This window comes from Pezoporus flaviventris, unplaced genomic scaffold (genome assembly GCF_033815535.1).
Source record: "Pezoporus flaviventris isolate CSIRO_AGI_PZ_B2104156 unplaced genomic scaffold, CSIRO_AGI_Pfla_v1 ptg000031l, whole genome shotgun sequence".
Lineage (NCBI taxonomy): Eukaryota > Metazoa > Chordata > Aves > Psittaciformes > Psittacidae > Pezoporus > Pezoporus flaviventris.
The window spans coordinates 45,929,187-46,073,365 of record NW_026892579.1 but is presented as its reverse complement, the minus strand read 5'-3'; the positions used below and the strand labels follow the sequence as shown (position 1 = coordinate 46,073,365).

Sequence of the window (144,179 nt, the reverse complement as noted above, 5' to 3'; positions counted from 1 at the left end):
GTAGCAGTCATGTTTTTTCCTTTGTGTTAACTGGTGCAGTGCTGTGTTTTGACTTCTAGCTTGAGAAAAGTGTTGGTGAAGCCGATGCTGTCGGTTGTTGCTAAGTGATGTTTACCCTGACCAAGGACTCTGTGAGGCTCATGCTCTGCCAGGGAGGAGGGGAAGCTGTGAGGAAGCAGAGACGGGGCGCCTGACCTGGGCTAGCCGGGGAGGTATTCCATACCACAGCACGTCATGCCCGGGGTGGGGGGTAACTGGGAGTTACCCGGAAGGACAGGAGCTTCCGGGTGGAACTCGTTTTCTTGGCCGGTGGTATCGTATTCTCTTCCCTTGTTATTTTCCCTTATCATTGTTTTAGCTGATAGTAGCGGTGGTGATTTGTTGCTGGACTGTTCTTGTCTCAACCAGTAGGAGTTGCACTCTCTCGATCCTCCTCCGGGTTCCTCCGGGAGCGGGGAAGGGGAAAGCCCCGGTGGGGGGGGGGGGGGATGGACACGGACCTCGATTGTTGTCAGCTCGGCATCACTCACTGGAAGTGAGCGAACGAGTTACCTGACTAGGTTTAAACCACGACAGCTTCACAACAGCTCAGCAAGCTTGAAGTCTCATTAGCCTCCTTTTAAACAGGATGGGATGTGAGTGGAAAGCCAAGCATGCAGAGTGCTGGAGTAAAGCTACAGCAAAGGGAAGAGGACAGCAGGACCTAACACTCCAAGAGATTCCCCAGGGCAGCTCTGAATCTTAAACTCAGGAAATGGGAGCAATGAGGCTGTAGTGATGCCCCATGTGCCAGGGTTCATACCTTCTGCTGAGAATCTATGTTCCTTCTGGAGCTGTCTCTTCAGGGGAATTGTGACCTGTCAATGAAGTACAGCAGCCACAGACCAAGCAATGGGAAAAGGCAAAATATGGAACTGTTCCTCTGCTTTGTCCATTAATGACACAGATGTGCCATGGAAAAGATAGATTATGCGCTAAAAGATAGGTACAAACAGAAAGGAAGGAATTACTGCTGAACAAACAACTTTTATTTCTGAATTTCTGACCAAAGCATGGTCTTTTCTGCTTAGGTGTTGTCCATGTCTGGATTTTACATAGCTAACTTGGACACACAAGCCAAGACTTGCATATGCAGAAATTCTCTTTTAATCTACTTCTCATTTTCCCTTTACTCAGCTCCTCCACTGCCTGCCATCTCACTGCAGGAAAATCAGGGCATAGTCCATGAAATTAAACAGTAAGAATTAATGACCAAACTTTAGGAGAAAAAGATGATAATTTGTTTGGCAGACCCTCAAGCTATAGCATTCCCCACCTCTGAGGACAAATCTGACATTGTAGTTCCATCCTAAAAACAGATGGGCTGTTTCACTATTCCTTAGTCTCACTGCCAGTTCACAAACCTAAGACCACCCATGCATTGTATGACCCTGGGTCTGCATCCTTTTTTAGCAAAAATCATTCCTCATGAGGAATGAGTCACACACACAAAGACCCATATGATATTCAACTAACTAGTCAATAAATTATACAGTGAAAGATATAATGCCTCTAATCTCCTAGGCTGAGTCATCCTGATGGGTAGATTTATCACAGCTTATCTGAAGTTTCTATTACTAGCACAAACTGTACAAAATAAGGGTTTGCCATTGCCTTCCACCGAGTCAGCTGAAGCTCTTAGGCGTGAGTGCCTTTACACAGCAAGCTGCATCAATGACATGGCATCTGGTTAGCAGCTGGTAACAAGTGCCACAACAGTTGAACCTGGGCCCAGTGCTCTTCAGTATTTTCATAGGCCACCTGGTTGATGCAACTAAAGTGCTCTCAGCAGATTTGTAGATGGTACTGAATGGGGCGGGAATGGCTGACATGCCAAATGGTGGCGCTTTGATCCAAAGGCAGCTGGAGACACACATGGACTAGGCCAGCAGATCCATCCTGCAGATCAGCAATGAAAAGCATGAGTCCTGCCTCTGAGGTGGAACAACCTCAGGCATCAGGACAGGCTGGGAACTGGCTAGATGAAAGCAGCTGGGGTTACACACTTCTAATGTAGGAGTGGCCTACATTAGGAGAAGTACAGTCAGCAGGTCAAAGGATATCAGTGTCCCTGTAGGTTTGATACCTAACCACTTCAAAATTCCAAAGGGACGCACAAGAACTGGGAAGCATCCATCAGAGAGCTCCCATGATGCTTAGAGGCCTAGAGCACACCACCTACATAGAAAAGCTGAGTCTGGCAAAAAGAAGGATAAGAGGCAATCTAATAGAAACCTACAATTCCATGAAGGAGAGTTACAAAAATGGTGAAGCAGCCTTTCTGGCAGTAACAGGTGATACAGTGAAGGGGAACAGCCAAAAGCTCTGGCTTGGGGAAATTTTCTATATCATTGCAGTGCAAAGATATGGTGGGCTCTCCATCCTCATATCATTTCAAGATATGGTAAGATAGAGTCATACATGACCTAATCTAGTGTCAGGAATTGTCCTGCTCCAAGCAGGGAGTTGGCCTACAGCCCTCCAGAGGTTGGTTCCAACCCATGCTTTAATGGTCTATGATTCACAGAGTTGACTGTATTTATTTAATCATTGAAAACAGCAGCTCTACAATCTCCTCAGCATGTTGACCTGGAGAGAAAGTTAGCATTGCTGAGAAACTCCCTGTGTCCCAGGAGAGAGCAGGAGACACTGAACAGTAAACCCTCTGCGCTGGCAGTGAACTGATAAGACAAACCCAGCCAAACCAAGCAAGTGGACTGTGTTTCTGCAACAGAGAGAAATTAAAATCATTATGGATTCTGTTCTGTCTCACCCAAAGGGAAATGTCTCCTCAAGCACAAATGATGACAACCACTTGAACTTGGGCCAGGCTTATCTGAAAATCACCAAATGAGGGTTTTCCATACCCTCTCACACACTGGACAATTCTTGGCCATCCACAGGTGTAACCCATCTTTGATGCTTCTGAAGAAGTCAGAAAAAGACCCAGAATGCATTCAGCTTTGTGCACCAAGGTGCAACTCTTGTCTGGTGTTTGTGGGTTGCCAGCTGAAGTAAGGGATTCAGTTGTACTCAGGGTCTTGAGGTAATGTATAGATCATATGGGTACCTTGAGGGCAATGCTGATAGCCTAGTTTTCCTTGAAGCCCATGAAGGAAGGGGCTAAGTACAGGCCACAGGGATCTAGAGCTTCAGAGACAGACAGGACCAACATGATCTTACAGTGAGACCTGCTCACGCAACAGCAGTACAGCTCTACCCGCCATCACGTTTGTGACTGTGCTGTAGCAATGAATGGTAAGGGCACAACGCCTCTTCCTGACACTTCTGTTGTAAATGTTTGATGAAGGAAAGAGAGATTCTGATTTGGATATGCCAGGGCTGAAATAGATAAGCAATCATTTTGAAAAATGAGTGTACGCACATGAAAGCACCCACGCATGCAGTTAAACCTCCCATCCAAGGAGAGGTAAGTCTGGTGTTGATTGTGTTCATGCAGTAAAATTTCCATGGAATTGTTTTTCTTGGATGAAAAACACAAACAACTGTTTCAACGCGCTTCATTTTAATGTCCATTTTATTGTAATTATCTTGGCATTCTCATCTTGTTTTGGCACTATAAACACCTGTGCTTGAAAACCCTAGGCAACATAAATAAAAAGAACATCTTGTTACAACAACATCTACAGAAAATGAGGCTGGTGCAAAACATGATACTTGCAGCTTTTCAGCTCCCATGTATCCACACAGAAATCAGTAACAAAGGTTATGTATCCAAAGTGTTAAGTCTTTCTGTGTTCATCATTATTGTTCATATGTCACAGGAGCACAGAAAGGATGTGCTACATGGTAAAAGTCTTGACTGGAGCAACAGTCATACTTACTACACATTTCCTGTATAACTTTGAGTAAACCACTTAATCCTTTCACCTTCTTATCATCTATAGTATACTACACCCATAATATCAGAAAGTAGAAATAAGTCCTGTTCCACAAGAATAACATAGAGAAAACAACAACCTTGTACTTAGGTACACAAGGATAGGTGGCTAAAGCCACAAATATTGTCCATTCCTAACCTTTAAAAAAGCCTTTAAATTCCTACTTTTTGGATATGGACTGTAGAACTTCAAAAGAGCACAGTGGTAGGTTCCATAAATAGGTATGGAAACAGAGATTGTTTAAAAGCAAAATCAAGGAAATAATATTATTCTCATTTTTAGGTAAGTAGCTGAGATGAAGGTCTTTTAAGAATCCTGCCTTCATCAGATGAAGACTCTAGAATAGTGGTGGGAAGTTAACCCAGAGCCCCTGAGTTATCAGTCCTTTAAGTACACAGTCTCCAGCAGGATATACAGGGAGGGAAGACAAGGTGGCATCCCAAGAATTTTGGATTGTAATAGGATTCAGGAGGGAAAACTGTTCTTTCACTGGCCTTTATTGACAGATCCAGTAAAAAGCAGTGGAAGGAAATCCTCTTAAACTCTGCTTAAGCTAAGGATTTAAAAGATGAGCAGCAATGGGCCAATCCCATTACTAAACTTAACACTTGGAAAAAAAATTCTTTGGAAAAAAGTTGTTGCATCTCTGTAGCTCCTGCTGTCACCACTCAGAGGAAAAGAAGGGGTGGCACTGCAGCATGAGATTTTAATCAGATACACAGCTTTGACATGGGCAGAGAGAGGCCTGGAGGTTCACAGTATCACAGTATGCTAGAGATTGGAAGGGATCTCGAAAGATCATCTAGTCCAATCCCCCTGCCGGAGCAGGAACACCTAGATAATGTTACACAGGAATGTGTCCAGGCGAGTTTTGAATGTCTCCAGGGAAGGAGACTCCACAACCTCCCTGGGCAGCCTGTTCTAGTGTTCCGTCACCCTCACTGAGAAGAAGTTTCTTCTCAAGTTTAAGTGGAACCTCTTGTGTTCCAGTTTGTACCCATTACCCCTTGTCCTATCATTGTTTGCCACTGAGTAGAGCCTGGCTCCATCCTCGTGACACTCCCCCTTTATATATTTATATACACTAATAAGGTCACCCCTCAGTCTCCTCTTCTCCAAACTATAGAGACCCAGCTCCCTCAGTCTTTCCTCATAAGGGAGATGCTCCACTCCTTTAATCATCTTCGTTGCCCTGCGCTGGACTCTCTCCAGCAGCTCCCTGTCCTTCTTGAACCGAGGGGCCCAGAACTGGACACAATATTCCAGATGCGGTCTCACCAGGGCAGAGTAGAGGGGAAGGAGGACCTCTCTCGACCTACTAACCACTGCCCTTCTAATACACCCCAGGATGCCATTGGCCTTCTTGGCCACAAGGGCACAGTTTTGGCTCATGGTCATCCTGTCATCCACCAGGACCCCCAGGTCCCTCTCCCCTACACTGCTCTCTAACAGGTCGTTCCCCAACCTATACTGGAACCTGGGGTTGTTCCTGCCCAGATGCAGGACTCTACACTTTCCCTTGTTATATTTCATCAAGTTATTCCCTGCCCAACTCTCCAGCCTGTCCAGGTCTTGCTGGATGGCAGCACAGCCTTCTGGCGTGTCAGCCACTCCTCCCAGCTTAGCTCTCAACTCGCTCGTCATCTGTCCCTGGACAGAACTCAGTGCATTGTAGCTGCTCTCGCACATAAAGAGCAACCCCACCACCCTGCCTGGCTGGCCTGTCTTTCCTGAAAAGGACATAGCCCTCCATGACTGTATTCCAGTCATGTGAGCTGTCCCACCACGTCTCTGTAATTGCCACCAGATCATAGTCTCCTGACTTAACACAGGTTTTCAACTCCTCCTGCTTATTTCCCATGCTGCGCGCATTGGTGTACAGGCATTTCAGGGAGCGAGCTGAGCACACCGATTTCACCCTAGGATTGTAGGAGGCCTCCCAGTCTTCATCAATTCTGGAGTGCTGCCCCACTGCGGCAAGCCCAGCTACAGCCCCATCCCCCTTCAAATCTAGTTTAAAGCTCTCCAAATGAGCCCTGCTAATTCGTGCCCCAGCATCCTTTTCCCTCTGTGAGACAAACCTTTCTCACTTGTCATTGTCCAGAATGGTGCCCTATAAAACCAGCCATTATCAAAGAATCCAAAGCCCTGCCTGTAGCACCAGTTTCGAAGCCAATTGTTTATGAACTGAATCTTCCCATTCCTTCCCACATCATCAGTGGAAGATGGAAGGAGTGAGAAGATCACTTGAGCCCCAGACTCTTTGACCATCCGCCCCAAGGCCCTGTAGTCTTTCTTCATCCCCCTCAGACTGCGGGAAGCAGCTTCCCCCTCACCTGTCTGGAAGACCAGCAGCGGGTAGTAGTCTGTCGGGTGCAGCAGGTTGGGGAGCGCCCTGGTGATATCCCTGATCCGGGCTCCAGGCAGACTACACACTTCCCTATGATGAGGGTCAACTCTGCATATCGGGCCCTCTGTTCCTCTCAGAAGGGAATCACCTACTACAATGACCCTTCTTTCTTTCTCATCAGAGGCAGTCTTGAGGTGCAAAGTCGACCACCTTTTCCTATGTGGCCTTGTGGGCTGGCCTTGCCCCACATTCTCACCTACCTCTCCTTCAAGATCCACGGCCTCGAACCTATTACGGAGGGACACCTGGGGAAGCAGGGCAGGAAGGGGGGAGGGTTGCCCATGACGCCGAACTGGAACACTCGTTCAAGTGACCCTGTTCCAGGAACAAAGTATTAAGTTAGATATGCAGAAGAAATTCTGACAGAAAAGTTGACCTCAGTAATATTTGGTACTTCGACACACAACTAGACATCTTAGGGGCTAACACCTAGACCTTTTTAGCCTATGACAGGAAGAGTTCCATCCAGGAACAATCTGGACAAATGGAAAGAAAACAGCATATAAAGTCTCTCCTCTAGAAAAAAAAAGAGAAAAAGGGTTGAGCCTCAGGGTAATGAGGCAGCTGCAGTGTGTTAGGTGTGGGTGAGAGCACAGCCCATGACTTTTTTGTGTTGTCCCTTTATAATCACGGAAGTTGGTGGAAATGGCTGTGGTGGAAAATGTAAGAGAACTGAGGTCTCATAACCTCCCTGCACACTGCTCTAAGGTGGCACTGCCCTCATGGTGAAGGGATTTCCTGGAGTCCTGAACATCTCCAGCCACAGCTTGTGGCCTTTGCCCCTGGTTGACACTGCCAAGAAGAGCTGGGCTCTGTTGTCTTCACAGCTCCCTCTTGAATAGCAGGGCCAACACTGGGTGCAGTATTTCAGCATTGAGTCTAAATGGACAGTGTATTTCCTTGACCTGCTGGACACATTTCTCTTAATGTAGCCCATTATGCATAAATGTATAATGTAAATTGTATGTAATGTAAAGGTATAATGTAAATTTGCAATGAGAGTATCTTGCTATTTACACACAAATCTACATACACCATGGAATTTTTTTGCTCAATTTACCACAGAAGAAATGACTTGTCTTTGTGGGCATTACACACAAAGTATTGAGTGACCATCAGTGGTACTGAGTGATGTTGCCTGCGTCCTCATCATGAATGAATGAATCCCAGATGAGAAGTGCATTCTCAACAAGGTAAACTGGCAGAGCTTTCAAGCAGTTCTTGTCTCATGTCAGAGGTTTTTCTATGGGAGATGCAGGATGATTTCTGAGACAAAGAAATGTTGTGACTGTGCACCTGGGACTGGAAGGAGCAAGGGAAAACCACCCTCCCCAAATGAATACCCAAAGCAATTTTTTTTTGTTGTGAGCATGGTGTGCCCACACTTTATTTATTTGAGCATCTCTGTGGCCATAGTGGGCAGAAATGGGTGGAAATAATTAAAGGCATTGCTAGGAGTGGCTTAGGGTCACAGCCTGCTATAGGAATAATATTTCATTGTCAGTCTTCCATTGCCTGTTGTGTTGAAATATAAGAGCTAAGCTTTTGACGAACAGCTTTTCTTGGGATGGAAAATTCAAAAGCATGTACTGCTTTGGAGTCTGTATGTAATCTGCCATGGCAGAGCTGAAAATAAGAAAAATATATCCTCAGAATGTTAAGGAAACACGAGGAGTCATGGCTCTAGTGTCTCTCAGCTGGACATTTTAGTGACAATTTCATTCTACTTATTCATCTTTACAGAAAATATCTTCTAAGCCTTGAAAATCAAGGTGCTAGGATACTATGAAGGCCTGCAGCCACACACCAGGAGGACGCTATCTCAGTTGGCATCCCAGGTGGTTGGTGCCACTTCCAGGAACAACTGGAGATGTAAAGTGACTCTCTCTAAGAAGCGAGGGTGGCACTTGAAGCGAACCAGTGGGAAGTAAAGAATGACACCACTGAAAATGAACAGGATGATGTAGAGGATCTCAAACTGGGGTTGATCAATGACGGGAGCTAACACCAGGTACACAGCTGGCATCAGCACGATTATGGGGATGATAATTGGGACCTGTGAAAGCAAAAGATCAGCATAAAGACTCAATTTAACACTGGGCCACTGTGGGTACGGACAACCCTAGAACTTCTGCACAAGGCTCTTTAGATGAAACCCTGGTGCAACTGGAGGTATTAACTACAAATCCAAATTAGTCCAGACATCCTGTTTCCCAGCCCGTCCCCACTCCAAGGTTGGACATCCCTGCAAGAGCAACACCACCACCTAGTCTTCCCTGCCCTCCTAGACTTGAAGATGCAAACTACTGGTGTTAGTGCCAGGCCTGTTTTTGCTCTCCTGACTACTTTGCATCCAAAAGCTGAACTGTAGACAAAACACAGCAATGTGTACGAATCACATAACTGAAATTTAGCATCCTTGGGCAAAAAGGTTTATTTCTTTTTGGATAGGTGGACAGGCAATCTCAGAAGTTATTTCTGTAAGTCTGTTCAGAAAGCATTTAAATTTAAACTTGAAGCCATCCTCCTGAGGCTACTGAATGCACAGACAATGATTTCACAACAAGGTGAAAACTGAATGTTCAAGCTGGAATTTTTCATTTTTTCTTTTTGTGCCTTTTTGTCCAGTAAGTGGAAGACTTAACAGCACATTGCTCTTCTCTGTCATGCTAAGCCCCAGAGGACACTCAATATAACTTCACACAGCTCGGTAGCATCAGCCTGTCATCTACATCCTGAAGGAACCCTTGAAAACCAGGGTGTTCATTCAGCTTGTCTCAGGGAAAAGTCACTGTCCTGCATTCACTTCCTTGGTCACAGAGGAAGCACTGCAGCTTGACTTGCTTAGGGCACCAGGGGGAAGAACAGGTAATTCCTGATTCCCTTCCACTTAGCTGTTTTGTGGGGAGCAAACATGTCCCCTGGACATCTCAAAGGACCTGGGGCATTCTTTTGTCCTCTGCAAGGTTCTTACACCTGGGCTGCCTTTTGAGGAGTGCAACCAAGTTCACAGAGCATAAGCAGATCACATTGTTGGTCAGAATTGTCCTTCATTTTCTTCTTACATCTCTTATAAAAGGTAGATATATTTTCCGCAGTGAGGGGGCAGTGTATTATTAGTTTATCAAGACAGAGAAGCCAGCCTTGACTTATGCTGGTATATTCACAGTATCTTGCCCATTGTTGACAAAACATGAAATTAAAAAAGGAAGGACAACAACACTAAATCTGTAAGCAACCAGCCCCAGTGCTCTTTTTCTCCTCATAATACTCTGTTAGTTATTTGGGAATACAGGAAAAGGGTTTGAGGGTTTATGTTTTTACTTCACCTTATAAGATCTTGGCAGTTCTGGTTTCTTGATTTTTAAATACAGGAGACCAGAAATAGTCATGCCATAGAAAAACCATGCTATTAAACTGGAAGAAAAAGGAAAGAAAAAAAAAGACAAAAAAGACAGCATTACATTTGTGGTGAGATCATCCAGGAATGTCAGCCTGCCTTGCAGATCCCAGATGTTTACATCTCCAATTAAAAAGGAGAATATTGATATAAATGTGGTAGTTCTTCCATTCATTTCCTTTCCGGCCCAATAAGCACTTCAGAATGATCTAAATATTACAGATTCATTTCAATATGAGGATGTATCACATCCAGTTAAGTACACAGTGACAGAAGCATTCATGCATTGCAAAAATGCTGGTTCCTAAGCAATTCCTTTTCTTTCTTTCCCCTCTCCTCAGTGTTGGTTAGAAAACAATAGCCCCTGCTCAGAAAAACATTGAAAGAAAATACTTCTAAACAATTCAAAACCCAGGACGCAAGCAGAAATGCTACATGTACATACCTGAAAAAGTTCACAATGGTGGTGAAGTTTCCTGATATTATCATTATTAAAGACGTGGCAGATGTAAATAGCAGAGCAGGGGAGGGTGTGAGGCATCGCATGAGAGCCATAGACAGAATGTCTGGCTGAAAGCTAAAAAAAACCAATATACAATTATATCATGTACTTGGAGATCCTTACTCATCCACCTCTGCTGCTGGTGGGAACTCTGCCTGTTGCCAGAGCCACTCATGATCATCAAATAAGCACAATATAAAAGCCGCTCAAGTCCAAGGAGTAAACACGGAAACTCCCTCAAGGATGTTTTCATTGTGTCTCACTGATTTCCTACCAAATATGCTCAGTTTAGGCAGGCAAGATAAGGTTTTCAAACTAGTAATGCAACAGACTAAGGCTGAGTCAAATCAGAGCTTTCCTGATAATCTCTGGGACCTTGTCCCACTGTTCTGCCCTCCGTCACATCTCTCTGGGACTTGGCTTTTCTAGGGCTGACTGGAAAATAAGACAAGAACTACTCCAGAAACATTTATGCAAGCAACCACAAAGCAAACCAGGATTTGTTCCAGAACATGGAAAGAATTATTAGCCTCTTTATTACTTGGTTTATTGGAAAAGCTTCATAAGAAAGGCTTCTTTTTTTTTTTTTTTCTTTTTTTTTCTAATTTCCAACCAAAATATCATGCAAGGACTTCTGCTAGAGCTGAGTGTCTGAGAAACAGTACTAGCATTCAGCTCTTAGTCTGGTATGGTCAAATTCAGAACATCTGCGAACTGCTTAGTACAGAGCTTGCCACGATACAGCAGGACCAGTAACCACCAAAACCAGTAATCACCCAAACCAGTAACCACCCAGTCATATCCACCAGCTTGGTCATCCATATACATAAAAGATTCCCTCCCATGCACAAAGAGTGAAGCTGGTGCAGAGTGGTATCCTTTGCACCTGGAGCTGAAAAAACAGATTGTGTGGGGAGGAAGGACCAAAGAAGCAGAAAGGTCCAGGAGGAATAAAACATGCCTACTCAAAATAGAGGAGGAGAATTTAGCTCAGCCCAAGCACTGAGAGGGAGAAGTGTGGGAGAGGTGTGCCTGTGGGTGAGTAGGTCCTTACCAGCAGCTGGAGTGGGGCAGTAGCTTATATGCCCAGGTACCAGCAACTGGGAACACTGGGATACAGGGACTGCTACTGGGCAAATTGAATGTCTGAGCCCAGCTGCTGGTCAGGTCCACATTGTACATATGTGTATATATATATATATTTTTTTTTTTTTTTCACTTACAGTCGCCTGTTCAGCTAGAGAGGGGAACAAGATAAAGCCCTTGATGCTGTTTGTGCTAGTGGTTGTGTGAGCACTGAGCATGTCTGCATGTGTAGATCTGTGTGCCCTGCTGTCTGTATATGCATGTATACCTATATATACGTATGTATGTATCTGTGTATATATATATATATATGTTGTATACTTGTGTTTGTGTTCCTATTGGGAATACATGCTGAACCCACCAGTTGGACCACAGACCATGTAGCTGTAGCAGCCTGGCCTCTGCTGGGCTCCACCTAGCAAAACCAATTGAAAATGCTAGCTAGCTGAGATGGAAGACCGTGTCACCTTGTAATTGCTATGAAGCTTGAAAAGCCTGGAACACCCCTGAGAGCAGCTTTTGTAGTCAGTATTGTATGCAAAGGCAGCTTGCCAGTGCTGAACTACCTTCCCAGCACTAGCAAGGGAGCCTTACAACACGCAGTAATGGCTGGGTTTCCTCTCCCTGGCAGGTATATTGGCTAGGACCCCCCAGACCTGTGTCATGTGCTTCAATACATCAGTATTTCATTTCAAAGCTGTTCTTAAAATCCAGGCTAGATGTAATTATGTATCTTTCTGAAATGACACGGCTGAAGAAGAAAGTCAGGAAATAAGAGACACCTGACATTTGAAAAAGATGGGGAAGACAGTGTTTGAGCAAGAAGCAAAACACTATCACTCTACCAGCTGAACATACACAATGTTTTCCTCTGCTTTAATGTCACAAGAAGGTAAAATCGCTCAAAGCAAGCCAGATCTCTTTATTTTTGTCCTTACCATATGGCCTTCCCTTGAAACAACGTAGCATACCCGGCCTCCACTGAAGAATGTGCCACTGGATGAACCAGACGTAGACAGTGCCACAAACAGGGACATGAGCTGAGCCATGCCAATGACCCAGGACTTTGAGGTGAGAAAAAGTTCACAGCATAACATCACAGCTCATAATTGTATAAATACTCATTGAAGAACCAGGCAGGTTTCTTCCCTGCATTATTCTCACTGATGTATTTTTTTTTTCCAAAGCCTTTCTAACGATTTAAAGCCTGCTTCCAGTTTCCATAATATTTAGTCACTTGTAAGTTTGACATGCTCAGAAAAGGCAACTTTCCTTCCTGCCTGGTGTATATATATCTACATCTGTTTACACTGCCATGGTGTACAAAGCTGTCATAGGAGGTACCCCCCCCCCCCCGGTTTTGTGTGCAGATGCTATAGTGCAAATCCTGGATATGCTGCTATTACAGGCAACAGTATTAGCTTGCAGAAAAACTGTTCCCACAGGACCTGAAGAAATATCCTGCATTATAAACTCTTCCCCAATATCCATAAGAATATAAGCCTTTAATCCCATATTCACGTATATCTGCTACTCTGTGAATCAGGCTAAAGCCAAAGAAATTGTTTGAATTTCGTAAGTTTGATTCTACACCATGTTCAGGCATTTACGGTTTGCGTTCTCTGTAATAGGAGTAGCAGGGTTACAAACAGAGTTTGAGGTAATTATTTGGGAGATAGGATAATCTTCTCACCTAAAAGTGAAGCTTGTCTTCTGCAATAGAGCAGCATGAAGAATATGAATTGAGCATTAAATGCAGGTGTTTGGAGTAATTATCACGTACACACACACAAAACCAAACACACTGTTCCCCTCACTGGCAAAAATCCAAAATTCAGACTTTTTTTACAACCCTTTCCAATTCTGAATCGTGGCTTTGAGCCATATCTACTCTTTTTTAGTATCACCTATCCCAAGTATCCAAAATCACGAGTTCAGCTCTCCGAATTCATGGCAGGAGTTTAACTACCACAATAATTTCAAAAATATAGCTTGTAAGCTTAATATCTGGGTTATGGTCCTTCAAGCTTCAAGTTAAGCTAGTTGCAATAACCACAACTAAAATGTCTCCCTTCTGAAGATGATGGAATCTGGTTATCTCCTATTACCATGTGACTCCAGAACACAAGATCTCAAGGGATAACTACATATATCACAAAATCATTTATAAAATCTTCAGCAATTGTGTATTTTGCATCTGTGAGATTGGTGCTCTGCTGTTTGGACCCTGAAAATGAACTACAGGGGGTACTCTGAGTAACTCCTTACAAGCAAACTGAGATCTGCAATTACTGTTAAATCACTGGCATCAAAGAAATGCTGGGGAGAGTTTCATGAGTTCCTTTTGTGGCTGAACCTCTCACCACTGAACAATGTATCTCTCTGGCAGTTTTCTTCTTATATGGAGAATAAATGCATTTCAATGTGACATGTCTTCCTCTGGCTTCTTTATAATCCTCCCATCCCTTCTCAATGACCGGAACAGATGCACCTTTTGCTTGTAAATCACAGCCATTACACCCTCCTTAGCCTGTAGCTCTCTACCTGTCCTTTCACCTTTTGAGTGCCCAGCTTTTTGGTCACTAGTTCGATGTTTCTTACTGAATTGCACTCTCGGGGTGAAAACGTTAATCAGGCAGGAAAAAGAGATGTGTTAAAAAGGAGGAAGCTCGAAAACAGCTTGTTAATCAGGAATGATGGGAAAGGAAGTACAGGGAAAGTTTATGACATTGTGGCTTAGCCAGGCTTTGTAACCTGTTCAAACAAGGCACTAGACCTTTAAAAGCTCCTACTTACAGTGACATGAAAGGCTATTAAAGAATACGTCTCGCAATAACTCAGTCAGATCTTCAAACTGGGCATCTTGTGTAATGCACACAGAAGCAAAGCTGCTGCTGACTTACTAAGAAGAAGATGAGAAGCAACACAATCCCTGTGTCATCGTTTCAATCAGACAACTCATTTAAGGCTGTCATGGATTCTGTGTCTTTGGAAATATTTAGAATAAGGCTGGATGTTCTGGTGGGAGATCATCTGGTTAGAAGTCAATAGTGTCTACAATGCTCATGACTGTCCTTTTCTTCTCTTGCTAAAATCCTTGTCTTGCACAAAGCCTGTCTGATACCACCAAACACTTCAGGTTGGTGTAAGGTACAAATAGTTTCTGTACAACTCTGGAAAAGTACATGTCAACTTAAAGATACAATTACCAAAGGCTGCACAAACCACGTATAACACTTCTCCTACTCAAAGGTGTTGTAGACACTAGTGTTGTTTTCCATTTCCCCACGGATGGAGAAACTGATCCAAAAGGCTCTGGTCTCGTCTAATTTCCAGGTGCTGAGAAGACAGGATTCACCCAGTTGGCTCCTGTCTCACTCCCAACCCATTGACTCTGCACTAGTGGGGCAGCACACTGTCCTCTTCATTTTTCTGGAAATATCTGAAATGTGGGGTATCTCCCAGTTCCCAAGTCCAGATATTCACCCTCACTGCATCTTCACTGTGGGGAGATGCTCCTGGTATACATTTCATTCCCCTCTTTCCTGTCCCCTCTGGCCACTTTCCATGGGGGAAAACATTAGCTGGAGGGAAGCCACACATTCCCAGTGGGAATGAATGGGAATGGGAAGTAAAGCATGTGCTGCAGAGCACCCTATCTTGGCAGCCTACGTGCACCTCAGAGACCATGGGCCAGACAGGGCTGGTCAGCCCTGACCTTTGGTGGGGAAAGGCTGACTTAAAGGTGACAGAGCAGGGACTGGCAGCATGCTTCCCTGTAGCATGGCCTGACAGTTCCTCCTGGTCTGATCAATGCAGTGCTACCATTCCCACTGGAAATGACAGCTAAATCTCCTGAAACTCAGGAGAGAACCCATATTTCGCTGGACTGCATTGGCTGTGTTGCCACATGCAGAGCTCACTCCCAGGTGGCTGCCACAGCTCCTGAAGACAGCAGTTCAGACGGAGTCATGGCTGCTAAGTAGCTCATGTTTACCAGCAAATACAGGCATGTAACCAAAGGAATGCCAATCATCACAGCTCTGGGAAGGGTCACCTGGAAAAGGGATGACAAGAGTGTTAGGCACAGCACATTTACACCTGCACTGGACTTTTTTGTTTTGTCTTTGCCACCACCCATGTCTCTCATTCAAACTCCTTTGCTCACTAAGCATTTCACAGAACAAGACATAGATTGAGATTCATGCAGCAGTTTTTACACCAGTCTCCCAGAAATGGCAGGCAAACAGTAATGCTTTACATTTTAGTCTTTAAAAAAACAAACCAAACCAACCAACAAAAAACCCCCAAATTTTATTAAAAAATATTTTGCTTCATAGCTGCCCAAGATGCCGTTGCCTGGTTACTTCTTGATTACTTTAATATTGATTTTATTTGTTACTAGTGTGTTACATCTCCTGATGTGCTGTGTCTTCCCATGAACATCCTACCGACACATGTGACGTACAAGTGCGTGTTGCATCACATTTAACTCCTCTACAGGTTAAATCCAAGCAGGGCAGTGCAAAGGAGATATGCTCTTGGAAGGATTTTAATCTTTTTCTAGTGACAGGGTGCAATCTTGGAGCACCACAGATCATCTTAAGGCTCAACAAAATCAACAAACACTACCTTATGCAGCTGAAAACACTGGAAAAAAAGAAGTAGTAAAACCAGGAATATCAAATTTGCATTCCCACCATAGGACAAGATATAGCAAATCCTTATGTGGTTGCTTTCACTCCACAAGGGTGTGAATATCAGTGCTCGAGGTCCTGTGGGAGAAAGTGCCACATGACCCTAGGATCTTTGCTGACATTTAGGTTAATATTTAACTGTGTATTTTCATTTTATCTGTAAAATCTTTTGTGCTGCACTGGTAGAAAGCACACTCTATACACATTGCACTCAGCTCTTTCTAAAAAAAAAGGTTGTTCACTGCCTATAGTGTCTGATCTGTGCAAAGAGGTGATACGGCATGGAAAGGGCTGATGTGAGATGCAAGTGAGCAACTTCAGTGCCTAAAGCACAGACAGAACAATACCAAAAAAAGTAGACAGTTAAAGACAAGGTCATTCAGGGAGCCAGATTCCTGCTCCAGCAATGCTTCGCTTGCTTTGAAGCTCCCCCTCCACGCAGTGAGGAGAGAGATAAGTGGGGTTTTGATGCATACATTAAGGGTCAATTCTTTTACGTGGTGTTAAGAAACCTGTATGGAGTATAGCAGTGAGTGCTTTTCTGCATAAATCTAGGTGTCTACAGTGAGATCCTCTAAACACTAAGGCAAAACTTCACCCCCAAAACATTCAAGTGCTGCCTAATATTTTTTTTAAGTCAATGGAGTATTTTAGTGTTTTCTTATAGATGGGCTGCTTTTTCACCTAGAAACTCATTTTTATCCTTTCTGGACACATCCACAGGTGTCTTGTCTTAAAAGACAGAACAAACATGAAGGAAAGCTCTATAGTCTTTCCTCCCTTCACTGCTGCTCAACACAATCATTGACAGAATCACACTAGCAGCAGGATTAGTAAGTAAAGCCCAGCTCACTCACTCACCTCAGGCTTCTTCAGTTCCTCGATTACATAGTTCAGGTTGTTCCACCCATTGTAGGACCAGAGCTCCTGGTAAAATGCCACTCCAACTGCCCTGATACCTGTGGTCGTGTTCTGAAAAGCGCTGTGAAAGCTCTGAGTTTGTCCTCTGGTGAGCAGCACCAGTCCGCCTACCACGATCACTAGCAATGCCAAGAGCTTGGCAGCTGTAAAAACGTTCATAACAGATGTCGCCAGCCTCATGTTGAGACAGTTGATGATAGTTAAAAGCAGGATGCAGGCAGCAGCTGTACATTTGATGACAATTGGTGGAGATGAGCATCCTGGGTAGAACGGTGCAACAGCTTATTCAGCAAAACTCAGACAGACAGCTGCCAAACCAGCTGGTCTCACCAGGATAACAGAATTGTAGGCGACAAGGAAAGCAGGAAAAGAACCAAAAATCCTCAAGATGTAAATATATTCTCCTCCAGACTCTTTAATTATGGTTCCAAGCTCAGTATACGACAAGGCTCCAAACATGCCCAGGAGACCACACGCTCCCCAGATAAGCAGGCTGCTGGCAGGGCTCCTCATATGATCTAGTACCCATTCAGGGGACATAAAGATCCCTGAGCCTATCATGGTGCCTGCAATTAATGACACTCCACTAATCAGGCCGACTTCTTGCTTCAGTCTTAATTTCTCCTTCCCTTCACTCACATCTGTGGATGAATGAGGTGAATCTGTTGTCTTCCTCATGGTGGAAATGTTAGGAGATGTTTGGAGAAAATTTGTAATAAGACTGAGGCATTTCAATAAGGACTGTCTCAGGCTTTTAGGGTTAAGTTAATGGTTACAAAAGTCACACTGAACACTGTCATGAAACACAAGCTTACCTTCCACATTTTGCATTCTTTCATTACCCACCTTATCTTGATAATTTATCATGGTTCAGATCCTGCCAAGACTGATTATCTTTGAATGTCATTGCAAGCAATGGTAATGGAAAGCATTTAACACCACCACCTTACTGGACTATGCCTCTGATCATCTCTGCTTTAAATTATGCTTCAAATGGCATCTGAAATAAGGATCAGTTAAGCAAAATCCCCATGCAAACCTGTACTTTATGCTTTGATTACAAGTTAATGCTCAAGCACCTGCTTTAGTCCTCAGTCATACATTCATTCCCCACTATGAAGTGATAAAACAAACAAGCCTGTCACCGAACATGCCATGGCTTTGCTCAGTAAGGAACATTTACAGTGTCTTAGTCAAAGACTAAGGAATATTCTGCTAAAAACAGTCCAGAGACTGTTCTTCTTCACAATACTAGGGCACAATTCTGGCTTTTGCAAATTTTAGAAAGTGCAGTAGAGTGAAAAGGCCATAATTACATTTTATGGGCCCTTTTTGCCAATGCACATGAGGTATGCGCAGATTACGATCTTCAGAGGACTTCGTCACTGCTCACCATACATACATTTCAGTACATACCCAAGAGAAATGAAGCACAAGCTTTTGAAAATGCCACTGACTCCTACTTTGATATCTAACAGGTAAAATTTCAGACTCTGGGGTAGGTTCTGCTATAAATCTGAATATTGCTACAGTGCATGAGGGTGTATTTTGTGAAATGTGATATGTATAAATTCTTGAGCAGACAGGAATTTCCATATGCCTTCCCCTCAACTAAAACTAGACTTCCCTGACCACAACTGTAAAGAAGGAGAATTACTGGCTTGGTGATCTCTTGCAGACTCCTGTTGTGATAAGTACCAGAAAATGAGAGTAAGACCTTCCTCAGCCCTTCATGGAAGCAGCAGACCTTGACTCTTTAAAACTGTTCATCCTCCTCAACCATCTGAGCTAAAAAGAGCATGAATATAAACAGAGAAGTATTTTTATAGTTTGTCTAAAAATTCCTTGTCTTCTAAATCATTTAGTTTTCTCTTTCTTTGCTTTAAAATAATAATTAAAAAAATCATCTCACTAACTTTACAGTTCTCTGCAAATAACACTTGGACTCTTAGCAAAACTCCCATGCCCATAGGAAAAACAACATACACAAGTCATAATTTCTCATGCTATAGCAAATAAAGTTGCACAAATTTTAGCATCAGGTTAGAGGCTTTTAATTTCTTCAAAGAAGCAAAAAAGAACTCAAATCTTACTGAAGAGTAGGTTTTTTTTACAGTATAAATCCTATTAATAGATGAAGGAAATGAGAAAAATTGGGGGGGGGGAAGTTGTGAGTGATATTAGAAGCTATTCCTAATGCCAACTCATTTGTATTCACTAGAAACGGATTGCAGCTGGATTTCTCCTAATTTCAAAGTCACTAATAAAAATTCACAGCTGACCAAGCTGTAGCTTTAACAGAAGTGAAACATTACTTCATCTGTATTGAGTATGTTTTCAAGTCTTCTTAGCCAAGATGCGAGTCCTGATAATAAACACAGGCACCTTGTACTGCAGGGGTATGAGTTAATGCATTTCAAGTTAACGGTTTGCAAAGTGCTTGAGGACCTGAAGGGAGGCATCTCAGTAATGACGAGTATTTTGTTTTACTTCTACTAAGTGACAGTGCTCTTGCTGTTAGTTGGTTTAGCTATTTGTAGTGTACTTGTTAAAAAATGCTAATCACAATGTCAGGCCATGTCATTCCTGTCATCCTTCAGAGGTCTAAAGGTCTGGCTTTTTTTGCACTAGAGATACTCTACTATGTGCATCCACACGCGTATTATGTTTGCCAATTCTAAATAAAAACATATTCACAAAATATGGTTAAACCAACGTTAAAGGAAAACTCGATATGACTACAAGTAGTTAAGTATCATTCTCATAAGCTTGCAGATATATTTCCATCACTGGTTTCCTGCTTTAATGAAGAAGTTTCTTTTCTGAAATGAATATGCAAGGTTCTTGAAGGGCCTGAGAGGATCTTTTCAAAGTTCTTGGTTCTAGAAATGAAGAACTTTTAATCTAATGTTGTAGAAAGAATCAGAATGTCTTCAAACTTGGTCATGTCAAAAGAATTTCTGTAAGACCACTCACATAACCAGGACTGATTAGCTGGTACATCAATAGCCTCAGTAATTTCCTAAAGAGAAGTCTATTTCAAATCCCAGGATCATTGTTACTCAGTTCTAACTGCTTCTATCTAAAGTAATAATGAATCTAATTAATCATTGTAAGAACTGGAGGCTATTCCTGTGAAAACTAAGACAGCCTGATTGCTTTGGATCTTTTTTATTCCCATTGACTTGTTCTTTTTTTGACTGATACTAGCAGTAAGGAGGAGCAATAAGATATTTTAGTCAAACCATTGTCACAACTGCAATTTGTCAAAATTGGCTATGTAGAAGGGCACCTCACTGCCCCCCTTCAGGAGCGTATAAGGAGGAGTAAAAATAAAAGCACCGCTTTCTCTGTATGTGGAGTAGCCGAGCTCTGTTGCTCAAGCTGTCACATGACAAATTCACTACCTAAACGACTCTCACTTTTCATTTCCCTTTGACATTGCAATGGGTGGTTGCCATCTACTGGTCTCTAAACAGTAAGACAGCTTTGTCCAGTGAAACATGGCTCAGTCCACACTTGGTTTTGGTATTTTGCATTGCTGATTAGAATGAAACCCTGCAATAAGTATTAATTCTTCAATATTAGGGTAACACAGCATATACTTGAGTCGTGAATGGAAATTCTTCTCAATGTCCTTGGTGCTATTTTTACCTCACCAATAGCTACAAGAACTAGAGAAAGCTAATTTAAGGTAAAGGCCAATGTCAGTGGTAAGCACCAGACAAAACATGTGGTCAAGTATTTGCAATATTTAATTTTAGGTCCCAGGAGTCATATTTGGAACACGGTTATGGGCTTGGCTTCCCTGTCCCACAGTTGGGAAAGAGTTACAAATCTCTCAGAATGGGGACTAAAAATAACCCACAGTCTGAGGATGGAGTGACCAACACCATTGCCCATAACTTCCTTTGGAGACAGACACCAATATTACACTTACAAATGTGTGCAGGGATCGAGATTTTATTTTTTTACATTAAAAAAAAAAAAAACACCACCAAACCCCCAAAACCAGACACCAAGTTGTATGAGGTACTAAAGGTTAGAGAACTCATTCAGGATGTAAGATGTGAGTTTGATGGCCTTCTCTATTTGAGAACATGGAAAGCCACAAATCCAGGCTGAATAAGCTTCCCTTCACAATGCAGGCTTTGAACTCTAATTGCAGGCAGATCTTGGTGCCCACACTTGTGATGCAAGTAGAGATGCCTGCTTGAAAAAGGGGGAAATAAAACCTAGTGAGCCCTGAAATAGGTCTTGAGCCCAGAAGAAAAATTGGGGCAGAGGGAAAACATTCCCCAGGTGTCCTGTGTGAAAACAGAAGGGAAGAAGACTCATTTAGAAATATGTGCCTGTGGAGGCTCTATAGTGTTTAAGCCTCTACCTCTCCAGTGCATCCTGGCTCTTCTCACACCTGAGCCCTGTAACAGAACAGCTTTGGGCCTTCACCCTGCTGGAGGTAACCTGGAGCCAGCAACTCCATTTGTGATGCCATCAGCCCTTGTGCTCCAAGGGGCCAGCAGCACTTGTTTGCCCCAAGGGACCAGAGTCTCTGGCATGCTTTGCAGCAGAGAAGCTCTGACTGGGACTGTAAAACTGCCAGTGTGAGATGTAGGTAGCAAAAAACTCAACCTGGGTTACTGGGAATAGGACTGGGGTAAAAAAAGGCATTTCTGAGGATGCACAACAGCCCTAGGCTTCACAGTAAGAATAACCACTAAAACAGAGCTTTTTTAAGTTTGGACAGCAACTGGCTTTCCCTGTCCTGTTACAATAGCAGATCTGAGCCCAAGGGATTAAGAGGGAACCTAAAAACCAAGAATTTACCATAAACTGAATTAGAGCTTCCTTCCTTCCCTGCAGGGGGGCCACAGAAAGGTGAGCTCAATGCTCCCTGGTCTTGCTCAGTAAGGGCTCAGCACAGCCTGGTTCTGCAACTATTAAACTTTAAATTTAAATGTTTGCCTTTGTTTTACAGATATACTGCATAAAAATTTACTTGGTATCCCATGTGTTGTAAATCAGATACTAAATATTTTGTGTAGTTATCTTACTGTATTCAGGAGGAAGCTACTGCATGTTCTCTGGGCTGCTCTGTTGAGCTGGGCACAGGGCAGTAACAGCCCCACTCTTACATGCTGAATGGCTGTACTCTTAAATAACTGTTATAGAAGATAGCGATGGAATAACACAAGAACCACAGCTGAAAATAAAAGAATTACAACCTTCATGAGTACTGACCCCACTGCTGCTTGCAAGGTCAAGGGTTGTGACCTAAAGTTCAGTTTACAAACATTTTATTTTTATTAGAAATACAAAATAATTATTAGAAATTTTTATAATAAAATTATAAAATACTGCTTCTTATATGATTATAATAGCATTCTGAAGCTAAACAAGTTTTGCTAAAGCCAAGAAGGATTGCATTTTCCCCACTAGGCTCTGCAAACACTGGAAACCCATGCAACCAGAGAAGATCCTAAGCGACCCATTGACAGCAACCCAGGAGAGTATCTGTGTAAGGGTTCATTCTCCAGGCTGCTGGAGCAGTAACTTCAAAGAAAAAGAAAAGAGCAAAACAACAGGCTTAGACTAATGCTGTCCTCAGGATTCCACTTTTTGGCATTGCAGGCAGTTTCTGTATCAAGTGCCATTGCTACATTTTCTTTCACTTACTGAAGGAATATTATACAAATTTCTTCCTCTGTTCCTCTTCACATCCATATTTTCTTATTTTACAGCTATATATATACCCATTGTATATATATGTATATATAAACAGCATACCAAACCTGTCCTGTTTTCTTTTTCTTTTCCTAGCAGTACTTTATATTAGCCTCAGCAATTTTTTTTTGCATTTGTTTGCACTCTTAAGAACTACTTTTAAATTTTGGAATTAAATTTTCATTTATTTACTAAATTTAATTCAAGATTAGATTACCTTGTCCTAGATGAAGTTTGGTTTGCAGGCTCATTATCAAATAAATGCTATCATTTTAAATACCAGAATACAAAAAAAAATTTCATTAAAACTTTCCACCAAGCAAGATTAAAAATAGAATTAAAATATGGCAATATTTTCGACTCCAAAATTCTGTTTAATCAGTGAAATTCATTCCTACATTTCTGAGTAGATGTATAATAATACTTCTGCTAACACTAAATGTTTCTAGTATTTTTAAAACAAACTTTTGTAACACATGCTTAAGCTTAATCTGTAACTTTATATTTAATGTGATAGGTATCGTTCTATAATAAAATGGTATCCTCTGTATGATTGTCAAAAAACTCATAATACTTGCCCAAATCATTTCAGTTTTTCTTAGGTGAAAAGGGGTCATAGTAAGTGAAGGTACTAAACCCAGTGCCTTAAAGATTTAATCAAAACTCATGCCTATTTTTAATGAAACCCTGGACCAGAAGTGACATTTAAGGACATTTAGGCCTACAGAAGGTACCTCCCCTCCTCAGCCTGCCCCATTGCCACAACCAGATTTTCCTCCCTAAAGCCCAAAAGCCCAAAGGGCTGTTTGCCTGTTTTCCACTTTTCTTCTTAATCACAAAAAGGAGGGAGCATCCATCTTTGGTAGCATAGTGGAGCAGAGTACCTGCTCTACTATTAAGGGACTAGGAAAAGCACTCAAGACAGCAACAGCCAGGAAGAAAAATGGGGTGACAGTGCTCGCAGCAGCTCATGACAGTTTCATGGGCTGCCACTGCCTGTTTGCTTTCCCTGGGTTCCAGTACCAAGCACAGGGTGGGGTTGGGTTAAGCTTATCCCTGTGGCACCGACTGCTGTCAGCACATGTGGGGAGATCACTCTGCGACTGCTCTTCCCCCACACTGGGGTGGGATGTGCTGCAGAGCACAGTCAGAGCCAGCGTCAGGTCAGGCTTTGCCACTACGTGCCCAAAACACTTTGTCTGTGGAGGAGGTATACGCTGTATGATGGGCTCCGTGCCATACTTACAGCACTGTGAAGTTGTCTCCTGGGATAAGCTTAGTCAGGGCAAGGGGGCTCGGCCTGTCTCTGTGCCAGTTACTGCCTTGCTTCTGAAAAAGCTGGGACAAGGGATTAACTTTAGCATTCTGTTTTATTATAACCTCACTTTGACTCTGCCAAATATCAACTAAAAAAACAACTGTTTGCCTGGAAAAGTCACATAGGTTATGATGCTTTTTTATATTTCTGGCTGGTGCTTTATGATGTAACAAACCCACATTTTGCAGTTAATGTTTCATCTTGTATAATTTTATCAATAGAAAATGTAATGAATCTCAGGGAAGATAGAGATGTGTTGAGATAGTAATTACTTCCACCTGTAATGCTTTGGTTAAAGTTATAAACAGATATGAATAAAAAGAAGGATGAAAGGGATTACACATCTTTTCTTGGCCTTTCAGGGGAAGTATGTGTGGGATATGGGGACCAGGTTTTAAGTCCATTTGGTAACTTTTCATTTGAGATTGTATGAAGAAATGTGCTTAAAGTTTTGAAGGACTCTTTTGGTCCCAGAAAAAAGCTTTCTAGTTGCCCTTGTCAGTGATACAGTCAGGTGATGAATTCATGACATGATGAAGATGTCCAAGAATCACTCTGAAGTAGTATTGTTCTCTTGAATGCAAATTGGATGAATCTGCAGATGTTCTCTTCTAATTCTTAGCCTATAGGCAAAATGAATAGAAAGAAACTCTTATTTACACATATAAACTTCCTGTTTTGCAGCTCACTAACAGGATGTATTATGACGGAAGAAGAAGTTTTCTAGCTGAACTGGATTTCCATCTGGAGCCAGCTCAAGGCAGTAGGCAATGCAAGTTGCAGGCTGTGGGGTATGGTCTGGTGCCTACTCTTCCTGTGCCAGGGGAATGGGAATTGATTATTCCTATCTTGCAAAGCTGTTTGCTCCCAGTGTTACAGGAACAGCAAAGGTGTAGCTGGGTGGGTGGTGGGTTCCTCCCCCAGAAGCTCCTGCAGAAAAACAAAGTGCTGCTCTTCCTTCTCACCCTGCCTTTTCCATTTTCTGCTCCACACACAGGCTCACCCCTGGGCCCCCACGGCGGGGGGGGGGGAGGATGCACAACAGCTGTTGGTCCCTGATAGCAGATTAGCTGAAGGCAGGGGTCCTGGACTGCAACAGAGGGAAAGCTGACTCAAAGAACCTGAATTTTGCAGTATTAAACCCCACATTATTTCAGCTCGATGAATTGATTGTTTTGTTGCATTTGACTAGCTGCCTAGGAAGAGGGATGGATTGGAAACTGAAAAGGTACTTTAAAACTCTCTAAAACCTGCAGATACATTTAAAGGTAAGCCTACATATATATGAATACACTGTCGCTATTTATGTAATACTTTATGCAATATATGCATAACATTGACACTTACTTTTTAGTGCTATAGTGCTCAACCATTTTGTTTACGCTTAGGAACCAAGCTCAGACTTCCCTTCCTGAATACATCTCTGGCATTGTATATTCACTGCATTGCAACACTTGTTGCTCTGAAGGCATGTTTGGCATAAAATGGCTGGGTTCTCTACATGGAAAGGGGGTCAGTGGGTATGTCTGCATGCTGTAAGGGTGAGTCAGAATGGGGCTCCTAACTAGCTCTGAGCTAGTATGGCTGTGCTGTGTTTTGGTATTCAGATGATGCGTCCAGTCATGTAGACATACTTTGTTGCTTGTGGTCAGCCCCCCTGACACTGTGAGAACAGGAAATTCTGGGGAGCTTCAGGATGGTTAAGATAGAAGAAAAATACCTAGTCTTATTACACTGCAAGACCAGAGATGACCACAGATACTGCCATGTTACCCTACGAAAAGTCCACTTGGTGTTGGGCTGTTTGTTCAGAGCTCCGTCAGAAGAACCCATTGCAGATGGCAGGATCAGCATCAGGAAGACAATCAGCGTAAGTAGAAGAGTGTTGGTGAATATAAGATAAATCATACAAGCCAAAGTGCTGTTGCAGATCTTTCTTCTAGTTTACCCTCTGTACTACTGGTTCACATTTTTGAAGATACAGAGCATTTCAAGTTCATGCAAGTTAAGTTGGTGAAACTTTATGCAACAAAATTAAAACTTAGGGATATGCTTTTAGGATTCTTGGAATGTTTCTCCTTAGGAGAGGAAAAAAAACAAAGCAAAACCCAACAACCCACATTCTTCCCACCCTTCCTTCTTCCAATAAGGCTGAATTATCTTATTCTAAGTGTGCAACAAAATACTGCCACTTATTCAGAACTCTTGTGATTACTTCCACCATTGCCTGGGATTTTTTTTTTTTTTTAACTTTTTTCCCCATTTTAGAAATTAGAGTATTTACTCATTACTGCTTAATATATGAAATTAGTGACAATCAATTTGATGCTCATCTTTGAGGTTTCATTCTTTGTACAGAGTATAATACAGGATATTTAGTTCTAAGAGCCACGGTCTGTGTTTAGCCTGAAAAGTTTCTGGAACTTAATTCTCCACTGGAAAGAAAAATACATTGAGACAAGCAGGCTTTTTTCTTAAGATTAGCATTGATAGCCACACTGTTGTGAATGAAGTGAATATGAAGCTAAAAACCAGCTGGCATTATCTCTGGCTTTGCCTCTCTCAAGCTATTCACATTCATGCACATGAAGTGACGATATTAGTTACTCTTCTTGTATCACAATGACTGTCTGTGGTGGTTGTGACTCTGAGGTATGTTTATGAAGCTTGTTTATATCTCTGCCAATTATGAGGGGGTGAATGACTCGGGGACAAAAGCCGTCTCGCCGGTGAAACAAGTCTTGAGCTGACACCTTCTCAGCCATTCTAGCTTAGACTTGGCAAAACACTTCAGGAGAAATACTTCTTTCCTGGGACAAGTTCATGAATTTCATTTGAATCCCTTAACAGAACACTTTCTTTGGAAAAGCTGATCATGTCTACAGGAGCAATGACTGCGTAACTGAATGACAAGTTAGAATCTCCACGTTTCAGAACATTAGTATAGTAATAAGTAAGTCCAAATCCATTCTTTCTATAACAGCATGTAGTGGTAAGACAAAGCATAATGGCTTTAAACTGGAAAAGACCAGGTTGCTCGAAGACCCATCCAACCTGGCTTTGAATAATTCCAGAGACGGGGCAGCCCCAGCTTCTCTGGGCAACCTGTTCCTGTGTCTCACCACCCTCACAGTCACTCTGTAGGAAGAGTCTCTGGCTTTGTAAGCACGTTTCTTTGAGGCTCTGGGGAGAGGCAAGCCAAAGGCGACACTTGGCCCACTGGGCCAGAGTTCCTACCTCAGTAAACCCTCCTACGTATTAGGGTCACTACTGGCCTAAAACATGAAAGATTCCCATAGCAATGCATTTAGCAGCAAGTCTTGTGAATGTAATATTTCAGACTCATTGATTCTTTAGTTAATTAATTGTATGTCTGTTGATAATGTGGAATCCAGAATTAAGCACTGGATGTCTAGATTTGCTATGCAGTATGTAGGAAAACTAGTAACTTCACAACAGGGTCTGCTCCTGTAAATGCATGAAACATACATTCAGACCAGTGTATCTTAGAGATGTAGCTAACAAGGACCACACTAAGGATATAAACTACCATTCCAGGGCCCTACTGTGGAACACAGACAGATAGCTCTAATTGCTTCAGAGCAGCAGTGCTATATCTCTGTAAAGGTGGTAAGTAGTTAACCGCAGCTATTACTTCAGAGAACTAAGAGTCTCCCATTTATGATTGCTCCTCTTAAGTGTAAGATGGTAGATTGACTGGGGATTACACTGGGGGTAACTAGACTTGGGGTTTGGACTAGAGGATCATTAAATGTCCTTTCCAACCCAAACCATTCTCTGATTCTATGACTGCAAGGCCAGTAAGGCCATTAAGTAGACTATCTGAGACAAAGACCTTGAGCTCTTCCCTGCAGACTGCCCAGCTGCAGCAGGGGGCAGCCAAAGTAGCCTGCCGATTCTGGGGACTCTCCCTAAGAAAGTCAGACCTGTGAATCTTGAGAAAAGGAATCTAATCTGGGTGCTCCCCAGTCCTGGCAGCAATGGGGGCTGCACAATGTACAGGGGCCTACATCTTTTCTGGAGATGTTTTGAGAAGGTCTACCACATCTAGTTGATTCATTTTCAGATTAATACTTTGGTTTTAATTAATACAGGTTAATTATTTGCTACCCTGCTAGATCTAACAGCACTGTCTGTGGGGGACATGGATATTGTGGCACAAGAGGACAAATTTTGTTCCTGTACAGAGTTTTAGGTCCTGAAGTTCATGGCTTTAGAAAATGTAGACATCTTCAGGATCAGACACTAGCTGAGTAGGGATGGTTAGGGCCGCAGCTTTCTACTTCTGTGAGTGCGCTTCAGTTAAGTGCCTCACCCAAAGTCTCATAGGAAGACTGTGGGGGAAGACTAACAGCATCCAGGCTTTCCCTATCCTCACCCACTTTATCTAAACTGAGACTGTGTATTTAGTATTTTTCATTGAGGATGCTTGTTCACAGAACAAACAAAGCATAACTGTGTTAATGGAGTTTATCTGAAATGGCTGGAGTGTAAGCAGACCCCAGTCAGCTGTTAACCTCCTTAAAAATAGGAATAGCTAGGGAAAGCATGTTGTAATGGAGTGATACCAAGTTAAACTTTCTAAAGTGTTAAGGACTTTTAAAGTTTCCACTCAGAACAAAGGCAAGAGAGAAAGATTTTCCTTAACTATTTTAGCGTGAGCCAGAAACTTCAGTGCCATTGTTAAATTTTTGAGGTGTGTGGTGGGGGGGCTTTGTTTTTTTCTTTTTTTTTTTTTAGACAAATACTTTAGAAAATATCCAAGTAATTATATTTCTCAGATCAAATCCAAATTGCACGTAAGACATTTTTCTGGTTTGTGGTCAGGCTGGGTTTTTCAGTACTGACAAGCAGACTGATGTACAATTCATTCAAGCTTATGCTTATCAAATGCATGTTGAGTTGTTCCTGAACATCAGACAAAACTTATCAGAATTATCCAGGACAAACAGGGCTCCCAAAAGGCTCTGAGGCAGAAAGCTGGTGTAATGCAGACCAGCTGCTCTAAGTGTTTGGAATGCCAAACAGGGTTTTCTTCAGTCCCAGCCAGCCTGCATGAAGGGAAGGGCTGACTTGGAGGTTGTGACTTTGAGGCCTGCTCTCCTCAAGCAAGCAAAAGAACTAGCTTTTCAGGCCTGCAGCCTCCCTGGAGACAGCCCAGAGGTGGCAGTGGGACAGGACACTGGGATCACAGGGATTAACCACTCGAGCAGCAGCAGACTACAGACATCTGCGTAGCTGGCTAGTCTGAAGCTGGAGAAATAATTTTCATTTATTGAGAAAATGTTTCTATCTTTATCAGGAGCTGGGAACTTTCATGTTTTTAACCATGTCTATAAATACTGAAAACAGTGAGGGTTTTTTTCCTTCGAGGCATCTCTATTTTTAAGAACACACTTGGCAGTCACACACATCTCATCCCTGCAACTGCTGCTGCCAGCGGCAGCACCAGTACTGGTTGTATTTATTACTCCCGCACCCTACCCCGCCTTCTCTCTCCTTCCCATCCCCGGAATGAGCCTCTGGGACTGGCAGAGCCTGCCTCCCTTCTGCTTGCAGAAGACGGCCGGCAGCAGCGTTGTGCACAGCCGCAAGACTGATGACCCGGTTTCGTTTGAAGGTCTCATCTGTGGACGGCATCTGCGTGCTGTTTGTTGAAGCAGAGTGCTCGCCAGCTAGACTCTTTTAAGAACTGGTAAAAAGGCAAAACCGTGGGTTTTCTTGGAAAATCCATATTTTAAAATGTCCCTGACAAGCAAAGCTCCCTCTTTCAGGGGCTGCTAGGTAATTAGAATTTATGCTAGTATTAAGTGGGGCTGTTAAGAACCACCTCCAGCAGCGCTTGCTACTGTCCAGTACCGTATTTACCAAGAGCGACCACCAAACTGTATCAGAGATCCCACATTCAACTCTCTCGAAGAAAATGAACTCTTTCCCCAAAACCATGGCGCAGCAACCCTCGGCACAGCGGCTAACGAATAACCGCGCCGATGCGTTTATTGTCAACACAAGGTAACCCGCCCCGCGCGCAGCGCTGCGAACCCCCGGGTACCCCTGAGCGAGGGCCTCGATTTCCCCTTTGTCTCCTAATCTCCAGGCCTTCAGGCAGGCGACACCTCTCGCCACCGCCGCCGCCGCCGCCCCTCCCCACAAAGCGAGCGACGAAAACGCGGAGGATAAATGGGCACAATACGCCCTTCTCGGACAGGCCAGCGCACCCCGCTCACGGCCGAGGGGGCTGGGGGAAAGAGCGAGAGCGCACACCGAGCCTGCCCCCAACTCATGGGCGTTGCGCAGCGGAAGGGGCCGGGGGCCGCCGCCTGGCTGTGGCGCGCATGCGCGGCACCGGCGGCAGGGGCGAGCGGCGGCCGGTGGAGGTTTGCCGCGCTCTCGCTGTCCCTGTGCCTCCTCGCGCGCCGGCCTCGCCCTCCCGCCATGTTGTTGTGAGCCCCTCGCGGCCGAAGGGGGGGCGGGGAGGCAGGAAGGAGCGGCGGCGAGAGGAGGAGGCGAAGGGGTAGGAGGTGGGGGGCGGCGGGCGGGCAAGCAAGCAAGCAAGCAAGCAAGCAAGGCTGTCTCAGCGCCCGCTCCGACTCCACCGCAGCAAGCAGCGCCGCCGGCCAGCCCGTGAGTACCCTCGGGGGCTGGGACTGCGCGGGGTAGGCCGAGGGCGGGTCCCTTTTTTCCAGCCCCCTTTTGTCCCTGGCCTCGGCTGCGCGCCGAGGGAGGGGAGAAGTAGGGCGGGAGGGGGCCATGTTGTGGTAGGTCACCGGGCTGCGTGGGGCCTGCTCGGCGGCTGCCCGCGCCTCGCCGCCTTTGTGTCCTCCCGGCTCGCCGGGGAGCGGCGCTGAGGTGGAGAGGGAGCGCCGGGAGGGGAGGCGGCGGCGGCGGCGCTGCGGGGGGCGGGCGGCCCTGTGCTCTCCGCCAGCCGAGGGAAGCGCGGACTGCGGAAGCAGCTTCCACCTCAGCGGATTTCGGGGGGCGAAGTTGTTACCGCGGCCCGGGCCGGGGGCGTCGGGGTTCAGGTGGCGAAAGGTACCGGGGTGCGGGATGCCGGGGGTGTGGGCAGGCCTGGGGGCACCCACACGTCGGGGGTTACCGTAGGTTCGGCACCGAGTGTGAAGTGGGGATCTTTTGTGCAGCCCCACGGACTGCACAAGTTGCGTGTGTGCGGAATTCGGGGAAAACGGGCTTTGTTCGGATGCACCGAGAGCGTGAAAACTTGCGTGGTTTTTTTTTTTTTTTTTTAGTGCTCTTAAGGATAATGACTGCTTTCTGAGGGTGGAGCGAGAAGGCCAAACGCTTTTGGTAGTTGATACCATACAATGAAGTGTTAGGTTTTAATTCTTCTTCAAGTGTGCCTGCGCAGACTACAATAACAAAAAGTTGAGAAAAATGCCAGCTGCCTGAGTGGATCGTGCTTACAACTAACAGTTTGAAGCTTAATCTCCTTGGCAGTAATTGTGCAAAGATTTTTTTCTTTTTTGGCATTCATTCCTCATCTGTTTCATAACCTCAGTCTGTAATTCCTTGAGAAAAAAATAATATACTCGGGATGTTTTATATTTTTTTGGCTTACTGGTTGAAGCAAGATGGCTTAACACCAAAATGCATAGCATGTTTTTATATGTGATGTGATGATCCCAAAAATCAGCTGATTTTTGGGATGCTTTTTTTCTGAACAGTGTAGGCATTTATGAGCTATATTATGTAGGTCATTGCAAATGAGAATCGGTGAAACTTCTTATTTTGCCTTCTTGTTTGTCACGTGCCGCATGTTCACAAAATACTTTTGGATTTATATTAGTTTCTCTTTTACTGAAGTCTTTGTTACATCTCAAGTGAGGGATCAGGCCTCTTTGGTTAACATCAGTTGATGCTATAGCTCTTAAGGTATGTGGGATATGAATGCATTTGAAACCTAATTACTACCCCATGTTACCATTTTTACATATGAAACATAGTGTTCTATTATATTTAGTCATGTATAGGTTTAAAAACAAATGCTAACAACACTTGCAGTTTTGTTGAGAGCCTCAGAGAGTTATTGTCTACGTTCTTCTGGAATGCAGCTCAGTTTATGTCAGTGCGAATATAAATGTGTTAGGGGGGAGAAGGAAACTCGAATAAAAAGGGAAATGATAATTTTGTGGTGGTGTAGTTTGTGTTATATCTATAAAAATGACACTAAATCACCTGGCAGTTTTCTGAAGTGTTCAGAGTTGAAAATTCGGAATTTGTCCCAGCAGAATGGTTAGTACACAAATGCATGTGAGAAACTGCTTGATAATGCAGATTCTGCAGTTTATTATGTGGATGTTACACACAGGAAAGTCCATGTTATTTGAATTTTTTTTTTTTTTTGCATTAATAGGGAATAGTACTTTTTTTTTTTTCTGTAGCATCACCCTGTAGTTCTTAATATTTCCCTTCTATGTTAGGGACATTGGCACAGAGCTGAGGCAGTTATGGTCATATCTGGTATCATGATTGAGCTAATGGTGCAAGTAGTTGGACTTGCCTGTCTCTTGATGAGAAGATACCTCTCGTTATAGCAGTATGTATTAAATCTTATGCAGTAGTAGCAGTAGTGCACATTGAAAGGTTTATGTACATGTTTTACTCCAGGTTTGCTCCGTCAAGTGTTTCTTTAGTCTCCTCACTGGGCTGGATAATGCAAATGTTTGGGGCAGGTGTGTTAACAGGACATCAGCATGTTGAATACTGTGAACTAGACTGATTTTCAGCATCACTTTCTGGTTCACTTTTGGATATTCCTCCCTCCCCTCAGATTTAACAGTACATGAGTTCTTATGTGAGTGCACATTTTTATACACAGAGGCAAGTAGATGGTTTGAATTCTTTGTTGTATGTCTTGGTGCTGCTTTTGAATGTGGAATGATATAAAAACTCACTGTCCGTTGCAGTAAAAAGAAACCCAAGTTCACTTGAGTGTTTAAATTTTTTTGTATTGGGAATCTTCTGTGAAAAAAAAACATTTAATACATTGTATTTTCTTTTTTAAAAGTTTCTCATAGAAACTCTACAGAGGAAACAACATCTAACTATAGAGTAGACATGCTTTATAAATACTTCTCATTGTGTGTATTATGCGTAAGGTATGTGAGAGTTATCAGTCTTCTTTCTCCTACCTTCACTAAATTTAATTGAAAATACTTTCCTTGTTTAATGTAAATTTTACCTACACATAACATAGCTGTTGTCTTGATTATTCTACACAATGCAACCATTCCAGTGTAGTTGCAAAGCCAGTGCCTAGATTCTTGTCTCAAAATGAGACAAGTCTTTTGTTTAAAAGCACAGCAAACACCAGTTATGTCATGCTTCTGATAGTGAAGTTGGACGCACTTCACAGTCATATAGTGGAAAAGCATTTTAAATGATGTCATAACACAGAAACATATTCAGTTCTAGCTACTTGGGTGTAATCTCAAACAAGTTGTGTAAAATTTATTTTATAGTATTTGCTTGCATACTGAAACTTTATAGCAAGATTTAATTTGTATCCCATTCAGAATACCTGCTGTGGCTTTTAGAATGGTAGGCGAGAGCTTTTCAAGCTGGTATGTAAAATGTTTAGCTTGCAAATAAAGACCAGATGTCATCTCTAGCAGTATCTTTTAAGATTGTATTTCACAGAATCATAGAATAGTTAGGTTTGGAAAGGACCTTAAGATCATCTAATTCCAACCCCCCTGCCATGGGTAGGCATACCTCACACTAAACCATGTCAGCCATGGCTTTGTCCAACCTGGCCTTGAACACTGCCAGGGATGGAGCATTCAGAACTTCCTTGGGCAGCCTATTCCAGTGCCTCACCACCCTCACAGTAAAGAACTTCTTCCTTATATCCAATCTAAACTTCCCCTGTTTAAGTTTGAACCCATTACCCCTTGTCCTGTCACTACAGTCCCTAATGAAGAGTCCCCTCCCCAGCATCCTTGTAGGCCCCCTTCAGATACTGGAAGGCTGCTGTAAGGTCTCCACGCAGTCTTCTCTTCTCCAGGCTCAACAGGCCCAACTTTCTCAGCCTGTCTTCATATGGGAGGTGATCCAGTCCCTTGACCATCCTCCTGTCCCTTCTCTGGGCTAGTTCCAGCAGTTCTGTGTCCTTTTTAAGTTGAGAACACCAGAATTACACACAGTACTCCAAGTGAGGTATCATGAGAGCAGAGCAGAGGGACAGGATCCCCTTCTTCAACCTGCTGGTCACACTCCTTTTGATGCAGCCCAGGGTACAGTTGGCTTTCTGGGCTGCGAGCGCATACCAAAGCTGGCTCATGTTCATTTTCTCATTGACCAACACCCCTAAGTCCTTCTCCACAGGGCTGCTCTGAATCTCTTCTCTGCCCAACCTGTAGCTGTGCCTGGGATTGCTCCGACCCAGGTGTAGGACCTTGCACTTGGTATGGTTAAACTTTGGAAGGTTGGCATCAGCCCACCTCACAAGTGTGTCAAGGTCTTTCTGGATGGCATTCCTTCCCTCCAGCGTATCAACCGAACCACACAGCTTGGTGTCATCGGCAAACTTGCTGAGGGCGCACTCAATCCCATTGTCCATGTCAGTGACAAGGATGTTAAATGAGACGGGTCCCAACACTGACCCCTGAGGGACACTACTCGTTACTGGTCTGCAGCCGAACATTGAGCCATCGACCACAACTCTTTGCGTTCATCCAGCCAGTTCTTTATCCACTGAGTGGTCCATCCATCAAATTGATGTCTCTCCAATGTAGAGACGAGGATGTCATGTGGGACGGCGTCAGACCCTTTGCACAAGCCTAGGGAGATGACATCAACTGTCCATCAGTTCTGTAGCCCCGTCATAGAAGGCCATCAAATTGGTCAGGCAGGATTTCCCCTTAGTGAAGCCATGCTGGCTGCCACCAAGCACCTTGTTGTTTTTCATGTGCCTTTAACATGCTTTCCAGGAGTATCTGCTCCAAGATTTTGCCAGGCACAGAGGTGAGACTGACTGGTCTGTAGTTTCCTGGGTCATCCATTTCCCCCTTCTTGAAAATGGGGGCTGTATTACTCTTTTTCCACTTGTCGGGAACTTCATCTGACTGCCATGATTTCTCAAAATTTTCAGTATTTCATTATTGGTTAACAGATACTTTTTTTCTAAGCATGGCCATTTAAGGCCAGTTGTAGACCTGTAGAAGAAATATGCCTGAAGAGGTTGTGACAACCATCTTGGGAGTTGAGAAGGAAATGTGAAACTGAAATGTAGCAGACGTATCCCTCTAATAATCCACATTTGACATTTTTGCTGGGTGTTCTATATATACATCAATTTCCACTAAACTTCGGAGCAGTAATAAGATCCTGTCCTTTGATGGCTGTGCTCAATATCACATCTGCCGCTTTTCTAACAGGCCGATTTTTACAGCATATATTTGTGTATACCAGATTACTTAGAATGTACATTTTGTAATTGTGATTGTTTTCAATTTTAATTTTTCATGCAATTATATGATAGGCTACCACTTGCTTCATCAGTGCCGTTGAGGTATTGCCGAAACTCAGTTACAGGTAATAGGTCTGATTGTCTTTCCTTCCGTCAGGAAGCTCTTGGCATGTAAATCCTAATGGAAACGAGGGCTTTATCAGGCCTGCGCTTGTGACTTTGCTCTTAGATTTCATCCATGTTATTTTGAGGAAGAATTTGGAGTGATGTGTTGAACTAGTTATATATATTTTATTATTTGTTTGTTTGCATGGCTGGTCTGAAGTTCTGTGTATGATTTGTTCACACCTCTACAAAGGGGAAGTGAGTTTTTAAAAGCTGGGTTGGTGTGTTTAGTTCTGTAAGCCTTCAAATGTGTGTACTGATTAAACACAAAGCTACACTTGCTGGAGATGACTGTATTTGAGCTAAAAATAATGAGTCTGTTTTGACTCATAGCTTTCAAGCATTAATATTTGAAGTATTGCTGTTTATCCCTATTATGATATATATTGCTCAAACTTTAGCTCTGGGCATACTACAGTGATGAGTTAGTCATAGTCTGAAGAAGTTGCAAGAGTGATGTTAAGAGTATTTTGACAATAAGCAAATACCTACTGTAACAGTACTAATAAGACAAAGTAGCTTTAGATCTTGTGTTAAGAGTATTTTGACAATAAGCAAATACCTACTGTAACAGTACTAGTAAGACAAAGTAGCTTTAGATCTTGTGTTACAAAGCCAAGATTGTTCCAGATTATGAAAAAAAAATAATCTTCCAATACATCTATCTGTATGTTAATACCCCCTTGAAGGTTGGACGTTTAGTAGTCAATAAGGCTAGATGAAAAAGCTGTAATTGTGTAGAGGGAATAGGGGATTATGGGTTCTTTTGTCTACATCTTCAGATTTAAGTGTTCTATTCTGATTAAATAGTTTTCCGTATATGTTATTTTTTTGGACTTTGCACTCTTGTTTAGCATAAAAAGGCATTTTTTGGATTTCAAATTTTTATCACACCCCCCCCCCAAGTACTTGAGATTGTAGGTGGTATTTTGGGTTTTATATATGTCCATTTAGATGTTCCTTTTTTTTTTTTTTTGAAGAGCAATCACACATCAGTTACGGTATATTAAGAATGTGTGGAGATCATTAAGTATATAGATATAGGTATATATTGCCCTATATATACATATGTATATATTTTGCCCTGTAGATAATTTGGTTTTCATTGAAACAGTTCATGTGGTTTGTGTTGAATTCACATCTTTAAGAAAGGTATGTGAGTTAAGCTAGTTTTTGAAAGCCTGTAGTAACCCTGTAGTTTTTGAAAGCCTGTAGTAAACCCTCCAGTTTTTTTTAAGCAGTTATAAATGAACCACATTAAATAATTTTGAGATGTTCAGTTTGAACTATAACTTGCATAAGCATTTCATACGTCTGAGTACCTGTTTTCTTATCAGAACATCATCAAATCATTAGGTTTGAATTTATGCAAAACAAATGGTTTTGTTTGAAAAGGGATTAGCGTCTGGTAGGCTTTATGAGAAGTAATACGGATTTAGCACACAATCTTACTTGTTATACTTGCAGGTAAAAAAGTTGTCTTCAGGTAAAATGGAGATAGTAGAATTAAGTGTAGATCAAAACTTTTGCCTTTTTGTAGATAGTAACCTAGAAGAAAAAAAAATCTGTTTTAAGCTTTCACTCCCAAATGTTTGATTGATACAACTCCCTAATTTTTCTTTAAAAAGTTTGTTCTGAGTTTCAGATAGGAATGGCTTTTTTCCCCAGGGCCCTTGTAACATGCCGCACTTAAGTCCATGAGGAACTTTTTGCACTTTCCCAAAACAAAGGACGTATAGAATGTGTTAAAAAACTGTAGCAAATGTGAAGAGACAAAATTTGCTGACCTTAAAAGCGGGAATATCTGTTGTGTCTGCTTTTTCTTCATCTGTTTTTTCTCATTCTTTAATTTCTTTTTGGCTTTTTTTTTTCCAGTTTTATTCTTACACATTTTTTTTCTTCTTCTTACATTGATTTACATAGCATTTTAAAGAAAAACAACTCTTCCCCTGACATCCTTCTTCATGCTGTATCACATTCTGCATTGCACTTACAAATTGTAAAGTAGTTCTGTAAGTATAAAATTCTGTAGTATTCTGCTTGTCCACGTGTGAGTATGAAGATGTTGGGTTATTTTTGCCAGTGTGCAGTCAGTTACACAGGCAACAGTGCTGATTGTTGCTAGCCTTTCCCAGGCCTGGTAGGCTGTGTAGATAAAATTATTCACAGATAAGTAACTGCTGAGTAACAGTTGCATCTCTTTTCTGGCGTCTGCTTTCCATCCCCAGTGGTAATCAGATGCATGTCTTAATCAGCAGCTTTGTTTAATTCTATTATGTACATCAAAATATTTCTTCATTCCTCCAGCAGCTAAATGTCATGAAGATCATGTGTGTTTTCTGGCAAATTAAAAGGGGGATGCAGGGAACTACTCTTATTAAAATGCTTCAGTGGTTTTACACATTATGAAGATTTAGCAAAGGGGAAACTACTCTTGCATTGCTCTGCATTGTTATCTGTGTGAAACTAGTGGCTTTCAACTTGCAGTTATCAGTACTGCCTTTATGTTCTGCCATTTTTCACTTCTCCCAATCTTCCTTAGCAATATTAACTAATGAAAATCAAGCACAGATCAGGAGACTTCTCAGTTTTATTGGTTTTATTTAACTGTTCTCTGCGTGCCAGTGTTATGGGGGATTTTGTTAAGACAGAAGCTTCTGGTTTGGGTTTTTTTTTTGTTTGTTTCAAGAGCAAACAACTCTTGAGGTAAAAGTACCAAAGAAATGAGTTTTGTAAAATCTGAATCTGTGCAGACTGTGGATGTAGTTTAGATGCAGTTTTATGCTGTGAGTACTGGGTAGATAGAATGTCTGTGTGTATTAATACATGAAAGAATTTTATTATGCATTTCGAGAAAAATATGAAAGAGAATTAATAGAAGCAAGTATAGTAGATAAATAATCACAGATTGATTGATGTGGGAAGGGTCATCTGGTCCAACCCTCCCTGCTCAAGCAGGACCACAGAGAGCCAGTTCAAAATGAAGATACTGAAATCTTTTGACTCTATGTATGTTATCCAAGCATATCTTAAGACTATAGATTTTACATAAATTTTAGCATGTCATAGTGCAAAGAAAGTGAAACATTGCCGAAGTAATAAAAAGGCATTTTAGATGTAGCAGGACTGAACTGTTGTTTTTTTGTGAAGATGGTGGATCTCTAGCCCACTGATTAGGTAAGAATTTAAAACGTCTAGAAAGAGAAATATAGAAATTGAAAAGTAAAATAATAAGAATTGAAAAGCGAAAATAATAAGAAATGTTCATATACTGAAAAATAAGGATTGCTTAAGTTACTGTTGTTCAGCAAGAAACTCTCATAAGCCTGAGTCTTAACAGGTGGATTCAGGTAAATACAGAACATTTAAAAACTCTGTATTCCCTTCCGTGCCAGAAGATACCTGATACTTTTGACTGACTGTGTCTGAGTGGTACATAGAAAGAGGGGTTATAAGCAATTTGGATTTAAGAGGACCATACTAACTTGGCTGGAATCACTGATAGATTTTGAAGAATATTCAAATTAGTTTTGGGGGGGGAGAGGGAGAGAACACAGGAAAGAATCTCGCTGAGTTGAAGAGCATTTTGGCACTTCCGTGGTATGGAGGAGAAGCTCTGTGTATCAGTTATTTTGCAGGTATTCAGCATGACTTCCATGGGTATCCATTAGAATTAATATAGCTATGAGAAAATGTGTGGATGTTATTAAACTAATAAAATGTGCAAATACTTAATGTTGTTGCCTCCAGGATAAAACAGTCAATTTCTAGCAAACATTTCATTTTGCCTTAATTTTAAACAATAAGGTTGTTTTGTTTGTTGTTCAACTGAGATATGCTAATATGTTTGTGCAGTGGGCATTAGGAAATAATTTTCCCATATAAGACCTCACAGTCATGTATCCCATCCCTTGGAACAATGAACATAATCTCATCATTCATATTGGGAACAACATAATCTGTTTCCTGACCTTACAGTGAGAATCGCATTTTCAGAATCATTAGAGCTTCCTTTCATAGATTGTACTTAAAACTGTCCCTAGAAATCTAAGTGAGCTTGCAGTCCATAGTTTCTGAGTTCCTAACTTTGTTTGCAACTTTTTCTTAAATTTAAGAATAAAGTATAATTGTGAAATATAACTACTTTATAGTGCTTTCAAAATAACTTTTATCAATAGCTACTCTAAGATTTTTTCAAGTGCTCAGCAGCTATGCAGCACATAAGTACTTTGATTTTATTGCTGCTCTGTCACAGTCAAATCTTAAGTTCTATTTTAGCAGATTGACAGCTCCTTCTTCCGTGAAGTTAACATCCATCTGAAGCTGTTCTGAAGATCATTTATTTCTGTTTGTGCAGTCAAGAGGTTCTGTAGCAACTTTGCTCTAAGTGTTGCCTTTCTGTGTTTTAGTTTGCAATGGTTTTGTTATTTTTCTTTTGATATTTCCCTCAGTTAATTACAGTAGCATTTTGCATCACTTAACTAAAACCCCACATTATGAATGTCAAATGTATGATTTAAGCAGCTTCTCAAACTTGCAGATTAGTAAAACTTTTCAAGCCTCGCGAACTAGGAAGAGAAATTTTAGGAAGGATTTTCCATTGCGGTTAGGGAACAATGTGGGGGGCGGCATTTGATTCCTGTTTTGGAAAATGCTGTATGTCCTGTTAAAACAATCTGAAGTTCTCAGTCAGGTTTTTCCCATCATGTTAGTGCTGTATAATTTGGAGCAAGTATCATAAGGGTTTTTAGGTGAATTTTAAGGTTGTGGCTTTTTGTGTATTTAAAAATATGTCTCTCAACCTGCATACTTGAGACATCACCTTGTTACCTATTTGTGGCAGTTCTGGCAGCAAACATGGCAGGGAGGACCTAACTAGTCTGTCTTCCCCTCTCTGATTTGAAATAGCTAAAAAGGGATACTTTGTGACATACTGCAAGGTGTTTTCTGTGATATGCTTTAGATCATTTCTGTAACTGTAGAAGAAAATTACAGTGTTGAATTCTGTGGGTACTGTATTTTAGTAGTTTCAAGTGTGTAGTCCATGAATGGAATAGACAAAGTTAACTGTTGTCAGGACAAGGAGAGTAATTGCAGTTACCTGGCTTGTGCAAACAAGTTTATTCCATGTAAATTTTCTTCAGAGACTCTTCCTTAATCACCTTCCCGTTCCAAACATATTTGCTGTTTTGATGCATCTGCATTTTCTGACCTTTTCACCAGGCATTTTGAACTGCTTGTGATAGTTTTAGCTCACGAGATACCTGCCAGTCTCTACCCACTGCATATTGTCTCGTATGCTGCCAAACTGTGAACTACTACTCCCCCTTTGGATTATAGAATTAGTTGTGTCATTAATAAGCCTATTCACAAATATGCTTTCTGACATACTTCTTGAGTTGGTCTTTACATTTTCGCCTACCGTCATGTCTCCAAATAGGATCATAGAATAGTTAGGGTTGGAAAGGACCTTAAGATCATCTAGTTCCACCCCCCCTGCCATGGGCAGGGACACCTCACACTAAACCATATCACCCAAGGCCTCATCCAGCCTGGTCTTGAACTGCCAGGGATGGAGCATTCACAACCTCCCTGGGCAACCTGTTTCAGTGCCTCACCACCCTAACAGGAAACAATTTCCTCCTTATATCCAATCTAAACTTCCCCTGTTTAAGTTTGAACCCATTACCCCTTGTCCTGTCACTACAGTCCCTAATGAAGAGTCCTTCCCCAGCATCCCTATAGCCCCCCTTCAGTTACTGGAAGGCTGCTATGAGATCTCCACGCAGCCTGGCACTTGCGCATTGTTGAGTGTCATAATGCGAACAACTGCTTTATTCCTACTTTACCAATTCAGTTTCTCATTGTATCAGTCTTTGTCTTAAATTGAGAGTTCTTTGAAGCAGATTTGTTCATACTTTAGTGCTTATCCAGTAATTAGCATAGGAAGACTCTTTTGATACTACAGCAAAACTAACAACATGTGGTCACCTATGCATTATCTGTGATTTACCTATAGATAAATTATCCTGTATGCTTGCGTAGCACTAGCTCTCTGCAGAGTCCAGTCATGTCTGCAAGGAGTTATTGGTGGCTGCATAAATCTGAATGGTAGAGCTGTTTCTGGAAGTAAAGGGGTTTGGAAGCACTCAACACATATTTATGCACTTTGGAGCATGGTGTAATGAGAACCAGGGACCAACCTTATGGAGCCAGTTGAAGTTTCTTTGCATTTTATTCTCATGTGCTCCATGTTCTAGGTGGCACTGTAAGGCCTCATTCTAGACATGATTATTGTGTGATTGTGGAATTTTGTCCCAAAGCTTGAACTTGTTTTAGGCATTCTAGGTGATTTTTGCATGAACAACCGGGATAAGGTGATGGGAGCCAGTAAGCTTGGGGGAAAAATGGCTGCATGTAGTCATTCAGGAATTTTACCTTTGCAGTACATTTCTTCATATTTTCTTAGTCACTTTTTGCTATTATTCAGGGTATCAAGAAAATAAAAATACTCAACATTTGGGTCAGTGTTTTTTATTCTACTTAATCAGTAAGTTCTTAACTGCAGGTTTAGAACATAGTTTGCTTTCTTTTTTTCTTTTATGTGATTAATATTGGAGCTCCTGAAAATGTCTGACACTGCTTTATTACACAGGGGAGTTTCCGAACTACCTGCGTTTGGTGCATTTTGCATTAAAGTCAGGGTGGTGAGGACCCATGTGTGTCTTTGAAAGTAGTGGAAGTTGTGTGAAAACTTTATCTCTTCAGTGAAAACAATGGAGTTTGGAATTCACAGGAAGCAAAGCAGAGTTGTGGGGACGTATGTGAGCAGAAGGAGGGCGGCAGCATGTTTGAGGGAGTGCCTTATTTTGGATGAGAGTGAATAACCTGGAATTTAGATATCTAATTAGTCATTTTGCTTGTAAGATGACCTTCCTGTATTTTGTTAAATGATAATTCAAATGGTGGGGGGGTGTGTGTGTTCACAGTTCCTGCTTCTGGCTACTGTAAGTTCTGCTGGCTTTATGCTGATAGCTGCTTTCACATATAGCTGCTATTAAATTTTTCGTTTCTTACATGAAAAGGTTGACAAATTTGGTTCTAAATCCATTGTAACACAGATGTATTCATGTCAATCTTTGAACTAATTTTTGTTACAGTGCTTTTTTTCAGTTTGAATTGTATATTGTAAAGCCACTTTATTTCCAGTAGTCTGTCATCACTAAGTCTTTAGTGTTATTTTGGACTTTTTTTTACTTCTTTTGAAGGACTATGCTGACGAACATTTAATGAGATATTAATGTCTAAGGCTGAGCTGCTGCTCTTACTGAATTAGGAGTGAGATTTATTGAATTAGAAATGGTCTCTCTAGCTGTACTTTTACAGTTGGCAGGGGTTGTTTCAGCTTTTAGGCAATTGTAGAAATCTGTGGTTAGTTTAAATACATTTATTGTGCAAAGAGGACATCCTTAGAAAACAGCTGAAAAAATTGATAACGGCAGTTTCTCTTAAGTGTCTATTCCTATTCCTCCGCTCTAGGCGGGTAAGTGGAAAACACATATGCTTCCCTTTAGTAATTCTTTTTAACATACATTAAGAGAAACGTGCTTTACTGTTCTCTGGCTGACCTTGAGGTTATGCAGTTTAAAGGCTCAAAGAATCAAGGTAGGTTTTGAAGCACACCGACATATATTTGAAACTTTTGTGGGGTTGTTTTTGTTGTTTTGTTTTTTTTTTCACTAGCATTTTATGCTGGTGATACAGACAAGTTGTGTGTTTTAGCAGCAGCTTTCTTTAGAACAACTAGTTATAGTGGAAAGAGAAGTCTAAGGATTCTGAATTTCCTTTTTGTACCACCTGTGATTCAGTTAATTGCCCAAAGACTAGGTAGTTCAGTTCCTTTATCTCTGGCTTTAGCACCCTCTTCTTAAAGATCAGACATTGTTGATATTCCCTGGTTTCCTCTTGCCTGCTGGAGGAGAAATAAAAACCAAAGCAGAGCTTATTCAAAGGGTACTGGACTGTGAGGGAGAAATCACGATGCTAGAAACTTCTGGGCAAGAGAATTGGAACTTCAGGGTTTGCATCTAGTGTCCTTGAAAACGATATCCTTTACAAATGAATGTTATGGTAAGCACATCTGCCATATTTAGGAGTAAAGAAAATGAAAGCAAATGGTCTGAAGAAGGGAATTGCTGTATATCCACAACTGCTGGGTTTCCTCTTGCCTGCTGGAGGAGAAATAAAAACCAAAGCAGAGCTTATTCAAAGGGTACTGGATTGTGAGGGAGAAATCACAATGCTAGAAACTTCTGGGCAAGAGAATTGGAACTTCAGGGTTTGCATCTAGTGTCCTTGAAAACGATATCCTTTACAAGTGAATGTTATGGTAAGCACATCTGCCATATTTAGGAGTAAAGAAAATGAAAGTAAATGGTTTGAAGAAGGGAATTGCTGTATATCCACAACTGCTGGGGGTGGGAGGACCTCTTCTGAAGTCACTGCTACAATAACATAAAAGTTTTCTGGAAATTCTGTCAATGTGGCTTGTTATTTCCTCAGCCCTGCTTTTAATGGGGAGGCAGAAAGTGTGGGGGGGTGTATACATCTGCACAAAATCTTTTTCTTAGTATAAATTATACCGTTTAATCGGTTATGTTCCATGGGGTTCTTTAAAATCACCTTCTTTTTAAGGTGGTATTAAAAATATATGATTTCTGAAACAAAAATCTAAAGCTTGCTTTTTTTACTTTTTTGGCAGGGAGATGTTCTGTTTCAGATTCTCTGGTAGCAAATAGAAAAGTGATAATTTACATATATTTATATATATAGTGTGTGTATTTATATATAGAAGACACATCAGCAAAAAAGTTGATTGCAGTGTGGAAAGTTAACTTACGGAAATGTTTACTTGATTCTAGGCTTGTACATTCCAGTTGTTCCAATTCTTCTTAACACATGTCAGAAAAGCTTGTTGACTCTATTAGAATGAAAGTTGCGTTTCATTAATCATTACAATATGTGCTGAGATAAATTGTCCCTAGTTCCTGCTTGTGTGCAGATAAATTTGGGGTTTACACAAAGTGTTTATTTTCAGAAAAGGCAAAGTTTTAAGCCTTTTTTTTTAACAGCATACTACCTTGAGAGAACTTAAGTTTCTTTGTGAAGTTTTTTAACTTACTAGAGATTTTGACTAAGAGTTAATGATGAAGTAGTGAGGACTGATGTCTCAAAGCAGCAATGCAGCACATTAATGTCATACTTACAGAAGTAGCTGCAGTGTTATTTCTCATTGATAAAGCCTTTCAGTGTAGAATGGAGCAATAATGGTTACAAATTTGTCTCATGAATTTGCCTAAATTTCTGTTAGGTGACCAATAGCATGTGCTTAGTCTTATGTAGCAGTCATACAAGAAGGTGAGGCTATCTGACAAGCCTAACAGGGAAAGTATAGAATTTTAAAACTCTTTCACAGGCACCCCTTTGTCATGGGGAAAGAGCTTATGTGCCCTTGGGAGGTTGGGAGCTGAGGCTCTGAGAGCAGCATATGGACCCACATTTCAGGTTCAAAGCCCCTTACTTAGTGCAGATGGCCAAAGGCTTCTTACAGATAAAATCTCCATCCTGAATCGTTGGTCTGAACATTTTCAAACACTCTTTAGTGCTAACCGTGTAGTCCAAGGCTAAGGAATCCAGGACATTTTACAACATCCTGTGAAAAACGAATTGGATATAGCCCCTACCGTGGGAGAGACTCTTAAGGCTATACAGCAGGTGAAAACTGGCAAGGCAGCTGGGGTCGATGGAATCCCACCCGAAATCTGGAAGCACGGAGGCCAAGCACTTCATGCTAAATTTCACGAGCTAGTTGTGCGCTGTTGGGAGCAAGGTAAATTACCATCAGATTTTTGTGATGCAATCATCATCACTGTATAAAAAAAAAAAAAGGTGTAAAGTCAGACTTCTCAAGCTACCGAGGTATAACTGTTCTCCATTGCTGGAAAAATTCTTGCAAGAATACTATTGAACAGATCAGTACCCGCTATCGCAGAAGAACTTCTACCTGAAAATCAGTGTGGTTTCAGAGCTAGTAGAAGTACCTCAGACATGGTATTTGTTCTCAGACAACAGCAAGAAAAGCGTAGAGAACAGAATAAGGGGCTCTATGTAACTTTCGTTGACCTCACTGTGAGTAGAAAAGGCCTGTGGCTAATCTTGGAACGATTAGGTTGTCCCCTCAAGTTCCTCAAAATGATTATTCTGTCACACGAGGATCAGCAAGGCCAAGTCAGATATGGCGATGCACTCTCTGAGCCCTTCCTAATAACCAGTGGTGTGAAACAAGGTTGCGTTCCTGTACCAACTTTATTCACTATCTTCTTTAGCATGATGCTCCAAAGGGCTATGGTAGACCTCGACAAACAAAACGGCATTTATATTCGATATCGTACTGATGGGAGCCTATTCAATCTAAGGCGACTGAAGGCCCACACTAAGACCCTAGATCATCTTGTCAGTGGACTGATTTTTGCTGATGATGCCGCCCTTGTTGCCCACACAGAAGCAGCTCTGCAGCGTTTAACACCTTGCTTTGCAGAGGCGGCTGAGCTTTTTGGGCTGGAAGTCAGCTTGAAGAAGACAGTAGTTCTCTACCAACCTGCACCACAAGAAGATTATCATCATGCCCACATTACCACTGGCGAGTCAGAGCTTAAGTCAGTTCAGCAGTTCAGCTATCTGGGAAGCATTATTTCCTCGGATGCCACGGTAGAGCCTTCGGAAAATTCCATAGAAGAGTCTGGTGCAATAAGCACCTGAAGAAAAGTACAAAGATTAGTGTCTATAGAGCCACTGTACTGTCTACTCTTTTATATGGGTCTGAATCATGGGTTATCTGCCACCACCTGTGACTTCTCGAACGCTTTCATCAGCGCTGCCTCCTTACAATTCTAAACATCCATTGGACTGACTGTGTGTCAAATGTTACTGTCCTCAAACAGGCAGGGGTCACCAGTGTTAAAGCCATATTGCTGAAATTGCAGCTGCGCTGGGCAGGGCACGTCTCTAGGATGAAGGATCATCGCCTCCCTAAGAATCTTGTTTTACGGTGAGCTTGCCACCAGTTGCCGAAAGGGAAGTGCCCCAAAGGAGATATAAGGACACCCTGAAACAATGCCTTAGCCTTGGCCATATTGACTACCATCAGTGGTCCACCTTGACTTGCAGTCGGGAGACTTGGAGGCACACCATACATAACGCCGTTGAGTCCTTTGAGAACACACACAGAACGAATCTCAAGGAGAAAAGACAGCGCAGAAAGAATCACACCCTGGCTATACCACCCAAGGAGAGCTTTCGCTGTGGTTTTTGCAGGCGGATTTGCCTATCTCACATTGGCCTTTTTAGCCATCAGCGCGCTTGTAGTAAGCGTGGGTAAAGCCCTTCCCAAATCTTCCGTTTGCAAAATCAGGCCATGATGATGATGATGAGAGTTTTAAAATAAAAGAAATGTCATGTACCTATTTTAAGTAATAGGCACCAATGAAGTAATCATGTTTAGATAAGTACTACAATTTAAGTTTCATTTCACAGCTTTGTTTTCAAACTTCTGCATATATTTAGAGTCTTCCTGTTTTGTTTGTGGTGCGTTTATGCAACTAGATGGGATTACACCTAAACTATTTCACATTAAAGATAAAACCTGTGCACTTTTTCTCATGAAAGACAGTTTTTCAGTTTGATTTACAAGCACTAAAGGACCAGTCAGCCCCTTTTGTTTGAAGAATTGTCTTTCCTTTTAGCTCATATAAAATAATAAGCTACAAATGTATAGATAAATATTTTAATCAATTGTTGGGGGTTTTGTTTGGTTTTTTGATTATATCTATGTGTATATATATATAAAATCCCATTTATGTAAACTCATTGCCAAGTTTTCATGGAATTTTTCTTCTATTTTGTAAAATAATGTAGAAACTTTTTGTCAGCTCTCTCTTCTCTAGACTCTTATTTTACAAAGTTCTGCAACATCTGTCACCCCGACTTCCTGTTCTGTACATTTCTTAGGAACTCTTCTGAGTGGATAATTTCACAATTAAAAGACTTTGGGAAACCTGATAAATTATGTAGCATAAGCTATATGCCCTACTTATGTTGGAATGCATCACTTTAGCTCTTCAAATGGGTGCAGGCACTGGAACTGCTATAAATAGTTACAAATCTGATTTCAGTACCGACACATTATTATTAATTTATGCAAGGCTGGTAATTCTGCCTGCCTTTGATTGTCAGGGTTAAAATCCTGAGTTTGAGGACACGACAGTAGCTTAGAAAAACTTGTGCTGACAGTTCTGCCACTTGTAGGGCAAAGCTTGAACTTGTTGGGTGGGAAGACAGGCATAAAGTGCCTGTGCAAGGCAATTTATGTGCCTTCCTGTGCAAGGAAGATGTAAGTTTCTTAACGTGATGCAAGAGTTCATGTTTGGAGGGGAACGAGTGCAGTTACCTAGTTCTTGCGCCATGTTTCAGTCCATAGCTGGGAGCAGAGCCCAAGGTTCTGCATCTTGTTAGGCCCATGAACCATCACATAGCTCTGAAGCAGGTGGCAAGGTCATTTTCTTCTGCTTTTCTTCACAAGAGGTAGTGTCCTGTTAGGCTTGTTCTGTATGGTCTGCTGGCAGACAAGTATATGCAAGTAGATCCGTAATTTCCAGGCTTACCAGTGACTTGTCAGATGCTATCCAGCATAATTTATATATATATATGTATATATATTTTTATATATATGCTGTTGATAAAAACCTAGGAAATTCTTTTCTCCTGTGTGCATGCTTCCAGATTACTGGAAAAAAAATGAAGCAATACATTTGGTCAGTGTTGTACATACAAGTGTCAGCTCTTAGGATCACCTTGCTGCTTTGTGACTTAAGTTTTTCAGCAGACTGGACAGTGTTTTTGCTGAGTATATTTAATCCCCCCCCCCCCCCCCCCCCCCCGGCTACATGTTGCAGAATCCCTACCTTGAAATCTGCTTATTTGATTTTTTTTCATTCTTGGTGTCCTTACCGCTGTTAGGATTGCATCTCAAGCCACAATACAAAATACAACTCCAGGAAAAAAAAAGACAAGTATGTGAAAACCAGAGTGATGGCTTAGCCAGGTCAACTAAACTGACAAACTAAATTTCTTTTGTTAGAGTGTTTGAATGTATTAAGGGTCATAGAGTCCAAAAGTATAGCTCAACCTGAGAATGAGTTAAGAAGCCTAAAAAATAGAGGGATGAAGAATTACCCAACTGCAGAAAATTTGACTTGGGTTTAGAACGCTAATTTGGTGAAAATTATTGAATGCTTACTGGGGACAAATGTTATGCTTTTGGGATTATAACCATGGATATATGTGTTAGAACTTAAAACTGGTTACCTGAGTGTTTTGTCAGAAATGCCTAACATCTTGTTTCTTTGGACTGCTTAAGGAGCTAGGGCATTCTGGAGTATGTGGTTAAGTCTGCAGCTGAGTTACTATTCCATATGGTCCTCAGAAAATCATAGAATCATAAAATAGTTAGGGTTGGAAAGGACCTTAAGATCATCTAGTTCCAAACCCCCTGCCATGGGCAGGGACACCTCACACTAAACTATATCACCCAAGGCTTCGTCCAACCTGGCCTTGAGCACCGCCAGGGATGGAGCATTCACAGCCTCCCTGGGCAACCCATTCCAGTGCCTCATAGAAGGCCACCAAATTGGTCAGGCAGGATTTCCCCTTAGTGAAGCCATGCTGGCTGTCACCAAGCACCTTGTTGATTTTCATGTGCCTTAGCATGCCTTCCAGGAGAATCTGCTCCAAGATTTAGCAGGCACAGAGGTGAGACTGACTGGTCTGTAATTTCCCTGGGTCATCCATTTTCCCCTTCTTGAAAATGGGGATTATAGTTCCCTTTTTCCAGTCATGTTACCTCCTTTGCAAAACGCAGCATACCTGAATTACTTGGGAACAGCAGCACTGATTAACCTGTTTGGTAGTAGGTGACACATCTAGCCAAAGGTGGCTTTAATAGAACAAATGCCTTGTTTTCCTAAAACACTGCACCAAATATTTGGTGTTTTGTAACTGACTCGTGTACAAAGCATTTCAGTTGTGATTCCAGTAGTTTTCTATTCAGCTGCTCAACAGCTTTTGTTATCTGGATGCACTATTGGCTGGATTCTAAACCAAAATAATGACATTGTAGGTAATTTGGCAAAATATTCTAGAGGAGAAATCTGTGTATAAAGCCCTGAACTTCAGTATTTCATAGTAGAGTTTTGGGGTTTTGCAGTTCAGGCTTGTCTAGTTTTCTGTTCCTGTCCTTTGTTAGAAATCTATACTAGATTTGTGTCTAATGTTTTAATTTGTATTAAAATATTATTTAGTAGTTTCAAGGTGGCTGCCCATCTGAAATGTTTTGGGGGGTTTGTTTGGGGTTTTTAGGTTTTTTTTTTTTTTAGTATCTAGTGAAATGTTTGACATGACTTCACAAGGTAGTGTTTAACTTAATGGAGGGCTGGCAGCATTGGTGTGTTGTGTTTTAAAATGTAGGCACTTTTGTGTTATTTAGTTCACTTGCTAATAAAAAGTCTTCTGTATACAGTAATAATGTATAGTCTTATATAATATACATAAGATAAATGCTGCTGAAGAGCCACCCCTTAAGAAAACTACTAGAAAGGTATTTTGCATTAAAGTCATTCAGTTCCAAGTGGTTTGTGTTGAATTTCTGGCTCAGTACTGCGGCTTCAGCTGTAAAGTGTGTCCTCCCTTTCTTTGCCACGGTGTTGAGGTATTCACCTGGGAGGGGAGGGATGAGATTTGGAATTTCTTAATGCAGAAAAAGTTTGTCTGACTTTCTGCTCAGCTGTTTCAATCACTTCTGATCTATAAAATTAAGTATTATATTTTTCTTTATATTTTTGTTTTGATCTTATTTTTCTCCAGCTCTTATTTCAGAGAAATGGCAGATCTTTGCTTTTGCAAGAAAATGGTTAGAAGCTGACTTCCAGCAGGGTGCAGCGTTATTGGAGAGAGTATTTGTCCCTAGAACGCGGTGCCTGGATGCCAGAAATGGGTATTATTTTAAGCAGTGTTTCTTGTGGTAGTTGTAGATGACTCTCCAGTCAACAGTTTGCCTCCGGAATTCTGTCCTGAGTTATGTGAGGATATGGTTTCGTGTTACTGGTTTATCATGTAGTTGCCACTAAGCAGGTACTTCTGTTCCACCTTGCCCCAGACCAGTTTCTCCTTGTTGCTTTGCCTGTATCAAATCTAGTGGTCTTGCTGCTGTTTTTTTTTACCCAGTTCAGTTGATGTGGTGCAGAGAAAAAGAATAAAAACCCTTTCTGAATAAAACCTTTTACATGATGATTGTCAAGTTCATGGATACTCTTAAGCTGTTGTAACAGCAGTGTGTGAAGAGCTGTTACACCTGAAGACTGTGTGTAGTATCCATTCGTGTGTAATTTGGGGGCCCTCTGGAATGATCTGATGTGTATCGGAAGTTTGAAAACATTGCCAGTTTCTCTTATTTGGAAAGGCTTATTAGTGTTCAACTGGAAATTTAAGATTAGATCTAGTAACTAAATCCCCAAAGCACGTAGGTGATAAATGGAGAAAGAGAAATTTGTCAGTGATTGTGCGGGAGAGAAAACGAGAAAAAAGATGTAATCAGCCAAAACCAGGGGAAAAATGTAAATGTTGAGCAGTGTGTTTCACTCTCTGACTTATGAATTATTTCACATAACAGAGAATGAATAAAAATAGAGATTTTTGTTGGTGTTCTGAATGTGAGGTAAAAAAAGCCTATATTGAAAATGTTTATTTCTGGAGCATATGAGTTAGGTGAATGTTGGCATTGAAATAGAGAAAGTAAAACTTACTGGTAATAGAGATGATCCTAACCAAGTTTCCCTTTCAGGGAAAGAATATGTCTTTCTATGTAGTAGATCTAGCTTGATTGTCACTTTGGATGTTTTCTTCTATTGTTGTGATAGGGCTAGCACTGAAGAGAGCAGAGCTGAGGATACTAGTGCTGCCTTTCTCCAGTCTGTAACCTTATCTGTGAAACACATATTCATGACATGGGACAGAATTTTGTGGGCTGTTGTTTTTTATGGAAATGGGAATTGAGGCTCTCTTTGCAAGAAAGGGGCCAGTGAGCAAAATCAAGTGTTTGGTGTACTAAAGTTTATTTACAGTTTCAGGAAACTTCAGTTCCTTAAGAGTTGATTGAACTGCTTAGGGGAAAAAAAATGCAGTAGCTGTGTTGTTACCCTCATTCTTGGATTGTATTGTCTTAGAGACTTAGAAGTGTGTGTGGCCATGTTTTTGAACTTTATTGAATTGTGAAAAATAAGCATTTGGTATTAGTCCTTGCAGTACATAAACCAACAAAAAACCTCAACAAAAACCCAACCAACCAAAGAAAGAAACAAAAAGAAACCAAAAAAAATCAACCCCAAGAAACCAAACACTAAACAAAAACCAGACACAAAGTCCAGACAAACAGGTCTTTCCCCCTCCCCCCAAAAAATCACCCACAGCTGAAAAACATATAAATCTTTCAGCCTCAGTTGGTTTTTTATTTAACTTTGACTTTGGTAATGTTTATGGTAAATACAGTTTGGCAAGGTATAGCTACAAATTGTGTTTAGAGTTCCTGTGTGACCAAAGTCACCTTCTGAGACAAAAGTACCTATTCGATGATTCTAATTTACTATTTGAGTGTAATTGAAACCAAAGTGCATGACTTCAGCAGAGGCAGTGGCTTATGGTAAAATTATCAACTCAGCCACCTATAGACAAAACTATATTCCCAGAAACTGTAATATTCAAATTCAGAAGTCTTCAAAATCTTAATTTCTCATTTTTTCTTTCCAAATAATTTCTCTTCTAGAGTTAATTTTTCTATGTGCATGCACAAAGATTTTATTATCCTGTGAAGCTAATAAGAAAACCAGACCCTAGCTTCTTTCACATAAATTATAAGCTTTTTTTTTTTATTTGTTTGAAAAATCTTTAACTGTTTTAAGGATACATAAAATAAATTTGCTTTCAGTTTTTAGAAGATTAAAATCAACCTAATTGTCTTAAATGTCAGCATCACTGAAAAAAGGTCAAAGGTGTTGATTCTCTCCCAACCCCCATAATTCATCAGAACTAAATTTGCACTGAAGTTGTTGGGAATTGTTTTTATTATCCATCTTAACTAAAATATTTGTTCTTTCTGAAGGAATGTTTCTTTGAGGTGTGAAATTTCTTTCTCAAAAGTACAGAGACAGCCTCTGAAGTTAATGGCTTATAATGATTATGGGGCAATAACAGTATTTTGAGAGTAGAATTTTGAGAATAGAGCATCTATTGACAGATAATTAACACTTTACCAACAAGTTTTTTGTGCCAAAATATTAAAGATGCAAGATTGTTTCTTTGCCTAGTATTTGAGTATTGTTTGAAAAGTGGTCTTAATGTGTTAGCTGCATGGAGTAGCTTAATTTTGATTTATTTGTTAAGCAGGGGGGTTTACTAGGGGACATTAACTCCTCCGGAGAGACTGGTATCGGGAGGGAAACTTCTATTTTCTTTGAACTGTCATAACTTCACCATTTCACCCTGCTGCATCTCGTGGTTGAGAAAGAAGGGCAGAAACAACTCTGAATTGCCTTTTTATATTTGTTTTACTAAGCTTGTCATGGCTTTGAAAGTTCCTTGTGGAAACCATTTTCTCAGGGAAGAATGCACCCAGGGCATTGTGTCTGCATGCCATGGAGAAGGAGGTGGTTTGTTGCAACAGCAGCTCTTGCTTCAGTAATATACCTTTCATATTTACAACAAAGACAAAACACAAAGGAGTGCTATTTCCTGGAAGAAAGCGTGAGAGGCTGTGATAATGCAATCAGTTAGTAGATTTTGAAAGCAACACATCACTTTTGTGACCCATCTTGTGAGCGTTTCTTTGTTTGCTGAATGTACTCAGTAACATCATGTGTGATGGCTCATCTCCTTTCCAGAGGATATTGTATGTCCAGGTCTTTAATTTAGTTTTTTTCTCTCTCTTTTTTTTTTTAACATTTGTTGCAAGTGTTATATTGGTTCCATAGTGAGTGATATTTATTTAGCCAAATGAAGATTAAAAAGATGAAAATTCTGAAGTCTTTTAGGATTTCTTGCATGTTATATTAGCATGGGTCATTAAATTGGTCACTAACTGTATCTGTTAGGAAATGTAACTCTTGTTCTTCTGAGGTTAAGTAGCAAATTTTGTGTGTTGTTTCAGTTGTCAGAAATCTTGGGGAGCATTAGAAACACAACTTTTGAAAATGTATTTGACTAATGAATCGCTCTTTCATTTTTTCCCCAGCAGGTTCGATCTGTGGATGAGATGAATCATGAGTTTCAAGCTCTTGCCCTAGAATCTCGGGGAATGGGAGAGGTAATTATTGACAGCTGAAAATGCAGTTGGTTGCAAAAGTTGATAAAAATTAAGAAGTCTTAAATAATATGATGTGAATCAAAGGTCTTCTCTTAAGACCAAATTGGTTTTTCAGGCAGGTGAAGATTTCTGTGAAGATAAACTAATTACTTTGAAGAGCTTTGGTATGGTTGTTCACTGGATCTGCTGCGGTACTGTGTCAGTCTGATTTTATGACTGATACTCTTGGGGAAGTGACAGTAATTTATTTGAAAGTTTGTGCAGTTCTCTGAAATGGGACGTTCTCATTGTCACCGTATCTAGGCTAGTGAAACAGCTGCTTACTACCTCTGAGAAGCTAGAGACTGGGATTTGAGAAAAGTCTGACTCCAGAAAAAGTGCAGCTGGCATACCCTAGCAGAAATGTGTGGTTATTTACTGGTAATTTTGCTGCTAATTACTCCTTAAAAGAAAATATTTAACCACGGTGAAGACTGCTATTATATAATTTAGCTATAGGGAAGAAGGACTTACTCGTTTGGTTTCTTGGTTTTGGGATTTTTTATACAGCCAGTCTACTTGGAGGGATCAGGGAGGATGACTTGGCTCCTTCAAATGTAGTTCCGGGAACTGTTGAGAAAGTAATCAATGTGCATTAGGGTTACTTGCCCTGACAGGACATGCTAATAAAATAAATTCACATTGAACATTTTAGATTGGATATAAGGAAGAAGTTCTTTGCTGTAAGGGTGGTGGGCCACTGGAATGGGTTGCCCAGGGAAGTTGTGAATGCTCCATCCCTGGTGGTGTTCAAGGCCAGGTTGAACAGAGCCTTGGGTGACATGGTTTAGTGGAAGGTGTGCCTACCCATGGCAGGGGGGTTGGAACTAGATGTTCTTAAGGTCCTTTCCAACCCTAACTATTTTACGATTCTGTGAACTAAGATTTCAAATGATGATCATTTTGTCCTGCCTGGTATTTGCCTAATTCAGTTGACAGTTGAACCAGTGACAATATTTCAGCTTAACTTTCTTAAAATGATAGGACCATGATCTTTATGGAAACCATAACTTACTGTTAAAAATTAAATGCCGTGTTCTAGTGACTGAATGTTTCTGGGCTGGTGCATGGCTATTGATTTTTTTACTGCAGTGAAGCATTTAACTAGTCAGTTGGCTTTTCAGCAATTTTTACTTCATCCAGAGTTCCATGTCTGTCTTTAACTATCTGCATTTGAAGAAGCACTAATAGATGAAGGCATGTTATTCTGAAAGCCAAGTAGCTACATGGGATGTGCTTGCTTCTTCCTGTCCACCCCATCCCCCCCACCTCTAAAAACCTTTGAGAAGTAAAGGTGTTAGTAAGGTATGTGGGATAATACCAACAGTTGTGATAGAGCGGATGGGTAAAATTCTTACTGGTGGTTGTTCTTTTGTCACCTGTAAAGTACTCTGAAAGATTGAAGGCAGAGAAAGTGAAGGTTGGCACAAATGCCTGGTTATTAAATTGAGGTATATGTGACTGCTCATACAGATCTCAGGTTGAGGGACATATTTCTGCATGGTTATGATTTTATTTGTTTTCATGGTATTCTGTGGATCTGTGAAGATGCTTAAAAAACAACAAAAAACAACAAAAAAGCAGTAGAAATTCAAAATCCAAACCCCCCTACATGCAAGAATCCAGAGTTCTGCTACAGTGCTGTAGCATCAGAAATTGATATATCGTGACCCTGCACTTACTCAGTTATTATGACTTTGATTATTACCTCAGGTTATTATGACTTTGATTTCAACACTTTCTTATAGGTATCTTGGGGTAATAGAGTTTCACACAGCTAGGCTGAGTAAGTCAGTAATTTTCTTACTATATTGCACAACAGTAAAGTAGCTCTGCAATAACCTTCTTTTTTATTATAACCTTCAAAATATTATGAGAAGTGTCTCATAAATACCCTTGTAAGCTAGGACTGTAGTATGTGTATGTTCTTAGGTGCTGCCCTCTGTCTACTTTGACAGGTGTGAAAGGGAGGTCATGCCAAGTGATCTGCTTCTAGCTATTGGGAGGTTGTTCTCTTCCTCATTTTCTCTATCTGGATAGATTTTATTCCAAACTGAAAATGATTTCTTGTTCATAATTCTAATCCTTCTTTGTCTTTTTTTTTTTTTTTTTCTTCCCCATCTGGGAATCAGTACTTGGCATTAGGAGGCTGTTAAGTCTTGATTTTCACATCATTACTAAAATCAAGACTGTCTGTGAATCCTGAGCAAGTATTGCTTCCATGTGCTAATGTAAAGTAATATAGTACAAAATCTGTTTTCATTATATTTTAACACATTTTGGAAATAATGCATACTGGAGATCCTTCTGTTAAGCAGTCCATCTGAACTGCATTCAGATGGAGCGTGGTCTCAAACACTATCAGGACAGCATAATGTGAGTCAGTTGTACTGTTTCCTTGATCTGTTTATGTCTTGCAATTCTTTGTTAATTTATTCTGTAAAGAAGCAGTAGAGTTTTATTAGCAAGAGATCTGCGGATTGCAGGCATCCTTCACTAAATGTCCTCTGAATTTTTAGCTCTTAGATTTAGCTCTAAGAGCTAAAAATTATACACAGATAATGCGTCTGGCTTCAGCTCCCAAAAGCTAGCGTGACCCTTAAGTTCATGATAATACTCTGAAGAAATAACAACACATGGTGCTGTTTCTCTTCTCAGGCTTATATAAAACTTTCTGCCAAACAGGATATAAATAAAAATATTTTTTGATAATGTCTATTCGTATAGTAACTTAAGAGGGTCAAAGCACACAATGATTTCATTTTAGGGATAGTGTATACATTTCTGGTGTCAAAACTTCATTCAGAGAAATCATAGAAGGCTCTGTAGGATTAACTTCTGATCCTAAAAATTAAAAAAATAATTCAAGACCCAGTAATTGAGACTGTGCAGTTACTTATCAGCGAGCTGGTTAAGAGGCAGCTTTAGCATGATTGGTTATTATCTCTGTGTAGAAAAGGGCTTTATTTCATCTGCCAGAGACCTGACAGGGATCAGTGTTGATACTAAAAAAGACACTTTTAGTGTACTGTTAGAAGATCTTTGTAAGAAATAAGGCAATCTTTTCCATTATTTTGAATTAGAATCGGATGTGTCTTTGTGAGGTTTCTTTTTGTTTTGGGTTAAATGCAGGAAATGTTGAGCATAATGCATATTATCAAAGCATGAAGATTTTAGCTACTTGGGTTAATTTGCGATGATTTCTTGATGAAGTCTTTTACAGTAAAACTAATCAAGTGGGCTTTTTTTTTTCTGGTCTGTTAAAGAGGAACACACTTGTTTTGGTTTTCTGAAAAGTACTCTTTTTTTTGAGTTCCATCATTAAGAAGTTGATAGCTGATAGGACTGCTGATTTACATGGCAGTCCAATAGTTTAAACATCCCTTTAAAAAAAGCATCATATATGTCATATCCATCATCTGTCCAAAAAACACCAAAGTAAATGTAAACCACTGGCCTTTGGAGGTGCCAAATTATAAACTTTAGGAAAAATCCATTCATTTAAATACATGAAGGACTTCTCTTACGTAGCATCTTTAACACAAGCCTTTCTGTAAATCTGTTTCATCTTCAATAGGATACAGTTTAGTCTTGTGAAGTATAGATGATGCAGTATGTTTTGTCTTAAAGATACTGTATATTCTTTGTGTACCAGTGTACATGAAGACTGCAAGCAGTTGAATATATCTGAAATTTGAAAGCATGCATATTTGTGTATTATTTCTAACATTGTGTTGCCTGGACACCCGATAGTGGAATTTATTAATTTCAGGCTAAGCACACTTTAAGGTAATGCTCATGTTATGACTCCCAGGATATTAATACATCTGTTTTATTCTGGCATGGTTGTGTTAGGTTGTGACACCTTCGCTTCTGTATTTCTTACACGTCTTAGCTGGACACACATTTGAGCTTGTGTTAAGACTGAATTTAGAATAAAATGTGATTCTCTTTCTCAAAACCAAGGTTTCATAGATACTAAATGCTTGCATTCTGTTCTACCACTATCCTATAAAATGAAAAATAAATAGTACTGTAAACTTGTTACAGGATAAAGCTAAAAAGGATGAGTAGAGTGCATAGACTGATCTGAAATTTATAATCTTTTGCTTTTAGTTGAACAGTGGTTGTAAGATTCCATGAATCTATTTTCTGTGTCCTCTGACAGCTAACTTCATCCTTTAAATTCAGGGTAAACTTAATATCCTTGTGCTCCCGAAGTGAGCTTGGTTGACACCTAGTAATGATTCTGCCATGCATTGACAAAGTGGGTATCTCAGCTGTGGCAGGTTCTAGCAGTGTAGTGCTCTTGCAAGTCTAATACTCTTCTATAGTTTTGTTGAGCGTTGGCTGTATCACCCTCCACCTGTGGCATTTCACAGGGACTCAAGTTGATGCAGAGACTCAAATCCTCGTTTATTATCACCGAGCCCTTTTTATCCCCTTGTTCGGTACTTTCCCAACCTGCATATACATACAACGTTCAGTCTTGTTGGCCACTGTGAAACTCTCCAGGTAAATAGTCCAATCATAATGTTGCAGACCCTCTCACAGCCCCCGCATTGTCTGGCCTTCAAGGCTGCAACTCATTGCCCCAGGGCTTGTCAAATCACCAAGGCCTCAGAGCTCATTCCTGAACTCTTTTTCATGCAAATCTCACTGCCTTCAATCCCCACATCCACCCTGAGTCCTGTTCTAATGAATGTAAGGACCCCATGGATGTCTGTAGGTTAGGCAGCCAAAATACTTCTGGTAAGAGCTCTTGGCAGCACAGAGAAACAATTGTCAATCCTTAAGTTATTCCAGAGAAGTTTTTGCCACCCCTGTTTCAGTGTTTTAATATTGGGGCCTGGCAGTTTTACTCTCTTCTTGAAGCTGTTTTCATGAGCTCTTTCAGTGCTACACTAAAACACCTAAAAAAAGTACTCTTGTTACGAGTTTCATCAAGGCTTATACTAAGCATCTGTGAGGTTCAGAAGAGGTTTTTTTTTAGTCATTCAAGTAGCAAGAGAATCAAAGCTCCACTACATAGTTTTGTATTGCAAACAAAGAATTATCAGGTTATGTTTTTTTTCTAAATTTAAAAGATTTTGAATTGAACATTAAATTTTGCAAAACCTGATGGATTACAGTGCCACTGTCCATATATTTTTTTTTTCCTTTTGCATGTTGCTTTCACTGTAGTTTCAGTTTCAGACCTTGTGAATTATGTAATATCTAGTATGAGAATACAGGCCTTTAGTTACATATTGAAGAGAAAATGCAATATGCCGTTTGGCAGTTTCACGGTTACCAGTTGGAAAAGCTAGAGGAATAAAGTAAAAGCTCTAAAACAGAAGTAAAAAGAACGTTGGCATTTGAGGTCTTTTTTTGCTTGTGCAGTGCTTCTGTCAAGTAACATGTCTTCTCAAGGACATTACAGTACTGTCTAGTGGTACAGGTGGTACTAGTCTAGCTTTAAACTTTCTGCTTTATAAATTGTACAGCTAAATGGAATCGTTGGTATGTGGAAATTCAGATTTGAATGTCACAAATCTGTAACCAGCAGATCCCTGTGGTCTAAAGGTGACTTGACACCATGTCCTAAAATTTGGAACATGGTGCATTTCTAAGGGAACAGAACTTTACAAAGAATTGCTGCTGTTTCTGATTATGATAGCAGTAGTTAAAGGCCAAGCTTTTGAATGTGTGTGGGAAGAAGGCAGTGTTGGTTAAAGTTTGAGAGGATTGACATGGTTTAACACAGGGATTAATTTGATCATTTTTTTTCCAGCGGCTTCTGTATTTTTCATCTCTTGGTCATGACTTCAGAATCTCAGTCTTCTTAGGGTCATTTAAGCAATTTCTTTATACAATATCAGCTTCAGTAACAGAACTCTTGTTTATTCCTTGACAGCATGTGCTTCCTTATGTACAGCTGACTTTGTTATCTCATATTAATTACTTGCATATCATAGAATCATAGAATACTTAGGGTTGGAAGGGACCTTAAGATAATCTAGTTCCAACCCCCCTGCCATGGGCAGGGACACCTCACACTAAACCATATCACCCAAGGCTTTTTCCAACCTGGCCTTGAACACAGCCAGGGATGAAGCATTCACAACTTCCCTGGGCAACCCACTCCAGTGCCTCACCACCCTCACAGTAAAGAACTTCCTCCTTATATCCAATCTAAACTTCCCCTATTTAAGTTTTAACCCATTACCCCTTGTTCTGTCACTACAGTCCCTAATGCAGAGTCCCCTCCCCAGCATCCTTATAGGCCCCCTTCAGATACTGGAAGACTGCTATGAGGTCTCCACGCAGCCTTCTCCAGGCTCAACAGCCCCAACTTTCTCAGCCTGTCTTCGTGTGGGAGGTGCTCCAGTCCCCTGATCATCCTTGTGGCCCTCCTCTGGACTTGTTCCAACAGTTCCATGTCCATTTTACTTTGAGGACACCAGAACTGTACACAGTACTCCAAGTGAGGTCTCACAAGAGCAGTGAAGAGGGGCAGGATCACCCTCTTCGAGCTGCTGGTCACGCTCCTTTTGATGCAGCCAAGGATCTGGTTGGCTTTCTGGGCTGCGAGTGTACAGTGCTGGCTCATGTTAAGTATGTCATGTGGGACAGTGTTGAACGCTTTGCACAAATCCAGGTAGATGGCATCAGCTGCTCTATGCCTGTCCATCAGTTTTGTAGCGCCATCATAGAAGGCCACCAAATTGGTCAGGCAGTATTTCCCTTTAGTGAAGCCATGCTGGCTGTCACCAAGCACCTTGTTGATTTTCATGTGCCTTAGCATGCCTTCCAGGAGAATCTGCTCCAAGATTTTGCCAGGCACAGAGGTGAGACTGATTGGTCTGTAGTTCCTTGGGTCATCTATTTTCCCCTTCTTGAAAATGGGGGTTATATTTCCCTTTTTCCACTTGTCAGGAACTTCACCAGACTGCCATGATTTTTCAAATATGATGGACAGTGACTTAGCAACTTCATTTGCCAGCTCCTTCAGGACCTGTGGATGGATTTCATCAGGTCTCATGTACGTTTAAGTTTTTAAGATGGTCTGGAACCAGATCCTCTCTTACAGAGGGCCTAAGGTCTTCATTCTTACAGTCCCTGTGTCTTCCTTCCATGACTTGGGTGTTGTGGTCAGTGTTTGCCAGTGAAGACTGAGGCAAAGAAGTCATTCAGAATCTCAGCTTTCTCCAAATCCAGTGTAGCCAGTTCTCCTGATAGCTTCTGTAGAGGGACCACGTTATCCCTAGTCTGTCTTTTATTTGCTATGTACCTATAGAATCCCTTCCTGTTATCTTTCACATCCCTAGCCAAGTTTAATTCTAACTGGGCCTTAGCTTTCCTAACCTGGTCCCTAGCTTCCCAGACAGCATCCCTGTATTCTTCCTAGGCCGCCTGTCCTTGCTTCCACCTTTTATAAGCCTTTTTTTTCCCCTCTGAGTTTCCTCAGTAGCTCCTTATTCATCCAAGGAGGTCTCCTGGTCCTCCTCCTGCTGCATTTCCTTCTAGTAGGGACACAACACTCCTGAGTTTGCAATAGGTGATCCTTGAATATCAACCAACAGTCTTGTGCCCCCTGCCCACTAGGGCTATATCCCATGGAACCTTACTAAGCAGGCTCCTGAAGAGGCCGTATTCTGCTCTCTTGAAGTCCAGGGCTGTGAGCTTGCTGCACACTCTTCTCACTGCCCTGAGGATCTCGAATTCGACCATCTCGTGATCACTGCAACCAAGGCTGCCCTGGAGAGTCACGTTTCCAACGAGCCCTTCCCTGTCGGTGAGCACGAGGTCAAGCATGGCACCTTTCCTTGTCAGCTGCTCGATTACTTGCAGAAGGAAATTGTCTTCCACACAATCAAGGAACCTCCTGGATTGCTTGTGCTAGGCCGTACCATCACTCCAACAGGTATCAGGGTGGTTGAAGTCTCCCATGAGGACAAGAGCCTGCGAGTGTGAGGTTGTTCCTATCTGCCTATACAGCGCTTCATCCACAGATTCCTCTTGATCAGGCAGTCTGTAACAGATCCCCAGGCTATTAAATCCCCACTTAATCCCCAGGATTAAGTTCCTCTCCAGCAGATATCCTCTTAATAAGCATATTTTAAATAAAACTATTTTCTCTTTTGGAACAGCTTTTACCTGCCAAAAAGTTTTGGGAACCTGATGATTCAGCAAAAGATGGACAAAAAGGGATATTCCTTGGTGATGAGTGGAGAGAGACTGCATGGGGAACTCCTCGTAAGTGACGGATGCATAGGTTTTGAAAAATGAGTCATGTTTGGTAACTTCTTTCAGAGTAAATTAATATTATACGTTTTAATTTGTGTATTAAATTTTATTTTCCTTTAATTTTCATTATGAAAATGTATATTGCAGTGGTGCTTGAGTGCCAACAACACTTTTTGAAACCCGGGTTTGGAATTTATTTTATTTAATTTTGGTCTTAGTATTGGTTTAATATTGCAAAAACATTACAAGTTGTATTTAAGAAATACAATAGTTTAATGTATTTATTTGTTTTTAACAGACCATTCTATGTCCCAGCCTATTATGGTACAGAGGAAGCCTGGACAGGGTTTTCATGGAAACAGTGAAGTAAATGCTGTATTGTCTCCAAGATCAGAAAGTGGTGGCCTTGGAGTGAGCATGGTAGAATATGTGTTAAGTTCCTCTCCAGCTGATAAATTGGATTCCCGGTTTAGGAAAGGAGCTTTTGTAAGTAATGCAGTGTGTTAAGCTTGTCTGTTATGTCCTTACTGTCTTATATGGTTTTATTTTCTACTCTGTCCATTTATCTTTCTAAACTCTTCTCTTCAGAAGGAAGTGTGTATTCACTGTCTTTCTTCCTTGGTTGGAGAGGGCAGAAGAGGGAAGTGGTTTGGGAATTTTGACTGAATAGCTGTCTTTAAAAAAGTTTTTTCTTAACACCTTTAAATGAAGGAAAAAAGCTGCAAATAGCTTAATTTAAAATGTGTAATGGGCTTTATTGTAGATCTTTCTATTCTGTGTTTCTGTGCGGGTTTGTTGTGTACTAAATGTTTTAACTGTATAAAGTGTATCAAATTCGAAGTGTTACTGCTTTAACAGAACCGCTATAGTTAAGGTTGAGTTAGCTCTTCCATTATAAATCTTGGCATTCCTTTTCACATTTTGGCAGTTACTAATTGCATGTGGTTGAAACTTGATGATCAAGTTACCCACCAAATGCAATTCCATTGAAAAGAAAGTGGTTTTTATTGTTTACATGCACTGTAGTGTAGAATTAGGTCACCTTGTGGTGCTCCTATTGTATTCTGTTCAATATTCAGAATCAAACAGATTCTTTTTCCTCAGGGCACTAGAGATGCTGAAACAGATGGACCTGAGAAAGGAGATCAGAAAGGCAAGGCTTCCCCATTTGAGGAGGACAAAAACAGAGATCTTAAACAAGGAGATGATGAGGATGTTACTAAAATAAATGGCAGAGGTTTACCAAATGGAATGGATGCCGATTGCAAAGATTTTAAGTAAGCTTTCAACTGTTTCTCAAGAAGACAAGCATGTCTCTTAAGGGCATTATTACAGTTCTGGTTTATGTGTCAGCTTTAAACGTTACCCAGCTGCAGAGTGATTCTTCCTACCCCATATCCTCCCCTTCCCACTGTGCCACATGTTTCTTAGGATTGTCATTAATGTATGTGTTACTTCTCATGAGACAAATTCATCTTAATATGCTAATTATTCAAATATGGGTACCTTTAAAATGTGATGAATTAAAAAGGGATGAAAACTTTAACTGTTTTTATTTCAAACTAAATTCCTTTCTCTCTGCTTCTTCTTAATACTCCTAACTTTTGCATCTGATTGTTGTTGTAGAGAGCAAGTCCTTGAGAATTTTAGTTTTCGTTCTAATTTTGCTTGTGGTTGCCATAGCCTAACACAATTATTTCCCCACAAAAGTGCTTACAGAAACCATTTAATTGACTAAGGAGAAACAATGTATTTCCCTGTTCGTATAGTTAAATGTCACCTATTCACAGTACAGAATGGTGGTGTGGTTTGGTGGTTTGCTTAGGGAAAAAAAAATTGCATCAAGCTCAAGCTTTTGAACTGTGAATTCCTATATGACAGCTATATTCCTATATAGTACAGCTAGCCTATTTTTTCCTAATAGTAAGCTGCTTTTTAAATTGGGTATTTTTAAAGGACTAATCTTTGGTTTTAAATGACTGTGATGCATTTGTAACTGTCACACAGAAGAATTAGCAAGATTGGAAAACTAGACTGTTCATGAATTTGTGTTAGCTTGATGAACATGACTGAATAGTTGTGGTTTCATTACTTCATAACTGAACAAGTATACTAAAATGCATGTTTGAATTCCATATGTAAGTATTTCCTACCCTTTAAAAAATGTATTTACCTGGGGCTAAGGAGGGATTCTTCAGGTCTGTTTTTCAGGACATATTATTGAAAAGAGTATAGTACCAAAGAGTTAAGAGAGCTCAAGTTAGCTCCTTTCGGATGCACGCTGCAGTGTGCACAATAAACAAAGTTACCTTCAATATTACATGTAGAAAATGCAGAATAAATTTTGTCCTGCTTTTCTTTACCAGTATCTATTTCAGTCTTGAAATAGTTGCTTGCAAAGCACCTTACATATTATTTAAATAGATAAATTATTAAAAAGAACAGACAGGTGCAAAAAAGCATCCAAAGCCAGTAAAACTCTCTCTCTCAAAAAAAAAAGTCCATCTAATTTAAATGAGCCATATAAAGTGGTGGTACAAACCCTCCAAACAGAGGTTTATAATTGAAGTATTGACACAACTTTAACTATAGCAACAGAACAGCACCATTATAAGGAGCAACCTATATTAGGTAAACATAAGTATTAACAAAGAAACTTTGTCCTGTCCTCCTCTTTGTATTTTTATTGTACTTACAGCTTTTTTTTTTTTTAAAACTAAAATAGGTACTGAAATAACTGCCTTTTTTTCCTATTGTTCTTCACTTTGATGATGCTGTATGTCACCTGGGAAGAATAAAGAATATTAAATGGCTTCAAACTCAAGTTTGTACATTGAGCAAGATATAATTGGTAGCTAGGATACTGAGGTGGTGGCCAATGTTATAGATGTTAGTCATGAAGTTGGTTGTTATATTTAAAAAAAATATAGTGCAAGTGCTTCATCTCTAGTATTTTGTCAAAAGTAATAGATTATTACTTGTATTAATAGTAATACCGTATTGTTGAATAAACTCACTAAGAGAGTGCTTTCTAGCTATACAGTTAGAGTTGGTATCAGCAAATACATTAGTACTGACAGATTTCTTTTCATACATCTTGTGCGTCAGTGTGAAACAGATATTTCAACTTTGGGGCCCTGAAGAGGGAGGAGCAGAACAAGTAGTACTAAGGCTTTGTCTCTGTCCTAGAATTAGCAGGATACCATACTGGTCTGGCAGTGTACTGCTGGGATAAGCGTAGTTTCATCCTGCAAGATGGCATTTTGTATCTGAGCCCAGATTTCATAATTAAAGCAAACTTCACTGGAAGTTGTATGTTTCCTGAAAAACAATATATAATTATCAAGTTCTGCCAACACAATAATGCTGTTAAGGGAGCATAGATTCTCTAGCACAACTCCTTATAATAGCTGATTCTAGATTTTTGCCAGTAAAAATTGGTTGTCTAAGCAATTTGGCCTGACACAGACATTGGGGTACCACTCAAAATTAAGGTACTGTAAATCTAACCAAATACAGGGTTGGGAATCTCTTTAGGATGTGAATCTGTTGACCTCTCACTTCAAGTGTTTGCTGGTAGGTCTTCATAGGTGCACAGGAATTCCCGTGTAGTCAGTGGGGATGTAGTCAGTACAGATGGTGGTTGATGAGAAGATACTTCAGGTTTAACTCAAAGTAAACTTATAGTGACTGCTCAGTTGAGTTGCTTTCTGGGCTCTTGTTAATGCTGTTGACTGGGTTTTCTTGTCCTCTGATGGGAATTTAAACACTAGTGCACCTAGTATTTGAATGTAAGTGTGGTGTAAGTGTAGCTGTCTGCATCTCAGCTGCCACCAGTGCTTCATACTTGGAAACTGAATTTTCAGGGATTTGGCATAGTAAGTCATGTCCAGCTTCGCATCTCTGTCTCACTGCCAACAGGAACCCTGTCTCCTGCTGCCAGCAGAAACCAAACACGCATGTTTTGCTTACGCCTAAAGATTCTTTCCTGCAACAAGAGGCTGTATTTATTCTTAGGGAAACTGAGAGGAAATCAGTGGAATTGTATTGGGAACACTCCCCCCCGCCCCCCCCCCCCCGCCCATTCATGTGGTGTAGTGTAGTCTACTAAGTGAGATGTGTAGGAAATTAAATGTTTTAGTCAAATGCTAAATGAGGCAATTAGGAATCCATTTTACTTAAGGTAAAAAAATACATTGTTTCGTTCAAGATATGAAAGATACTTGCTATATTGTATGTTTGTCTTTTCCAGTTGAATTTTTATTGTCTGTCTCTCTCTGCTTTGGCATGAGGTGCACATAGCCATTTCTTTTTTTCTTTTCTTAAATTTCTCTTCAATACATTTTCTAATAATTCCTTTCGCTCCCAAATGCAATAAAGAGCCATCCCCAAAAGTTAAAGGTGACCATAGTCCACTCTACATCACTCAAAACAGCCTCAAATATGATTTTTTCTCCAGTGATTTGAAGATCTGTATAGTTTTAAAGTTTCAAAAATAATAAATAAAATTGTGCTTTGAAGTGAAATGTGTCCTTTCTCTTGAGCCACTGATGCATGTTGTTTAAAATTGTTAAAATTGGTCTGTAGCTTCCGTTTTGAAGTCTGAGTTCTTTTTTAAAATACAGATGCTGTACTCTGTCCATGGACAGCTTTATTTAACACTGAAGAGTTTCTTCAATTTCTTCTAAACAGTCGTACCCCTGGAAGTCGACAGGCCTCCCCAACAGAAGTAGCTGAACGCTTGGGCCCCAATCCTGGCACCACAGAAGGATTAGGTCCACTTCCCAATCCGACAGCTCACAAGCCTCTGGTGGAAGAATTTTCAAATCCAGAAAATCAGAATCTAGATGCCATGGAACAAGTTGGTCTTGATTCTCTACAGTTTGACTATCCTGGCAATCAGGTACAAATGGACTCTTCAGGAGCTACTGTAGGACTTTTTGACTATAGTTCTCAGCAGCAGGTTAGTAATGGAATTGAAAACGTGCCGAATTGATCCTTTAAGCTGTGCATTATCCTCTTTGATAACCAGCTATTTAAGCATATAATGCATTTAATTGTTTTGTCTGTGACTTAGTCAAAGGCATATCAATGTATATTTAATCTAGAAGTATACTGGTGCATGAATTTCTGGTTTAGTAATTTATTAGGATAGAAGCTTGGTTTAAAATACTTTTTTGTAAGTAAATCCCAGTATATTATAGCCCTGACTTTTGAAAACTGAAAATCATCTTTTTTCTTTTCCAATAGCTTTTCCAGAGGACTAATGCTCTGACTGTCCAGCAGTTAACAGCAGCCCAGCAGCAGCAGTACGCACTGGCTGCAGCTCAGCAGCCGCACATAGGTGAGGTTTTTGTAAAGTACACCAGGCATCCCTGGCAAAAGTGGGATTTTGAAATCAAAAAAGAATGTTAATTCATTCTTCCTTGTTAATGGCACCTTTTAAAGAGGTGGCTCTTTATTCTTGCAGGTGCCTTTCTTTGTGATGGAATTAATTCTCCAGCAAGCGTGTTGTTTTTTTTTCTGTCCCTTTAAAGCAATTCAGTGTATTAATTGGATGCATAAAGTTTTTAGTGTACTGGCAACTCAACAAGGAGGCAGAAGGGTCAGCAGCTACAGCTGGGGTTTAAAAGTGGCAGGTCTTTAGTGTTATACAGCTGACTCATACAGCCTTTCAGCTGGGAGCATGGCAAATTGAGATATTTGTGGGATCCCCAGTTCTTATCTTCTGTCTGCCTTTGACTTCTGAGCTGCAAAGAAGCCCCTGCTTTATACAGTGCTGAATGAGGAGTCAGCTGTGTCTTGCGCCTTGCAAATGCAGCCTCTTCTGATACTCATTAACTGAAGTTTAGCAAGAAGCCTCCTATTCAGAAGGAGGAACATAGTTTGATGTGCCATGCTTGCTGCACTAGTTGCTGCCTCAGTGTTGGAAAAAATACATGAACCTGCCTGACTGGAGAAACTGGTAGGAATGTTTTGTTTGCATTCTCCTTCCATTACAGTCCTTATATCAAATTTGGATTCTCGAAAGTAAGATTAGCATCTCATAACTGGCTGTTTAAAAGCCAGGTGTTTGATTTAAACTATCTGGTTAGATTTTTTTAGATTTTTTTTTTTTTTTTTTCCCCTCAAGGAAAAGAGATTTGTATCTCTAGCAGGTGCTTCATTCTTCCTGGCTGATTCACCTAAGACACTAGATGATTTGTCTGATAGAGTTTTGTTGCAAGACTAGTGTAACTTTTAGATAGTTAAAGGTGGGCAAGGTAAATTCCACTCTGTATAATCTTTTCTGTATAAGGGTGGGTAGATACACAGGATATAAATCTCCCTGGAGTCTGTAGATACAGCAAAACAAAGCTGTTAGGTCTTGGGATTAGTAAAACAAGAACGGCGAAAAGACATAAAGTGTTGATTTCTGTAGCAGTGTGCCTGCTCTTAGAAACTCCTGAAATACAAGCAGTTCTGATTCTAACAGATAGCTTTGTGATTTGATTGGTTTGAATGTGATGGTGCTTGCTAAGTATGTCAGCTATAATTAAACTCTGTTTATTACTGTAGCAGGCGTATTCTCAGCAGGCTTGGCTCCAGCTGCTTTTGTGCCAAACCCATACATTATCAGTGCTGCTCCTCCAGGTACTGACCCATACACTGCAGCTGGATTAGCTGCAGCAGCTACCCTAGCAGGTAACTGAACACTTTCTAGTGTTTATCTTAATAATTTTACTGAACAAAATTAGAAAAAAAAGCTGAAATCCATCCTGTTTATTTTATGTAAATGTGTTTCTAGGAAGGAGGGACTTGTAGGAAAATTAATACTATCATTTTGAAAAATTTCACTAAAATGGAAAGGGATTCAGTTTCTGTTGTATGCGGATTCTGAGTATTTCCATTGGACTTTTATATGCAGCAGTTAGGTTTTTTTCTGGTCTAAAAATGTTCATCCTTAATAAAGTTTTCACCTGACATTAGCAGTATGTATTATTTTCACAAGATGAGACAGCTAACCTTTCCTTGTATGTTTTTACTCTGTGCATTAATTTCCTAATTCCAGGTTTTCTCATTCCCAGTGGGCATGAGAATAAAGATGTTTTCCGGCATGCTGAAAGGCCCAGACAACAGATAAACCCCAAGCTCAGGAAAGTCTCTTTAAAGTTAATAGGTATCACTGTGAACCACCACCACTGAGAATTCAAGTCCCAGTTAGTGCCTAAACCTGAGCAGTACATTTTGTACAAAACCTGTATCTGCAGTTGATGGTTTCACAGGAAAGGCAGTAGAAAGAACCAAAATGACTGTGTGCATAATGCATGATGTGTACAGTGCAGTGATACAGAATGCTCAGACTTCTACAAGTTCTTTATGAATAGACTAGAAGAGGTAAGTGTGTCTGTTCTGGAGAGTGTGATGTAGTAGGCAGGGGAGGCAGAGGCAGTAGTTGTGTTTGTAAGCAAAGGAAGCACACAGAAAGGAGGAATAACAGATTATTAAAGTCTCAGTATAACACTGTTGGGTGGATGAATTTGGTTCATTCTGTGGTGTTCTGAAATGATCTTTTTTCCAACCATGGAAACTGATTTTGAGTGTTCTTTGATATATAAACTTTGATTAAGTTTTTAATTTGTCACCCAAGTCTCACAAGGGTATTTATTTTTTCATAGAGAAGGTATGTTTTGATGGGAGTCCTTTAACTCATTTGTGTTCATGTATCATTTTGGCTAATATGGGAATTAATTTCTTTTTTAATACTGATTTCTGTTTTGACATTCAGAAGATGGGGCTGTTCAGCCTGGAGAAGAGAAGGCTGCATGGAGACCTTATAGCAGCCTTCCAGTATCTGAAGGGGGCCTATAGGGATGCTGGAGAGGGACTCTTCATTAGGGACTGTAGTGATAAGACAAGGGGTAATGGGTTCAAACTTAAACAGGGGAAGTTTAGGTTGGATATAAGGAGGAAATTGTTTCCTGTAAGGGTGGTGAGGCACTGGAATGGGTTGCCCAGGGAGGTTGTGAATGCTCCATCCCTGGCAGTGTTCAAGACCAGGTTGGACAAGGCCTTGGGTGATATGGTTTAGTGTGAGGTGTCCCTGCCCATGGCAGGGGGGTTGGAACTAGATGATTTAAAGGTCCTTTCCAACCCTAACTGTTCTATGATTCTATGGATGCTATAAACAATATAAACAGTTACTTTAGCTGCAGTGGATGAAGTAATCATGTTTTCTGATTTTAGGTCCTGCTGTGGTTCCACCTCAGTATTATGGTGTTCCATGGGGGGTGTATCCAGCCAATTTATTTCAGCAGCAAGCTGCAGCAGCAAATACCACTGCAAATCAGCAAGCAGCTTCACAGGCACAACAGGGACAGCAGACGGTAGGTCCTTCATAAAAAGGAGTTGTGCATTTAAAGCCTTACCTTAACATTTTATGTACATAAAGATCAGCTTCTAGAAAATTTTGCATAATTCGGGTATTGTGTTGTATCAGATAATAAATGGTGCATTTAAAAACGCATTCTACAATCTTTCAGTGGCCTTTTTCCATGAAAGAAAAGCCCAGATCTTATAATGATGTTACGTTTGAGTGAATGTTAACTTGGTTGGTTTACTGGCAGTGTGGTTAATTTCAATGCCAGTCTGACAAATTTAATACAAGAAGTGACTTTTGAGTTATCATGAAGTTGCAGAGTACCTTCATCACTGTTTGAATATTCAGGTGGATCTTTCCTCCTACTGATAATTGTTATCAACGAACTGCATTGATAACTAAACGTGTATCATCTCTCCATTGTTATTTTGCTTTCTCCGTAACATTCATACCCAATTTATGCAAATCACAGATAAAATGTTTTGTGGGGATATGTTGTAAATTGTATTTCTGTCTTATTTTGGACCCAGAGATTATTTTAACGAAAAGGAGTAGAGTAGGTGAAAGAATTTAGATTGCTTTTCAGTCAAATTCAATCAGAGATAAGCTGTTGGAACATAACAAAATACACCTGTGTTGCACGTTGATAGTGTTAGGCGAATTCTTGAAACTCACTGCATTTTTGCAGCATTGTTGGCACTGTAATGTTAATTATTTAGACGAGTTACTACGAGCTCTGAAGTTTTCTGACTTGAATCATTCTGTTGCCTGAAAATAATATAAGTCAATGTATTTATCAGGGAAGGACAGGTGTTCAGTTAATAAATAATGGAAATCATAAATATATAACTCTTAGAGAGTTTTGTCCTTTATTACCATTGATGGAACACATGAGCTCTGCTGTGCAGAGCAAGGCAGATACTTCATTGCCACATTTGTCAGCAAATACTACATGCCTTTTATTCTTTCATGTATCTGTGAAAACAGCAAGGTGGAGTATTCCCAAAATGAAATTCAGAGCTAAGTGGCATCAAATATGCAAAGGAACTGAATTATACATTTTTCAGCACAAAATGGGCTTGCCTTCTTATCTTTTAAGGAAAGGGTGTCTTATTGGTCTTTTCCAGGTTCTGCGTGCTGGAGCAACTCAACGCCCACTTACTCCCAGTCAGGGTCAGCAAGGGCAGCAGGCAGAGTCACTTGCAGCAGCTGCAGCAGCAGCAGCAAATCCTGCTTTGGCTTTTGGTCAGGGTCTTGCTACAGGTATGCCAGGTATGTGTGTTACCAGTGGATTGAGAGAATCATTGACACTTAAAATGTTGGTGTTATTACATAACAAGACTTGGAGAGTTAATCTGTTATGTTAATGGTAAGCTGCTTAGAACTGAGTTCTACATAGTTTTATATTGTTCAGTTGGATTAAAATACTGGCACAGCATTTCTAGAGCACAAGAAGTTTTGGGCATTTTCTCTTGTATTTGTTGTTGCAAATGTGTGCACAAGGAGTATGGTTGGGTTTTGCAGGAGAAATTCATATATAATGAAGCAACTGTATGCTGTCTTAAAAGGTCATGAATTGTCTGGTTATTCTGATGCAACAGGAAGTATTAATTTGTCTTCCTGAAGTGATGTTTTACTTGCAGCATGTAGTAATAAAATCTAAAATGCAGAATCCAAAATTAGGAAATTTAAAAGAATATTACTGCTTAGTCATCTCTGAAGATCACAGTGTGCTTAAACTGGCAGCACTCTAAAGCTTGGAGCCTCAGATCCTTTTAGCATACATGGCTTCTGACTATACCCGTGGGATAAGTATTCTCAGTCTCAGTACATATGTCATAAATGTACTAGCTTTAAGTTCAGCATCGCTTTAAGGTATTTGGTACGATTACCTGAGCAAGGACAAGTTAAGTATACTTGGCTGTTCTTCAATATGAAAGCTAAGATTTTACTTGATTAAGTTAGGTAATGATGAAGGTAGCTGAAACTGAGTTTGACTTGTACAGATTCTCCTCTGTCAGCGCTGCTGTCAAATGCCTCATAATCTTCAGAAATCAGAGCTAATTTGTTACTGGATGCTGTGGGACTGCATTGTGCATTTTCTGTTCATGATCAGATTCTAAGCCTCTAGCTGCTGAACAGTCTGGCTCTTGTGTTTTTTCTTTTCTGTTTTGTTTTATAACTGCCTTTTTATTTCTTACCATGCAGCTTTTAGCATCTTTCTTTTCCACATAAAATGAGGAATCGGCTAAGTGTGCTGTCATAGCACCTGTCAAATGGTGTCTCTGCACCTCACCAAAGCAGTGGAGAAAGCCTGCAGTGATACCAGAGGTGCTATAAACATCTTTTTGCAAATGCTTCAAAGGTTTACCTGTACTTCTTTTTGTATGTCTTTGCCTGGGGGCGAAGTGGGGTAGTATTACTTATTAGTTCTCACTGTGGACATGGATTTCTAAAACAGGCGGATGGTCCATGACTTGTAAAAAGCCTGTGAGATTTAGCTTGATTCAGATCAACATGTGAGACCTTGAGCCAGCCCAGATTTGTGACTTAATGTCACAAAAAAGAGCATTATTTTCAAAAAATAAAGCATCTGTTTTAAGTCAGGGATAGTTCTTAAACCCCACAAAAAAGCCCGCTCTCCAAAGGGATGATTAAAAGCAATACTGAGTGGTCAAATGCAGGATAGGCTCTTGAATTGCTGAGTTTATGTGAAGATTGGACTTCCTTCACAAGGAAGGAAGGCTGAGGAAGTTGGAGCTGTTCAGCCTGGAGCAGAGAAGGCTGAGTGGAGACCTCATAGCAGCCTTCCAGTATCTGAAGGGGGCCTATAGGGATGCTGGAGAGGGACTCTTCATTAGAGGCTGTAGTGACAGGACATGGGGTAATGGGTTCAAACTTAAACAGGGGAAGTTTAGATTGGATATAAGGAGGAAATTCTTTCCTGTTATGGTGGTGAGGCACTGGAATGGGTTGCCCAGGGAGGTTGTGAATGCTCCATCCCTGGCAGTGTTCAAGGCCAGGCTGGATGAGGCCTTTGGTGATATGATTTAGCGTGAGGTGTCCCTGCCCATGGCAGGGGGGTTGGAACTAGATGATCTTAAGGTCCTTTCCAACCCTAACGATTCTATGATTCTAAGCCCCAAGAGGTTTTCCATGAGGGCAGGGGTCTTTCTGTTCAGCTTCCATTATAGGGTACTTCTTGGTCCCATCTGCTGCATGCCTGGATAGACAGAGATTTTTACTGTTCTGTCATAGGAATTGTGTGCAACTGACGTTCAACCTTACTGACCACACTGTTGCAGGGAATAAGGCTCAAAATATAAGCAAGCCAGGCATTTATTTTCTCAGTCATCATAAGATGGTTTTGTAGTGAGTCATAGGGAGTAATGGTGATTCTTCTTAGGTGAAAGAGAAGGATACAAGATGATGAAAAGGATACAGGCCACTTTAGATGGGAATCGTGATACTGTTTTACATGTCTAGATACTTAAGGCTCTTTCTGTAGGTAGTGAAAAGAAATAGGAACTTTTACTCTTGATTCATCTGCCTCTATTTTAGTTACCTGATTTAGGATAAAGTGGATTTTGCTCCAGAGCTGCCTTTTTCTATCCACTTACTGTAAAATTGAGTCAAGATGAGTAAATTACATCTAGGTAGCGAATTGTGATTAGGTGAATCCCAGGTAGTAACTGCTGAACATATGTAATAAATAAGAAGAAAATATGCAAAACTCTTGTTTCAATTGACTTAGATGTTTTACAAGAAAGTGTAAATCCAAACTGAGTTTCTAGGTTTTGAATATTCTTTACAGAGACAATATCTGTAGTTAGGCTTCACTGTGAGCTAATAAATGAGTATATTATTTGACTTGTCCAGCTGCTGTCTTTAAATTGTTTCTGCTGCTTTCTCCTTGCCACAGCCTTCATGCTGAATGAAATTCATGAGCTGTCCCAACTAGGGGATTGTTCTGTTTTTCGGATTTGATATTTCAAGTGTTTCTATATTAAGTATTCAGGGAGTTGTATTCATGTAGCACTTAAGGCACATATCTCATCCTAAGCGCAAAGTGTCTGAATTCCAGATTACTTTTAACGTAATTTTTCTGTTAAATCTCTTCCAGAAAAAAACATCTTCTCTTTTAAAAGCATCAGAAGTGAAATACATTTTGCATTGGAGTTGTGCAGTTGGTTTAAATTCTTCAGTCCTAATTTATCAAGTCTTTCAGTAACAAGGATTCTTGTAGACCAGTTTCTTACTGCATAAACTTTCAAGACAAAGCCAGAGGGTACTCCCAGTTTCATCATAATACGATCAGGATACGTTCTTTTCTACGAGTAAAACCAGTCCTCAACACAGACAGTGGCTGGACTCTGCTTAGTTGTCCTGCTTGAGGAATCTGCACCTGACCTTGGTTGTCTAAGGAGTCATTGTGCTCAGTGAAGATCCTCCCTAGTGCAGTTGCCATCCAAAGGCTGCAGAGCTGCTCAGCTTACCCTAAAATAGATGTCTAGCGGTGGGTCATTTGAATCCCTCCGGAGGCTTCATTGACTGCATTGGCTAGATCAGATACGACTTAGTCTGACTGAATTCATGCAAGTGAAGCCATTAACGCTGACTGTAATAGCGCATCTAGCATGCAAGTGGGCATGTAAACCAAGTTGTCTGGAAAACATGTATAAAACATTAAAATCAACAATTTTTGTCTATTGGCACTGAATTTTTTATTAGTTAGAGAAGCTTAAAGTGTGACATTGCAGTGGGTCTTGCATTCTATGCCTCCAGGAAGTATAAATAGAAGTAAAATTTAATTGTGGCAGACATACAGGGAGTTACAATATTGGCAAAGTTACAGTGGTTATAGAAAGTATAAATCACTTACTGGTAGGATAGCAAGTTCTGAATTTGTGTGAGGGCAAGTGCAAAGATAGGTGTATACATCTTCATTGGAACAAATGAAAGGTTACAGTGATTCAGATTTTGGTGAGCTTGGGAGACTGAAGTTGTCATGGTTTAAACCCAGCCAGACAGCTTGTTCACTCACTTGCCCTCCTTCTTGCCCTCCCCCTACTTCCGGAGGGACAGAGAGGAGAATCAAAAAGAATGAAACTCCCCCAGGTTGAGATAAGAACAGTTTAGTAACTAAGGTATAACACAAATCACTACTGCTACCACCAGTGATAACAATGATAAAGGAAATATAAGGGAAGAGAATACATCACCTCACCATCAGCCAACCGATAACTCGCCCTCCCCCAGCCTGACCAAGCACCGACTGATACCTCCTCCAGCCGTGCAGTCCAAGCCCTTCTGGGTAACTCTCAGTTACATCCTGGGCATGACGTGCTGTGGTATGGAATATCTCTTTGGTCAGTTTGGGTCAGGTGTCCTGTCTCTGCTTCCTCCTGGCTTCCCCTCCTCCCTGGCGGAGCATGAGGCTCACAAAGTCCTTGGCCAAACTAAAACATCCTTGTTATCAGCTCTGTTCCCAGGCCAAAAGTCAAAACACAGCACTGCACCAGCTACCAAGAAGGAGAAAAATGGCTGCTACTGCTGAACCCAGGACAGAAGTGAAGACTGCAGCATTTAAGGAAAGCCGGAAGATCAAGAGCTGAATAATTTTTCAAATCTGTATGCAGAGTAAAATAATCAGATCTTGGGAATGTTGAGAAAGGAGAAGCTGTAAACTTTCTGCATTAGGAGAGAGGACTCTACAATGACTTGCTCTTGAGTTATGCTCCTGAGTGGGGAGAGAGAGAGGTGTCAGGATGGTAGTGTTAAAAGGGGCAGATAATAGAGTTGGCAGGAAGAAGTGTCACATCTGTTAAGTTAAATTGAGTAGAGGGAAGTGACAAACTCTGACATATATTTGGGTGCCATCAACAAGAGAAGCTGCATAGAGGGAAGGGAGTAGGAGATCTGGGCAGAGCTTTGTGATATTGCATACAAAAATGTGAGAAGAGACTGTGAAGTATCCAGTGAAAGCCACTGAAGAAATTACTGGATGGATAAAAGCAATACTAAGAAAGGGCTGCATGAGCCAACAGAACAGATTTCCTCTCATTCTTTTAAGAACATTTAAAGTTTCTGTGAAAAGAATTCAGAAAGTTTTCAGAGTCTCTAGTTTCAAAGACAATTAAAAATCATTTCAGCAAAGCACACTACTGGTAAACCAGATTGTTTACTTTCATATTCCCTGCTGATCTAGGGACAGTAAGTGTGGATAGAGCAGTTGCATTCTAAAATAAGAGGTGTGATCAGAAGCTGATTAGGAAGCAGAGTATGGTTTAGGTTTTTGGTTGCAGTGGAAGACTACAGTAACCTTCAATGTGAAGGCACTGTAAGGAGCTTTGATAGTTGTTAATCTAGAGTGGGAATTGCATAGCCACAGGGAAGTGATGATGAATGGAGAGGTAATAAAAACTGAAACAGAAAGAGAGAGGGAATTAGAGAAGACCTAGCAAGTCATCATCTCATCTTTGATAAAAGAGAAGGCTGGAAATAGTTCTAAATTTTGTGTTCACCTTTCTGGTGATTGCAGAGTACTGTGAAGGAAGGGAAAGGAGAAGAGTTAAGTTTTGCTGTGAGAGCTGTTCTTCAGTTACTTAATCTGATATGGGATGGTCTCTCTGAAATTGAATTTTTGATGTCAGACCAAATATTTTTATACCCTCGAGGCTGCAAGTGCACTTGGCAAGATCTTGGCAATTTCACAAATAGTCCTACATTGCTTTGTTTTAGTAGATCAGAGTAGAAAGCTAAGAGGCCTCTTATTCCAGTTCAGAATGTGTTCATTTCTGAGATTAGGAACACAGAAGCACCCAGTCATAGCTTGAACCTTCTGTGATGGATGGCATCTTGATATTACTGACATAGCCTGTTTGTGGGTGGCATCACAGATAAGACAATGGCAAGGAAATATCAAGAGAAATTAAGCATTTTCTAGAGCAGAGAGCAATTCCATTTTTTTTTAATGCAGCATTCATACTAATCAGTTATTTTAGAAAATGAAAGTTAACTTTACTGCATTAGCATTAATCCTAGTACATTTAATTTGTGCAGTACTGTGTCAGGTTGGGGTTTTTTGGTTTGGTTTTTGGTTTGGTTTGGTTGTGGTTTTGTTTTGCCCAGTGTTTTGCATTGGAAGTAGGCTTGTTTACATTGTGGGCGTGAAGTTCTATAAAATATTGTGCATTAGCCTCTTATGAGCACAAGGGTGTAAATATATGATCAGGTCTTTTTTATACTGCTGTAGCGTTATTCGTGGATTTGCACATTTGAAGGGGGCGGGGCAGAATGAATACTGGTAAATATTAGTTCTGAGTTCTGAAACAGTGGTTTTATATTATACAACAGTAACAAATGGTGGGACCAACATGGGATTATCATTAGAATGTGCTACAAGTAAAGGTAGAAATTATGTAGGTACTAGTAACTGCTAATGTGTGCAGGAACATATGTGGAGCTTTCCTAATCATCTGGTACTCTATGCTGTTTTTTCTACTGAACTACAGTAAAAGAGACAGCCATCACTGACTTCTCCCTACCTTGGGAATGTAGCAGCCCTTCTTAGTAGTAGAGCAGCACACCACAATCCTGTAGGTGGAAGAGGCAGTGGAACCTACAGTGAAGGTTTCCTGACCAGTTCAATAGTAGGAACCTGTTTTGGCTGGTTTTAACTAGCCAAACTTTCAGACAAGCTCTGTGGAGGACAACTGCCTTGCTATGTAGTTGGTGAGAGAGAAAGTAGAAGCACCTAGAATACAAAAGAAGTGGTGAGCAGTGAGAGCAAACAGGTTTGGAATGATAGTAATAGCAAGTTTTCCAGAAAAGTATAGCACATTCCTCTCTGGAACAGTGAGTTGAACCTAAATATGTGGATCGTAACCATTCCTCTCCTGTTCAGTTACTATTGGAGTCTCATTCATATCTTCAGATCTTCTTGGTGTGAGAGAATTTGGATCTGTGTTTCCAGTTTCCCTGCAGAGTATTTTAAACACCAGGCCAGTAGGTAGATGGTGTTTCTAGCTGTTTCTGGAGCAAGGCATCTAGGCAGAGGAGGTTACACAGATGTTTTAGAAACTGAGGAGGAGAAAATGTGACTTGGAAGCCTGGTGACTGAGGTACTCACCTGGAATTAGAGGTCCAGGTCTTTATGTTTAGGTCTGTATGTATTTCAGAGAGAACTCTGCTAGACCTAGTTCTGAACATACATGGAAACTGACTTAAAATAGTGTGCAAAATCTTGGTTCTTACACATACAAAGATAGATGTGTGATTTTTATAATTTCGCCTTTTTTCTTAAAAGAATTAGTATATGAACATGGGAGGCGTATTGAAATTCTTTTGTGTTTTGATTTATTGTTTTGTAAGAATAGTCAACAAGATAAATGTATAACATTTTCAGTTGCTGAAAGAAGTTGGTTCTGTAATCTGAATATGACCAATGGTGTTCCTGCACCTTCTCACTATGAAGCTTACTTTGTTAACTTTGAAAATAAAATTCAGCTTCACTAAATTTAGCTGTTATTCTAGCTTTAACAAACTATGTAAAGCATTCCTAAGTAAGATTTTGTCGCAGCCTTTTATGATGATCACTGTGTTTTATTTTGATGTCCAGTAAATGTTCTAAGGCCATATGGCAGCTGTGCTGTTTTCCGCCTTGTAGTTTGTTGTCAAGACTATTTCAAGGAGAGAAAAAAAGCTGACTGCTGAGACTATTTGTATGTCCTGGGTTCAGAATACTAAACCATGACACTATGCTACTATTTCTTTTGTTCTTTGTTCTGTAGGCTATCAAGTACTAGCTCCCACTGCCTATTATGATCAGACTGGTGCCTTAGTAGTAGGCCCTGGAGCAAGAACCGGCCTTGGAGCACCAGTCAGATTAGTGGCCTCAACTCCTGTTATAATCAGTTCTGCAGCAGCACAAGCAGGTAAGTATTTTATCTTGTGTGGAGGTTGATGAGTATTTGATGATGTATTTTGTATTCGTCTGTGCAATTTCCTAGCTGTGAAGGATATACCATGCATGATTGCTCTCTTACACTGTTGCCTCCCTTTCTCTGAGGTTCTTTCTCAGAGAAGTAGTTTTCCTTTTTTAATTAAAATTTACAGTCCTCTCCCCATAGCTATACAGACGTGTTTCTGCAGATGTTGTTGCTTGTCAGATATAAGCATTTTCCCCTTTCCTCTCCTCATGCATATAGCACGCACTTCTCATCAGTCCCCTGAATGGCATTCCCTAAGAAGCAATCATTTTATTGCTTCGGCCTGGCAGAAGATGACTGAGTGCTCTGGGCCTTGCTGTGCTTTTCTTTTGAACGTATTTTCTTCTGAAAAGTGAGGCAAGGAAAAAAGCTAGAATGGACAGCATAAGAGGAGAATTAGTTACATGAAGTCTCTGGTTTTCTTTTTTCTCTTCCTGGCAGTGATGAGGTCTGGTACTACTTTACTGAACCGTTGTATTTATTGCATTCATTAAACTAAATACTAGCACTAGATTAAATTAATCTGTTCAGAAAATTAGATTTTAAGTTAATCTGTAAGCTTTTTTTCTCAGTGCAGAACTTGCTTCTAGACATCAGCAGTTGAAGATGTCTTTGAATGATTTAGCTGCTACTGTACTATTGCAACTTTGAATATAAAAGTACAGTTCAGTAAACAGTAGTGTCTTGTATGTTTACACTGAAAATTCTCTCTTACATTAACAGTTGTACAGCCTTGTTTAGCCTACAACATATGCTTTATTCATTTTTTTCCTTGGGTAATGAAGACTGTAATACTAGAAAGTCTCTTTTAAGTCCTTTAATATTTGAATTTCTGCTTGTTAAAGAGGGCTTCAAGAAAATAGTTTAGACCTGAATAGCCTATTTTCAGTCAGAAATGTTTAAGAGAGTAATTGTGATTGAAAACGTGTTTTACAGCTGCAGCTGCTTCAGCTGGAGGAACAGCAAACAATCTTGCGGGAGCCACGAACGGTCTTTTTCGGCCACTTAGTGCCCAGCCACAACAACAGCAACAGCAAACAAATAGTAGCCTACAATCCAATTCATTTTATGGCAGTAACTCTTTGACCAATAACTCCCAGAGCAGTTCCCTTTTTTCACATGGTCCTGGCCAACCAGGAAGCACATCTCTTGGCTTTGGAAGTAGCAGCTCTTTAGGAGCAGCTATCGGCTCTGCACTTGGTGGATTTGGCTCATCAGGTAGGTTGTTAATATAGTGAGGAAATTCTGTGAGACTTTTGTGTTAAGCAAAAAAATGTATCTGTATCCAGTCATCATATATACACATACATTTCTAAAAAGAATGCAAAAGTAGATTATTCAAATTTAAAACAAATTACAGGGAAGAAAAAAGGGGGTTTAAGTTCATTTGAGCTCTATATAGAAGATGTATTTTTGAAGGATGATCTGTAGTCATAGATACTTCCAAAACACTTTTCCATATTGATCACTGTACTCTGCCCCAGAAGTTTGTAACTGATTTTAGTAACCTTTTTATTATCAAGGAATTCTTCATTCTGTGCTTAAAGTAACAGTTGATGATGTTTGAGAGATGTATTCTTCTGTGTAATTTTCATGTCAGGAAAATTCCAAGTTCTAGAAAAAAATTAAATAGGATGTGACTTTCTAAATTTGATCTAATATTGAAGCGTATGTTTCCACCACATAGGATTTATAAAATGAAAACACTTAATACTCAAGTATAATCCTTGTTAACTCTGGTAGATTTAATCTCAGATACAGTTAAGCCTAAATAGTTCTGTGCAAGTCTGGGGCCTTAAATGACTTCAACAGATGCCCCTAAATATTATCAACCTATTTGTATTGAACAAGGAAAAAAAAATAGTTAATGTTGCCATCATCTTTCTGCCCAGAAGCAGAAATTTCCTATTCACACAGTTTTTAAATATGCAGGGTAGGTTTTCTTATTTTTCAGATTCAGTACTAGTAAGACAAATTATCTTTTCTAAAGAATATTTACTTTGTCTATTAGTCTCTTTAAGTCACAGCTATTATTATTATTTCATCCATGGACTGTCTTTATAGTCTTATGTATCTTGCAGAGTGGTAGGAATTGGGGAAAACTTATGTACTCTAGCCGTATTCTTTTTGAAATTTAATGCCCCAAGGGAAATAAAACCTAAATGTTGAAATGCAAAAAGATTATTACAAAATAGCTTAATATATGGAAAAGCAGAAGGAAAAACATGCCCTTCAGAGTTAAAATACAATACCTGTTATTTGGTAGCTAAGTGGAGATGAATACTAACACCCAATGTACTGCATAATAACACAGTGATTTTCTCGTCGTTGTTCATAAGTAACCTAAAAAATTATTCACTTGAACAAAACTAAAGCTAGGAAATCAGAATCGAGTTTAACACTGATCCCCTCTAATACCTGATTTTAAAGACCGTCTTTAACAAAAGGATAAAAATGCAGAGCCTACTCAGTCATGTAGGGTTTCTTAATTTTCTATAATATCATAGCAGGTAAATCTTATTTAAAAGTAACTGTGCTATCCAGGTACTGTATTTTGTAATATAATTTGTCCTGAGCTACTTGCAGGATTTCAGTGAATTCTTAGCAGCTGTGTTCCCCTTTAGCTACGTTTTCATTTTATTGATAGTTAGTGATATTGCATATTGAATCCACTGCACTCATTTAAGTCTCTAGGTAGAATATTTTTTTAAAAAAAGTCTTTATCCAACATTACTCCGTAGAATACAAATTTCAGTTGTGTATCTACTCTACTCAGCATAGTTCTTTCTGGCACAGGAGATTAAGCTTTTTTCTTGTAGCAGAGGTCAGTTCAAGCTTTGTCCAGAGCCTTCAGCATAGACAACATATGCTGAAATCTTACAGCAGTATCCCAGGTGATTTAGTTAGCATGGTAGTTTCCCCAGGGAATCAGGAAGCCTATGCTCTTGCAGTTTGGGAAGTGCTGATGAAAGGTGCTATCAAAACCTGAAATATTTTTAGTAATATCATTTGAATAAAAATATATTGAAAGTGCCCTTCTGCCAAGTATAAATTCTACTTGCCATAACAGCCACTTTAAAAATGCTTCCTGGTTATTTTTTGTTTTTAAAGGAGTTCCTGAGCAGTATGCACATATGAAATTAATTACACTGATGAGTACTTACACAAATAGGGTTATTACTTGTTGAGGCAAATCAAAAACAAGTTCAATTTTTTATTTGCCAAAGTTTCAGCTTCTTTGTAACTCCCCGTAGTGTGTTGTAAAGCTTGAATGTCAGTTAAAATACAGCCATGAAGATTGACAGATGGCAATACAGATCTTCCCCTTATGATTTCAGTTATTGCAGGGGGAAAAAAATAATAGCTCTGCAAAAAATGCAGTGGTGAACATGTTGTAGCTAAATGGCTGAATCACAGAATAAAAACCAGAAGAGGCAAACATACCGTATAAATGGCTGTTCGTACTTTACCGTCTCTTTTATTATGAGGTCACTCATACTTCATTTAAAGGTTTAGGTACATGATAAATTACTGCAGCTTAAGAGGTAACTAAGAATTGGATCCACTATGGCAGCTTTCCAGATGCCAATTTCTGGCGTGTAACAAGTGTAAAGTAATTGCATTACCTTAGATAGTGGTGAAGAGGGGTAAGCTAATTCAAGCTGGGTTTTGTGAGCTTTGTTTGTGTGTGTGTGAAAATGCAGCTCAGCTGGTTCACAGTAACTTGTTAAGCTGCAGTAATTTAGCTGAGTAAGACACTCTGAAAGCAGACTAAAGTTTGCTTGGTTTTATTAATAGCCAGAGAAATAACAGTCCCTCATGTAGCGCTGTATTAACATTCACATGCTTCTGTAGCCGAGCCAGAACTTGTAGAGCTAGTCTTAAATCTTGAGATTTCTTTCAACTGCTGCCTTAGTTTGCTCTTCTGATTTCTTATTCCCAGACTCCTTGCCTAGTTAGTCCAGTATCTTTTCCTTTTGGCTTCTTCTCTAGTATGTCTTCCTTCCCAGTTTCCAGGCAATACCTATCTCTCATTTTCCCTTCCAAATATGTTTCTGTTTCTGCTTGTACTGTGTAATGTGCCCATCAGCAGCTTGCTGTTCCAGTCTTTTTGCCCCACAGTTACATATACCTTCCACAGCCTAACCTTTCTTCAGATCCACTCTCTTCATCTTCAGTCCCACTGGTTTCGAAAGTGCTTGCAGTTTTTCTTGCAGTGTCCTTGTTGGCTCCTGTCTGACCTTTCTCTCTTCCTTGTTCTGGTTTCCTTCTTTTTTTTTTTTTTCTCCCTTTTCCTTTTTCCTTGGTGTATTTCTTGTGTTTGGCTGTTGTCTCCTCTGCATTTGAAGTAGAAGGCTTCCTTTTCACAATGTCTGATGCACTTTCCAAACACAAGGTGGGACCTTGGACAGCAATTTGAGTCCATTTTTGGCATGGCACATAGACGCCTAGAAGTTAAATTGCAGGGAAAACCTCTATCAGCCATCTCAGACATGGCTGTGTATGGACAGGAGTTTTAAGTTTTCACCTGTGTGTCTGTAGGAGATCTGTGCTAAACTTGGAAGAACTGTGATATTTGCTAAGATTTTTAGCTCCGTCAGAGAGAGCTACAGTGAAAGTAAGGTCTTCTGTTGCTAGCATATTGGTCTGAGTACGTGAAGCATTAACTTCTCATATAATAGGTAGCTGGATTATTTTGCTAAGCATAAAGCATCTTTCCTTGCCTGTTTTTCTGAAATTGCAGTGTTGTTTGGGCATAACTACTTTGCAAAATTTGGTCTAAGCAGGTACCTGCCATGAAAAGTATTGGCCAAGTTGCTAATGTTATGAGAAAAAAAAAAAAGGTCTTAAAATAGGAAGTATCAGGCAACCTTTATATTGGGTCCTGCTGATAGCTTTAGTAGGAAGGTACCTGACAGGGGTAAAGATGATGGAAGTGTAAATTCTGGCCTTCTCATTTTTAAATTGGAAGTAGAAATCAGATTTTCCAAATTCAGCTTAAGAAGCATCTTTGTTATCAAAATATCCAGAATGTGGTTTTGTTCATGAGTATAATAATGTTCCAGTGTTTAAAATAGGCACTCTAGTTTAATATATCACTAGTACTCAACAGATACTAGAATTTAACACTTCTAAAAGCTTTTTATTCTCCTAATTTATCCTAGACTGTTCATTACCCTGCTGAATGGTGCTGTGCAGGATAATCAGTCCTTCAGTAATATACTGCTATCCAAGCTTCTAGTCTAATTCAACTTTCAGAAATACTGGTAGCAGTAAAGTTCCATTTTTAGTTTCTTACCGTAATTTTCTTGTCTCTGCTCTGCTTCTCATCTTGTTCTTAGCCTATTTATTCCCTCTTTATAATATCTTTTCAAAACACCTCTTTGAGAACCATAATTCTTATAGGGAATTTTAAGTAGTTGTTTTTTTCCTACAGGTGAGGGGTTCACAAACAAGAGGAAGTTCAGAAACAGCTGAACAGGAACATAAATTGTTTTCTGAACCCTTAAACGACAACAACCAATTGTCTTGAGCCTTTTTCCTGAAATCAAGTATCACTGACTGATAATTTACAGTGGAAAAGCAATTATCAATGAGTTCAGTGGGAATATTTTTAGAATCATTTGTTCTATAAAGTGTTAGTGTAACTTAATCTCTTAAATTCCATGTTTGTCCCAAAGCCTGAAGCCAGGAGGGTAAATCAGAGTACTGCAATATTACTGTGAGAAGTCTAGAATGAAATGTTGAAAGACATGGGCATTGGTGAAATTACTTATCAGTGGTATGTTTATACTCACTTAGATTTACTTAAAAGCATGTGTGGTAATCACAGTAATTTGTCTTTGTCATAACGATTGCTGTAATTATTGTGATCGCATCTGTTATTGCCCAGCTGTAGTTGGGGATAGGTTTCATTCAGTTGACACTGTGTAATTAGGGTCTTTTTATTTCTTCTTCAGTTGGCAGTTCTGCAAGTAGTAGTGCCACAAGGAGAGATTCTCTATCTACTAGCTCTGACTTGTACAAAAGATCTAGTAGCAGCCTAGCACCCATAGGGCAGCCATTTTACAATAGTCTGGGATTTTCCTCCTCTCCAAGTCCAATAGGCATGCCTCTGCCAAGCCAAACGCCAGGACATTCACTTACGCCACCGCCATCACTTTCATCACATGGATCCTCATCCAGTTTGCATTTAGGTAAAAAAATACAAAAACAAAAAACAAAAAAAAAACACTTTTTGTTTGTATGTGTGTATGTATTTCTGTGTGTAAAATATGTGTTGCGTAAGAGATGTCACGTTACCTTTGCTGTTAAACAGTTTTGTAATGAAGTAGGCCCATTCCTGAAAGGTGAAGAGTGCTCTCAAATGCTACTTGATTTAACAGTGGAGGGCACTCAGTGTTTTGCAGTATCAGGCCAACAAGTGGTTTTTCTTCCCTTGCAGAAGCCCGGTAGAGAGCCCAGTAAGATTTACTGTTCCTTGTGTATTATGTTTCTACAGTATGACAAGCAAAGGTGCATTACATTTTTTCTACTTCAGTGTATTACCACTTAAAGGGCGTTTTAAGACAATACTGTGTTTAACCGTGAAGTGACTTTCACTACTGCCCCCTACTTTTCTAAAGTAGGAAAGTGAGCAAAGGACTCAGTATAAAACATATTGAAAGGTGATTTGTGTATCAGTGAGCCTACTATCCTGTGGCCCAGATGCTTTGCCAGGAAGACGGTTTAGCACCAGGCTTGTGGAAAAAAATGCAGTTTGAAAGGAGTAGCAAAGGCTTCATCAGTGGTGGCTTTCTGTTATCAAATGCATTTTTTTAAGGAATGATGATAGTAATGTTTTAGAAAATCTTTTGAGCTAGTTAGATGACATGGGGGCTCAAACGTAAAAAAAATCACCAAAAAGAAAAATAGTTTACAAATGTAAAGAAACCCTGCCACAGCCTGCAGTATATTTAGAAGATAACGCCTCTAACCTGAGGTTACTTGATAAGCTTTCTCTGTTTTTCACTGCAAATATTTGTGGTCATTTAATTTGGATGCTAAAATCATACAGTGAAATTGGATGTCATCTCAACATTGACTTGCTTGTTGCTCCAGTAACTGTTCAGTGCATGATTCTGTGCATGTAACAGGCAACCTAATCCCCTGTACTTCGGTAAATACAAATAAAATGGGCAAAACTTTAAAAGTGCCTACCAGAATACACTTTGAGACATGTGTGAGTGATTTGTGTAACAAGGTTTAAAAAGTAATTTAAATATATTACATTTCTAGTTCAGTATCCCCTTCACAGTTAAGTGCTGCATACCCGAAGTAAAACAGGGCAAGGGGATGTTTCAGCACATTTTATTTTTTTTTACTTACCTTTTTTCCTTTTTCAGGTCTACAAAGTGCACCTTTGGGCTGAGACCGAGCATGGAAAGTTTCAGCCCAAATGGCGGCTTTTGAGAAAGTTCTGAACATCTGACAATGGGGTTATCATGGAAATCTCTTTCTTTCTTTCTGTTCAAAGTACTCTCACAATAGTTTTCATATGGCTGAAAACTATACTGAAATCAAACTTTGGAAGGCATTATCGAAAATTCAAAACAGCCAAAGTTTTGTGTTGTTTCACATTTGATAAATGTTGAAAGACTTCTTTCAATGCTGAGAAAATAAACTGTGATCAGTATAGAGGACTACCTCTGTTATCAGAAACTGTTAAATACTGATTTGAATCCGTTTAGGGCTGTTTGGCTGTGTGAACTAAGCTTAGTAGCTTGTTAAATCATGTTCTAGATCAGTGTGTAAAGGCCAGAATGTGCAGTTGTACTCTGAAAATTGACACAACCTTGATGGCTTCCATGTGTACTGCCTCTTCATCTTCCAAATGAAGTGGACCTTGATTATGGGTAAATTTTTGCTACCTTACCAGATCAGTCTGAAACTTTGGCAATTGAGGTCTTTTGGATTTTTGCTTTGGCAGAAATGCAGTAATTTTTTCAGCATTCTCTGCAGTCTGCTCTGTGTTGTGCCTTTGGGCAGTTATATCCAAGGTGTACTGGCACAGAAAGTTGAAGGTTATTTCTGCAGTTAATTGTCTGTCCTGTTGAATTTATTCTGATGTGTTCATCAACCACTTTTTGGAAGCATTTGGTTTGTTCTCAGATATAAAAAAATAAAACTAAGAAGGCAAAGCTTTCTCACCAAGTGAGAGTTATACCTGAAATCAAAGGGAGTATATTTTAAGAAGGGTATGATTATCACGTAATCACTTTTCAGAGTAGAACAACATTGTAAGTTCATGTCTGCATGCAGTTTCCACTGGTATTCTGATAATGCCTGTCAAATGCAGCTCTTCCTCCACTTTCAAAACTTGTTGTCCTGCCTGCTTAATATCAACAGGTTCAGCTAAGTTTAATTCCTGTTTTAAAAAGGGTATCAAACTCACTTGCTCATGTTTCAGCCACCAGAATACCAGAGCACAATACTGGGAAAGGGTGCATGGTTTTATAACCCCTTTGTCAGACACTGCTGCAGTTTGTAGCTTAAAAGACCAATTTCCCTTTTACAAGATATTTGTGATATTTTACTGTTTTCTGTCTTTTCTCACCAACTCTTATCCAACATCCTAAAGTAGGAATGTGTTAATTACTTTGTTCCAGTGTCAGTTTTCCTGCATTTGAAGGGATTTGTCAGTTGTCTGTTAACTGCTTCTTTACTGTAATCAGTTGGAGCAGTAAGGTCATGAATTTGAACTACCCTTTCACTCCCAGGGACAAAATCAGGAGGAAGTATTTTTCCTATGCTATAGAAACTCCTTTTATCTTCATAGTACTTTGTTTGATGGTACATTGCAGCATTTCAAGGGTTTGGTGTAGAGTAGGATTTTTAAAGTCTGGTCTTTTGGAGGTAATTATTTTGTGTGCCTTGCAAGCCAAGCTTGCTAGTAGTTTAGGTTTGATGCTTTTGTCTTCAGAAGTGATCATTCTGGGTGAGAATAAAGGCCCCTTGGCAATAGTGTGGGGAACTTTGCATTGTCTCTGTTGTGTTACCTACTCATAGCACTTTGGTAAGCCAGGCATAATAAGCACTGTCATTGATTCATTATATATATATGTATGTGTGTACATATATATGTGTAATTCTGTTTTCCCTATGAAGATGAAATTTTTAGCTGAGCATGAGGTGAAGCTGGTTTTTTACAGATGAGCAAATACTTTGTAGAAATCAAGTTTGGAGTGTTTACTCGTACGTGTTTTACTAGAAAATAATACTGTTGATTGATTTAAACAGGTACTGTGCAGTAAATTTCTTTCGTGTTTTGGTTAGAAACTACTGCAGAAATAGTTTAGTAATATGTACTGACAGATTAATGCTGTCAAAATTAATGTGTCTAGATCTAGTTTTTAATATTTTCATGTTCTCCTTTACATTAAATATGCTGTTGACATTGAGGATGTAGTAATCTAACATGCTTCGTCTCCTTGAAGCTTAGTAAGGCTCTGGTTTAGGTGGTCTAGATCCCTTTTATATCTCTGTGCCTCTTCTTCCCTATGGACTAGCCACAGGGATTTAGATTCAATTAAACTGTAAAACAAAATTATTCATTACGTTAGAGATCTTTGTTTTACCAGATCAGTAGTGATCGCTAAGTGACTAACTGAAGAACAAACTGCACTCTTTATTCCCCAGAGTTGTAATTCTGTGGCTGTAAGTGATGCCTGATACAGTCTTAAAATGTGTTTGCAGAACTGTTTAGAGTGGGTGCTTTTACTCAGTAGAGCATGTTCTCCAAATAATTTAAAAGACCTAGGTTGTTATCTTTTTAGTTCAGAATCTCTGAAACAAGTGTCCCCAGTTCTAGAAGAACATGGAGATGCAGTAGGCCCACCAGGATTTGGGTAGCTAGAATTCAGATTCCAGTTTTCCTTTTCTGAGCTGTTCACACTCAATTTTCAGGAAGCAGGCCAGGTATCCCGAATGTCCACATTAATGCTTTGATGGTTTTGGACTGAGAAAGTAATAAGCACAATATTTAGGAGAATAGTCCATTGTATGCAAGAGTATAACTGTGTGTAGTAAGTACCTGTGACAATGTGCTTTTAGTTCAGGGGTTTTAAGTATTTTTCAGATCTGCTGCTGTAATGAAAGGTTACATGAGAAGAAAGCCAATTACCTTTTAAATTGCTGTTCTTTATAATAGTGTCCAGGGGTTTACAAGGTTAAGCTTTCTGTGCGCTTTTGAAGTCTGACAGGTTCTTCGAGGCACAATGGGTATGTTTTCAGTCTTCCTGTGTTAGGATACTGCTTAACGCGATTGTCTGAAGTAGTTTCACAGGCTAGACAGGAGCCTCCCAGCTGCAGCATAGTCATCTTACAAGTCTTGAAAAGGAGTGGTTCCCAAACTAGGCTGAAGAAAGACTTGATAATCCTGATTGAAACGTATTGTGTACATGTAGTTCTACTACACGTATGTAGTGTATTTGTTAAAAGCTAACAAGTTTCTTAATTTACGTTAAAAAAAAAAATGACTGAAAGAATTCCTGATTTACGTGCAATTCCATGACGCTGTATGATAATTATAGCCATGCAGTTTGAGAACATGTAACCAAAACTGCCCTTAGTTTCTGGCACAGAATTGAGCATGTGATCAGTGGAGCAAGATAGATGCTACAACAGGAAAGTAGCCTCCAAGGCTTCCTTTTAAATAAGCTTTGCTGCCCTCTCGTGGCGTTGGATAGTGTTACTACACAGCATTTACAGGTAAGCTAGGGTTGCATTAATATGTCTAAATAATGTAGAAAAGAAATACCATAATTTCAGGTGCATAACTTTTTTTTAAAAGGCTGTTCCTAGAAGAAAAATGACTGTATAACATCATTCTGCAGTATGCAGAATGTTGGATTTCTTCGTTCTTCTTGTCTGTTAGTATCATATCGCTGCCAGCTCTTTCCAGGAACTAGTGATTGTCAATGGAAATGAAAAATGATAATTGAAAACCTGTATTTTTCTGGCTGTAGTGAATTAAGAGGCTTTAATTTAAAATAAAAGCCTAGTGTGTTTTAAAAGATATTGTGAGGTATAAGGTTTTTACTGATTCTTTATTGATTCTTACCACTGAATTTTGAAAACTAATTGTAAAATAAATACTAATTTTTTCTACTTTAGGGCACAATCCTCTACAGTGCAATAGATGTGATGCTTGATATGTCTTGCAGAGCACTAACATCTGAGATTCTGGTATTGTAGTTTGACCTTACAAAAAAGATACTTTACCATTAATACATTACCAGCCCACTGTAACACTGTTGTCGCCTGGCTTTATAAATACTTGGAACCAAAGAAATGCTTGGCTGGGGCCCTGTCAGCTGATTTCTTTTTTATTTTGTTTTTTATTAATTAATTTTGTAATAGGGCACCATTCAAACAGCACATACTGCAGTTTGTTTTAAATACAAGTGTAGATACTTCTCTGGGCTTTGGAAGGGCTTTCAGTTACTGTCACTTTCTAGATAGGGAAACTGCAAATGCTTTCCTTTTTCAATTCATACTTGATAATTTTAGGTTGTTGGTTTTCAGTCTTTTTTTTTTTAAAGTAGAGTTGAGGTTTCTAGGTGGGAATTGTCTTTGAATATTTCCACTTGTAGTATAGTATAGATGCTTTGTTTGCATGCTGCTTAGGATAATTGCTGCCTGTTGTACAGTGGAGAGGAGGGAGGCCTACTGGAGGAGTTCAGAGTGATATCAGTTGATTAGGAAACAATACATGAGGCGAAATCTACAGGACTGAGATGATGATAGCTGTAGGTGGAATCATTAGCAGAAAGGAGTAGGACCTAAATATAGGCAATTCAGTTTTTAGGAAGTAAGGACAGATGAAGTGTAGTGAGAGTGATGACTGGTTTTGCAGCAAGGAAAGGATTTTGTGTCTCTAAAAGGAGCTTCAGTTTTAGATATCTTTGGTTGTTTTAGAATTAAGTAGAGCATTCTTAGCTACCTGGTTTGAAATTTGACGTACTTGGTGCTTACAAGAGGTACCAGATTAAAAGCCTAGCATGCTGAAGTCATCACATATCCTGCAGAACAGGTACAGCATCACAAGAGGCACCATGTGTGCCTCCCAGAAAATGCCCTTTAATGCTGTAAGTTGGGAAGGTGCCTCAGTAGGGACTGAAGGGTAGTTCAGATTTCATGGTCTATTTGAAACAATTGGCTAACTTTGAGACTACTAACAAGGCTCTAAGTCAGTACCACTTGTGAAGTGGAAATCTGCCCACTGAGCTAAGGTCCACCCAGTTCTAAAGTTTCTGTAAGTCTGGGTGCTCACTTTACCTGCTTTGTTATATTCTTCTAATGACATATCTTTTCCTGGTGCCCTTCACGTAAAATAAAAATGAGGAGGATGGTTTTATTTATTGAAAGTTAAAGTTATCTTAACCCCTCCATCCATAATGAGGTAAATACAAATAACAAGACAATGCTGTTGTGTTCTTTGGCTCCAGGGTGTATCTGTATTTCTAGTACACTTAATGTTTTTCTGTGCTTATTTTCCTTACGGCTTTTACTGACAGAACTGCTTCCTTGTAGGAGGACTGACAAATGGTAGTGGTCGCTATATTTCTGCAGCACCTGGAGCTGAAGCAAAGTATCGCAGTGCAGCAAGTACCTCCAGTCTCTTTAGCTCCACCAGTCAGCTCTTCCCTCCTTCACGCCTTCGTTACAGTAGGTCTGATATTATGCCTTCTGGACGTAGTCGGTTGCTGGAAGATTTCAGAAACAATCGTTTCCCTAATCTTCAACTAAGAGACCTTATTGGACATATTGTTGAGTTTTCCCAAGACCAGCATGGTTCTAGGTAATTATTGTAGTCAATAACTTAATAACATTTTACTGCTTTGATATTGTCATATTAACATCAAACGTTTGAATTAGCTGCTAGTCATCTTAATAAAAAGCATGCCAGTAATTGAAGCACATGCTCTTACATTGACCTTTTTCTTCTCCAAGAAATCTCATTATAAAAGTAGTATAAGTTTAGCTGCTTGTAGAACTTCTCAGTGTATAAATAGCCTCATAACTAGACTTGTAAACTCTAGTATTTAGGTATCAAAAAGGCATTGATTAAGAAAACAAAACAGCTGGCATCTGAAATGTAAAATCATTTTTCAGCAATACCTCATCAGGTACTTAGTTATTGTTACTCTTTTCATCTTTAATCCTTCTCAAATGAAAGTTTTTACTAAAATGTGTCCTTTTATATGCAGAGGCACTACTTTCATTTTAATAAATTTTATAAACGTTGAATACTTACTTTGGAATTTTGAAGTGTCTCATTGAAACAGCGTTTGAGAGGTTTTCCTGTTGTTTATGTAAAGCATAATGGACCTTTTTCTGCACTTAGATTTATACAGCAAAAGCTGGAGCGAGCTACTCCAGCTGAGCGCCAGATGGTATTTAATGAGATCCTGCAAGCAGCATATCAATTGATGACTGATGTGTTTGGAAACTATGTAATACAGAAGTTCTTCGAGGTAAGCATAAACTAAGTGTTAGAACAGAAATTAGAATTAAATGCTTTTAAAATCTGATAATTTTTTTTTCTTAACATCATAGCAGAATTCCACTGGACTTTTACCACAGAACCCAAGTATGTAACACTGCACACGTGTTTTCTGTTTTCTGTCCCCCACTTCCTTCTCATAACAGGCACAGTTTCTCTTAACACTGATGGTGTATATATTGGTGAATGTTGGTGAATTCACAGGCTGCACACTCAGGCTTTGCAAGACTTTTAGCATAATTTACAGAGGTTTTCAGCAGATGATGTGGAACATAAAGATTTGAAGGATAGTTTTACTGGTAAAAGTGGGCCAGGAAAATACTCTTGCACCCACATAAATAGCTGTGTGAACTTCATCCAGAGCCGTCTATGAAGAAACTCATAAAATGTATTGAGGTGGAAGGATTTTGATGAAGGGATGTTAAGATATATCTAGTATTACTAGAACTAGTACTTAAAACAGCTTTTGTTTTTGTTAAAAAATAGGGGGTTAAAAAAGACAAAGCCTTATCAGAAAGTTACAAGATTTCATCTAGAAGAAAAAGCAGTACCTGTGTTCTGGTAAAAAATTATATGTATGAAAAATCTCTAGCGTACTGTACTTTAAATCAAGGACCGTATCAGTTTAGGTGGATAGAAGGTGAAGCTGGAAAACATCCCTTACAGTACCTAAACAGGCCTGGAGAGCCCTAGAGGGATTTATAAGATCAGGTATTGATAGGACAAGGTGTAATGGCTTTAAACTGAAAGAGGGTACATTTAGATTAGGTATTGGGAAGAAATTATTTAGTATGAGGGTGGTGAGGCACTGGCACAGGTTGCCCAGGGAAGCTGTGGCTGCCCCATCCTAGTCAGTGTTCAAGGCCAGGTTGGATGGGACTTGAAACAACCTGGTGTAGTGGAAGGTGTCCCTTTGAGGTCCCTTGCAACCCAAACCATTCTATAGAATCTATGTTTCATGGGGTACCCACTTGTGAAAACTGAAATGATTCTGTGAAAGTGGTTGCTGTAAACAGGAATGTAGTTTTTAAGTATGTAATGTATGAAATTGTGTTCACTTTTTTGCATGCTTTTTTACAACTCAAAACATCTGAAGAGTGTCTGATGTATGGCATGTAGTTGATCTTGTCCAGGGGTCATCAGTTGCTGATTTTTTCCATGTTAGGTTGGATGGTTTTCATCTTAATTCTGCAGAAGAGTTCTCAAGAAAACTGTGCACTAGGCCTTAGTTGTAGTAAGGGCCTTACTTCATTATTTAAGTAGGAAGATGAAGTTGGTTGCACTTTCTTCAGCCTCAAGTGACTACATGTATGGGGTTTGGCAGTTCTCAGCAGTGTTGCATGAATACTACTGGTGCCACCCCACTGGACACTTCAGTGTGGTCACTTGTATTGTGCTAACTCAGGAGCTTGTGTGGGGATCTGGGAACAGGGTTACGTGTGCTATTATGAAGCTTAACTGGGTTCTACTCTGCTCAGTGTGAAGCATCACAGAAGGTTGTAGTAGCGCCATGGAGGGAATAATAATGGCAGGAATTAGTTTCTGCTGAAAAACGTTGATTGAATTAAACTCTTAATCCAGCCATTGCACAAAAACATTGTGATTTTGTTCTGCAAACCCCAAGTACTTCTAGATTTCCCAAAGTGCCAATGGTGAGAATGATCTTCAATCCACATGAAGTTACCAAGATGCTATTTCAAGGGTTGAAATCTTCTCCCCCTCCCCTTCCTGTTACAGCTTGCTTACTGTATGCAAGATGTAAGATACACTGATCAGAAAAAATTTGAGATACCAAAGAAAATCTGATTTAATATGTTATAGGAATCGGTAATTAATTTGCCTGGTGTAATTTGTCTAAATAAATGGGTTATTGCACTCAAACATTCCTACCAACAGGCAAATATAAACTACTTCAGTTTCTTCTCCTGTCTTTCAAGGTCATGCATTTGATAGCAGGTATGTGACTGGAATTTGGAATATTACAAAATGTTGCATTTAGAAAACAAAAGATTCTGATAAATATGCCCAACAAAAGTACAAAGGGAAAAATTATTTGAGGTACCCAGTAAAAAACACATCATGAAAGTACTTCCTCTGACATGTAGATTCCAGCATGCTGCAATATGTCTTCATTTGTTAACAGCATATGTTTTCTTGTAGTTTGGAAGCCTGGATCAGAAGCTAGCCCTAGCAACACGCATACGTGGTCATGTTCTGCCATTAGCCCTGCAGATGTATGGTTGTCGCGTTATTCAGAAAGCACTTGAGTCAGTCTCGCCTGACCAGCAGGTAATTGTAAGTTAGAGTTATACTTTTTTAATTTTGTTTCTTTTTATTTTGTGTCTGTCTGTTTACTTGCTTAAATTGAAGGGAATGATCAACATTATAAAATGCCCTGGGAACTAAAATAGTTGTTTAATGAGGTACACAAGTAAACCACAAGTGAATGTGAAGATTGGACAGTTAGGAGGAAATGGAATATTACTTTGAGGGGGGGGGAAATATTGTAAAGACAAGGATAATCTTTTTGGGGTTTTTTTTTTGAGGTTTTGTTTGGTTTTTGGTTTGATTTTTTTTCAGAACGAAATGGTGAAAGAATTGGATGGTCATGTCCTGAAATGTGTGAAAGATCAAAATGGAAACCATGTTGTACAAAAATGTATTGAGTGTGTTCAACCCCAGTCACTCCAGTTCATCATTGACGCATTTAAAGGACAGGTAGTGTCAACAGTTTGTTTCCTCTTCTGTAGGGTTGCTTTGATTTGCAGATCTTTCTCCATCGTTTGCATATACAAGGTAGTGTTTGAAGCTTTGCAGTCAGCTTAAGTAGGATGAAAAAGGAGTAATAAAATGGAAAAGCTGTCAGAGACAGTTAATGCTGTAAAAGATGAATCTCTTAGAGATAAGGCTCTGGAAAACCTGTTTAGGTTTATTATAAATACATCCAGTGGACGCAGTATAAATACATACACAGTATTTGGCTTTAAGGCCAGGCTTTCTGTTTGAGTCTTGTGATAATGCCATTTCAAATTTCCTTCATAACTTCCAACATTGTCATTTTTGATGTAATAATAAAGCAGCTGCTCTCTAGCATTTATTTTTCATTAAAATTCCCATTTTCTTCTGTTGCAAGCCCATCTTTCAGTGTTTCCCAGTTAACGTCTATCATTAAAGAAATAACTTTGAAGAAATATACTAATATTACCTATATATGGGCTAGTGTGAAGTGAAGGAGGGTGGTACTTGTTTATTTAAGGTTGGTGGTTTTGTTTTGTTTCCAAAACAAGTTAGCTTGCAGCACAGTATCTTATTTTAATAAAGAATATGCTGCAGCTAAGTAAGATTTTAATACTCTGAAACTTTTATAGTCTCAAGAAGAACTGCAAAAATCTTAGTAACTTGGCTGTATTACTAGGTTTTACTTTAATGGATGGCCAAATGTATTTCTTAATAAAATCTACAATATCCTTCTCTCACATTTTGCACAATAGCAATACCTGAATTTATTGTTGTATGTAGTAGTAAATGGCTTACCAAGGTATGTAAAGTCGAGTCTTTTTACATCAGAAGTGTATATGGGGTAGATGAAACACAGTTTCTTAACTGTAAATAGAGCCCCGCCTAAAATGTGTCTGTTTATTTACTGGACATCCATCCTCAGCTCCAAGTCTGAAGTGGCAAATGACAATGAAATGCCACACTTCAGTCATGTAATTTAACAAGACTTATCTCTTTCACTCTCCTGCATCATTTGGATCCGTGTCTAATCAGACAAGATCCCATGTTCATTTCTGCCCAGTACTGACTCACAAATCTTCTGAAATAATCCCTGAAACACAAACCTGGCTTCTGCAGAAGCAATTAAAAGGAGTAAGCAAGATTTTGACTGTATGTTTTGAATACTTCTTTACAAGTTTATAAGAAGGAGCCTAGTGTATGTGCTGCAATGTGAAATTGGTGAAAATCAGCCACAATAATTGAACTTTTTATAAATGTCAAAAATCTTAAATTTGAAAATTAACTATGAAGTTAAAAGGAAAGCTTGAAAGGTGAACAGTGCCTGACTAAGGGTCATTCTTCCTGGGTTTCCTTTACAGCTAAATGTGCTGTAATGAAAACTTGGGGTTTTAGTTATATAATTACTGGAGTCCTTGACACACAAAACCCTGCATTTTCACCTTTTCCTGACCTCCACTGGAGATGGAATTCTGATACTGGCAGGCAAAACTTTTTTTCTAGAAGTACTTGGCACGTTCAATTCTATTTTGAACACGGTAATATTACTGTAAACGTCAGTTGGTGTAACTCCAGTTTGTTATCCTATTTTAAGGTATTTGTACTTTCAACTCATCCATATGGTTGTAGAGTAATTCAGCGTATTCTGGAACACTGTACTGCTGAGCAGACTTTGCCAGTCTTAGAAGAATTGCATCAACACACAGAACAACTAGTGCAGGTTAGTGCGTGTGTTCATTTTTAATGTGTTTCAGAGCTGGTTGTTGTCATAATTTATTCCTATTTCTTAGTTTAAGAAATAATTTAAATGCATTTGCCTCTAATGAGTTTTGTAGACATTAATTTTTTTTTGTTTTCTTTCCTTCTATAGTTTTAATGAAAATGAATTTGGAAGTTGGGAGGCAAAGAAGACATAAAAAGCCCTTTTCTTACACTTTTGACTGTAGCGTCAAATACACATTGTAAACACATGGAGCTAGTGTATTTTTTATTGCAAAGATTGCCTTTTTGTAGTTTATCGTGATTCAGGTGTTCTTCAGAAATTGTGAAAAATATAAATGTTGCATATTCCTACACAAATAGGGCATCTTTTCTAAAAGAGGACAAAAGACAGCATCATTTCCTGTCTTGGTTTCAGATGAAAAGAATGAGTGCTACAAGTGGCTTTGAAATTTTATCAAATATTTCATCAAATATTTGATTTAAATATTGAATCAAATCAAAATAGTGGAAGGGACTTGGTGTTCAGTAGGACCTTCCACACATATTCAGTCTAATTTATTTCTCAGTGGTTTCTTGAATATACAAGACTAGTTAGAACATAACTCTCTTGGGGAACCAAAGTTCAGGGAGATGCTATGACTGCTAAAGAATGATGATCTTAATTTTGAGAACATCTTTCTGTAAGAGGATAGAAGGTACTCCAGCAAAATGCTGGGTTTACAGTTTATTTACATTTGGCACCATAAATTTTGTGGTCCGTTTAAGTAATTCTCCATGCAGTATTTCTTATATCACTTTGTTTCTGTAATGTTGACATTATTGTGTTTTTCCTTATATCTGTGGAAATAGTAATTTGAAAGTTTATATAAATACACAAAAGGTGTGTGGATTGCTTGTTATGAACATAAAAGAATATTGAAGTAATCTTATTTTCAGGATCAATATGGAAATTACGTTATTCAACATGTACTGGAGCATGGCCGTCCTGAAGACAAGAGTAAAATAGTTTCAGAAATAAGAGGAAAAGTTCTAGCTCTCAGTCAGCACAAATTTGCCAGGTATTGCACAGCCTTCATATTTTAAAGATTCCCTGACTTCTAAAGCTGTAGTGTTGGATTTGTTGTGTTACAAAAAGGGGTTGGGGTTTTTTCAGTCATGTAACTTTCCTGAAATTTCATATTCTTATAGAGATGAATGTTAGTGGTATTTTTATATTAGATTTGGGGAAGGGAAAGTGCTGTTCTGTAGCAAAACAGAGAAAACTCCATGCATTTATAAGATGGTTTTTGTTCATCTTGTACAAATGCAGGGAATAAGTTCCAGGTCTTCATGTGAAGATCCCCAGAGACAGGTGAAAAGCTTTCCTAGAACCTGCTTGGTACGCTGGGACTTCCTTGATAAGCTTGTTGGATAAGCTGGGAAAGTCTTAACAGTCCAGCCATGCAATTTACAAGTATAAAAAGATAGCCTTAGAAAGTGGTGGCTCAGCCTGACAAAGATTTTATGCATCAGGAAGTTTTAAAGACTATTGTAGGAGTCCTGAACTACTCTGAAATCAGAACCTAAAATTTATCCTGCAGTGGGTTTTTTTTTCCCAAAATGTATGTATCGTCTCTTGATAAGGAAGCCCCACCTCAGCATTCATTGTGGATGATTTAGTGAGACTCACCTTGTCAACAACATGAAGTAGACACTGATGTTATGGGGGTGTATGTTTTAAAAAATCAGTTGTATGCAAACTGGATTTTAGTTTGCCTAATTAGAACTGTTCAGAATCCTCTCCTTGGAACTTGCGTAATTTCTAAAGCACAAACACAGGACCAGAATCACTTTGCTGTCTGATGAGCAGTGATGGCCTTTCCAGCTCCTGAAATACAGGACAGACCTTCTCTACAAAAAGAAGTATTTGCAGTATCTGATACAGGCACACTCCTGAAAAGTGCCTTTATTCAAAAAGCAGGAAGCCTCATATCTGGCTTTCTCTGTTGTGCCTTTAAAGAGTCCACAACCAGAGTAGATGCAGTAGAATACATCTGCAACCTGAAGTCAGGTATATCCACTGTAGGACCAGTGGAAAGAGCTCCCACAAGAGACTTAACTGTCAGGAAATTTTTTTAATTTTTTTTTACATGAGTGGGAGTGCTGTTAAGTCACTTGAACTGTTCAGATAAATTTAAAAGTGCTACTTAAGAGTGTTACATCTGAATCACAGAATGCATTTGTCTTTCAGCAATGTGGTAGAAAAATGTGTGACTCACGCTTCTCGTGCTGAGCGAGCTTTACTTATTGATGAGGTCTGTTGCCAGAATGATGGTCCTCACAGTGCCTTATACACCATGATGAAGGACCAGTATGCCAACTATGTTGTTCAGAAGATGATTGATATGGCTGAACCTGCTCAGCGGAAGATAATAATGCACAAGGTATATTTGTATGTAATTGTGTTGGTTCAGAAAAATTATCTATACTGTTTTTTCTGCTGGAATACCTTTCCTTCTAGGTGTAAAACTCACTAGTTCTGTAATCTAGAACTTCACATCTAAACATTAAATTCAGTGGGGCTTGATAACGCAGAATACATTTGGGTATCTGAGCACAAAGCTCATGGAAATCCACAGAGGAGTTTCACAAGCTGGATTTCATATCCTCCCTTTGTATCACCTTTTCTGTGGAAATACTTTTAATACAAAAGTGTAGTATCTGTCATCTTTATTAATCTAACAGAAGAAATACAGCTTTCTCTTTTCATTTGCCGGTTGCTGGTATAAATCCATTCTTATCCTTCCTAACATACGGGCCCATTTTCTACTTAAGAATATCCAGACATGGACAAAAGTGATGTTGCCATAATTGCCATAAGGCAATTGAACCCAAGGCCTCTGTATGTTCCTGTAGGAGCTCTGCTTTCCCCAGTTACCAAGAGGGCACCCCCACAAAAGGCCTCCATCCATTTTCTTGTGACAGGTGCATCAGTTGTTTGGTGAGTCAAAGTCACCAATTGACATCTTTCCAAAAACTTCCAAAAGTTTGAAATACAGGAATACAGGCTACAGACTTTTTTGCTTATTTACATAATATTTTTAAAGTGTAGTAACTTCTCCTTGTAAGTTCTGAGGGGAAGAAAAAAAAGAAGCCATAACATGTTTCTTCTTCCAGATTCGACCCCACATCACAACTCTGCGTAAATATACCTATGGCAAACACATTCTGGCCAAGCTGGAAAAGTATTACCTGAAGAACAGTGCTGATCTGGGGCCAATTGGTGGACCACCAAACGGGATGCTGTAAAAGTCAAAAAGAAATGGAAGAAAAATGGAATTGTGAATGATCAAAGCATACAACTTAACTGTAAATGTTCTGATTTTTTAAAATCTATTTATTGACTTTGTTCATCCATTTGTAAAATTTTTATTCTTGTGTATATTTTTGGGGAGTGAATTATTAAAAAAAAAAAGAAAAAAATATCTCCAGCCCTGATGCGGAGACCTATCAGATTGGATGGCTGGCAAAGCACAGAATGCCTGTATATGATGTAATTGTATCAAAATAGCTGTCACATATTTTGTAAATTTTTACCTTGTAAAGTCACTGAAATAGTTTTTAAAGGGAAAAAGTACAGTATTCTTTTAATACACTGGCTTGCAATCTGGTAGGTCTACACAGCATCATAGCACAACAGGTTTATAGAGTTGTATATAGAATTAATCCTTATTTTTTCCCTTTTGTGTGAAGTCTTTTATACCAGATTAAAATTGATCAGCTGCATAAACATTATTTAACATGTCCAAAAGTTAAGTTGTATTTTGGTGGTTCACAACATACTATCCAAATAATAAACAGGGCACAGCAAATTAAAATAGGGATGAACAAAACAGAGGAAACTTTAAGACTAGTTTTAACCACTTGCTGTAGATACAGGTATTTTTTAAATGGTGCCCTAAGGTTTCCTCTAGCAATTAAAAATGAAAGTGCTGTATATACTTATATATTTAATTGTTGTATGAAGTAGAGGGATTAAAATGATGGTGGTACTTCCATTCAGCAAAGTACACTGTTGGAAGAGGAGTGAAGCCTGTATTAACTTTACAGTCAGTTTTACAATGCAGGAAGAGTAGAGATTTGTATTTTTTTTTATTTTGCATATAGAATTAATTGTAAGGATTTGAAAGTGTTGAGCATTTATTTTGCTTTCTCACCATAGATGCAAAACCAAGATAGGTATTGATGAAAAGGGGCCACTGAAAAGTAAACTTGATAGCTCAACATTTTAGCATGATTGATTAAATATTCAGATAGCTTTTTTGCTTCCTATAAATATATGCATTGTATACGTGTAGTTAATAGGTGTAAGTTTACAGTTTGAAAACAAATCTCTTGTTTTGATGTTTATTACAAGCCTTGCTAATTTAGTAGTGACGCTTACCTTGGTTGTACAGATGTACATTTGTAAACCTTCATGCTGTAAATGTAATTTGTTTTACCCCTTTTTGGGACAAAAATTTGCATTTTAGTGTATATTCATATCTCCATTCCCTCTTCTCCCCCCGGCATATAGTGTTGTATAATGTAAATTTATTTCAGCAAATCAAGAGTGATTTTTTAAATTTTATCTTTATATGGTTTCAGAAATACGAAATGGCTTTCTTTTTATCTCTAGTTTATAACATAGCTGTTGATTCTGTTAATATGGACACTTGGGGAAACCAAGTCTGTTCAAATTCTAAGGATAATAAGCATAGTAAGAAATTGACTGAAATACTTGGTTATCACAGAAACTAATGCTTCTTCCATCTTAATAAATGTGGCTTTTTTTTTTTTTTTTGTACAGAAGAGTACTGTATTTTTGAATAGCCTTCTCCCAGCATAAAGCAAATATGTATGATACTGTCAATTTTTTTCTCTGGACATATGACATTATAACAGTAACATAAAGATGATGTACATTTACAAGCGGCCTTATGTACATTTCCCAATGATCTTTTTAAGGCAGAACTGTGACCATATGTGTATAATTAAAATCCTTTTTAATGCTTTGCCTATGGAAATATTTTGGAAAAAAGCTTACTTTGTATATTCAGTTTCTGAAAGATAAAGAAAGTGCTTTGTACGTTGTTGAAGTAAGTATTTTGTGTAAAACATTCATTTGGATGGCTTAACCTAAAGTTTTGATCAACCAAGACAGTTTGAATACAATGTCTTGAGCATTGATCAAATAAAAAGGTGTTACGGTAGGGTTTGATCACGAGGAAGGAAAACAGTAGTGGTATAAACTTGTATAAGGAATTCTTGTGTTACTGCTTTTACCAGGTTTACATAACTTGTATTAAAGCATACATCTGAGGCACTGCATTTTTTAATTGTAGTGTTGACTCATCAATAGGCAAATGGGAAAGTTTGTTCTGGCCTGCTTCCAGTTTCTGAATCTGTCCTTTAGTGCCCACATGGAGGGGCCTGATTATTCTTGGTAAGCACAATTGGAATTGCCAAGTAGATTTTGCATGGCAGTTCACAAAATTCCCCTCGAGAGGCACAAGCTCTGTCATTGGAGCCAGAGCTTTCCCCTGATCACACAAAAGGTGATTTTGAGCCACTTCCCTTGGACACATTAATTCTACTCAGTGACTCTGTATTCTGTGTAGAAAGGCTGGGTGTTGTAATCCATAGAGCTGACATTCCCATCAACTCGTAAGTTGGGCTTTCAGGGATGTCCAGGCAGAAACTAAAAATGTCCCAGTACTTTGTCCCTGTAGCACTCATGCCATGGTTAAATTTAAACAGTCCTGTAACTGTCACCATTAGTGCTTTAAGTATTTTGAACATAATCTTCCACATGTTAAAATCATTTTGCAGAAATTCCATCCAGGAATGTGAAAAGCACAGGGTTTCCTTTCTACTATTTTAGGCTTTGGGGTAGAACCACTAGAATTTTTGCTCAAGTACTGCTTTTTGATATAGATTGTTTATGGACCAGTTTGATTAGGTTTGACTCCAGGTGGCTTATATTGAATAATGTAATGTTCACGTGCATATACTGTAAAAATCAAAATGAAAATGTGTGAATAACACTGTGTGAAATACATCTGGTTTTGTGTTTTTCCTGTAGGAAACCAGCCATTCTTTATACTTTTACATGACTCGTCTGCTAAATGTGGAGCTCAGCTTTGAGAAGTCACTGATTTATAGTGAGCTGGTGGAAACCAGTCAGTTACTGAAGAATCCTGTGTTCTATCATTAAGTTCCCATAGGTCAGTTCTGAGCACCTAAATCCTCAGATTGTCTTACAAAATGTCTTTACAGGTGTACAGTTAAGGCTCCAGCCTGATGACAGCTTCTCTCTACACTACTTGATCCAAGATGAGTTCTTGAGCATTTGAGAGGGCAAAGATGGTGTGAGCTCTGAGAACTGATTTTAGCTTCAGGTGTCAGAGTGGTCTGACTGCAGGGGGAGTGAGTCTGCTTCTTGGTATTAAACTAACTCAGCTATCCAACTGGCCCCTTCTGGAGAGAACAGCCATAATGCTATGACCTCCATCCCTGATTGCTAGATCCACTGATGCCTCTTCGTCAGAGTATGGGGAAGATTGAGGCGTCTTGAGATCATAATGCCTTAGTGGCTTAGAGTGCTGATGGAGACTGAGACCAATGTAGATACTCCTTTTCCCTCTGCTCTAAGGAACAGGCATTTGAAGAGATGCTCTGACTCACTGTGTAGTAGCATGGTAATTAGGTTGATCTGTCGATCAGTTCCCTGAAAATGTTTGATGTTCAGTATACTAGGAAAGTGGGTAAACACCAAGGTCACAATTCCCATTGTGTCATTCAGGGAAATAAAGCTGAGAGAATAACTGCAAAAGTGTTTTAAGATCTAGTGACTGGTCATTAAAACTGTATATTGCATCTAAGTCATGCACCTGGAGAGAGAACCCAATGTGAACTTGTCAAAAGCAGTTTGCTGCTGAGTGGTTGCAGTTGAGTCAGACATGGTGCTCCAATGCTGAAACTTGTGGTGCCTGGTCATTGTGCATCCCAACAGCAGCAGGTTGTTTTTAGTTTAGTGATGATGCAGTTCTGTGTTGCTGCTTGAGGAAGGAAAGTGAAGAAGCACGTACTGTATCTGATCTCAGCTGTCCCAGCCCACAACAGGGTGGGAACATCTGTCAATTTAACACAATGGTTCACGTCATACCAAGCTAGTGGTAGCATTTGAAGTTATCCCAGTGTCTCATTAGTCAATGGGCAACACTGATGTTTTGATAAATGTGTGCTACAGGTAATGCTTTACTCTGTCTTGAATAGTTTGAAGCATTTCCTGTAATTGTAAACAATATCAGAACACTTGCAGGCACTCTGCCCAAAGATTTCCAAATCAAGTTCTTCTTGGCTTGAGGATGAGGAAACTTGGTTCCTGTCAGAGATACAATGTCCCTCTTGGGGCTCTGCTTGGGTCCTCAAGGGCTAGTGTGTAGAATTGGGCTAGGGAGGTTTGGGAGAACTTCACAAATGCAGATTCTGCTGCAGTGTGAGTGATGTTGCCAAATGAGCCTGGGCTGTCAGCGCTCCTGTGTGGCAGAGCAGCCCAGGCCTCCCTCTTTCCATCATCAGATCAGGTTAGAAACCAGCACTGTTACCATGGAAAGACCAGTCATAGGACAGGATGACCATCAGGTGTTGACAGCACTCCAGAGCCAGTACAGGTGTCGTGGTTTAACATAGGGGCTTTTCCCTGCTACTGCAATGCCCATGTCAATGAGATGAGGCAATTGCTTCTACCTAAGAGTGAATCAAATCCCAAGATTCTATATTAAGTTTCAGAACACAGAGGCTATCAGGAAGCTGCCACCCTGCATGGGGCAGAGAGCCGGTAGGGAAGACCAGTGTGCTTAACCAACTGCTGGTGTTCCTTGGTGAGGTGGTGCAGGAATGTTTCCTCCTTTGGACAGAGCCCGCTTCTTCTGCGTGCCAGCTCCTAAGTGAGGGAACTTGCCCAGCAAATGAGGTGCTTGAACTAGTTTCCTTTATCAGCCTCAGGGTTCTGAACCCACCTCCCTCACTTCAGAGGACTATGTTCTAATCACAGGGAGCTGGGCGGGTTCACTTTCTACTCCTGAATTTGGGCTGGGCTTTTAACAGGGCTTCAGGTGTTCCTTGCATCACAAACAGCACAAGATGGAGCATGACTCCTGAAGCATGCAAGTGGAAGTGGGTAAGCTTCTGCTCTCAAGATCCTTGTCTCCACCTCAATTTTCCCAGGCTCAATGCAAAATAGCTCTTGTGAGCAACATTCCCCCATCGTTAATGAACGAGAAATGCTCCAGAGGCTTTTTATATAGCAGCTGAAATGTGGGAAGACCTAGTCTAAAGACCCTCTTTGTTACATTAATAAGAACAGACATAGGAATAAAATGTGCACCCTCTCACCAGCACTGCTCATCTGGGCAGAAGAGGCCTTCTGCCTCTTCCTTCTCTGCTTGCATGAACCTACCCAATCCTCAAGTGTCTGTATCTGCAAGAAGAGTCAGGGGCACATTGCAGGTGACACAGCTGATGTATTAGAGCATGGGACAGGGAGAAGCCCCTTAGCACCCTGAGCTGAGCAGCCCTAATCAGCTTCCTTCGAACCTCAGACCTGCCTGGAGGGTTCAGATTTCCTGGCAGCCACATGCCACTGCAGCCCTTCCCAGCTCCGCTGCTGGATCCATTCCCAGCCAAGCCTGAGGGGGACGGGGGGAAGAGAACCCTCCCCTGGTACAGCAGTGCTCACGCTCAGGGCCTCTCCAGGGAGCACAGCAGCCACTGTCTGCTGAGCACACACAGGTTCACACACTGCTGCTGCACAAACACTCGCATCGGTTGTTGGCTGCAGGTCCATGGAGCTGCCACTGTGGTGCAATGTCACTGGTGGGGACTGGGGAGGAACTGACCAAGCTGCTGAGGCCCCTCTCCTCACAGGTCAGGTGTGCTGTGCTCTCTCAGGCTGAATGACCACAGTCTGCTCCCATCAAAGGGCTTTTGAGAGCCATTTCACATGTCAAAGTAGGTCCCAAAATGAAGCAGTATCCCAACAGATACAGAGCTGCTTACTGAGGTTCAATGGAAGCTACAAGAAGTGGGAGTGTTACAGCAGGGGTGACACACAGGAAAGTGGTGGTAGAAAGCATCAGCCAGCCTGGGCAGCGAGGGAGATGATGGCAGAAATCACACTCACAGATGTATTTTCTGCTCCCATGAGTGCAAATATAGGCACTTTATTCCTTGTCTGTCTCAGGAGAACCAGAAGCCAGAGGTTCTCTGGTGGGAATGCAGACCTCCCTTTCTTCCCCTATATAATCCTTATCTCCCGTTCTCTAAGAGAGCTGAGATACTTCCTGATGCTGTATTTGCAATTCTCCTCTATCCCAGGATCAATGCAAGAGGAGATATTTCAGGAGACCACCTGCTCATACAAGCTAGGATCTTGGGAAAGGATTCAGCCCAGTTGGTTCTCCATTGGGCTCAGGTCTGGTGGGTCTGCCTCAGTGCTGTTCCCTCCTCCACACCTTTGCATATAAACTGGCCTCCAGAGACTGGTACAGCAATCAGAGCAACCACTGGTTAAGTAAGGATTAGAATGCTGTAGCTGGGCTGAAGAGCTGAGGATTGACAAACTTGATGCAAGCCAGAGTCAGGAGGGATGTTATGCACTGAGCAGAGTTAACCCCTGTCCAAGCTCCAGGCTATATACTTACCTCATTCAACTAGGTCATTTGGCTCTTAAAAAGCCTTTTTGTTTGAAAACTGACTATCTTAAGTACTCCAAAATTCACATGATGTTTCTTATTTCCTTGCAATGTCATGTGCCTCATGAGAACCCTGGGTTTGATTATTCATCCCAGTTTGAGAGTCACATGAGCTCACATCCTGCTGGAAAGGGTCTCTTATCCAACACTACCCCATGCGCCACCCCCTCCACATGTGGAGAACCAGAAGCCCAGAGATATGATCAGAATGCTAAAGGTCACCCACTCTATACATCCTGAAGTGCTGTACAGCACCCACTACCCACTTTTAGAAGGGATAATCCCACAAAGATCATGCAGCTACACTCCATCAGAGAGGCTATGGGGGATACTATCCCCATTTAGAACCACTTCTGTTAGGGTGTAGACAGTTCCATGTAGACACACTGGGAACAGATCCTGTGGCCTGCTTGGCTGCCTGGTACAACCTTGAGCATCCAAGACACCTGGATAGGGCAGATGAACATCCCCTAGGATGCATCAGCCTAGCCTCTACTTTCCACTCCAGAAGGGCATTTAAGGCGGTCATCGGACACTTTCATACAGACAATGGGTCTCTCCACCTAGAAGAAACCAAGAAACTTTTTATAAATGAGTGGTTAAAAGGGGGCAGGAAGGAGGGAATAGGAGGTAGGAATAGGCGCAACAGGTTTGTGGGGTGGGAGTGAGAACAGCTCTATATTGCAGAATAGAATGGGATGAGAAATGGAAAAAACAAGGTGTACACATCCCCACACACATGCTCAAAGCTACTGTAACCACCATGTAATAAACAACTATAATGACTCTTTGGATTATAAATACTGGGAGAAGGGGAGGAGGAAGAAGCACTTTGGGAACCCAATGTTTAAAAAAATAATAAAAAGACACCTTTATGCAAGCAAAAGCTTCACTGCAGACCTCCCTGTGAAGTATAGCTGATCCTGCAAGTACACAAAAAGAAATCAGGCTTCAAAAGGAAAGGAAACATCAGAAAATATTAAACAATCAGAATACCTATGTTCACCCTGCTGGAGTTGGTGCTGCTCAGAGTGCAGCAGGCAGTGTGCACATGTGCCACACAAAGCTGAAACCCAAGGTCTCTCTTCCCCATAGACATGTGGGTCAGCACTGCAGAAACCCAATGCACAGTCCAACCAGGGTTACAGCCCTTGCTCCCCTCCTTTCTTCCAGTCCCTCACCCATGTACATCCCCTCCGGCACACCCCTGCTATGCTCCCCCTTGCCAGCACCCTGCCTCCACCTGGGAAATGCTCCCATGGTGGTTCATCACCATAACACGTGCTGATGGGCACAGAACTCAAGCACAGGTCGGTCCCTGCTCCAGCCTTGCACCAGCTCCACCCATGCAGCCCAGGAGCACAAACCTGCCTGGGGTGGGGGTTACACCAACCCTGCTCCCAGGTGGGGCAACAACAGGAGCTGGACAAAGGCGTTCTTCTAATGAATGCGTGAGAAGGTCCAGGATGAAGGATGAGACAGGATGGGTGGGGAATCAACGGGTGAATCAATGCTATGACAGCACAGGCTGGAGTCACTCGCACCGCCTGGAGGGATGCAGCAGTGGAGTGACTGCACACAGCCCTCAGACAGCCAAGACCTGCAGATATGGGTAAGTCACCTCGAGATGCTAAATGAAGGATGATAATTGCAGCAAGATGCATCTTTTTGGTCAATCATGAAGAAAACCTGTATGATATGTCAAATTCCCAGCATAATCATGATCCGTAGCAAGAGTAAACAGTAAAACCTGAAGTTAGCCTGAGAGCAGCATTTCTCAGAGACCCTCAGCAAGTGTGGGGTTTGGATCCCATCAGCTTGATGAAAAGAGAATCAACACAACCCCCAAACACAGCAGTATTTGTCACAGCATTTCAAACATCTGTTCTAACTGGCAGCGAGGGAAATCTATCTAAAACCCCTGGTGCAGCCTAACCCTGCTCTCACGGCTGCTCTGCTACAGCATCTGCTTTTTCCAAGACCACAGCTTTTTTGCATACGTAGGAGTATTAAACCTGCTTTGGCAGAATTCCTGGAGCTCTACATGCTTACTCAAATGCTCCATGTAGCAGAAACACCTAACCCAAGTCACTTGGCTGTTGAAAAGTGACAGTGTTGAAGCACACAGTTAGTTAACCTGTTTCACATGGACTGAATGCTTCTACATTTTGGTTAAAACTCTTCAGTCTTCGCCTTCATTTGAAACTGTTTAGCTAGCAGAACAGCACTGGTTTGTGCAAATTCTGATAACTAATCTCAAGAGTATGTGGTATATTTGGTACAGCCAGAGAGAAACAGGCACTACATCCCACAGGGAGAACTTTGATAAAAGTTTTATGCAAGTTATTGAAGCATCCAGGAGCCTCTATCACAAACCACGACAGTAAAGAAATACAGAGCACAAATAAAGGAGTCCTTTGATAAAAGATTACATCTCATTTGACTTGCAGCATCCTCCCAGGCAAATAATGGGTCTCTGTGGCACCGCCAGAGTTCACTGTAGGATTAAAACTACAGGTTTTTATTCTCACTTAGTCATCAAGGCACTGAAAACATGCTAACTCTCACAGCCTCTGTTTTGCAGGATGGCAGCAGGCAGCAACAAAGGGTCCAACTTCTCATCCACGCTCAAAGGGTTTGTAGCTCAGGCATCCAGCCTGTAAGCCTTGGTCTCAGCATCTCTCCAGTGAATGCACTGAGGAAAGTTCCTGTCCTTTGTGGGATTGGCAGAACCCCCCCAGGAAGCACCAGGCTGGCTGCCAGAGAGGAAGCCAGCAGGTACTGAGCAGGGGGTACTGTGGAAACAGAGGGTTCTGTCCTCTGTGCTTCTTCCTTTTATTCCAACGCTCCCAGCAGCGGCAGCCACCTGCCTGTATATCCCTGGGAACTGTGATACCCTTCTCTCCACGCTCATTCTCCTGCCAGGGCAAACCCCATTCTGTGCTCACATTATTCAGGGTCACAGAGGCTGAAGGGTTGTGCACTACAAACTGGTCTTAGTCACTGCAGGTGAGTTGTCCAGAGTTAACCACATGGCAAATGAATCACAGAAATGCAGAAGAGTCTCTCCCTGGGCAAGGGAAAAGAACAAAAAAAATGTGGTTATTCAGGTGAGTACTTCAAGAAATACCTGCTTAGTCCACAGCCCTGAGACTGGTGGGCTGTAATTGTTGAACAGTGAAAGCACCAGCCAGCATTACAGCAAAAGGCCTCATTAAGAGGGAAGCAAGTCAGTCTTTTCTTGTGGGCAACATCCATGTAACTTCAGTCAAAACCCACAGAGGCTAATGGGAAACCCCTCCATAGGTTGTGATGCACCAGCTCCCAAAATCCAGCTCTGAGGCTCTCTGTAATGAGCGTGCAGGATCCTACAAGGCCTTCACATGCAGCATCAAAGAAATGCAGCTGGTTCCATTACAGCTCTTTATGAAAACAATCACAAAAGTGGCATGCCAGTGCCAGATGGGCTTTTGCCAAAGTTCTGCTGAATTAGTCAAGAAACACCTGGTTAGTGGTACAGGCACATCTATATATAGTTTTCAGTGTCCACCAAGTTCTCATTAGCAGGACACAGGGAAAGGGGAGAGAGGAGAGGAAAGCAAGCTACTGAATTCTTGAGAGAGGCAGCCAAGTTGATTCAGTTGGCTTCTAAAACCAATACTGTAGCTACACTGATGCTTGAACCATTAAACATCACATTCTTTAAGCTGAAAAAAAGCACCCCAGAGTTTTTGCAAGAAGGCCTATTGTCCAAATAAGCAAGGTCATCCCTTCCATCAGGGCATTGCATGGGGGAGAAGAAAGTAGTCAGAGCAGTCTTTCCTCAGGATAACTTCACACTACACACCTTGGGGCTGGTCAGGGGCAGCCTCCACTGGTCTCACTTCCTGGGAGTGAAAGCCAGGAGGCAGGTGAAGCTGCTCAGAGGTGTCCGACTCACTGCACAGGCGGCCGGACAGAACAAGCACAATCAGATATCACTGTGGAAGCACACCAGGTGCACTCAGACGATCCTATAAAATCAGTGTCTGCATTTGAAAGGGTCTGAATCAATCATTTCTACATCAATCTGAAAGGACATCCACAACAAACTGCACAGGATTCACCAGGGTGTGGGAGGAGGCGAAAAGAGAGTTCAGTGTATTCCGTGCCACCACCCTGAAAAAAGAGTGATGGTGTTAGGAATGGGGGACCACAGCATCTGAGCTCCCAGAGCATGAGCCAGCACAACGACTGGGAGCCAAGCATACTGCCAGACAAGCTTTGGGAACACAAGGTTGAAAGCTTTCTGCTTCCTCTGCAGACTTGTTCTTGATTTAAGGAATGGGCAGATTGCTCTTTAGTTACTGCATGGATTTAGAAAGAAGAGGATGTGGTGTGAGCCACGGGGAGCAGAGGCACTGGCCCGAGCGACTTTGAAGGGGAAGGAATAGAGACGCTCCAGGCCAAATGAAACTTTGCAAACCTTCCTGTTCTCCACAGTCTCCAAATAAATCATCAGCCATATTGTCCAAACCTCCTCCTGGCCCTTTCAGGACAGACAATCCTTCCTCTTCTATTCCCAAGTTTTAGGCCACTGATCAGGACCTCTTGTTGACAGTTCACAGCTCTGAGGCACCATTCATGGGAAAAAAACAGATGCTGAAGGGAATGTCAGTGACAGCACTTACCAGACACCATCGCTTGTTTTGGGTGCATCTGCCACCTCACTCCAATCAGTTTCCAGGGCAGACTAAACTTGAATGCATTCAACTAAGCATATGTAACACCCTGTAACTGCCAATGTGCCTGAAAGCACCCTCTTTCCTCTCTGTCCTCTTCAGCAATTGCCTCACAGATTCAGGACTTTCACTCAAATACTACATGTGACGGCTGAGAAGTGAAACACATGAGGAGCTGTGGGTTTCCTGTTCTTAAAAACCCCCTTTAGTTAACTGAGCTACTAAATAAGGGGGGCGGGGGGGAAGGATTTTTCCCTCTGGCACAAAAGCAATGATGGAGAAAAGGACAACCAGCAGTGGGGAAGCCAGTTATCTGAAGCCAACCAGAGACAGCACCCATTGTCAGCGAGCTGTCAGCTTCACAACCCCCATAGGCAGGCAACTGCCTGCACACTCAAACCAACTCAATATCTGCATATACTCTAACCTACCACTGTGTATTAGGGAATATATTGCCATCTCCATCCCAAGGTGTCAAGCTGTAACATCCTCAAACAAGTCTGTCAACAGGCAAAGTCACTGTGATGTGATTGTGAACCCATACAGCTTGATGCCATGGGTATGATCCAGCCCTTGTTAAGGAACTCAGAACAGAATCAGCTTTCTCTAACCCCATCCCATCTGGTCACAGTTAATAAACCATCTGAAGACACATGGCATCAGACATGAGGCAACCATCTGCTCTACAAGCTCACTGCTGCTGGTGGGCAAACTCAAGGTGAGGAGACAGTGACAGTGGCCATATCCTCACACACCACTGTGGGTAGGTCTGGCACCTGGAAAGCCAGGCAGGCCGCTCCTGCCATTGTGGGATGCTCACATTCATTAGGGAATAAGGAACGATGGCTTTGACTGAAAAACACAGTGAAGAATGGTGGCGGTTGCCCAAAAGCAGCAGTTGCCATCCCTGCTCCCCCCTTGCCTCTGGTGGTGGCAAAAGCAGCAGGCTGGATTCCTCCCCCAGCTGTGTTTCCCCTCTTTCCATGGCAGGACACAGTTCAAACCAGCCCCTATCCCTGGGGAGGCTGAGTTCAATTGGGCTACACTGCTGGAAGCCCTTGATCTAGTTCTGGGAAATCCCCACAGCTCCACTGCACTGGGCAGAGGCAACCAACTCCTAATATCCCCTGAGCTCAGGGCTGCCAAGAAGCTCCTTTCCATACAAGTCTCATCTGGCTTTTCAGCATGGCGCTCTTTTGACTGAAACCACAATACTTAGCATGCTTCAATGATCAAGCAGAGGGCACAGGAATGTCACTTGGCTTCCAAGTGCAACATTGTTCCTCCCTTAGCCCATTCACAGATCCTGACCAGAACATCCCGATCAAGCTCTAAATATTTTCTAGAAAATCCAGGGAGAAGGACCACAGCACTGTTTGAGCTACCACCTCCCCAGACACACATGTGCCTATGCTTGCATGGAACCCGTGTTGTGCAACCCCACCAGTGCCTTGACATTGCCCCCAGAGCCCTTGTGCAAGTGTTTCCTTACTCCTTTGTGTCTGCATCAGATAGACCCTCCAAGGGTCCCTCCAACAGGCCATCCAAACATCCACCAGATGCAGTCGTGGCCAAACCAGCCTCTGCTACACTAAAATAAGCCAAGGATGCTGACCATGCCCATTGTATATTCCCCGATTTGCAGTGACCCACCACAGCTGGCTGTCACAACCTACCCACTGAGCCCAGACAACATTTCCAGCCTTAAGCTCTGCAAACCCCATCACCCAAGCCTCATTCCAAAAATCTAACCTCCAACATCCATGTTGGATCAGGCTCAGGATGTGGTTCAGAAAAGCTGCTCTCCCAGATGAGATATACTGCTCTGGCACAGCCACCCACACAGCACCCACATCTCCCATGACTGCACCTCACATGCCAGCAGCCATCTTGGCTGTGGGGCCCCACATATGCCATCTTCTCACTGTCAGCCCCACTGTGGGGAAAACATGGTGACCACAGCTCATCTGAAGAAAGGGCATCGTGGTAACAGTCATTCCTGGGAAGGCTGCATGAGGAATTTAAGAGAGAGGGAAAGAAAGCAGGCTAATTAAAGACACGTGATAAAATCACAGCAGGTTTAGCCACACTGAATATCCAATTAGGCCTATTAAGCCTTTGGGCCACAGCTGTGGGAAGGGATCCTGGCTCTGGTAGAGATGGGCGAGCACCCACCGAGCACCTCCCGAGTGGCCAGGAAGCACTGACTGCAGCTCTTTTTTTGGTACCCCCTGCCCAGAGCAGCCCTGGGGCAGCACAGCCCCATGCCCGCAGATTTGTCCACACTGCTCACCCACACAGCTGCTCTGCAGCCATGCGGTGCCGGTCAGCCATGCAGCAGCGCGCTCTCCTGCAGCTCCCAGAGGCAGCGCTAACGCTTAAAAATGGCTTTTTTTTTTTTTTTTTAAACTACTTTTGTGCGCACATTCAGTTGCATTGTTTGTAGCAAGCACTTTAACATACACTGGCACATACACGAGAGGAAGAAAACAAAACAAAGGCGACTGAATTGACTGGAAGTGAGCAGGAACTCCAGCCCTGAGCCTGTAAGCCCGATAATAAAATTCACCCAGTGGTGTAGTTTTTTTGCCTGCCTGTGTTTTAATGTTTACGGTGAGATGTGAGAAGACCAGCCCGCTGGAGTCGCTTTTAACCCGCCAAGAAGGGAGATCTCCAGGAAGGCGCTTCTTTTAAAACAGCATTCCTTGTTGCAAACCTTGTGCAGGCTTTCCTCGTTGCCAGAAAACCTGTTCCGGGCAGCAGAAAATGCGATTCAATGAAGGCTGGGGAACAAGGTGCGGAGCCGGCCCCGGGGGTCTTAGGGCAGGGGGAAGGACTCACTTCCCCAAAGCCCTCATTTTATCGGGGAGATTCCCCCGCTGGAGGTGATCGGGATGTCCCTGGAGCGAGGCCGGCCCGGCGGAGCCCCTCTGCCCCGGATCGCCAAGGGGGGAAAGGCAGCGCACTCCTATGATTGTCCCACAATAGAAAGGGAAGAGAGGGCTTTTAGCATTACTAATTATTATTATTTTTAGCGCTAAGGAAGGAAACTCGGCGGGAGCAGCGCCGCTGCCGCGGAGGAAATCTGGGACCGCAATGGGAGAGAAGTGGCGGCGGTCGCTGACCGGGAAACCCGGCCCCAGCAGCCCGACAGCGCAGGTACCGCGGCGGCAAGCGAGGGCGGGCGGCCAGCGCCGGCCGGGCCGGGGCGCAAAGCGAGGGGAGGGGAACGGAGGCGGAGCCGGCCGGGGGATGGCCGTAAGGTGAAGGTTGTTGCAGTGGGTTCATTAAAAGACAGAGTTCAACTGCTTGCCGTCCCAGAGCGCTGCTGGGAGGCTGGTTCGGCGGGTTGGGAAGGGGGAGAAGAAAGAGAGCGCGAAAGAAAAAAAAAAAGAAAATTGAAAAGAAAATAAAAGAGGAAGAAAACTCGCAGCTACTTTAAAGAATACCGAGAGGAACGAACCGAGAGTGGCGGCGGAGACCACGGGAAGAAGGGGCAGGCTACGCGCTCCTGGGGCCCGCTGAGGAGGAAGGATGATAAGCGTGGTGGCTGTGTGGCTGGTGGGCCTTTGCTTCCAGGCTGCTGTCGCGGTGAGCGGAGGGGGAAGGTTGGCGCACGTGGGGCGGGGGGGGCTGAACCGGGTGGCCGCACTGGAGCTGGGGTGGGCTGGGCTGGGCTGGGCTGCGAGAGGGGCCGCTGCCGCCGACCTCCGCGGTCCGCTCAGGTCCCCGCAGGCTGTAGTTGGGGAGCAGTGCCCTGCCATGCCGTGCCGTGCCGTGCCGACGGGATTCGGAAACCTTTTGTGGTGGGCTCGAGCTAGGGCTGCCGCGGCAGCCTTAATTCAAACCAGACCCGCTGCGGCTGCTCCTGACCTGCTGGCGGCTCCGCCCCAGGGCAATGCGGGCGGGCGGTGCTGCCCGGTAACCCCCGCTGAGGCGCGGGAGACCCCCGGTGCGCACGGGTGTGAGTGTATTGAGGCGTTCGGGGGAATGCCTGTGTCTTGCCTCCGGCGTGGTGTGCCCCGGAGGGGATGAGCGGTAAGTTCGGGCAAGCGCTCGCATGTGGCCCTTTGTAGTGCCGCTGTGGACGGGGAGCCCTCCCCCGCAGACACGGGTGACCTGAAACGGAGGTGCTTCTGCTCCCCGTCCACTTTTGTACCTGGAGAGCTCGCGGAGGGCTCGTCCCGATATCTTTGAGCAAACGTTCCTGTGGCGCACGAATCCTCCGGCCGCACGGGGAATCCAGACCCACCTCCCCTCCCGGGCCGCCGTCTCGGTGCCCCGCCGCTGCCTCCCTCCGTCCGTCTGCGTCGGACTTCGGGGCCGTCTCGCAGCTCCGGAGGCGCCGGTTCGGTGCGCTGCTCCTGAGGGCAGCCGCCCCACGCTGGCGGGGCTCGTAGTTCCTCAGGACTCCGGTGTTTCGGGAGCAGCTCTCCCGGGAACGCGGCTTCGCGGGCAGCCTTTCAGCCCCAGCATCAGCCGCTAGATGTCACCCACTAACAGAGGATGGCTCCGCAGCTGGTCCCTGCCCTGCCCTGCCTCGGGAGGGCCTTTCCTCGGAAATCTGGCACAGCAGCCTCGTAAAAGTGCTTCGCTTGGTCTGTTCTGGGGCCTGGGCTCTGTGTGGCGATGGCAAGTGTGGAGTAGGAGGCTTCCGGCCACCTCTCGAGGGGCACAAAGCCCAAGTCGCCATTCCTTTTTCCTCTGTGAGGCAAGGGTCGCTCGCTTCCCGTGTGTGTGTGTGCGTGCCAGAGCTGCGTGCACATTGCTCATGGAGTCTTCCCTTTTGCCTGAGTTAGAAGGAAAAAGTGGAATGTGAGGCTCCTTGTGAGCAGGCAGGATCATCAAAGTCAAAACTGGAGTTTTTTTCTTTCTGAAAGAGAATAATTGATTTGAAAGTTGCCTGGAGATGAGCAGGATCTAAGCTGCTCAGTACACCTCCAGTTTCACCATACCATTCTGTCTCGAACTTTACCTATAGCTCTGGACATGTTCCCTTCTAGTCCATGTGGTAGTGAGTAGCTATGAGATGGCTAAAAATGACAAGCGTGTGACTGTTATCCACCCTGTTTTGTGTGGACAGGGCCCTGCTCACAGCATATGAATAAATTTTCTTATTAATTTTTCTACTGAATAAGATAGAAAACCTGCAGTTAATTTGCAGCCTCTGTTGTGCATTTGAATAAAATTCCTCTGTGATAAATATTCCTTACTAGACATGATAAGGGCATGAGAGAAATGCTTGTTGGGAGTTTTCCTGTGCGTAAAAGACACGCAGGGCTGGGTGACACCAGGCTGATGGGTTTCCTGGGTGAGCACATGGAGGAGCAGAAGTTCTTGGGGCTGTCTGCGGTGACTTGGCACTGAAGCTGTTCCCCTTCTGGTGATCATGCGGCCTTTTTCCCATGTTGAAATGTCAGTGTCACCCACTAAGCTGTCTTTCCCACCTGTCTGGAATCATGATGCTTTTGCATCAGGGAGCAGAAAGACTCTTGGGCTAGGCACAGAAATCGGAAGGGCTGTAAGCAGCCCTTTGCATATGCCAAGTCATTGTGCTGTGAGCATGAGAGTGTCAGTGTTGGGTTCTTGGTGGTCTGATCATTGCAAATGGTGCCGCTGCTGGTGCATCACTTGAACCTTGGCTATTGCTGCATGACTTGGCTTGGCCATGCATACTGTCATGGAAGTGATAAGCAGGAACAAATAAGTGGCCAAATGAGAGCTGTTTTCTAAGTACTCCTGCCTCCCTGGAATGGTTGGGGAAGTTTCTATTCTTATTCAGAATGACACTTTGTTGTTCAAAACATCTTGTATGATGTTCCTATGATAGGGGCATTGATTTTCTTGAAATAAGAAGGCTGCTGTATCTTAATTCATTCACCTAGTTATTCAGGGAGACCTTACGGTAGCCTCCCAGTACCTAAAGGGGCCTACAAGAAAGCTTTAGAGGGACATTTTATAAGAGCAAGTACTTATAGGACGGGGGGTGTTTGTGTGTGTGTGGCTTTAAACTGAAAGAGGGTACCTTTATATTAGATACTAGGAAGAAATTCTTTACTATGAGGGTGGTGAGGCACAGGCACAGGTTGCCCCGAGAAGCTGTGGCTGCCCCATCCCTGGCAATACTCAAGGCCAGGCTGGACAGGTCTTGGAGCAACCTGGCCTAGTGGAAGGTGTCCCTGCCTGTGGCAGTGGGGTTGGAACTGGATGACTTTTAAGGTCAGTTCCAACCCAAACCACTCTATGGTTCTCTCAAATGGAGACTTTTACATGGTGTAACCCTGCCGTGAAACCAACCAAGCCAAAGTGCATGGCTTGCTGCAGGAGGGCAGTGGACAATCCAGCCTGTCTCATGAGGGAAAACAGGGATTTGATTGTTTCATCTGGTGTAGGTGCATGCTGGTGGTTAACACAAGCTTAGCAGAGCAGGCAGAACCTTTTTCCAACGGTGATGTCATTGCTATCTGAATGTAAACTAATTAGAAGAAATTAGGTAGTCCAGCTTGCTTATTAAACATGTAGGCAGTGGGTAAGGAGGAAATGCTTTCTTCTGTAGTATGTAGAGAGCAGGGTCATGTTGTTTATCAAGCTCTATAAACAGTCATGTTGTTTAGCAAGGTCTATAAACAGTGCTTCTCCACCTGAACCCTCACTTGCTGGTGGCTACCTCCCAGTCAAATGGTGACTGTTGTATCTGGTCAGTTCCAATTAGAGCAGAGACAAATAAGCTGTAGTTCGTATCATGTATGGGGGCTCCTGGTGTAAGTTGCTAGCTTTTATTCCAGGTTTCTCTTGGTTTCAAGTGGCTTGAAGAGCTAACATTTTTAATGGCAGCATTCTGAAACTTCTGGAAACAGAACAATCCTCTCTGACAACCCAAAACAAGTTGCAGCAAGTGCAAGAAACCTGTAAGCCTTCTAAAATTAAGCTAGTGCACTAACCTGAAATGTAGGCTGCTGTTTTAGCAGTAAAATTGGTCCATTTTAAGTATGTGCTTTGCATTGCTAGTGCTTAGATGTCTCCAGGTGGCCTATATAGTACCACTTTGTCCTAACCTTGTTGGAAGTGGCTCCTGTGTCCAGGAACCACACTACTGGCTCCGAGTGGGACATCCCACACTTGTGTCATCTGGCATCTAGAGAGCTGAGACTTTAGTGGGGTCTGCTGCAGGGAGGAAGAAGCTTCTTGGGAGAGAGAAGATAGGACCTCTTTCCTGAGGAGGTTTTGTCAGGAATAAAATTGCACTGCTTCAGCATTGTAGCATTAGTATTTTGTTTTAGACGTTTTCTACTCTATTAACTCAAAGGTATTAATACAGCACTCCAGGACAGCTAGAAATAGGTGCATGCACTGAGACATAGGATACTTCAAATGGCACTTGTCTCTCAGGACAATGTTCAGTTGATGTTAAGGCACCTAAATGTAGGCGTCTGTGTGTGCTGGGTGCCTAAGCTCTCATTACAGTCCCGGCGATGTAATCAGTGGAGCCAAAGAGAGTGATTACCTGACCAGCCCCTGCATGTCTCCTTCAAGGTGAGTTGCTTTGTCAGGGCTTTGTGGACGGGTTCTCATTTTGTTTACAAGGGGAGCACAGACACCTTTACTTTAGTGTCTTTATCGGAGAGCTATTTATCTTGAAGTGCTAGTCTTTTTATTTGTGAAACTTTCATGGTAACTCTCCCCATAAACAAACAGACCGGACAGGTGCTGTCTCTGTGCCAAGAGAACCAGCAAAGCAGTGGGAAACTCCAGCTTTCAGCTACAACAACAGCATGCTCCTGTTCTAGTGCAGCTGCATAGATGCCTCCAGACAATACTGTAGCCTTGCTCTGCTAAAGGCTGTGGAAGAAATTAGGGAGTATAGATGGGTTCTCTGTCACTGTGTTGAAGTGAGTAATATGAGCAGAAAAATAAGTGGAAGTATTTTGAGATGGGGGGAATGTGAGCATCAGAATATTATAGTATTTAAAGGCACTGTTTATTTACAGATTAGAGAAATCTTTGTTACTTCCTACACTTTGATACATGCACTGAACTTGCAAAGGGGAAGTTGTTTTGACCAGCAGCATAAGGACTTCTGTTTCTTAAAAGTTCACTTCTCTTATGAGCTGAGAAGATACTCTAAAATGCAGAGAGTATGTAGTGTCTCCTTAAGAGTGCCAAGAGTCAGGTTTGTTAACAGGTCTCTAAGAGTTGACTGGCATACTTCATTTGAATCACTGCTCTGCAAGGCTGCTGGTGTACCGCAGAAATGAGCTTTATCTGGCCTGGCTAGAAATCTGGGATAGTGCACTTTCTACTTTGGAGATGCTAGTGGAAAAGTTACTGCACTGTGAAGCCTTACCTCAAGGTGATATAACATTTGAACCTCCTACAAGCAACTCTTGTGGAGCAACATCTGCTAATGTGGTGGTTTCCCAACCTCTCAGTTTCTCAAGCAATATTTGGCTGCAGCCATCGTTTTGGGTCTTGTGGAACCGGCACAGGTCCAGCAGAGTCTGTTAGCTTGGGCTCCTTGCCATGCTTTACTGTAATGTTTGTACCTCACTGCTGAGACCAGTCTCACCAGTGAGGCTTGCTTTGCTGGATGGGAACCAGTGTGCTAGTGGGATTTGGATGGAGTTAATACAACTTCCTGTTGAGTCACTGGAGCTGCAGTTACAACTGAGTCATAAAGGTGGTGTAAGTCATGGCTTTCCCTGCTAGGCTTCTAGTTTGAAACTCCTTCAGTATTGATCAGATGAAGAGCTCTTCCTGCTTCACTTTATGCTGCAGTGCTCTCTGGCAGAATTGTCATCTCTGTAGCCCTTGTTTTTGCAGTATATCCACTCATTTTGCCTCTTGGCATTCATGGCTTTTCTAGTAACTGAAAAGTCGTCAGGATTGCTCTTGCAGAATGACTCCTGACTAAATCAAAGGCCCTGATAAAAGATAGGGAACTGCCTGCCAACTAGCTTAAAATACTCATGGGTATCTTGCCTTTCTTTGATGGAGGATTTGTGTTCTTGTCATGCTCTGCCCTGTAACTTTCCTGCACTGCCTGTGTAGTAATGGCAACGTCTCGTATGCCAGTCATGGAAACAAAAGGTAGACAGTCTTGGCTTTTTGGCTGTAGGCAGTTGAAGGTGCACACACCTGTTAACCAGCTTTCTCCAAAGTACACCCAGTTCATGCAGCAGCTTCTCTGAGTGCGCTGGCTCCATCACCTGAGCATGCACAATCCATAGCTAGGGAATAGGGGTTGCTCTTTGTCTTGCCTGTGCCACGTGATGGGGAGCTTACTGCCTCTTCAATGGAAGGAAACTTGAACTCTATTCCAGTTGTAAGGGAAGTGTACAGAATGCTTTCTGGACAGCGCTGCAGACCATGGCTGTACACAGGAAAGCTCTTTAATTAGTTTCTAATGCTGGTGGCAGTATGCATCCTGGTCAGCCAGTAAGCAGCTCCAGTCCAGCCTCTTGCATCTAGGGGTTACTAGAAAAGCATACTATATATTGAAGCCAGAGATGGGCAGAGGAGAGTGGAGCCAGTCTACCATCTGGAGAGCAAGCAGTGATTAATGTAATGATTTCCAGATGAGAGATCTTGTGAAGCTCCACATTGTAGCAGCAGTGCTGCTGTGGCTGTGTAGGCAGCCTTTGTATGTTCCCTGGGGATCAGAGCTGGTAGATACAGTGCTGTAGAAGAGACTACCTGGCTCTTTTCTGTCCCAAAACAAGACCCTGTTGTTGCTTTATTTTATGCTTTGAGACCAGTAGAGTGGAGAAATAAAAATTCATACACCTACATTTATACGTAGAGGTATCTATCCCTGTCATGTGCTGTTTGTTGACCAGCTCACAGCAGGATTGGAGTCTGTATGCCCTGACCCCAGGGTGGTGATCTGGGATACATGATGCCTGTGCTCTGGGCAGTTGCAGGACCTCAGAGCAGCCTTCTTATCTGCCAAAACACCAGTCTGTGTTTAGAGCATCTCTGCAGAAGGGAGAACCCATTGACCAGCTAATAAGTATCGTTACGGACAGAGCACAGGCTTTCTTTGATCAAGAAGTTGAGGTATAAGAAGAGCAAAATCCCAAACTAGAGGAACTGCAAAGCCTGCTTGAATTCATACCTAACACAAACACTGATATATGTGATACTTTTCACTCCCCTGCTGTGCTCTGCGCTTATGAAACTGTAATAAGAAACTCCTGCAAATCTACAGGTTTGTCCACCTTGCTGGCTCTGACAGGGTGTAAGTGGCACCTACGTGCAGTGGAAAAGGGGTAGTGAGGCTTACACCGAAACTTGCCTAACAGCCTGCAGCTAGACAGCTTTGACTTCTAAATCTCTTTCTGTCCTAACGGAGGAATCATCTAGATCGTGACTACTTTCCCATCAGTGAACAAAGCACCTAACAAAAGAAATGACTCTGGCATGTCTGGGCAGTGGCAAAGGAGTGCTGTGCTATCATACACTTACATCAACTGACTCATGGCCTCCAAGAGGAAAGCTGCTAGCTTAATCCTCCAGCAGCATTGCCTCTGCTCTCCAGCATGCGTAACTTGCAGAAATTCCTCAGACTGCATCTGTGGTCATGCTGAGATGTGAAAAGATGGTAAGCTGCTTGCTATAGAAACTGGAAGGTGCGATTGTGAATAATTAGAGTTATTACTGTAATGGCTGAAAAGCTCTAAATGCTCAGTATGCCCCCAGCATGCAGCCAAAAGGGGTTAAAAAGTTCCAGCAAACCTCCTTACACGGATTCTAGTAAGTATAACATACTAGACGCTAGTTATCCCATGACCAATTTAAATGCTGGAGTTCCAATTGTATAGCAAATCTTACTTTTCTGACCTATTCTTTAGTGCTCCCCCTCACCAATTTGCCTGCTGGGAAACCTTCCTGTGCATTATCTGGGGCATGCTAGTTGGCAAGGTTCAGAACTGTGCCAGAGATCCTTCTAATAAATGGGTGGTTTAGCTTGTGTTCCAGTGCCTGAGGCTGTTCCCTGATGTTGTTTAATTTACTAGCATGGATATAGCCAGTGGGTCTCTGGCAGCAGGCCCAGAATGTTATGAAATTGTGAAAACTGCGGTATCTAGTAAAAGAAAGTGAAAGTTCATCACGGGAGATCACAACTTTCTCATTGAAAACAACCTTTTTGGATGCTTCAGAAGGATGAGTTGCATGAGAACTCCTGTGTAATCAATCAGCTGAGGTTTGTGAAGTAAACACTGCAAACCTGGAACAGCAAACCATTCAGCGTAGTTGTGATGGTGCTGGTATGTGCCACTGATTCAACCTGTGCTTTTAGAATTGGCCCATAAGTTGGTCCTTCAGCATTTTATGATTTACTTTCTTTAGAGGTAGGTTATGCTGACTAGAGCTGGTAGGCAGTGAGTAGACCCAGAATTTTATTTGCACATGAAATACCTGTTTGAGCAGTGTCTTACAAGTCTGATCTCTTGATATGTAGCATCTAGCTCTTCTGACAGTACTCCTTGCCAGAAACTTGTCTGAACCAAGGGACTTGCTGTTCTGGGAGTAACTTGGTACTGAAGCACTTCACCTTGCCTTGAAGTTTAGTACTGTTGTATTGACTTAATGCCTAACAGTCCATCAGAGGTGGCACTGATGTCTCTTTTCTCTTCAAAGTATAGGTGTGTAAAACACAGGGATGTCCAAATAACAACTGAAGTCTTACAGTTGCCCATGTGAGGCAGGAGAGCATCTAGACCTCACAAATGTGATAGCCTCTCCCCTGAGCTCTAAACTTCTTGATTGATTTGGTGACTGCTCTGAAACAAGGCCATGGGAAAGACAGGTGAACAAGCTGTATACCCAGAAATGAAGGCATGAGGTAGCTAAGTAGCTGTTACAGTGGAACTTGCATAAGAACATGGATCAAAGGGAAGCTAGCTCTCTGATATATCTTGCTGTTGTGAGAGTCTTGTGTTCATGGTTCCACTGCACAGATGTGGTACAAACAGTGTAACTGAGTGACTCTGGGTCAAAATTAATAAATTTAATCTACCAGGTGTTTGGTCAATAAATGCCTAATGTTTACTGATGATATGAGTAGAATGATAGGTGACTTGAGTGCAATTGCAGCAGCAGGGTTTTTTTAAGACTGTTTCTGATGGGAGGATTTAATTTGATGCGTCAGCTTTGAAATGATGCTCCAACACCCTCATGACTCAGCTGGGAAGTATACCAGCCAGCTTCCATAACCTCACTGAGGTGTTGCATAACTGTAAGCAACTGCTGTCAGGACTCTTTCTTACATGCAGGATTACTGATGCTTTTGTAAGCCTGAATCATTAGTGCATTAGAGATCATTAATGTCCTAGGGAGAGGTGCTGCAAGCTTCATCTCTGCATCATTTTATATGGGTAGATCATTTGCTGTGTGCTTCAGCTGTTGTGAACATGCATATTTCTCAAAGGAATTTCATGCAGTCTGAATGGTGTTCTACGTCAGAGTAATTCAGTGAAATGTGGCCCAGCCTGTGCCTGAACACCATCTGGCCTACTGCTGTTTATGCCAAGGAAACTAGTAGTACCCAAAACACATGCTGCTTTTCTTCAGCACCTGCACTCCAGAGCTGCTAAAACTGTGTGGAAGGAAGGGGTGATGCTCAAAGTGCCTCTGTGAGAAGACCCTTAAGATGGGAGAACAGGGTATTCCTGATCTGAGATGTGGCTCCTGCATCTGGGGGAGATGTTCCAGCCTTTCTGTGCATGGCTTAGTCATGCTGGTGTAACTGCATCTGTTTGGCAGGGATGACTTATGCCTTATAAACAATCTAGGCTTAGTCAACACTGTAAGATCTTGTGGATAAACCAGACCTGATAGCATGCCTCATAATGCAGGGAGAGATTTGATTTCTTCAAATCCCTGGTGGTTTACTTGGAGTTGGAGATGGTGAGGCATAGAAGCAAATGTAAGAAGTACATTTAACCCTGTGTGTTAGCGTGAGACCTGCCAAGGTGCAGGGACTGCCCTGCATTGGATCAAACCCAAAATCTAAAGCTGCTTGCATGATCTGCATGAGTGCAGCATCTGGCTGCTAATGGAGAGTTAAGTTCCTTCTTAACAGCCTGGTGGCTGACTGGTGTGAGTCCTATTGAGCAAGGACTTAGAACTGATTACAGCTTAGCTATGGAACATGACCAAATCAGAAGGGAGCTGCTGAATGCCAGCAGTTGGCTCATTTTCCTGCCCAAGTCTAACTCGATTCTGCAGCTCCTTGCAGAGCCAGTGTCTTCTGTAGCAGACTGACAAATAACAGCAGCAAGGGATCAGGCTATGGATGTGACTGGTCCTGCAATCTGGTGTGCACATGTGGGATAGTGTCCGTTCAAGCCAGGCAGCTCTTTCTGGATGCTTCCAGTCCCCTGATCAGTCATCCCTTCAAGGGCTGGATTCCCTGACAAGGATTGTTGGTGGTGCCGTGACTAAGAAGCTGGTTATGAGATTTATGATGAAATAGAGCATTCAAAGATAACAGATGTCTGGGATGTGTGTATGGAAAATACAGTTTGTTAGCAAAATAAAGCAAATGCTTCACAAGCATTGGAGGCTGCATCATGACTCCTTCTGGAGAACAGGTTTGCAAAAGCAATCAGGAAGGCCTTGTCTTGGATTCTTGAGTCTCAGGCTGGCTGTCATGCTATGAAGGACTTGACATACATCTTAGAAGCAGATCAGCTGGGAAGCTAAAGCAGAGTTTGACAGCAGCAGGCCTGACATCTGCCACTGAAGTGTCAGCAAATAAAAAGTAATTTTTGTTGTCTTGTGCATAGACAGTTACTAAAGAATATATCCAGTTGCTGTAGGATATATCCTCCTATAAAATCTTACATCTGGGTGGTTCCACAGTCACTTTACAGTACCAACCAAAATGTCTTGTCAGCTTTTTCTGTTGTTGTAACGCTAACTATCTGTAGGTTTAAGTAGTATCAGTTAAGTTTGCCAACTAACCTGTTTAAGCTGAGATGTTTAGTGCTTCAGGGTTGTGGGCTCATCCTGTTGAGGTTTCCTAAGTACTGCTAGTAAACCCCTAGTTTGGTGATACACTCGGGATTTGTATCTGAAAAAGGATTTCACTAACCTGGCATAGCTCTGCAAGCAGGTTGTTCAAATCAGCAACATGTATGTTTCACTAATAGAGCGAAAATGCTTCTGTGATCCTTCAAGAAGATCTTACAGCTTTGTCTCCTGGCTCCCTGGCGTATCTCACACTAGGAATTGCTAGAGTTCAAGGAGGTAAAAAGGGAAAATCCTAGGATTAAGGTAAGAACCTGGGTCTTTTCCTAGCCATGTGCCTAGATACTGAAGGCTGTTGCACTGACTCTTGCCTGATAATAATTCCTGGAGGCTGGAAGTATTCCTGGCTGCATGTTGGCTTCCCTTTCTCTGGTGAAGCAGATAGCTTCTTCCTCCCCCCGAATACTGTATAGCATGGTGATGAGGTTGCTTCTGACTTCTGGGAACGCATCTGCTCAGGTCAGAGAACTTGTGCAGCTGGAGTGTTGCTTGTGGTAGTTTGTCAAACACATAAAAGCTGGCATGGAGCTAATTTGAAATGGTAATAGTTCCACCAACCAAGTTGTATGGCATTTGGCTCCAGGATAACAGGATAATATGACCAGAGGCACACACATGTGTTTTCCTGGTACTGCTGAGAGGCATCAGTGATTCATAACGTGCCACCAGACTAATTTGAAGATCTGAGATGCCATAGACCATTTCATACTTTCTTATAGACACATCTCTGATTTCTGAACTGGGATCCCTTTAGCTGAGTGGCTGAAGATGGAAGGACCAAGTTGTGCTCCTGTGGGACCAAAGTCTTTGATCTACCTCTCCTGTGTCCTGATATTGGTGTGCTGCAGGCTTGTGATGGCCTCTGCAGGAGGAGCTTGCAGGGTTGAGCCTCTTGGCATCTGGCACATGACCTGCAGCTGCATAGTGACTATTTTGAGCTAAAAGGCCTGCTGGAAGAGCATAGGCTCAACTGGGACCAGTGGAGACATAAGCCACTTTCCAGCTCTTCCCACAAATCCAGTCTTTGACTGCATTCCTCAGTCTGAGGGCTGTAATGCTAACTGGTCTGCTTTCCTGGGAGCTGGCTTGTCTCTTAGCTTTATGTGGAGAGGAGACTGGCTTCTCCAGCCGATGAATGCTGCCAAGGAGCAATTGGGTGGTCTGAAGCCCACCATTGCACTTGCCAGGAGGTCTCCGGTTCTGTAACGAGTTTTGCTCCAGTGACAGTCCTCAGTGCTGATCCCATAAGACAGGGTGAGTGAGTGGCCAGAGGTGGGACAAAGGCAGGGATTTCCACACAGACCCAAGCAAGACTGTTCATGGCAACAGGGCTCAATGCATGGATGGCAATAACTGGCTAAGGATTAGAAACTGTTTTTGCTGGGACTGCTGTTGAAGACATAGAGTCAATGCGTTTATGTGTGTTGGAGGATAACACTACAAAGTCCAGTCCACTGAAGTGGCTGTAACTGCTGCTGACTTGTCTGAGGTGGGTTGCTCAACTACACCTGCCTGAACTCCACAGCACGGGCCACATGTATGTGGGAGGAAAAGGCAGCAGGGACCTTAGATCCTGTCATTTTCAATTTCTTTTTCCACCAAGAGGGTCACGTTTACCTGTGTTGCAGTTACTAACATACACAGATAGTGGGTTTTGAGCTACTGTAGTTCTTTCCTGGATGAGTTTGCATTTCATAAAGATCCGACCTGCAGCATCCTTTTTCAACCTTACTTTGTCAGGGTTTCTGTTTTGGGCAGCCCACCACTGGCTTTGGCTGAAACTAAGCAATTCTTGATCTGTACTTCTCTAAACTGAATTGGCTGTTGCTGTAAGCCTGAATCTACTATGCTGTTGCTGCTACACTAGAAAGTTAAAAGTGCTGGTGACTTCAAGTCAGAGGGGTTTAAGGCAAGTTAGGTTTGTCTGGTCTCACACAGCTTACTGCTCATCTCTTAAACCAGCTGAAATAGATTGAAATTAATTTTCCAGGATGAACTGAAGCTGTTAGCTGTATGGCCTCACTGAGCTGCACCTACTTTGCACAGCTCTTTGAGGTTATACGTTCACTGTGGCTTTCTTGTGCTATCTGAAGAAATGAATGCCGGAACTATCAAGAATGTTAAAGAGCTGCAGGGAAGGCTCAGTTATAAAAACAGTTATAGCATAAAACTGAACTGTCTGCTGTTTGTGTGATTAGCTGCAGGGAAAAGAGTTTTCTCATTAGGCTGCATCTTCAAAGCACAGGCTGCCCTGAGCATGGGAGACAAAAGGTACCCCACTTTTGGCCATACTGTGGCAACTGGTATCTGCCAGTGATACAGAGCTGAGTACTTGTGTGCTTTGTCTGTGGATGCTGATCTGTCAGCGAGATTCAGTCCTTGGCCTGGGCTGTATTTCTTTGCTGGAAAGATAGGTTTTGTATGAGTGAAAGCAGTGTATAGTGACTTCCTTGTTTGACACATCCTCGAGGTGAAAAAGCAGGAGCAAAGACTGAACTCACTTCTCTGTTGTTGAAGGACTGACCAGACTTCTAGTGGAGCCACATGAGAGAGAACTGTGAGGCAGCTCAGCTTTCCTGTATCAGAACTGACATGGTGCTCTCTACAGTGCTAGCAGTGCACACAAGTGATGGGTTGTCACTGATGTGTGTGTTGCATGGCCGCAAACTTCCCTGTCTGTGGAGTCCATAGCCCTGCTGGACTCCAGCTACCCTGGCTTTGCTCAGCCCTCTCTGCTGAAGGACATGCAATATGCTCCTTGTCCAGTACTCAACAGCAATTGCACTGAGCTTCCTATAAGGTTCAGATGGCCCAAAACAAAAGTAGGGCTACTAGCTTTCTGAATAAAACATCTATGTAGTCTTTTCTACTGTGTTTAGGAGGTCAGGGTGGACATCACTGTTGTGCTGTCTGGAAGAAACCTAATCCCTTGTGAACAAGCACTGCAGAAGAGAACTCTCCGTACAACCTTTCTCCTTGCTCCTTTTTCTAAAATCCTGCAGCCCTTTGAGGCAGGTCTGATCTGCATGTTGCCTGCAGCCTGAGGGTGGTGATGTGTGTTTCCATAATGCATGGCAGCGTATTTCACTGCCGCCCTGCTTCAGGGGAGCTGAATGTGTGTCAGCATCCCAGGAGCCAGGCTGTAATTCTCTATGACTTGCTTAAGCAGCCCTGGCTGCCACACTATGCCAATACAAACACCTGTGCATTCATGCATTGAGCAGGATTCTGGTCCTGCTGGAAAATTCTCTGCGTTATGTTCTCTCCCTCTCCTTTTTAAATTATTGTTTTTAAACCTGACCAGTTCCCTGATCTGGTTCACCCTGAGACTGCAGAATTAGCTATGCAAGGGATGGTCAAGGAAGAATGAAGTGACACGCTCTTGTGGGAGGTGGTTGTCGAAAGGGCCCTGCTGCAGAATGTGAAACCCAGCCTGATGGTGACAGGCTGGTTCATTTTTGCTCTTGGCATGTTGATTGCTGTGTTTCAGCCCTACTTAATGAAAAGTTTCCCTGTCACAGTAAGGAGAAAATGTAATGCTGATTGGGCAACAGCATGGTACTTACCAGGTGAGCCTCCAGAAGTATTGGGACTGTAGCTGCTGTGAGTATGGAGTAGCTGGATGCTCTCCTTCCTTGGCCACTGCGTCTTGTGCAAAGGATCAGGGAATGCTTCTACAGCTTGACAGAAAAGGAGGATCAAAGCCTGGTGGGCAGTGGGCAGAGTTTACAGTCTGTTCTGTTCTGCCCATAGTGGAATAGATCCTAAAAGATCTCATCCTGTTTTCAGTAGGTGTTGGAAAGGTGTTTCACTGCCTCAGGAGCTGAGTGCCAAGAGGTAGCTGCTGTGTGATGGTCAGGTAGTTCATGCTTCAAATGAAAGCAGCTGCTATTGCATCTAGGACCTCTCTCTCAAAGATAGTTCCTTTCTCAAGTCACCAGCCAAAATACAAGAGGAACACATTAAGAACACAATTAACCACGATTTTCCAGATTTCTTTAGTAATAATGATCTGATGGAAAACTAGACAAAATTGACTGCCATACTTGCCTCTAACCAACCTTACTCCAACTGGCATACACTGGTGAATGGAAGGGTGGGAATGCTGAAGCCTGTTGGAGTGCAGCAGAAGTTCATTGAAATGATACCGTCTGAAACAGAGAGGGCAGACAGTTGTAATGCTTTGAAGAGCCTTTCTTGGAACACTAGCCAGGGATAAAAGTACTGCTTAAATCTAGGCTATCCAGTCCACAGCCTGTTTGTGGAACAGTTTGTAACTGTCTTTCTGCTCTTTGGCCTGTGCTGTTAGTCTGCGTCTTTGGTTCTCCTAGGAAGACAATTACTTCATCAACCTGCAGGGTCCCCAAGCAGCACTGGTGCTTATCTTGAGCAGTGGAACAACAGGAGAAACAACTGGAAGAGCATTTAGCTGAGATGGTGCCACACTGCTATTGATTTCTGGTGTAGCAGACTTGCATATAAGCTTTAATTCTGACTTACTATATAAAAGCATCAGTTCTGTTTCAGTGACTCCAGAATTTATGGCTGATTTAAAACTGAAAGTGTGCATGGTCACCTTGATGCTAGCAGTCTGTGTGCCTGCAGAAGGAGTAGGATGGGTGAGGATGCTGGTCTGCAGACCACGGATATCTGGAACTGGAGTTAATCATGCGTGGGCTGTTAACTGCAGAATATCAAGGTTTAACAAAGATAAAATTTCTTTCAGCAGGTTTTGTCTTCCCACACACTAAATAGCAGTATTTTAAGGTTAGAAGCTCTTCATGCTGCTCTGCCTGAGATAGCATTTCTGTTAGTGGGGCCAGCTCTGCTCTTCAATATATAAAAAAAGTTGAAAGGCAAACCTTTCAGTCTGAGTTTTTTAGAGCTGTTCAAATCCGTGTTCAAGTCTCTCTTAGGTGCTCCTAAGTTGTATTTAGTAGCCAAAGAGAGCAAATGCTTGTCTTGCTCTTTTATATCTCTGTCAAACAAGATCAAACCATAGGTTTTGCATCCTATGAAGTTAGAAGAATCTTGCAGGATGTTTAGGGAGGTGTTTGAGGTGGGAGAGGTCATTGCAGCTCATTCCTTTTCAGCTGAACAAGAAGGATTTATTAGGAGAAACGTGAAAATTTAACAGCATTCAGATAATGGAGGATTTCAAGTGTTTTTGGCACTGCTGTAGTAGGCTGATAACTAAGATTAGTAAAAGTGGGATACAAATAATCCTTAATCTAGTTTAGGGCTTGTAGCAGCTTGTGGCAAAGCCGCTGGGTTTGCTTACCTCAAAGAGCAATTTGAAAAAAGCTGCTTCATTTGACATATGCCATGGCTCCAAATTAAAGAAATGTGGTTCCCAGCTTGGGCAGGGTGAGATTAACTAATAAACTACAAATCTCCCCATCATCACAAGACAGTACTTCGTATCCCTCCTGCTACAGGAGGGAGCTCTGTGGCAGCTGATGGGATAAGAAGGATTCATGCTTGGAGACTGTGCCCAAGACGAAGACTGAAGAATAGTTAGAAATGATGCTGTTCAACAACAAAACCAAAAACCCAGTAAAAAGAAAGTCTGGAGTATGTAAGACTTCTGGAGCCAATAATCTGTCTCATGAGCTGTGAAAGCCTGGCCCATTCTTGATTAAATCGAAGATGCCACTAAGCAGCTTTCTAGTTGTCCCAGCAGAACTGAATAACTATTGTTCTGCAGCAATGCAGTGCTCAGCAAGAGAGAGAGGCTAACAGTCTCCCCAGGGTTTCCCCTAGAGGGGCTGCTTTGATACTTGGGGAAGAGGATATTCCACTGATTAATGGGAACTAGTTAATCCATATAAAAAATGCTGCTAAAATGTTACCCCTAACATGCAACTGAATTCAAGGATACCACATCCAAAGTGGTAGGCAAGTAGTTGTGATCGGTTGTCTGAGCTGCTAAAAAACCACCACACACACACACACACCAAAATAACCAAACCAAAAAACAGTAAAAAAGCAATAGGTAGGTAAGAATTGAAAGCTTTTTGACCAGAATACGTGAGAGACCATTGAAGATCCTTCAAAAGATCCACTGCCTGAACTTAAATGTGTATATCCAGCCTTTCTGGCAACAAAGTGAATGGTCCACAAATAGACTCAATGGACTGAAAAATAAACTGGATGATGGTGGAACTAATTGTGATGGTGGAAAGCATGTCTGCATTAGCTGATTGTACTGAACAGTCTGATAACAAAATTTTGAGCTACAGTAATACAGAATTGTTGGTAAAGCAAGTTTACTTTAAGTTGGAATTTATTTTCAGCTCTTCCATATGACAGCACAACCTGGACTGACTCTGTGTTCTGTGTCACTAATCCTCTTGACTAATCAAAATCTTTCTCATTGGTGTAATTCTGCTGCAATAAAAGGTCATGGAAAAGCCTTGACTATGAGGTGTAGACTGCCTGAACAGCATGGTCCATCTTCCTGATGCAAACCCAAATTAGCTCAGTCCCTTCTGATGCCATCCTGAGTCAGTGTTTTATGTTAACCTTGCTGTATCTGAAATCCTTCAGCAGCAAATCATTAAAGAAGCATGACCTTTCTGCAGTATTTGTATTTTGTGGTGCCACCAGGAAAGGTGCCTGCATGCTTACTGATGCTGCAGTGTGTAGAGCAAAAAGTGCAGTCTTTATGTAACTGTGCAGTTACATAAATAAGACAAACATTCCTTAATGCTCATGTGTCATGAAACTGGATGATGTCATGAATTTACATCACTGCATGGATATTCTGACTGGTACCTACATATGCAGAATCTGATACTGTCCTTTGAGAATTTGGGGCAAAGAAGGTCCCTCTCAGATCCCAGACCTCAAACTGTCTGGTCAAAGGCAGATGCTGCAAGTCCTAGAGGAGCAGCTTGGGACTAGACCCTTTGGGGCGACTAAGTAGAAGGACACATTTAGTGCAAATTCATTAAGTTCTCTTTTAAAGCTGTGGAAAGCAGACTTTTTTAATCCTGAATCATGTATTCTATTACTCCCTTGAAATATAATAGCCAACCTCAGTAAACAGCAACTGGTCTGAGCCTGTTTTCATGTTTGCCAGGTAGCTGCTGAGTGGCCTCTGGGCAGCTCTACACTGGAGTAGCATGGATCTCTGCTGGTTTAGACTGGGCCGCACTGGACTTTCCTCCCCTGAGGAGGACCTAGCTATCCCAGTTAAGTCAGAAATGAAACAAGGATTCAAACCAGTATGTTGCAAAGGCTATGGAGAAGCAGAATATGCAGCAGCCTGGGAAGAGGCTAAAACCTCAGGTGTGAAGGGAAATGTAAGAGTAGGGTGGCTGGACACACTGGATAACAAGAAAGGAAGCGTAGCATGACTGAGCAAACCTCATTCATTAGCACCACAAGGGGAAGGGGTGCAGGCTCACTAGTCAAGATCAAGAGTTGCTCTTTCATTTCCTGATCTTTTCAAGAGTGGTGCTAAGGTCTGCAGACCATGAGATCTGTTGTGTTCTTGAAAATTCTGTATGAAGATGCAGATTTGGGGGAAGTTAGTCTTGATCCTAGATAAAGGTATTTGGTGCCGTGTCTTAAACTGGCTTGGCAGTGCCTTTCTCCATTGAAAAGCTGGAGAGATTGCTTTCTGACTGCTTCAAGGTAGAGCCTTTCCACTGGGAGGAGGATGCACTCCCCTTTTGCAATATATTCCCCTTGCACACAAAACCAAACTGAGTGCCAGAACAAAGGATTGTGCTTGCTAGTCCAAGAAAGGAGGGAGAAAAATGGTCCCCAGCCCCCTTGCATTGACTAAAATGGTGCAATTTCGGAAGCCTGACTTCAGAAAGGAACGTACTAGAAAGGATGGTCAAGGGAGTGGAATCTGGGATGTCTGGTAGTTCTTTTCCGTATTCCTTATTCGCCAACAGTTCATACTCTTTAATGTTTGAAGGGGAGATCAGCTTGTGTGAGTCACTGACCTTTGACGTGAGAAGGAAAATGTACAGGAAGTACCTGCCTTCTGTGGATGAGTGCAAAAGCACACTGCAAACAAGCAGGGACAAATCTGAAAATCCAAATTACCCCATGATATGCAGCTAAACTAAAGATTGAATGGCAGTTTCTTCTTAGAAATTACAGTAGAAATATGCTTGCAGAAGCCTGAGGAGAAGTTGTTTGATTTGTTGGTGTTTTTTTTTGTTTTGGGTTTTGGTTTGGTTTTTTGTTGTTGTTGTTGTGCGTTTGGTTTGGATTTTTTCCAGTAGAGAAGGAAAGTGCTAAAAACTTTAATGTCTGTATGAGCATTTTGTGGTGGTGTTTTGTTTTGTTTTTTCTTTTTGTTCTTTCTTGTTATTTAAAAAAAAATAATAATTAATTACAATGATCACCAAGAAGAGGCAAGATCTTAGGCCCAGTCAGGTTGGTGGCATCTTGCATACTTATCTTCAGAGAGGAGGAATCTAATGGGCTAGTAAACCACCTTAGAAACCGGTTTTCTGTGGAAATACAGAGAATGAATAAAGTATTAAGGATGGAAGAGAAAACTGAATAAACCTGATACCTTAAAAGAATGAAAAGGAGATTGGGCCAGTAAATGCAGCCCAGTGAGAGACAATGAGAGAGCTCAATTGCTTTGTCTGACAGATCGTACTAGTTCCTAGGATGAAAATGAATATCAATTTTTAAGTGACACTGTATTAATGCAAGCTACAGAAATACAGCGGTTGCAAAGCTGGCAAGAATGCATGCTCTTCTTTTTACATAATAAAAAGAGATTTCACATTCTCAGTAGAACCATGATCAGCATGGATGATGCAGTGCAGTATCTCAGGGCAGTGCAGGGAAGGTGTGACAAGGGCATTTTTAGGATGGAATAAAAGTAAAAATTCTGAAAAACGGGGAATGTGGTTGGACAGGGAAAGATTAAATTCAAGAGAAGTGACGTACAGGGCTTTGGTCTGAAATCTCAGAAGGGAGAATGACTGGTTGGATAATGGTAGCCCTGCAGAAATAAATCTGGGGGCTAGTTACGAGTTGAGTGTCAAGCATGTTGTACCAATAGTACATATAGCAGAGGCCAACAAGATGCATGAAGTAATCACTCTGCTTTATTTAGTGTTTGTCTTTGGATAGCCTGAATAGCTTTGAATGTTGTGTGTTATGACAAACTGGTGCAGTAGAACAGGCGTTTGGCCTCTTGTTTCAGCAACTGAACTTCTGATTAGTGTACTCATTGAAGCATAAATGGAGAAAGCTGAGGGCTGTATTCTCCTACAGGGAAGGCTGCCTGCTATCTCAGGACTTTGAGTGCCCACACTTATAAAAAGGGGATCTCATTCTACTTCCACTGAGATGCTGTTATTTCAGATATGTGAACAGTACTGGAAGGGTTCAAAAAGGCAGAGAAGCCAAACTACTTTGTCTCCTCTTCTTTTCTGTTCCTTAGAAGTAATGCAGTAACTGGTAAATAGCGAGACATGACAAGTCAGAACCTGGAACAGAATGGTTATGTCGTGCAAGAGCAGAGCATTGGCTGGTGCCAGGATGTGGCTCTGAACAGATTCCTTGCCTTTCTTCTTACCAAAACAAGTCCAGCTTGGAAGCAGCAAGACTGACCCTTCCAACACTGAATAGACTAACCACTAATAGACCTACTCTTTAGGGCAGATGGAATGAAGAAAGATAAGAAAATGCATTCTGAACAAAGAGAGTTTGGGTAACCTTCAGGAGCCCTTAGAGGAGACTATGCAAGCAACATAGTAATCTCATCACTAACACACCTTCTTCCCTTCTCTTTAAAGCAAACTACAAATCTGAACCTTCCTCCTGAAGATTTTGATTCATCTGGTGATGATGATGATGCATTCTCAGGTTCAGGTGCAGGTAAGTTAATAGCACTTGTACTGTTAGTGCTTGAATATGGCAATTGAGATCTTGATGAGCATCCACACTAAAAGGGGGAGGGAGGAATCACACACACATGCGCACCTGCCTCAGAATATGAGAGCTGGGAACAGAGAAAGGGCCTAATCTATTCATCTTGTATTGCGTCAGATGCTAACAGTTAGCAGAAAATGAGTTGTAGGAGACTTGAAAGGGAGCAGAAGCAGGTATGCTCCATGTGACTACTAATATGAGAAACTGAGTGAAGAATGTTATGGAACTGAAGTGATTGTTTATTCATGGGGGAGAGAAACTGTAAGAAGGGCCTTTGTGCCCTCATATGAGCTGGTAGGAGGTACCATTTGAGGGTGTGTAACCCCCAAACTGCCAACATACATCAAGTGCAAATTTTATCTGTCATCAGGTGTGCAAGTTCCCATGGGCCATACTTTTTTAAAAGCAGAATAAAAGGGTTTTAGGGTAGGGGAAAAAGTCTATTGGAATGCATGAGAGAGACCTTTGGTGTCCAGTGCTCAAGTTGAGGAGATGCTACTGAGGAATGAGCAAGCTGTTGAAAACTAAACCATGGCATCCTTCTGCTTCCTTCTAGCTACATGCTCGTGTTTTAGTTTGAATTCTGCCGGAATAAAACTCTGAAATTGGGTGTGCCAGTGACTAAAGGTGTTGAGTATATGAGTACTGCTCTGAAACAGATACTTACGGGGAAAAGAATCAGATAATCATCCTGAGCAACCAGTATGCTGAAATCAGACAGCCCCCTTGTCAACCTGTCTGCAAACAGACTAGCACTTGTGCCTTGTGGAGAAGCAGATGACTAATAAAGTACCAGTGTCTGTCCCTTCCTTATGCCATTGAAAAAGATTAGGAATTACGAACTGAACTGCTGTTGTTCCAGAAATTGTCAATGCAGGTTCAGCATCCTTGTTAGACCACCATCCTGGAGATACTATTAACAGGTCTCTAAACTGGCCAAGGATAATACTGTTTTGTTTTGCAGGTCCTGTGACTGAACAGTCTCACACCTGGAGAATCCCAGGAGAATCAACTAATTCCTCATTACTGGCAACACCGATAGATTTTCATGAACAGCCATTTCCTGGGACTGAGAGCCAACCTGAGAAGGAAGTAAAGTCTCCTTCTGCAACTAGTACTGTCATGACAGAGGAGCCAGTTGTGGCTCTGAAGGACACAGTACCCATCCTGAGCTCACCTGATGAGAAACCAACAAATGATGCTGTTACAACAGTTAGAAGCCCCACTACTCACTTTCCTTCAGTGGTTCATGTAACTTCTCCAGAAGCCTCAGGCCCAGACCATAGGTTCGAACCTAAAATCCCCAGCTCTGATGTGCCAGACACTAAAGATGTGCCTGAGTCCCCCTCTACCATCCATCATGAGGGAGACATTGCCGCCACTCCCACAATAGCAGCTCCAAAGGATGTTGTTCCTACACATGAGGAGGTTTCTGAGGATGGCTCTGGAGATCCGGTGAGGATTAATAGCTCTGATAGCCTTTCCAGGGGATGGTTTGAATACTATGTAGTAAGTTGGTTTTGCAGGAAAGGGTGGTAATTTGTCAAAAGTGATGATTGATTTAATAGGTTATATTGGTGGAGGGGGTTAGATGAGAAGAAAACCAAGCTATGGAAAATCTCCAGTAGCAGACATGATGAGAAACGTGATTAACCTGTCTTGTATGTCCCAACAGGGAGACTTCATCTTAACTAAAGATGAGGATTTGGTCCCCACCCAAAACTCAGAAGTACTGGCTGACTCTGGGAGGAATGCCAAAGCTGCAGGAGCCTCGGGAATTATGGACAGAAAAGAAGTTCTTGGAGGTACCTGATATTCTGGATTTCTAGTTGGCAAAAGCAGACTCTTGTAGGAATCTTCCAGGCAGCAGAAGCTGCAGTCCTGCAAGTACATCTCTGAGCATGAAAGCTAACCCTGTTAGACCTCTGAAATTAGGGTGGTTATTCATGATTCTGTGTTGTCAAAACCCTAACAGGGACAAATACTAATCAGCTAATAGCAGAGCTGACACTACTAGTTATCAGTTAAGTTTTGTTTAAACCTATTATTTCTCTCAAAAACTACAGTAAAACTGCTCTAATGCTGCCTCAGTCAAATTACTAGAGCTGAACAACACAGCCTATTGTGCTTTGCAGCACGGCTCAGTGGGAAATGTGTTTCTCTAGGTTTACCTTGTGTAGGTGAGCAAGCTCATCTACTAATGGAAGGATGATGATTTGAGTGGGGGAAAAGGACAAATTAATTTCTGGAAGTCATGAAATCAGAAAGGAACAGTCAGAAACTTACAGTCACACTAGCATTATCTGGAGTCTTAATCTGTGGCTTTCTCCCCCTTCTAGGTGTTATTGCTGGAGGACTAGTAGGCCTGGTGTTTGCAGTGTTTCTAGTTGCATTTATGCTGTACAGAATGAAGAAAAAAGATGAAGGCAGCTATTCACTGGATGAGCCAAAGCAGTCTAACGGAGGATACCAAAAACCACACAAACAAGAAGAATTCTATGCATAAACACTGCTCTTCAGGACACTTATTTCATTTTTCTTGGACTCTTCTCTCCCTGCACATGGACCTCCTAGTCTGCTTTGCATTAAACTTAAGCCATATGATCATTGGGTTGTTTGCCCTTACCACTTTGCCATTGAGATTTGATAACTACAAAGTAGATCTGGATTCATTGAACATTCCCTGCTTTCGTGCACAACCTTTTTTTTTTTTTTTTTTTTTTAACAGAAGTGGGACTGCAAGTTCCTAAATTCACTTTGGTTTATCTAAAGACTGCTGGGGCAGGCGGTGGGGGAGAAGATAAGGGAGCACTGTATGCATAAAACTCTTGATATTTAGGGAAAGGGCTAGCAAGAATAAAGTTACCAGTGCTCAAATTCTGTATAGCAGGGATCCTCCTATTTAACTCATAGATGTGTTTTAAGCATAATGAATGGCTGCGCTGGGCAGACATTTGGTACACTGCAACCCTCTAGCTCTTTCTAACTGCTGTATTTGGAGCACTTAATGCCTATGAAACATCAAGCTGAACATGATTCCTAGTGAGAGGAGGTATTACGAGTAGGGTAAGCAAATGACTGTCATGTAGTTTAGAATAACTTCTGTTTTGGAAGCATTATGCCATACCCAGAACCAGCTCCTAAGAAGCTGGTGCAAAACACAAACAGAAAACAAACCCCAAAGACCCCCAGATTAAGTGGTGAGTTCATTTTGCCAGCAGTGTTGGACTGTCCCACTACCTTCTTGCTCTTTCTAGGCATAGGTAAGAAATAGATTATTCTAAGGAGTCTCATCTCAGACATTCCCTCTTCTTAGGTGCCAAATAGGCTGGGCTGTCATACTGCAGATGCTCTTATCCTGCACTATTGTGTAGTCGCAAGGTGACTGTGACGTGTTGTAGCACCTACATCTCTGTGCAGTGTTTACAACGGTTGTCTTGGAACATGGTCTGCCATCTATGCCACAGAATACCTTGGCACACAGTGGTAGAAGGTAGCAGCATATCATGACTCTGCAGTTAAGGAGTAGAGCAGCGTAGCATCTGAAACAAGCCTGATGAAGGCTAAGTGTAGATGACCTTAAATATACACAACAGTTGATGTGCTTGACTCTCGTGACTCCCGAATGGCTCTTCAGTAGCTGTTCCTGCACTTTGGAGAGAAGCAACTCCAGGAATGTCAGACTAGCAAGGGCAGAAAAACACCTTCTGAGGAAAGTCTGGATGCCTGAAGCTGTTGGTGGTCAGTGTGCTGCCAGATGTGAAGCACTGAGGCCTCACCGAGGGTCTGGAGTTCTCCACAGTATCTCAAACCGAGTGAGAAGAAAAGTGTGGTGGTCTACACAAGCCTTACTTCTGCTCTGCCTTTGGTTAGCTTCTTGCAAGTTCAGTTCCTCATCACTTAGAAGGTATGGGGTAGGAGAAGGAGTGTTTACAACTGATATAAATACTTGTACTGTTGAGCCAGAGGGAATGATTGGAGACTATTGCAGCAGCCGATATAAATGTTGCACATCGATAGTAAAACTTAAAGACCTGTGTAATTTAAATGAAGTATAAAACACTCCTGAGCTGCTATGCAGCCAAAATTGGTGCCTTCTGTGCAAATCCAGGAGAAAAAAAACCAAACAGTTCTTGATTCCAGACTTCTTTATGCACAAAGAAAACTTGTGCATACGTGTATCTGGCTGGTTTTAAGTAAAGCTGCAAAGTCCATTATGTCTATCTGGTTTTTGTTTGTTTGTTTTTTTTTTAACTGAATGAATTTTTATAGGTTAATGCAATGACCAGACGGTGTTAATTTCAGCTGTAATTCTTTGCTTTGTATAGGAATGTAGAAACATTGTTTGATAGGTTTATCTACAAAAAGGTTCTTGTAAAGCACAGGAAAATAAAGTGGTAAACTTTAGTTGTACCTCACAACCTGGCTAGGGGGAAAGGAAAAAACTGTATATTTTGGTAGTCTAAACTGACAGTTTGTGAAACAAACATGACATTGTGTTATTTAAGTGGTACAAATGAAATATGAGTTCTAACAGAAGATGCAACACTTGGTTATCTGTATGCCATTTAAATGTATACTGCAATAAATGGCATTTTGGCAAGAATGTGTCTGATCTGTGAACATTACTCTGTATAATACTTCACAAAGTAGATGTGTTTTTTAAGACTGTCCAGGTGGTCTTCAAGGAAGTTGGATTCCAAGTATGAAATGTGAGTCCTGGTGCTAAACATAGGGAGGTTCAGCTAAGAATTCGAAGGGTGTGAGTGTGGCCTGTTCCCTCTTACCCTGCCCCAGATGTCTGGGTTGGGGTGGGCTGCTATACCCTGAGGCAGTGGAGCAGAGTATGAATGGGCTGTAGTGGAGACTTCAATGAAATCTCTTTATTAGAGCCCTGCAACATTTTGGGCTGGTTCCTTATCCTGGGATGCATCGGGAGGAGTGTGGCCAGCAGATTGAGGGAGGTGAGCCTCCACTTGACCCTGGAGAGGCCACATCTGGAGTACTGTGTCCAGTTCTGGGCTCCTCAGTACGAAAACGACAAGGAGCTGCTGGAGAGGGTCCATTTGAGGCCACAAGATGATCAGGGGTCTGGAGCATCTCCTATGAGAAGATACTGTGTAAGCTGGGCCTGTTTAGTCTAAAGGGAAGACTGAGAGGGGTTCTCATTAATGCATAAAATAACTCAAAGGTGAATGCCAGGAGGATGGTGCCAGACTCTTTTCAGTAGTGCCCAGTGACAGAACAAGGAGCAATGGTGATAAACTAAAACACAAGAAGTTTCACATCAACATGAAGAACTCTTTACGTTGAGGGTGGCAGAGCACTGGAACAGGCTGCGCAGGGATGTTGTGGAGTCTCCCTCTCTGGAGACATACAAAACCAATCTGGACACGTTCCTTTGTATCCTGCTCTAGGTTGCCCTGCCTTGGCAGGGGGGTTGGACTAGACATCCAGAGGTCCTTTCCACCCCTAATGATCCTGTGATTTTTGGGAGCTCTTTGTGCTTGTACAGTATGTCGCCATCCTCAGAAAGGTGAAAAAAGTTCTAAATCTTTCACAGGGCTCCCTCTAGCCACCTGTGTTCTCCCTCCAGGAGTTTGAGCAGCAAGGGCTGCATGACGGGCAGCTCCAAGTCTTTGTATTAAAATGTTCTTACCAAGACAAGCTTGGAGATTATACCTCCAAGGAGGAAGAACAGAGCAGGCCTGTCCTAATTATTCTGCTGTGCAACATCAATTACTATGGGGTGCTGCAGCTTGTGTGGCAGGGGATGGGGCAAAACAGAAGTAGAGAAAAATCCTTCACAGAAGAGGGAAGTCAGAAGTTGCTGCCCGAGTGGGCCTTATTGCAGTTTACAAATTTTTTCTATTACAAGGCTTCGAGCTGTGCGAAACTTACTTTTCTGAGCTGTAAACTAGCCACTGTATTTTCAGTTTATAATCTCTTGCTTGCACTGGGGCCATGTGGGCTGTGTGTTTTCCCATCAGAAAATGTTTGGGGAGGAATTTTGGTAATCAGAAGGTTTTGAGATCAGGCAAACAGATCGAAGGATTGAGATTAGAAGACTTTGCTTCCTTAGCTAAGTGAAGCTGGAAAGTTTTGAACTGCATGCCAACTTTGCCAGTCCCTTAAACTGGATAAAACACTTGTGACACAAGATCAGAGTTGACTGTTTTGCGTAGCAGTATTTTATCTGCTATGAGTTCTCTTCCTTGGGAATTCCCTAGACTTTTGTCTCCACTCTTCTAGTCAGTGATAATGTGGCAAGTGTCAGGGAGGGAAAAAATGAAGTGCTGGGGAAGCGGGACATTTCTATGTGAAAACCCTTACAAGTGAAAACAGTGTCTGATCCTAAGTGTGCGCTTAAGAGAAACTTTTGGAGTACTAACAAAATGATCTGTAGAAGGGGTAGCCTGCTTCTGTATTCTGGCACAGGTTAGGCTGGGTTTTCCCGAGTCATTTTTCTGTTCACTGTGCTTCCTGACGTCTTCATCCATGCTAGAGCAATTATCACATTTGCTCTTGTTCACAAGTGAGATGCAAAGAATGTGGTTGGCAGAAAATCTGACCCGTTTGTTCTGGAAAAATGAGCTGGAGGGTGTAAATGGACCAAATGTCAAGGAAGGCAAACTTTTCACAATTCTCATTTTGTTAGGTTGCATTAGAGCCTATAAAAGAAGCTGAAGCAAATCTAAAAGGCTGTATAATCTTGTAATTGCAATAGAGAACAGGAAAAAAAAGGGCCACTCTATGGGTGTACTGAGAAGAAAAGCTATTTCAGACATTGCATAAATGCCTTCTCTGAGTATTTATCAGGACTAGTATGTATAGTGATGAAAATGAGTAGTGGGATAAAGGTGCAGGGTAAAATTTGCTCCATTTGCGGTAGCAGCAAAAATCAAAGAAACTTCAGCTATGCAGGAAATGAGATAGAAATTCAAATGCAAGCTTGGCATTCTGGGGTGGTGTTTAGCTCACAAAACTGGAAGCCTGATGGACAGTATTTTTAATAAGCTTGTCAAATTAGAGGGCAGAGATTTTACTGCTTAAGTGCAGTGTCTGCACTAAGAAAAGAGGGGAGAAAAGATATGGCCCCTGCAGTATGCAGGATCTTACAAAAGGATCTGATGGATAGAAAAAAGAATGCTGATACATGGGATAAAATATAAAATAGATTTACCCAGCATAGATTGTGCCAAACTAAACAGATCTCCTGCTTTTTGATAGCCGGTTTTTCAGTCAAAGGCAATCTAATCTAACTGAACTTCAGTAAAGAAATTTATCAGTGCACACAGGAAATGAATAATCAAAAGGAAGAATCTGGGGATTAGTGGAAAAATTGTAAAGTGGTGAGGAATGGACTAGGGAGGAGCCTGCAGCAGGCTGTGCAAGACAGGGAGTTAGTAGGAAGAAAAGGCCTCATTCTGGGGACATCTTTCTAAGTATTGTCTGAAATGGAAGGGAGTACAAGGAATTACAACTGCTGCTGGGAATCTGGGCAGCCTCAGCAATGGAATATCAAGAGTAGAATATTTTAATGTTCTGATAAGTAACAGGATCGACTTCAACAGGACAAGTTCAGGCATTGGCAGGGGTAACAACAGGGATTGCTGCTCTGACCTAGGAATAATAGAAGGGAAGAAAGGATTAGGTTAATTCATCAATTTTAGAATAATTATCTGTGGGATGCAGCTGTAAGAAAGGATAAAAAAAAACAAACAGGATGTAGCAGCCAAGGCATTTCTAGCAAACAGAATTCTCATCATCGTGGGTATTGTTATACAAGAAACTAGTGAGCCCTTCACTTATTCTCACCTACATGCTTTAGGATTAATTCATGTTGAGAAGGAAGAGAGGAAAAACTTTAAAATGATGTGGGAGTGGAGAGTCTCTTCTCACAGTACACTAAGGGTGTTTTGTTTGTTCAGCTTGGGGAAACACAGGTCCTACAGTTGCTCTCTGCATGCTTGTCATGGTACAGGACAATACAAAAGACAGAGATGAGCAATTTAAGCTAAAGAATAATA

General features: G+C 41.5%; 3 protein-coding genes across 13 annotated transcripts; 2 read left to right on the top strand and 1 right to left on the bottom strand.

Moving 5' to 3' along the window:
- Positions 1–8,033: 8,033 nt before the first annotated feature.
- On the bottom strand, positions 8,034–17,710 carry LOC133273020 (b(0,+)-type amino acid transporter 1-like). The gene is given in 4 exon segments (XM_061460882.1): positions 8,034–8,407; positions 9,681–9,768; positions 15,263–15,396; positions 16,898–17,710. Coding segments are annotated over 4 exon segments (1,194 nt in total). The 5' UTR covers positions 17,636–17,710; the 3' UTR covers positions 8,034–8,173.
- A 7,384-nt stretch (positions 17,711–25,094) lies between these two features.
- PUM2 (pumilio RNA binding family member 2) lies at positions 25,095–101,932 on the top strand. 11 transcript variants are annotated; one of them, XM_061460895.1, is made up of 21 exons: positions 25,095–25,267; positions 54,011–54,079; positions 62,251–62,356; positions 62,646–62,833; positions 63,452–63,624; positions 67,040–67,310; positions 67,598–67,691; positions 68,906–69,031; positions 70,574–70,713; positions 71,834–71,978; positions 79,499–79,642; positions 80,633–80,914; positions 85,657–85,893; positions 92,270–92,537; positions 93,084–93,213; positions 95,403–95,537; positions 95,823–95,960; positions 97,573–97,698; positions 98,637–98,758; positions 99,931–100,123; positions 100,857–101,932. In XM_061460895.1, exons 2-21 carry the CDS (start codon positions 54,029–54,031, stop codon positions 100,986–100,988), a joined length of 3,201 nt encoding a protein of 1,066 aa, XP_061316879.1. In that variant the 5' UTR covers positions 25,095–25,267; positions 54,011–54,028; the 3' UTR covers positions 100,989–101,932. The 11 variants fall into 11 exon arrangements, with proteins under 11 accessions (XP_061316879.1, XP_061316878.1, XP_061316880.1 ...); XM_061460894.1 differs by having other exon boundaries at positions 54,008–54,079; XM_061460896.1 differs by lacking the exon at positions 25,095–25,267 and adding an exon at positions 30,557–30,644 and having other exon boundaries at positions 54,008–54,079.
- Positions 101,933–115,432: 13,500 nt separating this feature from the next.
- On the top strand, positions 115,433–140,755 carry SDC1 (syndecan 1). The gene is made up of 5 exons (XM_061460905.1): positions 115,433–115,788; positions 136,014–136,095; positions 137,114–137,604; positions 137,825–137,954; positions 138,489–140,755. Exons 1-5 carry the CDS (start codon positions 115,732–115,734, stop codon positions 138,653–138,655), a joined length of 927 nt encoding a protein of 308 aa, XP_061316889.1. The 5' UTR covers positions 115,433–115,731; the 3' UTR covers positions 138,656–140,755.
- The last annotated feature ends 3,424 nt before the right edge of the window (positions 140,756–144,179 follow it).

Excerpts from the sequence above, each read along its gene's own strand:
- PUM2 (XM_061460895.1), top strand. The coding sequence starts at position 54,029 with ATGAATCATGAGTTTCAAGCTCTTGCCCTAGAATCTCGGGGAATGGGA. Across the intron at positions 62,834-63,451 it reads GGTTTAGGAAAGGAGCTTTT|GGCACTAGAGATGCTGAAAC; the intron begins GTAAGTAATGCA and ends CTTTTTCCTCAG. Across the intron at positions 80,915-85,656 it reads TGGTGGATTTGGCTCATCAG|TTGGCAGTTCTGCAAGTAGT; the intron begins GTAGGTTGTTAA and ends TTTCTTCTTCAG.
- SDC1 (XM_061460905.1), top strand. The coding sequence starts at position 115,732 with ATGATAAGCGTGGTGGCTGTGTGGCTGGTGGGCCTTTGCTTCCAGGCT. Across the intron at positions 137,605-137,824 it reads AGGATGGCTCTGGAGATCCG|GGAGACTTCATCTTAACTAA; the intron begins GTGAGGATTAAT and ends ATGTCCCAACAG. Across the intron at positions 137,955-138,488 it reads CAGAAAAGAAGTTCTTGGAG|GTGTTATTGCTGGAGGACTA; the intron begins GTACCTGATATT and ends TCCCCCTTCTAG.